General features: G+C 39.1%; 12 protein-coding genes and 1 pseudogene across 14 annotated transcripts; 5 read left to right on the top strand and 8 right to left on the bottom strand.

Annotated features, from left to right (window-relative positions):
• Window positions 1-16,360: 16,360 nt before the first annotated feature.
• On the bottom strand, window positions 16,361-17,287 carry LOC122646597. Its single transcript, XM_043840179.1, has one exon. The coding sequence runs from the start codon at window positions 17,136-17,138 to the stop codon at window positions 16,641-16,643; it is 498 nt and encodes a 165-aa protein (XP_043696114.1). The 5' UTR covers window positions 17,139-17,287; the 3' UTR covers window positions 16,361-16,640.
• A 3,526-nt stretch (window positions 17,288-20,813) lies between these two features.
• LOC122646596 (tetratricopeptide repeat protein 5-like) lies at window positions 20,814-31,587 on the bottom strand. Its single transcript, XM_043840178.1, has 13 exons — window positions 31,367-31,587; window positions 30,210-30,319; window positions 30,018-30,128; window positions 29,837-29,894; window positions 29,337-29,426; window positions 26,747-26,841; window positions 26,511-26,564; window positions 22,944-23,081; window positions 22,224-22,281; window positions 21,957-22,071; window positions 21,603-21,672; window positions 21,375-21,446; window positions 20,814-21,147 (listed from the first exon to the last, which is right to left on the bottom strand). Exons 1-13 carry the CDS (start codon window positions 31,539-31,541, stop codon window positions 21,031-21,033), a joined length of 1,263 nt encoding a protein of 420 aa, XP_043696113.1. The 5' UTR covers window positions 31,542-31,587; the 3' UTR covers window positions 20,814-21,030.
• Window positions 31,588-33,117: 1,530 nt separating this feature from the next.
• LOC122646595 (loganic acid O-methyltransferase-like) lies at window positions 33,118-35,348 on the top strand. The gene is made up of 3 exons (XM_043840177.1): window positions 33,118-33,299; window positions 33,902-34,558; window positions 34,752-35,348. Exons 1-3 carry the CDS (start codon window positions 33,207-33,209, stop codon window positions 35,106-35,108), a joined length of 1,107 nt encoding a protein of 368 aa, XP_043696112.1. The 5' UTR covers window positions 33,118-33,206; the 3' UTR covers window positions 35,109-35,348.
• A 1,496-nt stretch (window positions 35,349-36,844) lies between these two features.
• On the top strand, window positions 36,845-37,785 carry LOC122645410 (annotated as a pseudogene).
• Window positions 37,786-38,566: 781 nt separating this feature from the next.
• LOC122645889 (vacuolar-sorting protein BRO1) lies at window positions 38,567-54,338 on the bottom strand. Its single transcript, XM_043839289.1, has 8 exons — window positions 53,575-54,338; window positions 52,347-53,297; window positions 46,887-46,976; window positions 45,778-45,846; window positions 44,221-44,361; window positions 43,671-43,719; window positions 40,240-40,343; window positions 38,567-39,310 (listed from the first exon to the last, which is right to left on the bottom strand). Exons 1-8 carry the CDS (start codon window positions 54,244-54,246, stop codon window positions 38,762-38,764), a joined length of 2,625 nt encoding a protein of 874 aa, XP_043695224.1. The 5' UTR covers window positions 54,247-54,338; the 3' UTR covers window positions 38,567-38,761.
• A 22,650-nt stretch (window positions 54,339-76,988) lies between these two features.
• On the top strand, window positions 76,989-79,612 carry LOC122646876 (sarcoplasmic reticulum histidine-rich calcium-binding protein). 2 transcript variants are annotated; one of them, XM_043840506.1, is made up of 2 exons: window positions 76,989-77,089; window positions 78,445-79,612. In XM_043840506.1, exon 2 carries the CDS (start codon window positions 78,504-78,506, stop codon window positions 79,437-79,439), a length of 936 nt encoding a protein of 311 aa, XP_043696441.1. In that variant the 5' UTR covers window positions 76,989-77,089; window positions 78,445-78,503; the 3' UTR covers window positions 79,440-79,612. The 2 variants fall into 2 exon arrangements, with proteins under 2 accessions (XP_043696441.1, XP_043696442.1); XM_043840507.1 differs by having other exon boundaries at window positions 76,995-77,089; window positions 78,479-79,612.
• Window positions 79,613-80,470: 858 nt separating this feature from the next.
• Window positions 80,471-94,894, bottom strand: LOC122646091 (fruit protein pKIWI502). Of its 2 annotated transcripts, none has more exons than XM_043839565.1 (5): window positions 94,226-94,894; window positions 90,114-90,213; window positions 89,474-89,572; window positions 89,278-89,358; window positions 80,471-80,746 (listed from the first exon to the last, which is right to left on the bottom strand). In XM_043839565.1, the coding sequence occupies exons 1-5, from the start codon at window positions 94,786-94,788 to the stop codon at window positions 80,684-80,686; spliced, it is 906 nt and encodes a 301-aa protein (XP_043695500.1). In that variant the 5' UTR covers window positions 94,789-94,894; the 3' UTR covers window positions 80,471-80,683. The 2 variants fall into 2 exon arrangements, with proteins under 2 accessions (XP_043695500.1, XP_043695502.1); XM_043839567.1 differs by having other exon boundaries at window positions 89,477-89,572; window positions 94,226-94,892.
• A 774-nt stretch (window positions 94,895-95,668) lies between these two features.
• LOC122646092 (probable histone chaperone ASF1A) lies at window positions 95,669-102,979 on the top strand. The gene is made up of 3 exons (XM_043839568.1): window positions 95,669-96,057; window positions 102,122-102,237; window positions 102,394-102,979. Exons 1-3 carry the CDS (start codon window positions 95,949-95,951, stop codon window positions 102,751-102,753), a joined length of 585 nt encoding a protein of 194 aa, XP_043695503.1. The 5' UTR covers window positions 95,669-95,948; the 3' UTR covers window positions 102,754-102,979.
• Window positions 102,980-105,165: 2,186 nt separating this feature from the next.
• On the bottom strand, window positions 105,166-107,853 carry LOC122646093 (small RNA-binding protein 11, chloroplastic-like). Its single transcript, XM_043839569.1, has 4 exons — window positions 107,631-107,853; window positions 107,473-107,541; window positions 107,277-107,383; window positions 105,166-105,317 (listed from the first exon to the last, which is right to left on the bottom strand). The coding sequence occupies exons 1-4, from the start codon at window positions 107,740-107,742 to the stop codon at window positions 105,261-105,263; spliced, it is 345 nt and encodes a 114-aa protein (XP_043695504.1). The 5' UTR covers window positions 107,743-107,853; the 3' UTR covers window positions 105,166-105,260.
• Window positions 107,854-108,809: 956 nt separating this feature from the next.
• LOC122644590 lies at window positions 108,810-119,418 on the bottom strand. The gene is made up of 6 exons (XM_043837970.1): window positions 119,144-119,418; window positions 115,140-115,196; window positions 114,157-114,404; window positions 109,552-109,680; window positions 109,373-109,438; window positions 108,810-109,289 (listed from the first exon to the last, which is right to left on the bottom strand). The coding sequence occupies exons 1-6, from the start codon at window positions 119,325-119,327 to the stop codon at window positions 109,206-109,208; spliced, it is 768 nt and encodes a 255-aa protein (XP_043693905.1). The 5' UTR covers window positions 119,328-119,418; the 3' UTR covers window positions 108,810-109,205.
• Window positions 119,419-126,245: 6,827 nt separating this feature from the next.
• LOC122645409 (L-ascorbate oxidase homolog) lies at window positions 126,246-126,776 on the bottom strand. Its single transcript, XM_043838716.1, has 2 exons — window positions 126,724-126,776; window positions 126,246-126,633 (listed from the first exon to the last, which is right to left on the bottom strand). Exons 1-2 carry the CDS (start codon window positions 126,774-126,776, stop codon window positions 126,246-126,248), a joined length of 441 nt encoding a protein of 146 aa, XP_043694651.1.
• A 4,846-nt stretch (window positions 126,777-131,622) lies between these two features.
• LOC122645871 (2-hydroxyacyl-CoA lyase-like) lies at window positions 131,623-134,645 on the top strand. The gene is made up of 2 exons (XM_043839267.1): window positions 131,623-133,091; window positions 134,081-134,645. Exons 1-2 carry the CDS (start codon window positions 131,664-131,666, stop codon window positions 134,393-134,395), a joined length of 1,743 nt encoding a protein of 580 aa, XP_043695202.1. The 5' UTR covers window positions 131,623-131,663; the 3' UTR covers window positions 134,396-134,645.
• A 2,961-nt stretch (window positions 134,646-137,606) lies between these two features.
• On the bottom strand, window positions 137,607-142,622 carry LOC122645872 (protein DETOXIFICATION 16-like). The gene is made up of 8 exons (XM_043839268.1): window positions 142,294-142,622; window positions 139,408-139,952; window positions 139,199-139,285; window positions 139,025-139,081; window positions 138,685-138,923; window positions 138,335-138,453; window positions 137,980-138,066; window positions 137,607-137,890 (listed from the first exon to the last, which is right to left on the bottom strand). The coding sequence occupies exons 1-8, from the start codon at window positions 142,570-142,572 to the stop codon at window positions 137,831-137,833; spliced, it is 1,473 nt and encodes a 490-aa protein (XP_043695203.1). The 5' UTR covers window positions 142,573-142,622; the 3' UTR covers window positions 137,607-137,830.
• Window positions 142,623-142,985: the final 363 nt, after the last annotated feature.

The raw sequence follows: 142,985 nt of genomic DNA, 5'->3' as shown, positions 1-142,985 counted from the left end.
TATATTTCTCAAGGGGGGAAAAATACAAAATTTGAAATATGATTAAGATGGAATACTAAATTTGAAATATGGACACTGTTAAGAAGTACATCTATCGATCAATAAAAACCAACCAAATTTCTCTAGTGGATGTAGATAATGGAGAGGTTATTTTATTAGCTACTTTTTTTTCTTCAATGAATTAACATTTAACATAATTATTGAGAAAGAGTTCTTTTTTATTTTTTGGCAAGAAGATTGGAGAGAGTTTTTGGATCCGGCTCCTCTCCAGCGCACTTGTGCGCCGCACGACGTACAGTGCACATCGTACGACTGGGGTTCTCCGATCCACACTCAGAGTGATTTTTAATAGCTTTGGACATACCATACTTTCATGTATATCTTTTGGGAAAAAAGAGTTTGTCCGAGAATGTGGCTCCTTCGCCCAGACACAGGCACCCGTAAAATGACGTTGTGCCCTCAGGAAAAGTGGAATTGCCGCCCCTATTGATGCTTCCATGTGCGCTCCCATTGACCCCCATTGGCGCAAGGGCTACACTCCTGGAGTGAAAACTCTCCCCCATATCTTTTAAAAGCATGATGCATGTATCATTAGAAATTAAGATTCATATACTCCTCAAGAAAAAATAATAAAAAGTACAAAAGAAAGATAATAGAATGTCTACATCATCAAACCAAATAATGAATATAGAATATAAATTACATGTTAAAAGTTTGATGAACCAAATTTATTTTTTTTTTTTTTGGGTGAAAAATAGATTTACTGAAATTGAGAACCATGTGTAAAGCCATTAGCTTTAGAAACACAAAGCCTATGAAGCCAAGGAATGGAATTTGGCCAATTTGTTGTACACATGATAGACAGGGCCTTCCTGGCCAAGACATCTGCAATACCGTTCAGAGCTCGTGGAACACAGGAGAAAGAAATTGATGCCTAATGTCATTGATTACCGCTGCCACCTCCAAGGGCGGGAACTGATTACCGGTGTGAAGCAAATCAATGATCTCCTTACAATCAGATTCAACTAGAAGATGTGTGAATCCAAGAGCAGTAGCCTATGACAATGCAATTCTAATTGTCACTGCCTCCCCTTGGACAGTTGAGCTGAGAAGATAAGGAGCAGAGATAGCCTTAATTTGGCTTCCCAAGTGATCTTTGAAGATGAAACCCAAACCCCCAATCGAGGTCCCTTGAAGAAGTACTGCATCGCAATTTACTTTGATGAAACCTAGAGCGGGGGGCATCCATGTAACATTCAACGCATTCATAGGACCAATCGATGGTGCATCTCGTCGCTGACCCTTTGTAGATGCTGTCGAGAACTCAATATAGGCTTTCTCAGCTACCAAAATCACTTCTTGAGGACTCCATGCTATGACGTTGAAAGTTAAATCATTTCTTGCAAGCCAAAGATACCGGCAAAGAAAGGATGCTTGCGCTAACGACTCTTGAGCAAGCTTCTTATCACTCCGATAAAGGGCATCCCAACTTCCTATCCATTCATGTAACAATGGGTTGTAGTTGGAAGGAGGAGAGTATGACAAACTACTGCCAAACCAGACCAAGTGAGCAAATGAAGAGCCCAATAGAATATGATCTGCAGTTTCCTTATCCGCCCCACAACGAAGACATGACGAATCGATTGGAACTCGACGAGAGTGAAGACCCTCCCCTGAAGCAATACCCTATGCGCAAACTCTCCAAATAAAGCTTTTTATTTTTGGCAGAGTATTCATACCCCAAATGCGTTTCCAGGTGGAGTCTGGAATAAGGTCCCACTAATGAATGTGTGAAGAAGATGCGCTTGTAGTGGTAGCAGCTTGAGCTTCATTTGATAGCAAGTGGTAAGCCGTCTTAACAGAAAAAATACCATTACTCGATGGGCCCCATAACTGCTTGTCTTCCATTTGGAAAAGACTCAAATTAATCTTGAGAATGGCTTCCCTTGTACCAGGCTGAAAGTATTTTTGAAGTAGATCAATCCTCCACCCTCTTGAGATGGGGTCAATGAGATCCGCCACAGAATTTAATTGGCACCCAATGGGTTTCGGATCTTGAATCTTGAAATTGGGAAGTGTTGGAACCCAATTGTCTAGCCAGATGTTTATATTTTCTCCATTTCCTATCTGCCAAAGTAGCCCTTTAAGCAGTGTTTTCCTTCGTTCTAGTAAACTTCTCCAACCCCATGATGGTTTGTTACCCAATCTTGCATCAAAGAAATTTGAGTGTGGAAAATATATTGACTTCATAAAGCGAGCCCATAGAGAATCCGGTGATGACCATAGCCGCCAAGCTACCTTCGTCAATAATGCTTGATTTTGGAGTTTTGAGTCTTTAAAACCTAAACCCCACTTTACCTTGGATCTACAAAGTCTTGACCAAGAAATCCAATGAATTTTGGAATCCTTGTCAAAATTTCCCCAATAGAAATCCGAGCTCGCCTTTCTGATTGAATCATGGAGTGAAGCTGGCAACTTAAAGTGTGAACCTGCGAAGTTAGACATAGTATCGATTGTAGCCTTCAATAAAACTTCCTTCCCAGCGTGGGACAGAAAATTTTCCTTCCAACCCTGTAGGTTCCTAAGAGTCCTCTCCTTCAGTTCTTGAAATAAAACTTTCTTGGAAATACCAAAGTCAGTTGGTAATCCCAGATATTTAGAAGGTCCATCACCATATGGAACTTTTAATACCCTCGAAAACCACCGCTTGAACCTGTTAGACGTATTTGGGCTAAATGTAAGAGAGGATTTTTGAAGGTTTATAGCCTGCCCAGTGGCTTTACAATATAAATCCAAGCATTGCTTAAGAGATGTGACCTCCTGCAACTTCACTTTTGAAAAAAGTAAGCAATCGTTAGCAAATAGTAAATGAGTGATTGGGGGACCTCTGTGACGAACTTTGATGCCTTGCAAAGAACCAAGCTCCTGAGCATGAGAGATAACTGAAGAAAGAGCTTGAGAACATAAAATGAAAATAGCAGGCGAGAGGGGATCTCTTTTAAAAACAATTGAAAAGAACATATTGTTTTAATTAAAAAATTCATTTTCTTTTGACATTTCTATCATTTATAATTTTTTCAAATTGAGGCATTGAAAATGTAAATACAATATTTCGAATAAAACCATTATTTAAATAACTGTAGGTACACTAGCATCTTAATGTAGTTATTACCGAAAACAGTTATAAAAATTTTAGTTATTAGGTAAACAATTTTCTTATTAACACTCTTTAAGGTGTCAAATAATTTATAAGTTTGTTTACCCAAAAAAAAATTTATAAGTTTTTTTTTTTGTCATTTTAGCATATCACATTTTTTCCCAACGAGAGTACTTGTTGTCATTTTAGATGTGTACTCGAAAAATGTGCAAAAATCATGACAATTTTTAATAAGTTACCATTTTAGATATATCATTTTAAACAATGGACTAGGTTTTTCTTCATCGCTATAGAGTACAAAATCTCTTGGTAACTAGTGTTCCCCATTGACGAAATTGAAAATATCCCTCCAAAATGCAATGCAAAGGTAACAACTACCAACGGGAGCACAAGTTTAATATATGGTATTGGCACCAATATTGGTTACTACGAATTAAGTAACCAACATCAATACTAATACCGATATGTATCATTGATATTGGCCCATATCAATATGATACGAGATCAAAATCCACTTTTTTTACGTAGTTATAATTGTTAAAATACCATATCGTATCAATATTTTTTAGGGCAAAACCATCCGATACAATCAATACAGGTTGATACTTGATATTGATATTGCATCCAATGTGACACTAAAATCCATACTGCTCTGACTGATACCTGATACCTAAAACCATGGTTGGAAGTGGTGAGTACTGACCTCAATTCGAAGGGAAGAATGTCGGCAAAATCTCGTATCATGCGAGATGTTGACCTATAACCTATTTGTTATAGGAGGTATCTACTAAATCCCCGGGGCTCGTGTACAACCCCACAACACACACGAACCGGGAGATACTAAGGCTCCATGTTCATCAAAGAGTTTTCGCTCAGGCGGGTGGCCCCAAGGGGTGAGGTGGTGTCATACTCAGGACCTTCAGCTTCCTTAGGCCTCGTCTCTTGCCAACTGCGCTGCTCCTTGAGGTTGACCTATAACCTATAGTCGCGGAAATTAGGAATGGGTGCAGTCAGCGTCATTTGCCGGCAGAGAGACACACGATGGCGGCTCAATTGGTGTGTCGGTTGCCGTGTGAAGTGTGTGTCGGTTGCCGTGTGAAGTGTGACGACTAAAGATGGTACTGAGGAGCAGGCGCGTAGCTGTCCACCCGCGGTCACTGGAAATGAGGTATATCTATTTTATTTTTTCTTTTTTTCTTTTTTGGTAGAACAATTTTCTTCATTATAATATCATTCTTTTTTTTTCTTTCTTTTTTGTTTTTTTAATTTCTTTCCCGTTTCCACGCCATATTTAGCTTCGCCTTCCGTCACCCGGTTTTTCATTATTTTCTAATATGATAATCCCTTAATATTTATTATTTCCCAGTTTCCCACTTTAAAACACCTTATTTTAATCACACCTATAATTCAGTTAGAAAAAGTATTGATATCGTATCGGGGGCATGGTCAAAGGGATAAGCGTTGGATACGATATTAGTATCGGCTGGTATCGCTCAGAATCAATCTGAATTTGCTCCTGATTTTCTTTAAAAATCAAATTTTAACCTTTTTACCCTAGATCCGTGTCGATACAGTGACACAGGATTGATCAAGAATTGGTATTAGCCTTTGTCAATACTGATTACTAAAACCATGATTGAGGGTTTCCATTGATGTGTATTGATATCATCGAAGTCTGATACCAATATGGCATCGATACAGATAAGCTGATATGATCGAAAAAGTGATTTTTTTGGAGTGTTTCTTACAAGAACAGCGTAAGAAGGAATCTGCACACTACACCAATGAGGAGGGTTGGAAAATAGTATAATCTATATGGAATATATATGGGAGCCACATGGTCAGAATATGTGAGTGTTAGTGTGGGTCTAACTGTTTATTATGTAAGAAGAATTTAAAAGAATCTATAGGAGGGCAACATAGCTTACCTCCCCCCACCCACCCTCCCTCCCTCCCTCCCTCCCTATTTTTAATAAAAAATTGATATTTTGGTTTAAAATTGAACCAATATGGACTGATTCAACCAATATATATCGGTATCGATATATTGAAATCGGCAGTGACCAAAACAATACCCGATATTGTGTTTTATAACTTTGCAATAAGCCAGTAAGTTAGTAACTAGGGAAATACTGATTTGAGCAAGCGCCTAGCACTCTTTATTGTGTAACATCAAATGACATATGAGAAAGGGGAGTGTTCTCTGTTCAGGAACGTGGCCTATGCCAGTACTTCCATCTCTCTCTCTCTCTCTCCTCCCCTTATATCATATGGGAGTATTGGTATAGGTCACGCTCATGGACAAAGAACGATTTTCCATATGATAATCTTAGTTATTGGATAGATAATATATGATTTGGATTCTAGATTAGTCACACGATAAATTTTAGAATCTAATTTAATCAAATATATTCTCGTGTATGTGTTTTTGGTAATCGAATATATTCTTATGAATTGCATTGCATATATTAATGTAGATTACATTATACTGACCATGCATTACTCTGCTTTTTTCATGATCTTAAATTTTTAAACATTTATTTTACCACTTGACAAATTCTTTTTTGACTGAAAAATTACATGTGATTAGGGGGATCTTTGGATTCACTTGTTTACAAATTCGAGCTTCATCTACTCTGTCATGTGATAGATATTTGGACCATTACCTATGATTTACATATGATTTGGGGGATCTTGGGATCCACTCACTGTGTTATGTGACAAATACTTGGACCACCTCGATAAGCTAATCTAGATAGACTGTTCTGATTTTTTATTATTATTAGACTTTAAATATTATCCATTATTTTGCTTCCATCTTAGCATTTTCAGTATTTTTTTTTTTTTTCTTCCATACGCATTCCCTCTCACGACTCATCAAGTCACCATGTCACCACATTCTCCTAGTTTCATCCAAAAACATTTACCCTTTTTCTTCCTCTTCCATCATCATGTGGACATTTACGTTGTGTTTGGTATGTATTCTTGGATGATTAAAACAATTATTTTATCATCCGAAAATACAAAATCGATCTAGAATACATTCCAAGAATGCGTATCAAATGCAGCCTTAGTATTTTTAGATGGATTTCCGATCTTAACATTTTATCCTCACCCCAAACAATGCCTTCTTCTACTCCAATGCATATTGTGATACATACCATGGATCATTCTCTCATTATCTCTATGGTAGTCTTAACCAAGATTTAAAATATCGGTATTGGATATCATATCGTATCGAAAAATATTAATCATATTAGATCACGTATCGACCCAATACATTTGATATTTTTTAAGTATCGTATCGATTCTATATTGTATCGATACTCTACAAAATAAATAGGTATCGATTAGTATCGACAGATATTTTAAAATACTTAAAACCCTGGCCTTAACCATACTTCTAAGAAAACTGGATGGGCAATTTGATCACACTATGGGGTTGCATGAAACCCGCAAGAAGCTGCGATAAGAGGAATTCACAAACGAACTAAGAGGGCAATGTTGTGAATGTTGTTGGGAAACGAGTCCATGAAATATCGACAGACTCTACAGAGCTGGTAAAGTGGTTGTCAAGGGAAGATCAAGAGGGAAAGATCCTGTGGGAGTTGTTTTCTTATCTTTTGGAATTTTTTTAGATTTAAAATACTTATGAAACAGGATAGATCTTATGTTAGCCTAGCTCCCCATCTGGCTAAGTAAGTTTAGGGGGGTTATATCTTTGAATATGCTAGACTCTACTTTTTGATGGTTCGATTTGTTTGAAAAGGAAAGATATTGAGTCAATATTAGATGTTGGACTCGACTGAATAGCCCAATCAAAATTGATATTCGAACTCGAAACCGAATTGATAAAAAAATACAATGCTTTTATTACTAGTTTTTTTAATACTTGTATGTAATATTGAAATAGGTATCAAACTAACAAAAACTCGATAAGTTGACACCGATAAGACTTGAATCAAAACCAAACTTCGACTTAACAATTTGGTTCAAGCTTAAGTTTGGTTTCGATTTGACCTAGTATCCGATTAAACTGACCCAATGGCACTCTTAATTTTCATCAAGGAAAGTGTGATTTTTAATAGCTTTGGACATACCATACTTTCATGTATATCTTTTGGGAAAAAAGAGTTTCTTCGGAAGTGTGGCTCCTGCACCCAGACATAGGCACCTGCAAAATGGCATTGTGTGCCTCATGAAAAGTAGAATTGTCGTCCCTATTGATGCTTCCATGTGCACCCCTATTGACCCCGCGTTGGTGCAAGGGTTACACTCCCAGACAAAAAAAACTCTCCCCCATATCTTTTAAAAGTATGATTCATGTATCATTAGAAAGATTCACATACTCCTCAAGAAAAAATAATAAAAAATAGAAGAGAAATATAATAGAATGTCTATATCATCAAACTAAATAATGAATATAGAATATTAATTACTTACTAAAAGTTTGATGAACCATTTAGAAACAATTGAAAAGAACATATTGTTTTAATTAAAAAACTCATTTTTTTTGACATTTCTATCCTTTATAATTTGTTCAAATTGAGTCAACTAACTTCTAAAGATGCTTAGTTACCAAATAAAAAAAAACTTCTAAAGATGCTTTGAAAATGTAAATACAATATTTCGAATAAAACCATTACTTAATAATTGTAGTTACACTAGCATCTTAATGTAGTTACTACTGAAACATATTTATAAAAATTTAGTTATTAGGTAAGGAAATTTCTTATTGACACTCCTTAAGGTGTCAAATAATTTGTACTTATTTGTCATTTTAGTATATCACATTTTTGTTTTCAACACGGGTAATTCCTGTCATTTTAGATGTGTCCTCGAAAAATGTGCAAAGATCATGACAAATTTTATTAAACTGTCATTTAGATATGTCATTTCATAGGAGGGAGAAGAGATAGACACTGGGAGGCACTCGCGTACGCTACATAGCCTGGCAGCATTCTTTTTCCTTAACATAAGATAAATCATTTTTAAATTATTTTAAAAACCTATTTTATCGTTGATTTAAAGAACTTTTAGAGAATAAGACAAGGGACAATCAAAAGAAGGTTACAAGTTCTAAATACACCTATAAAGGTGTCATTTAGACAGTCTCGTTAGGTAATAGGGATTAGTAAGTGTGCACCATAAACTAAAAATCAATTTTTTGCTCTTTAATGTCAAAATAGTCTTGCATTAATGTTGTTAATGGAGCCGTCCATGGAAACATAATAACTTCTAAGAAGGATCTTAAGGCAGAACCTCTAGCTTAAGCCTTATGGAAGGGTTTTTTGTTACTATAATTGAGTAGACTATTTTTTTTTTATCCCTAATATTATCTGGGACCTGGGAAAACCCCTAAAATTTTATTAATGATGAAAAGAAAATTGATGTACAATGGGAGGGACATAACCCACCTTACCCCTAAAATTCTATTAATGAGTAGACTAATTCTTTCACCTAATACACATATTGAGTAGACTAATTGTTCACCTACCACCCATATATACAAGACCAGCAGAACCCCACTATCGAAGTACAAATGACTTTGAGACTCAAGTTGGATGACGCAAAGGTAGGCAGTTAGGTGTCTTTAGCAGGCAATTGAAGTAGTTCTTATATGAATTTCACTGTATGAGGTAGGAAATGTTTGACATTTTAGGACCTGGTCTTGCCCAACAAAAACCTACCTAACCCTTGAAGGCTACCAGCAAATTAACTTTGGGCTCTCTTTGATAGCATTAGAAAGGTGCACGGAGAATTTAGATTCTTTTATTCATGGTGATTCTCAACCTGTCCACCTAACCTGGTTGTTGTGAAGGTCTAGGATTGGGCTTGTAGTGGGCAGGATTTGGGGATTTGTCTCCTTTCCTTGTAGGGCATCGCCCAATGAGTGCCCAGTGGCTGGGTTGGGCTGTGTAGCACGGATCCGGCTTATCTTCAGGGAGCTCAACGTCCAGGATGTGCCCAAAGGGCATCCAAGGCTGGATACCCCCTGGGCATGCTAGGCTCCCCGGAGAGGAGCTCAATCCGTGTTGCACATATTTCGACATGTGTGCGGCACAGCCCAGCCGTTGGATGCCTCATTGGGCTCTCATTGGGAGATGCCCTCCAAGGAGAGGAGCCCAATCCTTTGGGGATTCGGACCTAAAGACAATAAAACTGTTTACCATGCCTGCTTTAAAATAGTAAATATCTTCTACGACCGTTCCTTATTTCCTTCCGTCAACCAATCCACTAAGCTCTTACAATCAGTCAAAACATCAATGATCGAGGCACCTAGCTCTTCTGTTCTTCGTAATCCATTGATGATGACACTTGCCCCCGACTCCTATGCGTTCCCTATAAAACCAAAATCCATCTTTGCAGTATTAAAATAATTTTCACGAACACATGACTGACCATCCAACCTTATTAGATGCTTTAACAAAATTTCCATCACAAATGGTTGTAAACACATTTACTTTAAGGGAGAAAGAACGTTAACCGGTGCTATGCCTAGGCGTGTACTTGTGTCCAGACACAACTCAACGCGAAAAGACCCCTCTCTAATGCAATGCAAAGGTACCAAATGAAGTACTGTTTTAATATATGGTATTGGCATCGGTATTAGTTACTACCAATCGAATAACCGATACCAATACTAAAATCGATGCATATCATCAGTATTGATTCGTATCAGCTCGATATAGGATAAAAATTCTAAAACCTAAACCGAACCGTTAAAACCGGCCAGACTTGATCGACCTCGTTCCAAACCCAACCGATGCCTTATCAATTTGACTTCGATTTACGGGTTAGAGAACAATTCAATTTAGACTCGGTTCGGTCTAAATCGACGGGCCACAGACTGACCCGCCTAATAGGACCGAACTGAATCGAACACTATAAACAACCCCCAAACACCAAAATCTCTACCCAAAACCAGCCTACACCTGGGTTTCAAACCGAACTGAACCGAATTGAAACTGATATCACAAACCTAACCAAACCGAGTCCGACTCAAACCAAAACCGAAAAACCCTTATTAGTTTGGTTTCAGTTTAATTGAAACTCACACCGAAATCAAAAAACCGGAACGGAACTGCCGGATTGACACCCTTACCTAAAAGCAAGTGTCCATAGCCGTCTCACCGATACCATATCGGTCTAGTATCAATTACAATCGATATTGATATGTATTGACTAATATGATCAATATGATACCGATAACTATAAACCTGTGGACGGGAGGGAGTATGGTGTAGAGAAAACGGTGGAACTTGGAGGTAAATCAGTAATGACCTCAATTCGAAGGGAAGAATGTCGGCAAAATCTCGTATTATGCGAAACGCTTTCCTAATTGATGGTCGCGGAAATAAGGAAAGCGTGCAGTCAGCGTCACTTGCCGCGCCGGCAGCGACACACGATGGCGGCTCAATTGGTGTGTCGGTTGCCGTGTGACGACTGAAGATGGGGCACTGCTGAGGAAAAGGCGAGCAGCTGTCCACCCGCGGTTACAGGAAATGATAATATACCCTCATTCTTTCCTACTATGATAATCCCTTATTTTAATCACCCTATTTATTCGTTCCAAGTTTTTCAAATTTTAAAATCCCTTATTCTAATCACGCCTATTAATCAGTTTTCTAAACATTGATATCGTATCGGGGGAATGGTCAAACGGATCCGCGTCGGATACGGTATTGGTATTGGCTAGTATCGGGCCCGTATCAATCTGGATTTGCCCTTAATTTTTTTTTAATCAAATTTTGATTTTTTTACCCTTGATCCGTACCGATATAGTGATACAGAATCGGTCAAGAGTCGGAATTATTTTCTGCCAACACCAATTACACGATTACCAATACCATGATCAAAGTTTGATACCAATACGACATCGATATAGATAGGTTGATATAGGGGTGTCAACTGGTCCGTTTCTCTAGCGGTTCCGACTCTAAAGTGTCAAGACCAAATCCGGTCCAAAATTGACACCCCTAGGTTGATATGGTCAGAAAGAGAATTTTTTTGAGAGGGTCCTTACAATGACAGTGTAAGAAGAAATCTGTACATTACACCAATGAGGGGGTTGGACAATGGTATAATCTATATGGAATCCATATGGGAGCCACATGAATAAAATAGGAGAGAGTCTGTCAATGTGGGTCTCTCACTTTTTATTATGTGAGAAGGATATAAAGGAATCTATTCAAGGGCAATGTAGCAATCTCCCTCCCCCCATATTTTTAATCAAACCAATATGTAATCGATATGGACAGATTTAGGGCTGCAAGTTTGGCCCTGTCGGCCCGAACCCGCCCTGAGCCCGAACAGGGCCTGGGTTAAGATTTCTGGCCCTGAGCGCAGGTTAGGGCCAGAAATCCCTGGCCTTGAGTCAGGATCGGGTCGGGTCAAGGTTGAGACTTCGGGTCAGCCCAACCTTGATTTTGGCCCTGAAGAAATTTCTTTATTTATCAAAAAATAGAAGTTATTATTCATATATCAAGTGTGCTAGTTTGTGTTGTGTAAAAACCATTTGCTATCAAAAGGTCTTGGGTTCAAGCCGCCTCTCTCACATCTTTCATTGTTTTGTTATTTTAATTTAATTATTGCAGGGCCAATCAGGGCGGGCTTGGGCTAGGCTTGGCCCGTCAGGATTAGGGTTAGGGTCAAGGTATTTAGGCCCTGAGTCAGGGTCAGGGCGGGCCTGGGCCCAACTAAGGGGACTTAGGGTTGGGCTAGGGTTTTAAAAAACCCGGCCCAACCTGAACCTGTTGCAACCCTAGACAGATTCAACCAATATGTACTAGTATTGATATATTGACATCAATAGTGACCAAAACAATACCTGATATTGTGTTTTATAACCTTGCAATAACTAGGGAAATACTCATTTGAGCGGGGGCCTATCAATCTTTATTGTGTAACATGAAGTGATATATGAGAAAGGGAATGTTCTATGTTCGAGAACTTGGCCTACGCTAGCACTCCCATGTGTCCTATCTCTCTCCTCTCCACAAGGGGAGGAGAGAGATAGATACATGGGAGCATTGGTGTAGGCCACACTCACGGACAAAGAACACTTTCATATATGATAATTTGATTTTTAGATAGATAATATATGATCTGGATTCTGGATTAGTCATGCGTCAAATTTTAGAGTCTAATTTAATCAAATATATTTTCGTGTATTTTTTTGGTAATTAAATATATTCTCGTGTATTGCATTGCACATATTCATGTATATTACTATATACTGAACATTACTTTGCTTTCTCCCATGATCTTAATTTTTAAACATACATTTTGCCACTTGAAAATTTTTGTTTTGATTGAAATATTACATGTGATTAGGGAGATCTTGGGATCCACTTGTTTACAAATTTGAACTTCTTTCACTCTATCATGTAATAGATATTTGGACGACCTTGATATGCTAATCTAGATAGATTGTTTCGAATTTTTTATTATTTGGCAAAAAATCTCTACTTAGTTGCATGGTCTCTTCATAAGCATTTGGGCCAATGGGTGAACCTATGATTATTCCAAGATCTCTACTGTTCTGAATTTTTATTATTATTACACTTTAAATATTACCCATGATTTTGCTTACATACCATCATTTTCAGTATTAGTTAACTAATAATAAAATGACTCTTTTTTTATCCATTGGAAAATGTGCCGATCAATCCATGATTTGATCCATGACTCATCAATCCATCCATAGTCCTTGATTGTTAAAGCAGTTAACTATTTCATAGAATAGTCAAAGGTTTAAGCTCTCCACTTTGTTTGTTGTTATTTTAAAAGAATTTAGGTTGTAGAACCATTAAGATTAAAAACAGAAAAAAAATCAAACTCTAATTTCCTCGGATCAATTACTATCCTTATTCTCAATCATTCATTAGACAGAGTTATCTGAATAATTTTATGGCTATTTTTTCTACCACTATTTAATTTTTATGGAGGCTAGTAATGCAATTACATTCAAATTTCAAAACCCTAACCTTAATGGTATCATGCTTAACATTTCTAGATAGATTTCAGATCCTAACATTTTATTCTTGTACCAAACAATACCTTCCTTTGTCGAAGTAACAACATCCCCCTATCCACCAATGCATACTGTGGTACATACCATGGATCATCCTCCTCATTATCTGTATGGTAGTTTAAACCTATTTCTAAGGAAGTCGGATGGGCTTATGTTATTTTCTATAAAAACAAATTGCTTACTATTTGTGTACATTAAGGGTTTGCAAGATGCCCACAAGAAGCCGAGACAAGAGGAATTCAATAAGGAGAAGTGGGCAATATTGTTAGGAAGAGAGTCCATGAAATATGGACAGACTCTACCAGAGTTGCTAGGAAAGCTGTGAATTGTCATCGTCACTTTTTTTATGGACAAGATTCTGTAAATACTTTGTTTATTCCTTAGTCTATAAAAAAAAAAAAAGGGGGGGTAATTAGCCGTGGGAGCTGTCTTCTTATCTTCTTCTTCTTTCCTTATTTTCTTCCTTTCCTTTTCTTTTCTTTTATTTTTTATTTTTTATTTTTTCCTTTTGAGATTTAAAACAGTCTTAAGGATATAACATTTATGAAACAAGATAGATCTTATACTAGCCTAGCTTATCATCTGGGTAAGTAAGTTTGGAGGGGGCTGTCTCTATGAATATGCTAGATCTTATTTTCCGATGGTTCAATTTTCTTATATTTTCATAAAAAATTTATTATTATCACAAAAGTTAGATGATATGTTCATTCTGACCTTTGGAAAGAGAGGATATGGTCTAAATTAGAAACGTGTCAAATTTCAGAGTCATGTTTAACCAAATACCCCCTTTTGTATTAGCACACATCCGTGTATGTCCATGAATGTGTATTGGTACTCTAGACATTACTATGAGCTCTCCAAACTAGGGGGTGTCAATCGGTCGATTTGGGCCGATTTTGGTGTGGGAATGGTAAAACCAAAACTAAACTAATTAGGAAAGTTTGGTTTCGGCTCGGTTTAGTTTCGGGTTTACATCGTTTCTTGTATCGATTTGTTATCAGGTCGGTTGCGGTTCGACTTGGGTTCGATTTACCATGCACGCTTATATTAAATTATAGAAAAAATATGATCTTTAATGGTTTTCGGGTTGTTATCGGTTTCTTATCGGTGTAGATCGGTTTGGTTTCGGTTTTAGTCTGGCTTTTGAGATGGTTTTAGTTTGGTTTCGGATTCTCTCGATTATGGGGTCGTAACCCCCCAAACCGAAACAGTCCAAAAGACTTCGACTCGATTTGGGTTGGGCTATTTTGGTTTGGTTCAGGGTGGTTTACTCGGTTCGGTCCCAACTTTGACACCCTCCCAACTAGTGGTAATAGACAGTTTAGATTTAAAAAAAAAATGGATGGCTCAGATTGTTTTGTGATTTTTCGAAAACGTATACTTCCATTATTACATGGATAACTACTAGGGAAAAAAAAAGTGTGGGTCCTAATCTCACATCATTGTACATTTGTATGCAATCACATCAAACATACATCAATTCATATTTTTTTTTAAGATCTAAATTATTTGATAGTGGGGAAGTTTCTATTACTCATACAATTAGCTGATAGGGAAAACAACAATGCTTGGTCATGTGGCCCCTACGCTTGGATATAAGAGCATGCAAAATTACTATCTCACCTATTATAAAATAAAAAATACAATTTATGTTGAAGTCCCTGCACATGCTCTCATTGACCCCGTACTGGTGCAGGGCCCATGCAACCAGGCAACGATCTCTTACCCTAACTTATATTTTACCTATGGATTACTTCCTTTTTGATTCTCTCAATGAAGTCATCTCCTTTTTCCCTAGTTTTTTAAAATATCCAGACTATATCTTAATGGCATATTTTCAGTATAATTTTACTTCATTCATACATCTATCTCCTAAATACTATTTTAGATGACCTAACTAAATATATGTAAGGTAAAAAGAAGGCTTTCATGTTGCATGGCGCCTGTGGCAGGCCGCGGGGGTGTTGAAATGACTGCCCCTCCTCCCCTAAAAATCTAAAATGCACAAAACCCAACTCTGTTGATGTCCCGTATGCTATCATTGGCCCCCACGCTGGTGCAGGGGCCAAGCAGTCTGGCAACAATCCCCAGCTCAATGCATAAATACTAATTCTATATTTCCCACTTTAATGCTTATATTTCACTTCAAACATTCACATAACCCATCCTCAGTAAAATGGTGTACATATTCATTAAAAGTAAAGGGAGAAAGAGACTTTAAACTTGTTTTATTAAGCGACTTAGAAAAGAAGACCGTGTCTATCATGTGTTCCACAGATTGGCCAAGGTCTATTCCTTGGCTTCGCAAACTTTGTGTATCTGAAGATAATGGTAATATACATGGTTATCAATTTCAGTAAATATACTTTTAACACAAAAATATTAGAAAAAAAGTATTTTATAGAAAAAAATGGATAAATATAGACTACATTCAGGAAACTAATAGGAAATTTCCGTTCAATAATTATGATGGATGGATTCACAGGCTAGCTCACTTCCTCTTACAAAATGGGCCATCTCTGTGTGGGGTAATGAAAGCCAAAGAGACAAACCCATATACCTGTAAGCTGAGATAATCGGGATCCTTTACTTCTGCCCTGCTCGTACTGCCGTGTGTGTCCCAGACACAGCAGGACAGTCAAAAAGACCTCTTTATCTCTGTCTGAGCGAGGATAAGGCGATCTTTTCCACCTCACTGTGGGGGAGGGGGGGCGCACGACTGTACCGGGAAGTAGAGGATCCGAACTCGGAGAACGATGTTGACCGGTGAAGCTTCTTGGCTTTCAACATATTAATTAGGCAATGCTATGAAAACTGAGCCTCGATCAATTTACCACGTGTGGTTAGGTGAAATATCCGGCTGATTGACCTGTATTGGAGGTTGCCCGATGGGTCAACCAGTCCAACCGGATAAAACATGATTGGGTTTTATTATATTTCACTGACCCAAAGCACTGGTAGCTCATACCAGTCCCTATTATTATGTTTTTCGGTTTCAAATGGGCTTTTTTGTTATCAGAAGCCCAAAGCACTGCTAGCCCATACCAGTCCCTATTTGGAGTTTCAAGGTTTCAAATGGGCTTTTTTTTGTTATCAGAAGCTCAAAACACTGCTAGCCCATACATACAAGTCCCTATTTATTTTCATTTTCCACGTAAACCCATATGAAAAGTCAAAACTGTTTGTAAATGCTAATAGCTACGTGGCGACATTAAGAGTGGAAAAGACAAAAGAGACCCTAACGTAGGGAAGAAGAAGAATTCATTATTAGACAACCGAGGGCAAGGGGCAAGGGGGTCAACCTGAATCTGGGTAGTCACAAAACTACACCGAAATTCTCAAAAAAATTACACAGAGAGGGAAGAAGTAATTAATTAAGACATCATTAGCTCTCTCTCTCTAAAGAGCTAATTAAGCTTAGTACATTACCTTAACCTTCATGGTTAGTCAAACCCAAGATGGGGTTTCAAGTATAGTATCCAAAGCAGGTTTCCATGATCTCTGTCTAGAGAATCTTTCTGTGGGTTGTGGCTTTCTCTCTGGTGACTCTTCTTCTAATGTCTTCACTTCTGAAGGGAAAATACAAAAATCACCTAACACAGGAAATATTCTTACAATGTTGTTGGAGTTTCCATGCTTCATTGCTCTTGATGCCTTGTATGAGAGAGATAACATCTCTTCATTAGTTAGCACTGAGTAGAGTAAATCCATTGGTAGAATGAAGTATAGCCGGCGCCGTTCGAGTTCTTCGTCTGCTCCGAGGCCTAGAATCCGGTGACCCACCTTGAGATCACTAGAGTTACATACAAATTGCCTTGGGTTTTCTAGCATCAGCTCAGCTGCTTTAATTGGTCTTGTGTACACCTCTAGTCTTCCATCACTTAACAAAACCTTTACTGTTCCACCTGAGATAATAGTTGGAGCACAAGATGTGGTATTCCCCATTTTTCAGTTGGAGATCGAGGAAGAGAAAGAGAGAGAGAGAGAGTAGTGAAATGGGTTTTGGTCTGAAACTCTGAATTGAGATTGATATAAGTGTGTAGAAGCTGTGTGAGACAGAGACCGAGACAGAGAGAGGTCCCATTCAGTGTGGGTTGTGTACTATTTTTTAAGGGAAGCACATGGTGAGGCATGGAAGAGAGTTAGGCAATGTGGTAGAGATCACTTAAGGACACAGCCAACCAAATGATGAGACATGGAAACCAGGATTTTCTACAATAAATGATTCAGATTTTAGTCCTCCTGGGTCACCCACCCCTAATTTTAAGGTTTTCTAATAAGAGGTACCTGGAAAAAGGGTCCCACATTCGTCTTCCTTTCAGATATGTGAGAATATCTATCTTCTCACTAAGTAGCAGCAACGCCTGCCAGATCTTTTCTAGGTATTGGGTCTCTTTCAAACATCTAATTAACAATATGGATCATCAGGTGTGTCAATTTGGATGACCCATCAAGGAGTTGACCATCAGAAGCTCAAAATCATTTGATCAAACATATATGAACTGTTGGATTAAGAAGATTTCACATCTGTTCTTTACATTGGCATTCACAGTATCACTGCCCCAGGTATAACAGAGCTTCCCAGTGGTTGTAATGTCCAAGAGAGAGAGAGACCTAGATTTTGCTTCTTTATGATCAAGTCAGCCTAATTCAATGATAACTTTCAGGTTTGTTTATAGTTATAAATTTAGCTTTTGGCATTTAAGGGCTGGATTGAAATATTATATGTCAGCGTAGGATGTGAAGACAGAAGGGATTGAAGATGGTAAAAGAGGACAGTGGTTGTTAGGTTGTTGGTTAGCAGACTAAACTCTATCTTGGCATTGCATCAAGAGCCATTCATGGCGTTTTGACAATATTTAGCTTTGGCAAATCAGCTCCTAACCAAAAGCCCTTCTGGAAAAAAAAGGTATGTTAATGGCTTTGGCCTGCTGGTACATAAATCATGGCTCAGTATAATTTTTTATCTCTCTCTCTCTCACTTTGCTTTAGGAGGTAAAAGGTAAGTTAATTATGGTTCTAAGTATCAGTATGGATGCGAATCGATATCAATGCAAATCAGTATCACTGGAGATCAATATACAAGGGGCAGAGGCATCATCTCACATTGCCCTATGAGAGGGTATAGAAAACACCCCAATTTAGGCCCAATACAGCCCAATATGGTATTGTATAAGTATCGGCCGAGACTGACAAAATGCTGATACCTATAGTCTTGATGTTAATGGATTTGGCCTGACCAAGACTCCAAGAGTGCTCTTGTTGGAACTTGACATATTTTAATTTATTTGTTTGGCATTTTCACCAAAAACAAAAGAGTGTTATTGTTGGAACTTAACCAAACTAGCCCAGTAAAATAATGCCAAATTGGCGGGGCCCTCTCAAGCTGGTAAGTCCAATTGATCCACTAGTGCTCAGCCATTGTACCATTGAGAGTATTAATAGTTTTTAAGGTGAAAAGTAGTTGAAGATGTCTTTCAAACAGTTGGTAGAGGGACTGCTGAATTAGTTTCGAATCTATTTTGTTGGTCTTCACCAATGTTAGGACAAAGGCAAAGTTGATCAGATAGTTTTTACGGTTCTCAAGAAAGGGGCTACTGCGGTACTGCCATTCTACGGTCTTAAAAATCGGTTAATCTTTCGGGATTGGTGTGTGGTTTGTATGATTACATTTTCATGAAAAAAAAACAGAAGTTTTAAAAAAGGGGATTACTGCTTAGACTGCGAGCAAGATGCATGATCGAAAATTCGTATTCCATTTGTTTTCGTATCCTTTTGAAAAAATTTAAGTTAGAAAATTTGATTTTCAGAAATTATTCAAATTCATTTGAAAGCTAATCGGATGTTGATACAGATATTTCAATTTCAGTCTATATATGTTTAGGCTTGGTTATGAAAATATGACTAAATAATGAGAGTGACTAGGACACCACCCACATACGTGCAATAACCTATCAAGCGATACCAATGGGGGCCTGAGACAAGGCATCATATAAGAGGGACAAAGGGGTCATTTCAAAGAGGGAAAAGGAGAGATAGACACAACAGATGTTAGCTTGCAATAACCGGGTGGTGTGCCCAAACTTTTCCCTAAATAATTTGATTTATAAATAATATTCTGGGTGAAAGAATGCTGCATGAGTGCTTGTGGTGTGCTACCCCCACGCTGCACAGGGTACAGTAAAATGACCGTATTGCCCCTATGGAAAGGTGGAATTTCTCAAGGGGCGTGACGGTCATTTCATGCATCCCTGTGTCTCGGCACAGGGGCAACGCACTGCACACGCCCAGGTAGCATTCTCTTTCCCTAATGTTTTATAGGGAGAAAGAATGCTACTTGGTGGTGCCCCCTACGCCGTCACATGGGTGCATCAAGAGACCATCCCACCCTTGCAATCGATGCTCATAATCACGCTGCCATTGGCCCAACCGCTGGCACAGTGGCCATGCAACCAAGCAACGATCTTTTTCCCTATTTTATAATACTAAAATATCTTTATTCATTTATAATATATTATAGGTAATTAAACAAAAAATTAATGAGGAAAACTAAAAATTAATGAGAAAAACTATGTAATTTCATATATAACACTTTAACATCAACCCTAGTGGGGTTGTAGATCAGCCCTTCACCTTCCTGTCTTCTCAATTTTCGTCTTGTTCAGGTGTCCCCACTCAACATGGACATTGAAACCACAATGCTGCTCTCTCCAGACTCTCTAGTCTCGACTAGGAATGTAAATGTATAGTCACAATCGTATACGTTTAGAAGAATCCGTCCGTGTTCAAAAAATCAATTTTCGAAAACTATCTGAATATATTCAATAGCAAGTCAAATGGGGATGCATATAATGTTTATGTTTGATTCAAATTTGATCAATTTACATCCCTAACTTTATATGCTAAATAGAAACAAAGCGAAAATATTCCAAAATAACCCGGTTCAACCGTACGGTCCTGCCTGGTTTTTTAAAATATGCTTACAATCTCTCTTCAACCCTATCCGAAACCCATCCCGATCTGAGAGCCAGGGGCCCTAAACCTGTTTTTAGAAACCACGAGCTACTTCGGCACGAAAGCTTATTGAATAAGTTGATTTTCCCCCCTTCGTTTTGAAGGAAAATAATCATGATTCTGCAAAACCACCCTTGCATAATCTTTTATCTTGAAAGCATTGGATTGAAAACCATGTATTTGGTTCATCACTTGATGGATTCTCATCTGATGGTGTCACATTAACATATTTTCAAAAGACCAGCCTCATAAAATCACACCTCTCCAAAGAAATTGGCCTGTATCAATGATCGGTTGAAGCTTGTGTGTTCATTGTATGCATGCTTAGTGAAAGGTAATCCTGAAATAAATGAAGTTAAAATAAAGGAGAAAAGTTCTGTGAGGAGGAGTGTACCACCCACGCCCAGACACGGGGGACAAAATGACTGCCCTGCCCCCATGAAAGGTGGAAATTCCACCCCCAAGATGCCAATGCACCTGCTCTCATAGGTCCCCGCATGCCTGCTTGGGCCACGCTCCCCCACAGAGAACACCGACCCTAAAATAAAATACAAAATTTGAGAGAGTAATACCGAAGGAACAACCGGATACATGAATACTCAGATGTCAAAAGGCAAAGATTTATGTTTCTTCCATCTTGGGGAGTTGCAAACATCAAACGTCAATGGCATGTATAACTAGACAGACACAAGATCTATCCCCTCAACAAATTTTCATTGTTTCATCTACAATTGCATATAATACAGTCAAGCAAAATAATAAAATGAAACCTCACTCCAAGGTACACAACAAACAGATATTCTCTTGAAATAGTGAAGCCCATTCACGGTTTATGTTGTGCATGAATGGATGTGTGAACTGCCTGATGAGGAGCCAGAGCTTTTCCATTCAGAAGAATTTGTTCCAAGAAATCAACTCGAATTGATTTGAATTGGTAGTGCTGCTTTATTTGAATTTTTTTTTTTTGGGGGTGAGGGAGGGGTCGGAGGAGAAGAAGAGAAAGAAATAGTGTCATAAATCAACATGAGACATATAGGTTGTGCCACTCTATATATGAAAATGGATCTGGTCAAATTACACTATTCAGGACACCTGAGCCCAATAACATCTTAGATTTCCTGGCTTACAAAAGAAAATGAAAATCACAATGAGAAGAAAAAATCATACCTTGCCCTTCCAAGAGAAGTCAACAGCACTATAGCAAGGTTCCATTATTGTCAGCTGATCGGCCTCCTTAATCTACAAGGAAAAGAGAGGTAGTCAGTTTTTGCAAATGCACATGAAACAGATGAAAACGAATGCAAATATAGATCTGTGGTCATTTGTTAGAGTAGGGACTGCTGTTTCTGCCTACAAGCAAATTACATAATCTGAAGGCTAGCAATTAATCCTTACCACATCAACACGTAACCCATACACTGAAAGAATAAAACAAGTTTGATCTGAATCACATACAAGATAATATCTGCAAAATCAGAGCACAACGATTTATCTTCAGTAAGTAACAAAGTTGAAAGCCAATAATTTGTGGAAAATGGAAGTTTGGAAAATATCATACTGTCTAACAAATGTTTCAAAAGGTTTAAAGCGGATGCTATATGCAGTCTCTTATCACACTAAAATATAACATCACAAAAATCATAGTAAGTAATACAACTGCAATGTACAATACAAGTGCTATTTGAATCAAACGACAGAGGATTATATTTAGACGACACAAGTAGGATAGTGTTTTGAAGGCAGACGTACAAGGGGGTTAAGTTATCATGGTTAATGAAGAGTAGCACTTTCCCCACAACTGCTACTGCTTTGTTCCGCCCCTTCGTCAGAAGATTTATAGCTGCTTTTTTGTATGAAGAATTCACTTGAACATGGAAAATACAAACAAAACAACTGGAGATTCGTTAGGAGGGATTAGGGAATTTCGTGCAACAGTGGATACTGAGCTCAACCAAGTATACCAAATAGGTCTTGTATGAAGTATGCACAGAACTACAGACGTGTTGAGTAGCTTACAATTAACATCAACCAATGATGATGCCACTGCTGCAACACGTTTTGCCCTGGAGTGTACCTGAAGAATGCATTATCATCAGAAACAGTTGCATATCTAATGAAGAATCTATTGGCATTTAAAAGGTACCTGTCTGGATTGTGTGCTGTGCCCATTTGTTTGAGCAAACAATCCATTGAAGAATTATGAGATCCATGGACTAAAATTGACCAGGTCCATTGAATTACATTACAATCAGATTCAATGCATGTTCAGGATCCAATCTAAATTCCATTTGGCTCACTATTTTATAAACATATAATTATACTCCTTAGAGCATGTAGCTTTATTATCCCCTTTTTCTCTGTGTCTCACTTTCTCTCTCCAAATATTCCTGGCAGATAAGCAATTGATACCAACATTTAAAACCATTATGATGCCATAATGTTAATTTTTTGTGCACCCTTCTTGTGCTCTTTTCACTGATTCCTTTCGTCAAAAACTGATTCAGATTATCCACTCCAAGATTCAAACCCATAATTATAAAATAAATAAATGCCATCATAATTTATATGTAGCACTTTTTATCTCCTCCCCATAGGCATGACCCAAGAGGCCAACCTAGACCAACAGATGGGTAAAGTAAGTTGCATGTGAAGGTGATCAAAATATTCTAAGAAGCTGAAAATTGTATCAAAACAAGTAACAGAATGACTTAAAAAACAGAGAGACAGATGCATAACCTTCAAGGAAGTTTCCAACTTGTCAAGAAGATTGACCATTTTTTGAACCTCCTCGGCAGCATTTAGCCCAGGATCCTTTGAAGCAGCAGCTTCAAAACCACTGAGGGCCCTCTCATAGTATTCTAGATATTTGTTTACCTGTAATTAACAATTTCATCAGTAATTTTACAGCACAATTCTTGTTAATATAGCTTCTGAAGCAAGATGTAATGCTGAGAACTACAAACAGAAAAAGAGAATAAATTTAACAAAGTAAAGGCAGAATGACATCTCCAAACATGACCAAACCAGGAACAATAGTAAGAACCACAGATTGCACAAAATAAGGAGGAACTGGAAACTATAAACTGGGGAGCCCTACCATGGACCCAACAATGTAGTGGTAGGAAATTTAACAATATGAGCTAAGGTTCTTTGTCTTTAGCCTTCATTTTTCTCAGAACAATTGCATTGGTTTTGTCACCTTCAAGCATCATCTTGTCAGGATAATCTGGGGTGGGACCACTGGCCTAAACTCACAAAATCTGATTGTGGATGCAGCTAGGAACTCACCATGGGCTACTTGAAATCAAATATGCATTTGCTTTTGGTCAACTGCATAGATGTAATTTTGGCCATTTGTACTTTGTAACTTGGATGAATTGTATTAATTTTTTTTTTTTGGTAAACAATGAATTGTATTAATGTAGGCTAGATAAATAGGATATATATATATATATATATATATATATATTTTATAAAATTTTTACAGTTGTTTTGAAGTCTTAGTTATTTTTTTCTGTTCAAGAGTTCTCTCTTTTCTGCGATAGGGAGAAGTTTCTTTTTTAGTTGGTCTTTATTTATTTTATTAAGGGAACACATTCTCTGTCCGGGAGCGTTGCCCCTATGCCAGTGCAGGGGCCAATGGGAACACATGCGGAAGCATCAACAGGGGTGGGATTTCTGCCTTTCATGGGGGGTGGGGTGGTCATTTTGCCCCATCCTGTGTATGGGTGTAGGAGCTCCACTCCCGGACACAGTTCTTTTTCCTTATTATTAAATAAGTCTTTGAGTCAATTAATACTCTCCTTTTTTAGCCTACAGCTGGGGGAGGAAATTAGATTTAGTTTAGATTGTTATGTTTTTTTACTATTTAACTGTTTGAGTCAAATAAAAAGCTTAGGTTAGTTAGACTTCTATGTTATTATTTTTTTTTATAAATATATGTAAGATGCTAAACCTGACCCATGGTTTGAGTAATGGATTGAATTAGTTTGTTTGAAAAAGATTGTTATCTCCCATCTCTCCCCCACGATCTCCTTTCTGTCTCTGCTCTCCCTTCTCTCCTCTATCATCCTCCTTCTAAGTACTGTTCACACTACTGTTACTGGGGAACGTTCACAGTCCTAGAACAACCCCTTATTTGAATCAATTGGTATCAGAACCTAACCTAGCCATAGGTACCATGGATCCTACTCTTTTGTTTGCTCTCCACCAACAAATTCAAGTCATGCAAGAGAACTTGTGAAAAGTTGAAGCAAATCTCGAAGAGACTAGGTGACAATGCAAGAAATTTAATAACCAATTGCTGGTCACATATGATCGTATGGAATCTTTCTTCGCAAATGATCTCAGTCGTTGAGAAATGAGTGGAAAAGCAAGACGAACTATTGACGATAGAAGACCAAGTGGCTCCAGTTATCATCGAAGAACCACTCCATGGAGGAGCATAAACTGGTTGGTTTTTTATTGAACCAGTCGAATTTGTTTTTCCACGTGGCAACTTCAACAATGGATTCCATGTTGCTGATTTCATACCGTTGGATTGTGGTCTGATCATTGGTTTCATTGGGTCAAGGAGAATGGTTGTTGGTCGTGCATTGAAGATCCTCACATTTTATAAAACTCGAGGCCACGCTTTTTTAATCGGAACAGAATAATGCAAGAGCATGATCACCACCATTGGATGGGTTTGATCTATTTTTTTGGCCTTTGATTTGTATTTGTAACTTGGATCATGGTTCAAGGAATCAGTAGTTTTAGTCAAAACTTAAAGAAAAATTTTGGTTTCGACCTGGACCGGCACGAAAACTAGTGTGACTCACTAGGTATTCCAAGTTTCGACTGAAACTTTCATGTTCTGGTCAAAATATCGGTTGTTTTCAATAGTGCCGTTTTGATTCACCGAAACCGTACAACCTGGGGTTTTAGAAACCAAAATCTGTTGAAATGGGTACTGTTTCGATCCATTTCAATGTGTAGTTTTGATAGGTTTCATGTGAAACCTTCTGGGATCCTAAAAACATCAATTTTATGTGGATTTTGGCCATTCCACTTTCAACTCTTGGAGGAACAAGTTGTTAGAACTTTGTACAAGTCATCTACAGCTAAGATTTAGTGGATTTGAGAGAGATTGGTTGAAGATTCACAGTTTGAGGTAATACCTTTTTTCCCTAAAGTAATTTTTTTTTACAAAAAATAGGGTAAATATGTGTATTGGATATAGTGGATTTAATCAGCCTGGTTCTTCATCATCTTCATTCCACACTACTAATGATGATCAGCCACAAGGTGTGGCATCATTCGAGGATAGCATCTTCTCCTCATGGAACAAGAACTCTCCGAGATCTCAGTAATATCTCGATTTTTTGAAAAACCGAAATGAGATGCTAGGCAAAATGAGAAGATTGCATTGTCTCGTCCAGATCGAGATCTCGATCATCTCAGTGAGAAACCTTGGTATACATACACTTATTTATACCAGAAACCAGGACAGACAGTTATTTATGCCAGAAACCAGGACAGACAGTTATTTATGCCAGAAACCAAGACAAACACATATTTATGCACTTTTTTTATTTGTTCTTTCATTTACTTAAGATATTATTCATAAATAAAGAAAAACCCTCCCTATTTGAATCCAATAAAAATAGTTAAAAAATAAAATTCCAAAAGGATAAAAAGTCAACCCTCCCAGTTCAAGAACAAAAACTAGATTTTCGATGGTAGTGCACTTTTCAACTTTTAAATACTCAGGTTTTTCTCAAATATATAAATTCTATAAATCTTAATATGGTAAAACATTATTAAAAAACGAAAGTGCAGTGAAATATTCATTTGTTTTGATATGTAAAAATATATTTTCATTCAGAGAGATTCTAACAGCATTTGCGCACATCAAATAAGGTTTGACCGAAACATAACTCGCTCAATATCAAATATAAATCATATTTAAGCAATTTTTGACTTTGGAAAATCTCATAGTGTCATTGTGTTTAAATAGGCAAAATAAGCTGTATATCAAGTTTCATGACCAAACTAGGTCAAAAACCCACTGAAACCATCAAACAAGTTTTTAAAAAAAAAAGTGCACCAACTCGCCGAGATCTTGATCCAACTCGGTTTTTTGGTTGGGCTAAACCAGTACCGAAACCAAACAGAAAGATAAAAGTGATGCACTAACATACTTGAAGGAATTTTCACTACCGAAATTTCCGGACGGCAATGGTCAGGAACCTATGAAATTTAAGTGATTGATTAAGAACATCCCGTATAAAAAAAGAGTGAAATGAAAACTCCAAGACTTACCGTGGCACAGTTGAAATAAAGGTCTGGATTAGACTTCACTGTATCATCTTTTTCCTGATACATGTTACAAAGAATTAGTACATTTTGCAAACTTACAACAGTACAGCTAACTGGCTTAGCCTTCTACCTGTTGCTGAAATTAAAACAGTAGAAAAATAGCTTATTGAGCCATGCAAATTAATTGGAAATTGACAGAAGATGGATCAGTTGCAGAAGTTCTTATCTTGCAAACTTACAGCATTCTGATAAGCTTTCAAAGATTGCAAAAGTTTGTCATGATCCCATGTTCCAGTGATGAAAAAACTTGTGAGGCATGCATTTCCAAGATTATCTGTTGAGGAAAAAAATGACAACAGTGAAGTGAAAATAAGTACTGAGACATGGAGGAAGAAAAAAGGGGGGAACAAAGTTCTACAGTGGGGGCTGCTATTTTTTGCCCAAGAATATAAAATAAAGTAAGGGAAGTAGAATATTTCACCTACTTTATTTTACTCAGGCATTTTACGTCAAAACAAACAGAGCATAAAGAAGAGAAACGTACAAATATACACAGTTCATAAGAAAAAGAAATGATAATAATCCTAGGAAACAAGACATCAAGAACAAGAAACTTAATGATGAAACAGAGAAACGAAAAGTCAGATTGAATCCCCACGGGTCTTTCCAGGAAAGAAAACAAAAACCTTATTGCATGAATGCAATGCATGAAAGTTCCCCAAAGAATTGGAAGACGAAACTTATCAACAAGTAAATACAGTAAATCAGCCCAAAAGAGATGAATAATTGAGAAATGCTGCACAAGGATAAGTATTGTTATCAGACCAGTGGTTGTTTTGAGGAGAAATTGACGATGAGTGAGCAAAATACAATCTAGACCAATCTTGACCCTTCCTCCAGAAATTTTTTTTTTTATTTAAATAACATTATTCACATAAGAATTTCAACAAAACCAAACGTAGTAGGGGGGGGGGGGGGGGAGAACTAGAATGGGCCAATGTTTTCTGTCATGAGGAGGGCTAATTCGGCCGTTTTAACCTTTGGGTAAGCATGTTGCTTCATGCATTGGCTATGAACCATATACCCCACCATGTATTGAACTTTTCTCCTTTTATTTTCAACCATACAAATGTTGTATGGAGCTGAATGTTGGATAACAAAGAAAAAACAAATAAATAAAACAAATGTAGTCGAGATGAGGAGGTTGAGGTGGATGAGTGGAAAAACTAGAAAAGATAAAATAAGAAATGAACACATTCGAGGTAGTTTAAAAGTGGCTCCAATAGGAGATAAGTTGAGGGAGAGTTATTTTAAGTGCTTTGCACATGCTCAATGAAGGACATTGAATGCATTGTTAAGACCTAAGAGTGATATGGTGCAAATTAGAGGAATTAAAACAGCAAGGTTAGGCCAAAATTCACCTAGGGATAAGCGAAAAGAGATATCGATCCCTTTAGGTTTAACAACTACAATAACCTTAGATAAAGTTGAATGGTGAAACAAGATTCGCGTAGCTACACATTTAGTTGGGATGAGGCTTCGTTGAATTTTCTCCAACTGTTTTCCAAAAATATTGACTTTTATCAATCTTTTCTCCTAAGGCTCCATTTGTTTCGGCGTAAAATTTTACCTAGATAATTTTACTTGGAAAATTTTAAATGTTGAAAAGTTTTCCAATGTTTGTTTCCATTAAAAAACAAACATTGGAAACTTTTTCAACATGTAAAATTTTTCAAAGTCGGGTAAAATTTTACGCCAAAACAAACGGAGCCTAATCTTTGTTCCTCCATAAGCAAAATGCATTCAGGCTGAAACTTTCCACATTACTAGCACAGTTGTCAAGGTGTTGTCGTCTAGGCACCGCTTAGGTGTCCAGGCTCTTTCTTGGGTCCCAAGGCGACAACACACCTTGTTGACACTTCACAAGTTTACATTGATTAATGTTTATTGCTTTGCTTTGATGAATATGCCTATATTATATCAATGCTTTGTTTATTATATGTTTTTTTTTTTCTCATATTAGGCTTGGACGCTCTATATTATGTTATTTTTTATGAATATGCTTATATTATATTAATGTTTTGTTTATTGTATGTTTATTGCTTTGCTTTTTAATGAATAACATAATACTATCAGATTGCATTGATACGGATTCTGTGTTGCATATGTTGCAAATAAACATAGTTATATAAATCATCATTACTATATAACATACAGTCATTAATACACGGCGTACACGCTTAGGGCGCCTAGGCAGGCACCCACTCCAATGCCTTGGGTCACCTTGACAACTATGATTACTAGAGGCTTGCATAAACAATATTGTCACATAGTATTGGTGACAACTGTGCTGCCATCTTTGGAAAAAATGAGGACCATGAAGATAGAGTCTTCTCCAAGATATGAGGAGAAAACCCTCTCATAACATATTATATACAGATGGGAGAAAGTATTGTTCTGTTATAAGACAATGATCATCATAGAACAGAAGTTTTTTAGATAAGCACAATAATCCCAAATTAATAAATAAACAAGTTATACAAGATTTTATATATTCAGGGTTGATTTCCAGCAAAAATGGGGAAGGAAGGGATTTAAAGAGAAAAAATTTCAGTTGAGAACCAAAACCTTTAAGAATGCATTAATTGTGTTCTTGACACTTATTTTGCCTCTGCCCCCCCCCCCCCCGGGTGTGATTAAATCAAAGATCTGAAGAGAAAACAGGCTTCTAAACCCAGGTAAGATTTCAGAGAGAAAAAATTCAGTTTAATATTTGAACCAATGAAAACAAAATGGCACCCAAAAAATTTGTGGGCTACAGATCCTTACACCAAGAATTTCCATCCTTGACATCCAAAGTAATAGCTTCCTTTGCATGTTGAATGCTTTCTTCAACAATTTGAGCTGGATTGTCAGTGCCTACAAAGAAAAAGCAAACAGATTAGCCCAAAGAAAGAAGAGATATTTAAGCACACAACTTACATACCAGTATATCACGGTTCAAAAGTATAAAGAATGTGGGCAACGGATTCCTTTTCCTGGAACCAAGTTAGGCACCAGATGGAAGTAAGGTGAGTGAAGGGCTTAGTTTATTTAATTCATACTGTTAACTGTTTTATTAAAGCGCAAGCACAATTCACAAAAATAGATCATGCCAAAAACATATTGTGCACCAAATGAAACCATTTTCTATATCAAATGGAATACAAATAGGATATGAGGACTGTGTTAAGAAGACAAACTGTCAGCAAACAAACTCGAGGCTTGTCAACTCAGTTCAATATGCATGAAAAGCATTAAGAGAAATATTCACAAGAAAGGTTTCTTGCCTTGAGCCAATCTTCGCTCCAGCATTGATAACTGACAAAGTATTTTCTTGTTTGGAGCCTGCAGAAACACAGAAAGTAAGGATTTACAAGTAATTGATATTATAAGGCTAACTTAAATATTCTCCAGTCAGAACCAAAAACAATATCCTTAGATGAAGAGATTCTAAGAACCAAAAATTACCTTGTTTAGTGCCAGAGAAAAGCAGTTCTTTGCTGAAAGAAGATCCCCCTTCTTCCAAATGCAATTGCCTAAGCACAGCCAAGCATCTGAAAGAGATGGATTCAACTTAACCTGGAATATGAAATGGTTACTTTGATCACAAAAAATTCCCTTAAGCAGTAAACTAGCAGGAAAAAGCATTGTACAACATACAGCTTTTGACAGATGGTCTTCTGCTTCTTTCCTATAATCAGGAAATACATCCAATATCTTTCCTCTTAAAAACTCATAAGTTGCACGCTGTGTAGGTGATTTCCTTTCTTCTGCATAACAACGCAGGTTTTGCGGATAGGTAAATAAATATGCAAATTGATATTGTGTACATATGACAAGTTGTTGAGGAGCAAGAGAAGCTGGTGGGTTAATAAAAAAATTAAACAGTCAACAATAATTTTGGTTTCCACAAAATAATATTAAGTTATATTCACCTAAAAAAAGTAACACAAACTTCAGAAAATCCTTAAAAAAAATTGATTTAATTATCTAGTAATGCAAGATGAACAGCTGTAGTCAAGAAAATTAAAGAGAAGATAATAAATCAAATAGTTTGTATTCAAGAGACTAGAAGGAAGGGGGAAAAAAGCTAAGGAGTTGGATGACTTTAAACTTTGGAATACAGGGGATAAAGTAATAGAAGTGGAGTGGGCATAGTAGTGGATAAAGATGAGATAGGATTATATCCATCAAGCTTGTGTTGGGGAAAGAGGATGTCAATATGATCAGTGCTTATGCACCTCAAGTAGGATTAGAGGGCAAAGATGCATGTAGGAGACCCCATTTAGTTGGGATAAGGCTGAGTTGTTGTTGTTGTTGTTGTTAATGCATTTCAAACCGTTTAATGACTTCCGATACCAATGTGCTGCAATGGTCAAATTTGATTGTATCAGGGTTTTGATCATAGAGGTTCGGCCGTTCGGGGCAGTACCAGGAGACCGTATGAAGAGAGAATTTCCAAGCATCAATACATAAGGCAAAGCAGAACATTTTAATAATACAATGCATATACATATATTACTAGAACTTTCTGTTATCAGTTCGTATGACTCTTTCCAGAGAGCTAATGGTAAGCACTTTCGTATTCCCCTACAACCAAGATAAACCGAAATTACTTATTTTCCTCAATTATCAAACAAATGAAAAAAGACAGAGATGAGAAACTGAACAAACAGTGAATCCCTAGTTAAAGTAAAGCTATTGGTTCTAAATTTTAAGCTAAAAATACTAAAATCTAGTTGGTAAATACTGTTAAAAGAAGCAAAGGTGGCGAATAAAAATTTATAGAAATAGGTGTGCTTCGGATTGTAGAGTACCATATGGAATCGTATCGAGGAGTTTGAGAGCAAGATCTGCTTCAGTCTGCAACTTAGAGATTTTCTCTTCAGGATCGGCAGGGAAGTATGTGTCACGCAAATTGTAGAGATCTTCAGCGATCTTCGCGGCTTTGGCCATTAAATCTCGATCTTTACTTTGGCTGTGCTCGCTCATTTCACTATGGAATTCTTCACAATACTAAACAAACAAAGAGTCGCAAAGAGTCGCTCGCCTGATTCTCAAATACTCATAGAGAGCTTCACAGAATGAAGGTATTGTTGTCTCTCGGAGTCTCTGGTTCCAAACGACCCGTGGTTTAAAAACCCGGAATCGGGATCCGGTTTGATCCCAGACGATTCCGATCAGACCCAAATCGGAATCGGTCAACCTCGTTCTAGAAAACCCTAAAACCTGCAAAACCAATCTTTTGGGCGACTTGGTTCGTTACATATAAAACGTCACAATTTCCTTCCTCAACGGCCATGGAGTGAGCCTTCTCTATGTCGTACCTTTTTTGTTATCTGGCATGATCAGATGTGGCCTAAATTTTGTAAACAAACGCATAATTCTAAGGTCACCTATTTACTTGTCAAGTTTCTAATTAAAATGGAGTTTGCCAAGTGAAAAAATGAAATAATCAAAAGAATATAGAGAACTCTGCAGGTTTATCCAAGTGACAAAATTGCTACATCATCTGGCACATGGTGGACAAGTTTGTTGTCTATAATGACTATGTGACCTTATTGCCTTGTGAAATAAACTAAACGACTCGAGCTTATACGAAAAAATTACCATATATATCCAAGGTTTTGAATGGAGGCCAACATCTTAATTGACGTGTATTTGAGAGATTGTCTTCAGGCTAAGGAGTCACATAAGTTCGTTCAAAGTCAAGAATTTGTAGAGATAAGTTTGTTGTCTACAATGACTGTGTGACCTTATTGCCTTATGAAATAAACTAAACGACTTGAGCTTACACAAAAGAATTACCATATAAATCCTAGGTTTTGAATGGAGGCCAACATCTTAATTGATGTGTATTTGAGAGATTGTCCTTGGGTTGAGGAGTCACATAAGTTTGTTCAAAATTTAAGAATTTTACCCTCAATATTGAAACAAAGCAGACAAAAGTTTTCCTCGATTGGCAAGTCTAAACAGAATCCATGGTCGTGCACAATCATAATTAGTGTGATATAGTAAACGCTAACTGATGTTGTGTGACCCGTGCACCTTGGTCCTTTCCACCTTTCTATCTTACCACTTTTTTTAGGGGAGCCGGTGGTAGTATTGCATATGGCCTTTCATAGATGGATATAAGCAAGTCAATTGCCAAACAGTCTGGCACCACCTGTTTGGAGCCAGAGATACTCAGCCATTTTTCATTCCTCTTCGGATTTAATGGACATGCATGAATGCATGTTTCTTGACGTGTATAAGAACCAAGTTTTAAGGAAGTAGTTCTGAAATTTTTTAAAATTGATTTGGAAATAAGAAATTGGAGATACCAACAGAAGAATTTCATGGGAGACGAAGAGAGAGAGATTGGATAGAGAGGAAAGTTTCAGAGAGAGACAGAGAGAGTTTAGGGGAGAGGAGCCTTAGGGAGGATCTTCTTAGCAGATCCTGAAAACCTGAAATCAATTGAAAGGGAATGTTTCAATTCAGTAGAGAAAGAAGCTGAAATATTGAGAGATCATAATATTTCAATTCCAAGCAGATCAAGGTACATTGTTGAGTTATCCCTTCCTCCTAATGGTTAAGGCGTGAAGCTATTTTAATCCCATAAGGGGGGTTTAGGATTAGGGATAGAGAGAGAGAGAGAGAGAGAGAGAGAGAGAGATGGGAAGAGAGACAACGGAATCGCCTGAATCATCTCCGACGGAGAGCAGAAGCAGTTCTTGCAGTGAGGCTCATCATACTTGTTGCAACGAGGTATCTTTCTGAGCTACTTACAGGACTCTAATTAATACATATATGTTTACTGGTAAATCCTTCTTTTTGTTTGTGGTTTTGGTTTTTAGAAAAAAAAATAAAAATTTATTGATTCTTAAGAAACAAAGAACACTTGCAACCATTAATTCTTCTATGTATGCACTTATTAGAAAGAAAAAACGTATACAGATTTGTATGCATTGCCCTGTTATATATATCAGAGACCTACCATTTTAACACAGGCTAGGCAGCAGGGATCTTCTTCTTCTTCCCTTAATATGTCATCTTGTGAGGCCAAAAAAACTCCGTAAAGCTCGAGAAGATAGATCCATAGCTCTCTAGACTCTTTGAAAGGAACAAATAAATGAAGCCCAGATTCAAACTCCTGAAACTCCTTCAATTTCAAAAGAAATTTTCATGTCAACCTCATTAGGTAAATCTCTTTCTATATAAGAACTGATGGGAACAATCCCCCTAAACATACAAAACTCTTTTTGTTTTTGGCATCTTCATGAAGGACAAATATTAAGTTTGCAAGTTTTTAAAGGCATTAATCTTGAGTTGATGATCACTAGATTAACAACTTGCCCTCTGTTTTGTAGAGAGTGGGATTGCATATTCCCAAGGCTGTAATCGACGATATCATTGCCGACAAGCTCGATGTCCAACTCCTCAGTTCTTTTAATCCTTTCATCATTGCTGATTTGAGTTTTTCAGTTGGACCTAATAGGTTCCAGGTAGTGAAGAACATAATGGAAGCTGTAGAACTCAAGTACCTATTTCAAGGCCTTGGTTCTTGTATGCCTGAATTTCAAATGTACTTTAGTGATCACTTCTCTAACGATTTCAACATGCTCTTCAAATCCTTCCCTCCCAACAAGCGTTATTTTGCAGCCGGCATGCCTGGTTCATTTTATGGCCGCTTATTTCCCAAGGCCTCTCTTCATTTTGTGCACTCTTCTTATGCCCTACATTTTCTGTCTAGAGTTCCAACAGAGCTTGAAGATGAGACCTGTCTTGCATGGAACAGGGGAAGGATACACTATACAAGTTCCCAAAGAGAAGTGGTAGAGGCCTATTCAGTTCAATATGCCAAGGACATGGATTCCTTCTTACATGCTAGGGCCCAAGAGATTGTATGTGGAGGTTTGATGGCCCTTCTCATCCCAAGTCTTCCAGATGAGAACCACCCTTCCCAATCAAGGCTCATCACTCTCTTTGAACTCTTGGAGTCTAGCCTCAAGGATATGATCAATATGGTAAGCAATTTTTTCTTACCCATGGAAGATATTAGGTATCCTAACATGATCAATGTCCCTATCCTGATTGGTGCTAAAGAGGGCTTATTACATCTTGCATTTTATGACATACATTTGATACGGGTTTTGCTTCAATCTATGATATCTGCAACAAATTTTCTGCATTAATAGAATGTGATTTCTCTTATTGAAGGGATTCTCCAGTGAAGCTCAAGTGGACTCCTTCAATATGCCTGTCTACCAACCATCTACACAAGAGTTAGAGGGATTGATAGAGAGAAATGGGAGTTTCAGGATTGAGAAAATGGAAATATTGGATCGTTCAATGAGTCACTTAATCGAAATAGAAAAATGTATCACCTTGCAGATGAGACCTAGTTTGGAGGAACTCATCAGAAGACACTTTGGAAGTGAAATCATAGATGCATTGTTCGATCAATTTGATAAAAGAGTTGCTGAATCTTCCATTCCTTCAGATCTAAACTGCAAAACAATAGGTGAATTATTTATCCTTCTAAAACGCAATTCTGACCAATCAGAAGATTCATAGCTTCAATTAGTTCTCAAATTGGTTGATATTAATTCCACCTTTCAACAGATTTTCCTACAAATGATCTGAAATTTCTGAATTTCAGATTAGGTAGCTCCAGTACCATTACAATGTTAATAGTATGACCCTCTACTTGTACAATTAGAGTTGACCATCCTTTTTTTATGGTGGGCTGTGAAAACCCAATTAAAAAGTTGAGTAGGTGAGAAAGCCATTCAAACACATAATCAGTGAAATATAGCTGATCAATTGGATGGGAGATCACATTATCGATCTGTTGACTAACCACTTTGGCTGTAAATAAAGGAAATTAATCATTCATATCCCATAGTGTTGCAAATTGAAAAAGGGGGAGGGGGTGTTGAAGGGGAAGTTGGGATAATTTTGAAGTTTTTTGCATATGCTTATTCTATATATTGTTTATAAGAATATTGCTGTATTTGTATTTTTATTTTTGAATTGCGAAAAAGTGTCTTCTTACAGAGTTGAGAAAACATTCATCCTTTAGAATTAGGTACCTGAACAAGAAAAAAATTTCCCCTTCCAGTACAGTATTAAACATTTATAAGCAAATATGCAATTCTCCAAGTAGGTATGAAAGATCTTGGTCCACTGAGTCCCAAAAAAGATGGTGCTTTAATTTCTAGTTATTGTGGTGGTGTTAGGCCAGGATTTATACTGGTAGGGCAAATGAAATTTGGGTTTCTATTTGACCTAGACAAACTCTTGGCATATGAAGTAATCTACATCCCCTGTTTGGGAATGTTCATGGTGCTCCCAACAGTTATTAATTGTGGAGAGAACCAATGCTGCTTCTTTCATGTTCAAGGTAAGTTCATTGATCATAAATAATCTAGCAAATGGCACTTTATTGCAGGCTCGAAGTTTGTGGCATGTTCACCACTTACCCTTGAGGACATGTAATATAAATTGTTTGAGAAATGGTTGAAAATTTATCTTTGGCATTTGTAGTTCAAGAGAGAAGTATAATGGTAAAAGGTTCAACAATTGTAGGTGCCATATGGTTGAGAACGGAAATGAGACCCCACACTTTATACTTGGCTTGCCCAAATGGTTGTATTAATCATCCAACAATCAGTTTGGTTCATACTTTGTTGTGTTTGTAATACTTTTTTCATCATACTGCTAGTGTTCCTCTTCCAAAAAGATGTAAACAAAATAACAAGTGCAATTCTATTTCATCTTAATGGATATTGTATAGCTCCCAGAGAGATTATAAAACTTTTTTTTTGAAACTTAATAAGGAGATTATAATTAGATTTGGGACGCACGAAGGCAAGATGAACCTGCTCTAATACCACGTTAGAGCTTCATCTCAAAAGACCAACTATTAAGTGGAGGTACTATCAGATTTATAAACGGAATGACGATGTGAGATCCAACAAGATAAAGATACCCATTAACAAATCTACATGATTCTTCCATTCCCATAAAACAAGCTTATATCATGAGAGAGAGAGAGAGAGAGAGAGAGAGAGAGAGGAACATTAAAATATCCTCAACATGAATAAGAAACAAGGAATTCCCAATGAATGATGGGCAAGGTCCTCATGGCTATGCTAACAATTCTCACCTTCAGATTTTCTTCTCTTCCATGATTTTCCTTTTTCACTGATTGATTGCTTTTCAGTCCTTGCATTTCAAGACGCTTAATGAAACAATAGTGACATTTTAAGTAGTTTCTTGGGTGATTCTATAGAGAGCAGGTCTAGATAATGCAAAGGTGATGGTTCATGAAGCAATTTTTTTTTGATGAAAGTGTAATCACACAAACCACACACCAATCCCAAAAGGTTATTCATGATTTTCCTAATTCAAGAGTTTTCCTCATTGCTGATTTGGGCTGTTCAGTTAGACCTAATACTTACACTACAATAGTGCAGAACATAATCAATGCAATAGAGCTCAAGTATCAATCCCAGGGCCTTGGTCATCCTGAATTTCAAGTTTTCTTTAACGATCATAGCTTGAACGACTTCAACACATTCTTCGCTTACATTCCTCATGAAAGGCGATACTATGTGGCCGGTGTTCCCGACACATTTCATGGGAGATTATTTCCTAGATCCTCTTTACTTTTGTTAACTCTTCCTATGCAGTCCTCTGGCTCTCTAAGGTGCCGAAAGAAGTGGTGGACAAAAACTCACCTGCTTGGAATATGGGGAGACTTATTCAGCCCAATTTGCCAAGGACATGGAGTATTTTCTTCGTGCTCGAGTGCTTGAGCTTCTACCTGGAGGACTGATGACACTTCTAATTCCAAGCCTCCCAAAGGGTGTCCCTCCAATGCAATGTTTTCTTGCTCCTTTTCTAGAACTCTTGGAATCTTGCTTGATGGAAATGGCTAATGAGCTATTCATGATTCAACTTCAAATATTGAAGCAAGAAAATGGAGAAGAATATGGTTTCAGAATACGTTTTAGACCCAGAATCTATTCTGATAATGCATACCAAGCACAGCCTTAATACCACAGGTATTCATGAAGTACTGTGTGCCTATTGTAAGGAGTATTGTGTGAAGCCAGAGTGGATTCATTCAACTTGCCCATCTACACACCATCTGCAGAAGAGTTGGAGAGCTTAGTGGAGAGAAATGGTTGTTTCACAATCGCGAGAATGAAGCTGCAGAATCTTCTCCCTGACAACAAGATGTTAGATTCAGTTTTGAGGGATTCGTCGGGAAACACTTGGAACTGATACCATTGATGAGATGTTTGATCAGTACACCATGAAATTTGCAGAGTTTTGCCACAACATCCGAAGAATTCTCCTGCACAAGGCCTATTTGTGCTTCTCAAGCGCAAATAACTCAATAGAAGATGATCCTACTCTACCCTCAAATTTTCCTAGAACTTTTTCTTCATGAAGATTTTTCAAATTAAAGTAATATTTGATTGTTCAGAGAACTCCAATGGAAAGCACAGGAAAAGATTAGTTTTGTAATGTACTTCCATTGGAAAAACTAATACCTGGAAATCTAATGGAACTTTCATTTCCCTTCTCTTCACTTCCAACCGGACTGGGCCTAAAAATGTCAATGTCAATGTAGTTTTAATCCTACAGAGTCTGGAAATGACATGATTTCATTCCATATCCATTTCCAAAAAGACAGTAGCATAAGTCACACTTTCAAATTTTAAATTTTAAATTAATAATAATATATTTCTTCTATTAACAAAGAAAATAATATATTTCTCCTTGTCACTAACTAATTTTCCAGAAAATATTCCACTATAGTACAAAGGAACACCTGTGAGCCTTTGGAGAAAGAAAGAATTATGTTATAGGAGTAAAAAATTAAAAACAAAACACAGAAATTAAGCTATATAACATGGAAATGATAGCAAGAAAAATTCCAACTGCAAGCAAAAGGGCCATACGATTGTTTTTTCTCTCTTTAACACGTTGAAAATTTTGAGCACACACCAACATCAAGGTCATTCAGAAGGTACAAAATATTTCTAAAACAACATCTATACATATAGCATTATTAAAGATCTGGCAGTGCAGCATGTACATTCGAGCTTGAGAGTCCAGGTAGGTAGCTATAACAGCCATGTTGACACTGATATGGCGAAATAAGGAATGGAAGGAATTTAATCACGCAGCAAACAATCAAATCAAATGCTACACTATTGGTGCTTGTAGTAGCCACTTTGATGAGGAGGATAAGTACTAGGTGGAATGGTATAAGGAGGTGGAGGATGTGACCCAGGATGCTGTGATTGGGCGTTGTAGTATGGGCCTCGCCAACCAGGATAAGCAGGTTGCCCATACTCAGCCGGCCGTTGCTGAGGCTGGGGAGGGTAAGGACTACCGGCAGTTGGAACATGGTAAGGTGGTGGTGGGCCTGGTGGCAGTTGCTGCTGCGGAGAGGAATATGGCAGATGCGTCTGACCATATCCAGCTACTGGAGGCTGCTCTTCTGGCCGGTAGTAAGGGGTCTGGGGACGGGAAGGATGTGGCGAGCCCTGAGGATCTGGCTGCTGTGGAGAAGCAGTTCTCTGAGTTTGGTGTGGTTGCCCAACTGAACGGTAGTTACTGTTATACCCACTGGCACCCCTGTCCCGGAAGTTGAGACCTGCCATTTGCCTCTGCACATCTTCACTCATTTCTCGGCATTGGATGTTTCTTGTCATCACAAAGTCACTGCACTGCTGCTTTACATTGGTGATAGCATCCTGATTAGCAAACGAAAAGACTTTCATCAATTCCCTTTGGTTCATCAAAATGAACAAATTGTCAAGATTCATTCTCACTAAACAAAAAATATTCACTCTTTCTTCTTGTTTCGAATACATCAAATGAGAAATACAGCACATGCAGTCTATTCAAAACATAGCCTAGGAAATGCCTGCATGTTTATTTAACTTGGTCAATACCCTCCACACCAACATCAGGGCCAATAAAGTGAAGCAATGACCAAAGGCATCAAAGAGTCAAACAATACCCATCTATTAAGCAAATACTCGGTAAAAGAAGAAGTACTTATATGAAGACTAGGGGAATTAATGGATTCACTATGCTAGATGTTAAGAAAATTAGCTCCAATGTTTTCAGCTTTTTGGATCACCATGCACAAAGGCACCAGTTTCCTCACAAAATTTTCAGCATGTCAAAGTTCAGACTTGATTCATTGAAATTTCAAGGGAAGGAAAAGCAAGAAAATCAATAACTGCATCCACATAAGCACTTTCAAAATCAGAAAGGCCATCTTAAACGTCCATAATCAAATTTTAGAAATCACAATGTCGCAAATAGTGGCACTTCAAGCAGGGGTATTTGCAGAACATGAAGCCATCCATCTCCTTTTTTTTCCAATAAACAAATGATATCCAAGTAAATTAGCACCATTGATGAATAGAGATACTCATATCATGAAAATGTAGCAACACATACCTTTTAAAAATCATGTTTGAGGTCTTTACCCCAAAAGAAAATCATGTTACAGGTAATGGTTATAAGGCACTAAAATAGCAGGGATTAAAAAAATACAGAGAACAATTTCTTACCTGAAGAGTGACATAAAACTTCATGTTACAGGTAATGGTTATCAAAGCACTGAAAAAATAGCAGGGAATAAAACAAAATACAGAGAACAATTTCTTACCTGAAGAGTGACATAGAACTTCAGTCCCTCATTAATGTTCTCCTTGATTTCTCGGTACTTTGCTATGGCAGCTGAAATCTGTTTATAGCAATTCTCACGAGATGCTGAAACAGAGATCTTATAGAAATTAAAATCTATACAGGACAAGCTTCTAAATTTGAATCAAAATATTCAGGTAGGATCACAACAACAACAAAAACTTGGCATGAACTCCAGAAAATTAATAACTTTTTCATTGACAACCAAATTATTGTTAAAAACGAAGTCAATACAAAAGATTAGCCGGTTCCAATACACCTGGAAACTAGCCCTCTTTGAATACCAAAATCTATGAAAACCCTGGGGTAATTGAAACACAGCAAGCAAAACCATTACCTTTTCCCATAAAGATATGTAGAGCCTGTTAGTAAGGCAAAGACAAATATGAAAGAAATCAGAACCAGAATTCTCCTTCTGAGAACTGAATCACAGGCTTCAAAGCGGAAGATGACTCGCACAACTTTGTTGAAAATTAGCTGAAACATACTTTATCACATTTAGCTTTAGTTTTCTACTTAGCACGGGGCATGGGGAATGGGGTTTCTTATTCTCAGTTATCTCTGTAATATACAATTTAATAAGATGCTAATAAGTTAAAGGGCTCATTGAAGGGTTCCATTTATTTGCTTTGCATTTCTAACATGATGCTGTGCGGTTTTAAGGACCTGACATCGTAACACCTTGCAAGAAGAGGAAATCCTAGATAACATCAGGTTAAAGAGTAGGGGCAAAGGGTATGAAAATCCAAGGGTTAAGGACAAAATTAGCAGAATAGAAAGACATGGGAAAGAATAATGATGCAGATCAGCACCAAGATAGATACTTTTTCAAGTACCAACACAGTAAGAACCAGCTAAAAGCCAAACAAAGCCATGCGGTTGACCAATGAACCAGTCTTTGGTTCAAACCAAGCCTAGTTCGGGTGTTTTGCTGGTTCACTAGAAACTCGAATTGTGGGACTGTTTTAGTTTTTTTAAATTTCCTTCTTTGTTACCTAGTTGGATTGGATTAGGTGTAGAAGAATTCCATTCCTTTTAAATTTCTGTTTTAAAGTTACTTATTTAAGTGGAACACCCAACTTTATCCCCAGGGTAGTCTCTCTCAGACTCGGGTCTCTCACCCACGGCCTCTCACTGTATTTTGGTCTCTTACCAATGGCATCTCACTGTACTCTCTCATAGAGAAAAGCACAAAGCTATGTTTTTTTTCTTCAATCTCATTAATCCAATTCGTGTACAAGGCTGCAGCCCCTTACAAACAAACACCAAAAAGGAAAGGCTGAACCCAATCCTTACCTAATAACGTAACATAAAGTGACTAGGAAACTAAAATAATGAAAGAAACAGATTCAAAACAGGACTCTTAACCAAATTAATGAAGTAAATCCCGTTTTCCTACTATCTACCCATATTTTAGGCCCATTAAAGTGTCTCATTACAAAGAAAACCCATTAGATCAAAAGCTCAACACATACATAACCCAACCCAAAGCTTATTTCCAATAAAATAAGCCCTCTACGTGACCTATCTGCATCAGTGTGTGTATGAGTGTGGGCAACAACTACTTAGGTGGTGGGTTAAACTTAAAAGTAGACCTTATATGCTCTCTCCACATGAGAAGTTGGGCAGAAATGAGCATCTTTTTTAATTATTCAAAACTAGCTGGGAAGCGCATGCATATGTGGCAATGCTAAAATGAGAAGCAGGTAGTCCAAGAGGAGAATGAAGCAGAGACAATTACTGGGCAGGAAATGGCTCAAGCCTCTGTGTCTCTATCTAACACTCAGAATACAGCAATGTGTTTTCTCACTCAAACATGGCACAAAGATGAACGAGCATGATCAGAGTGTCAAGGAGGACAAGAGATGTCAGGAAGCATGATATTCAAATGGGAGCATAAGGGAAGGCAAAAATACAAGTTCATGTATAAGTGTATTTAGAACTTGACACCTTTTAATTGCCCCTTGTCATATTCTCAAAAGTCCTTTAAGATAGGGGTATAAATGGGTCTTTTTAAATAAGTTGAAAGTGACATTATTATATAATTATCAAAAGGTGTCAGTGTCATGCACATTTTTCGAGTACATATCTGAAATGACACTATTACCCTCCTTTGAAAAGATTTTTATGTGTTGAAGTACTGTTCATGTGACACTGTTCACATGAACAGTGATTTGGTTGATATGTGTATCTTCTGTTTTCCTATTGTAACTTGGAATCCTATCATGATTAGGAATTCCTAATCTGATTAGGAGTTCCCCTTTCTATTGTAATTTGAGATTATAAATACAAGCATTATGAGGGAGACTGATAAGTTGAACAGTTCTCTCCTCTTCCTCATCTTTTCTTCTCTCTCAAGTTACTGGTTACAGGTCCTAGGTTTTCTACATTATGCTATAATAAGAGGGCAAAAAGTAAGGTTTCAAATTATTTAACACCTTGAAGGGTGTCAATAAGAAAATCTCATATATATATAGGCAGAAGTTTTTATAAACGGCAGTGCATGTGTACGACTGGCATTAAGTGCAGTCAAATGGGCATAAATGTCCATCCAAAATGACATAAACACCTTTGCCCCGCCTATTTGACAGAGTCGATGGGAGAATCTCCCATGCACGAATACCTTCCCCATATATAAAGGGCATACCCAGTGCACGAGGCTCCCGCCACTGCAGGGTCTGGGGAGGGTCATAACGTACGCAGCCTTACCCATGATTTTGCAGAGAGGCTGTTTCCAGACTCGAACCCCTAACCACTTGGTCACCATGGAGCAACTTTACCGTTGCACCAAGGCCAGCAACGGTAACAGATCACCCAACCAAAGAGCAGGATTCACTCTTTTTGATGTATAGAGAAAAAAGAAAAAAGATAATCTCCCATAGAGTACATTCCATATTTGAATTGTGGCAAAGGTTATTAGGCTGAAAACTGTGGAGACTGGATGAGGGGGCAAAACACATGGACCCCATTCGGCAGCCATCTCAACTTCCAAAACCCCCTTTCAAAACCAAAAAAAATAAAGAACTTCTGCTCCCTTATATATACAGAACAAACATTTCCTGTCTTAAAGGCAATGTCAAACATTCAGATTTAGAGAAATAAGCCATCAACATCCCCCCTCAAAAAAAAGGGGGGAGGGGGGGAATCTCTTTGAAATAACAAAGAGCACAGCAAAAAAAGTGAAGTGAAGGAATGTTTCATATCTTCACGCATATACACAAAATACGCATTCAATAATCACATTTTAATGAGAAGTTCATAAAAGGAAAATAAAAAAAACAAAAACAAAAATAGGAATTGAGTGAATTCACGGTATTCAAAAAACATTTTCTAATGAAAAATGTTTTTGGATAAATAATTGTTTCCATGAAAATTTCTAACAGCAAATGTTACCTTTGTAGTCTTCAAGATTAAAAACAGCAGCAAAATCATCATTTTGAGCCTGGTAACAAAGATAATCAAAACATATCAGTAATTTTACATGTTTTAATCAGAAACGTTTCTTATCTTAATTATAACTATAGGTTCAAAAAACTTTGGGGGGAGGGAGGATTAAGTTATGCAATGGAAAAATACAAGCAATGCACTTCATTATTAATAATTGATGTACTCAAAAATGTTACTCAATATCCACAATGGTCAGATAGAAAAAAAAAAAAAATCGAAGGTTTTTGTTACCATTGACATGATCCTTTATCACAAGTCACAAAGTTGATGGCCGAAAAACATGAAGAGAAAGGAAATTAAACACTGACTGAACTCAAGACGATATATTTTCTTTCATGAACATAAGATCCACCTGATATCTCAATATCTCATACATTTCTCCCAGTAAAATCACAACAGTAGAGTTTTAACTAATCAACAAAATGGTGCAAAGAGCAGACTAAACCACTTACAGGGGGCAGACATTTTAAATACCAAAAGTAGGAAATAACTTGACCTGGATCTGCATCAATAATTGTTCTTGTGCCTCAATATTCTGAGCAATTTCCTCACAAATATGATCATATTTTGCTATCTCCTTCCTGAAAAGGTCCTCATATGAGCCAGTAGATGTCATCAATTTGGGCAGGATCTCATCCTGCAACCAGATACAATAAAAACACAATGAACTGAGAACAGCCACCAGGAACGTATTAATAGGTAACAACAAGTTGATGAGCCTCCTTTTCAATTGAAGAAGAGAAAGAGAAGCACAAAACCAGCACAAACCACAAAACCACATAATGAATAAACTTGTCCAAAGTTTGCATAACGAATAACAGTTTCCCAAATCAGGTTTGCTAAAAGTAAGAATTTGAGCTCATTTTCAATAGGAAGTTATGAACATGGTCTTCCATCCTTCATCTCAGAAGAGAAATTAAAGGTTACAGTACAAGAGAAAATGAACTCATAGACTATGTATCCGCTATGCCACAGCATACCACCACAGTGGATTTCACAAAGGGGATACTGGTATAAACTAAAGAGCATATTCATTGAAACCTCAGAAAATTTCAAAAAAAAATTGAAATTCAGATCCAGGCACCAAGAAATACTAGAAGTGATAGGTAAATATGATGATCAAAAGGTTAAGAAATAAATAAATAACAAGTAGAAATAATTTTGGCCACAACTCACAAGTCCAGTTTTTTTTACCGACGCTAGTCTCACCATGACCTTATCTTCTTGATGAGATTAATTTAATGTATTCAAATACAAAGATAATGATAGTGACTTGTCCAAGACTCTTCACATAAAATATTATACTTGACCCTGCTTTTTTGTTCCTAGAGAATGAGAATTTCAAGTCATTAAAAATATCAAATCAATCTTAAATAAACATTCTTCAGTCAAGAGGTGATGGCAGGAAATAAAAACAGCGCAGAAAACTATTCTTAAGAAAGTTCAGGGAAAGAGTGGCTAGACAATGATACAAAAGATTCCGCTTGAGCATGGCTTTTTCACCTCCATTAAATATGGCTTCCACCTTCCCATGCAAGTCCAATAAGGTTTCACCGGAACACCCAGCAAAATCAAGCATTGAAACACTGGTTGACTTATAGTGAACAAATCCACCTGATTCCAAACTCTAACCAGTTCACTTAGGTTTGATATCCAGCTCAGCCCAGTCTCTTGACAACAATTTCTCTGGTGTATGTGTATCCCATGCTCATTCTCAATTTCAAAGCTAAAATCAACCAGAAAAATCTCGACAACTACAGAAAAGCATAATCAAAGTTAAGCTTACAAGGCGCTGAATGAGCTCAAGTTTGTCTTCTACAGCAATAGGTACAGCATATCCACAACGATTAGAACCCCATCTTAACACATTATGGAGACAAGAAAAAAACAATTGGACATGAAGTAGCATAAGCAGACACTGACACAAAATGGGTGCTGTGATTACAGTTCACAGATGGTAATAAAATTTTATGCACTCAAAACATGGCATGTGTATTTTCAATTAAAAATGGCCACCAAAACCTGGAAAATATAAATCACAATTCAAACCCACCTTCCTTTTCATCTCTTTAAGCATGTCTTCAAGACCAGCCCTTTGTGCACCTAGAGTCTCCAATTGCCTCTGCAGAGAATAAGCAGGTCAGCAAAAGACCTAATAGGAGTGCAAGCACTGTAATGTAATTAATCTGACTCTAATAGAAAGGTTCACAAAATCATTTGCAGTAGATCTCTAATCCTCTCCCAGCTTTGCATAGATCTTTCTTATGCAGAAAGAAAGCTAAAAAAATTATAAAAATCATAAGAGGGGGAGGGGGAAGGAGAAAGATGGCGTTCACTATGAACAGGCAGACCATGCAAAACAACACACTTATAGGCTTTGCTGGGGAAGTATTATTGAGGTTCAGTTAAAATTCAAATGAAAACAATGTAATGCAACTGCATTCTTTTTACTCTTCTAGTCTGTTAACTACCACTGCTTCCTGCCTCAATCTTGTTCGCTGAATTACATAGACAATAAATACTCGTCTGCATTGACGTATTCACATGACATATTGAAAGAAGACAAAGATATTACCTGATGTATAAACATAACCAAAAAGCAGGAAAGTGCAAAAGCAAGCAGGGAGAAGTACATTACAAGAAATATCTTAACAGAACTATGTAGACATGTATGCTAAACAAAATAAGTAGATAATATAGATTTATTATTAGCTTATCACGTTGCGAGCTGATTATGGAGGATATCAACATGCACACCAGTTCACAACAAATTTATGGACAAGCATGCAGGCATATGTATACAAACAAATAAATGACAGTAACCAATTTCCTGAATATCCAACAGAAACATATTATAATCTTCTTTTTGTGTGTGTGTGTGTGCGTGGTAGGACATATTATAGTCTTCATTCATCAAAATATTCATTTTGAAGTACTGGAAGAACCCTAGTTAGAGTTCAAATAATGGAAGGCAACAAGACACTACTCAAAAGAGGCGGTTTAACAATTTATTTGAATCTGAATGTAAAGCAGGTGCATATTATGATTTAGAGAAATCAATAATATAAGCTTAAAAGGAGAAAAATTTTAAAAACAGACATCTCATTATGAGGAACAATCATATAACAATTCAAGTTGGTATAGTCTTAAAGATCAAATTACCAAGCTCTGCTTCAGGGATCCCACAATGGCGTCTTCAGTGGCATCCAAAGACATTATTGGCCTCGCCAGAGTCGGAAGGGCAGATTCTATCTGATGCAGTGAAGAAGTCCAAATAAGATGGGTTAGGAATTCCCACACTTGCTAGGATATATATATATATTGCACCAAAAATGAATCTGAACTTACTATATGGGTTCTTCTTACAGCTAGATCAACAAGATAAGGTATAGCCATAAAGCATGTCCTGTTTTTTAACAATATTCCATTTATGATTTATCAAAAGTATAATAATAAAAGGAGCACTTCAATTATGGAGTAATCTACTTTGTTAGATCAAAGAAAGGGAGGCCTTACCAACTTTCACCTTTACTTCACTTGTTTAGTATCGAATTGTTATAAATAATAAGATAACAGGAAAAATATAATTATAACAAACCATTAGTGAATCGTCATTAGAGGGCAGGCCTCGGCACAACAGTAAGGTTGCTCTATTGCAACCTTGGGGTTGCGGTTCGAACAAGGAACAGCTTCTCCATAAAAAGTTGGGGTAAGGCTGCATACATATGCCCCTCCCCAGAACCTTCAGTAGCGGGAATCTTGTGCACTGGGTACGGCCTTTATTAGTGAATAGCCATCAATTTCACAAGGTCAAAATTTCTTACCATTTGGCAGACTTTGATGGACATGGTGGGTCCATGTGATAGAGGCCTCCACACTCATCTCACTAATGAAGTTTAAGCCCAATTAAAGTATGCAACAAGGGGAAAAACATGATTCAAAATTACAAACATGCTATAGCCTCTAATAGGTAATAATATGCACTAAAAATTGTTAGTGACATAGACTCTAATTTTCACTACTTTGAACAAATTTTGACTTATACAACATGCTCAGTTTTCATGAAATTTGACCGATGAGAAAGGTACTGGATCCTCTATCACATGAACCAACCCATATTAGTTGATGTGGCATGATGACTATGGCAGTTCATTAATCTACACAACGCTTATCAGGACCATTAATTAAGATGGCGGCGGGGAACAAAAGGGCAAGCTTAGTGGGAGACCGGGAGTTGAGTCTAAGACAATATGCAAGAATAAGTTAACTTTATGGGAAACTGGCTATTATGTCTCACAAAAAATAAGCTGACCCAAATTTCACTTGAGCAACAGGCTACACATTTCGAAAATGCAAGATTGACCAACCCCCTTATTGTCTCCACTTGCCTGCCCATAAATCTGGAATCAGGCCATTTCTAGAGCATTCCTGAGGCTTTATATATTCCAGTAATCCAAAACCAAAAGGGTGATGCCATCATAAGCACCAGGGAAGGAGTCACTTAGCACTACTTGCAATAGCTATAGACAATTTCAGCATGTCCAGGAGACTAAAAATTTTATTCATTAAAAGAAAAGGGAACCTAACTTTCCTATCAGCAACCTATTTGCAATATTGGACAACAAAATGATACACAATAAACTTTCTATTGATGGATTGATTTACTTCCTAAATAGAAAAAGAGAAAGAAACGGGTTTGGACTATAACTAAAACTCTGAGAAGTAGAACTCCCATGTTAGAATACACATTTTCCATAATCTGGCTATAACTTTCTTAAATCAGGTGATCTAAGGCCCATCAGATGGTTCATCAAATAACCTATTTAGTTTACCAAAATCAACGGCTCAGAACCACTGATTTATTTTTCAAATGAAAATATTGGGATCCTGGTTCAGTCCTGGCAACAGAATCTGTTTAAGAATTGTTTGTCCCCATAGACCAGATCGCAGGGAGGTGAGAGCACAAAATGGAAGAAGCCCAGGGTTGGGAGAACTGCAAAACTAAAGTCAGTTTTAAGTATGGATTGTCCCTTATGATAAGCAACCAAACGCTTTCAGAAATCCAGCAAAACAACCAGCACAACTTAAAAACAAATAGGTGAATACAACTCAGAAAATCGAATGAACAAGGGAAGAAGAAAGAAAGAGATAAGAGCGATGTGGCCTAGATTAACATCTCACCAAGCAACCCAGCATAAACCCAGAAAATCCATTCAAATTTTTTTGCCTCCAAAAATGCTTACAGGCAGCACTTTTATGGAGTAGCTGGGAGGGTTCTAGGTTTTCATTGGGACTTTCTCCTAGACTCTTTGACCATTTAATGAACTGCATTTTTAAGGTTTTACGCAATCAACTCTCACTGGGACTAAAACATCTAATCTTGTATGCAACCTAATTACCCATATTTTAGGCTCATAAAAGTGGCCTATTACATAGAAAACCCATGGGATCAAAGGCCCAACATGTATATAACCCAACCCTAGACATATTCCTAAGCAAAGAAACCCAGTTTGGTGATAAATCTGCATCAAGGAGCCAAAAGACCCATGAGTATACCAAAATTTACTTAAGAAGAGGCAGTCATAAAGGATATGAATGGCTTTGGATTGACCACATACATGGCTTTTAACAAAGTGAAATGGTGAAAGAAGATCTTTTGGAGTCAAGGTTCACGTTTCGGTTTCAGGCATTGTTTCAGCCAGGCCCAAAACTGAGATGTTTCGGTCAAAAGACTCAAAACCGAGATTTTGGCCAAAACTTGGTTTGTTATTTTTTTTTATTTTGAACTTGGGTTTTGGGGGCCATATGACCTAATTAGGTCATGAAACTTTTAGGACAACCTATTATAGGCCCTATAAACATAATGGAACCCTTAAATTTTTAAAAATCACATCCAAAATGGTAGTTTGACTTTGGACCCTAGGTTGGTAGTGTAACACCCCACTCTTTAGACGGTTATTTAAATATTTTATTTGATGTCGTCAGGTACTCCTCGGGGACGGCGGACGCCGACAATGGACGTATTGTTACCTAAGGGGTAAATATGCAAATTTAATTTTTCTAGTAGGGATGAATTTAGTGACATTATAGTAAATTAGTTCATCTGAATGGATTAAATAAATTGGTACTTATATCATGGTGAATTTTTATTGTTCCCATGTTTAAATAATTAGCATTACTATATGAATATAGGGTTTTAATTTCATTGGTATAATAATAAATTAGATGAATTATAATTTTGTATCACATAAGTCTTGATTTAATTTAGATAATGTTTAAGTTCTAGACATGGGTTGGTTATATCAATGGGTCAATTCAAGTGGAATAGTTTGCCTTGGTTCATGATGTGTAACTTCAGTCAAACCAAGAAAGGCGATGAAGTGGTGAAACTCGAAGAGCGAGAGCTACCACAAAGTGAATGCTTTAGATACCTGGGATCAACCATTCACAAAGAAGGTGATATAGAGGATGATGTTTCCCACAAAATTAAAGTAGGATGGATGAAGTGGAGAGGTGCATTAGGAGTTTTATGTGACAAACGCATGCCTATTAAGCTTAAGGGGAAATTCTACAAGACAGTAATAAGACCAGCGATAATTTATGGGGCGGAATGTTGGGCCGTTAAGAAGAATAATATAGATAAGATGAGTGTAGCGGAGCTGAGGATGTTGAGGAGGATGTGCGGCAAGACCAAGAGAGATAGAGTAAGGAATGATTGTATTAAAACCGAATTAGGAGTTGCACCAATCCAGGACAAACTCCGTGAGAGCCGCTTGAGATGGTATGGTCATGTCCAATGGAGACCCATGGATGCACCAATAAGGAAGAGTGACCAGATTCAGTTTGAAGAAGGTAAAAGAGGTAGGGACAGGCCTAAAATGACTATTGGGGAAGTAGTAAGAAAGGATATGCATGTGGTAGGGCTCGATCCTAGTATGACCGCGGATAGAATTGTTTGGAGGATGAGGACCCGTGTAGCCAACCCCTTATAGGGAGATGTTCCTGGGATGTTGCTTTGACTACTGCTTAGACTTTTTCCCCTAGTAATTTTATTTTATCTTTTTTAATTCCTTTTTACTTTTATTACTTTTTTTGCTCCCTTCTACTTCTATTATTTCTATTACTATCATGACCTTTTAGGATCCATGTAGCCGACCCCATTTAGTTGGGATAAGGTTATGGTTGTTGTTGTTGTTGTAGTAGTTTGCATTGGTTCACTTGGTTCAAGCAGGTGAAATGGGTTCATTTGGGGCTGGTTGCATGTGAGTTTAATGGGCTATTTTGGTTCAACCAAAGACATGGCACCCTAGAAGCTTATTGGTCCAAGAAAAGGTGAGGCATGGACAAAGGAATGGGTAGTTTTAAAACTTAGAAAATAAAGGGGTGGAGTGTTGTGAATGTTCTCATTCCCACCTATTGCTCTTGTGCATTGTGCCATTGTTGCTTTAAGAGGACCTTAGAAAGAAAGAGAGGAAGGAAGAGAGAAATTTCAGAGGGTTTGGGTCTTTGAGAACTAAAATTTGAAGGAGGAGCACGGAACAAGGACCTAGAAGGGCCAAGGCCTAAAGTAGGAGTTGTAACCTTCAAATAGGTAAGTTCTAAATTCTGATTTGGGGTAGGTTTAGAAGAAGGGGATGTTGAAACAGAAGATGAGAGGGAAGGGGCTGCTGCCAGGCTGGCAGACGACACAGGCAGGCAGGCAGCAGGCCTGGCCAGCCTGCTGAGGCTCAACCCCCCCCCCCCAATGTGTTGTGTGGCCCCAAAAGGGGGTTGCTATTGTGCTTCTTCGCCATGGTTTTTACCACAAAAAAAAAGGAAAAGATAAATTAGAGGTAGAAGAAGATAGACTGAAACATGGAATGTACCATTTCGGCCGAAATTTTACTAAAACCTGGTAAACCTTAAGTTTCTTCTTGTTTCGGTGGCTTGAAAAACCAAGAAAAATACCAAGATCTCACGAGATCCCGACAAAACCTCAACCTATGGTTGGAGTAATTGGGAAAAGGCTTAGTCGAGTTGAGTATAGCAGAATTCATTATCTCTCTAGGTCTTTAGATCTCAAAATCAGTCAAATTAATTATTTGATGCCTTTATTATCCTTCACATGGTTTGACATGCAAAAACTACTTTCTCACTGATCAACACTAAAATTGCAAACTAGGATGTAGAAGGAGGGCATACAAGTGAAAGTTTATTTACTAGTTAACTATGTTATGGACTTGAAACAGGATAAGCAGGACTCATGTGAGTCATGACCCTCGAGGTCATGTCTTGGGCATAAGATAGGTTCCTTTGTTAGAATAAATTCTGTAACAAAATTTAAATGAAATTGTCTGCTATCATCTGCCTGTCATCTCAAAACCCCAGTTCACCCAAGATAACATTCTAGGAAATGGATGAAGACCATTCTACAGAAGAAATGAGTAAATGCATTAACAGTATTACAGTGTTGACAGATGAAAAACAACCAGAAACCAAAGACCATTCTACAGAAGAAATGAGTAAATGCATTAACAGTATTACAGTGTTGGACAGATGAAAAACAACCAGAAACCAAAGACTATTCACTGCAAGCCTCAGAATAAGGAACAAAACATTCAGTATTAAGTCAACAACACATACCGGCCGTCGGTCAAGGATTGACATAAGGGCTGAATGATCCCTCACTGTACGTTCAATCCGCGAATCACTTTCTGCAGCTTGCTTAAGGTTTCCAGCAAATCTGTTCAGGCGGTCCTGCAAGTTTTTTGTTAGAGTGCTGGACTGAGGTCGAGTCCATCGTGTCCCAAACTGACTCCGAAATTGAGCATCTTCCCCTGCTTCCTTCTGCAACATCTCTTCAGTCTGGACCAGCAATTCATGGTTCACCCTTCTCAAATCCCTAAGTTGTTGCAACTCAGCTTCCAAACCAGATGGTCCCCCACTGATCTGAACTGCCTCAACATCTTCTTTAAGATCCATTGGTAGAGTAAAATTCCCTTCCAATGCAAGAATGGATTCAGGCAAGTCCATTTCCTTCAGCCTCACTCTGGCTATTTCACTCCCTTGTTGCAATTTCTCAGCTTGAGTCCGAATGATGTCATCAACCATTTCAGTATACCTTGATAGGGCCTTTGCACTGCTGTCAGGAACAAGACTTGCAAACAACTTTTCTTTGCTCGCATCCAAGACATCAGTCATTGGTGTGGACTTGACCAGCGAAGCAACTGGAAGAGGCGATAAAGTATTAGCTCCAGGAACCCTCATTAGATAAACTCGATCATTTTCCTTCATAGCCCTCTCAAGATTGCGATTCATATCGGCCTCTAACCGATTAACTGTGTCTATAAGTTGTGCTGCAACTCCTTTAGTAGATTTCTTGGCATCAGCCAATGCACTAATCCCAGTCTTTAACCGTGCAATTTCCTCACCAATCTCTTCTTTCTCATGCAATTCCAAACCATACCGATAGCAAGCTTCCGCATAGAAGTGAGCAACCTTCAGCTGTACATGTGATATCCAAGCACGGTCGAAATGCTGGTTCAAAGGAGCAACATTTAAAGCTGCAAAAGCTTCCTCGTAGTATATTCCAACCTGCATTCACTCCGCATACAACGGACACATTTCAAGGAAAATACAGGGATTAAGAATAAGCATTACAAAGAACTTTTGAAGGTAATTTCCTCGGATTCCAAGAGAAACTAGTAACAAAATTTTAACTATTTAATTGAATCACTAAATCTTGCGAATCTCTGTTTCAATCCAACCCAAAAGTTCATTTTCACTTTTTTCCTACTTCTTGAATATTAAGCCCAAATTTTAAGGAACTAATAACCGTGGGTGAAAGAGAATACGAGTAGTACTGCCTCACCTGCCTGGAAATCTTGGCGCAAAGACCAGGTGATTTGCCTTCCGTGACAACCTTTTCAAAGATGCACTCCTGGGCTTGAGCAAGCATGAGCCTCTCAAGCATTCCAGCGCACTCAGCAGAGATATCTAGGGTCGACTGCCCAATCGAAGCTTTCATTGACGCGTTATCCCTGAGGAATGCAAACGCCCCAGCCGATGCCATAAAGGAGTGAGAAGCCTGGATACGACCACTGGCAGTAGATCGATCAGCAGAAAGAGCGATTTGGCTGTGGACAGCACCAAGATTAAAAAGCACAGCTGCCTTCTCCAAATGGATGTTCTGCTGCGATGCCTTGTTTTTATTCTTGAAGGCATCAAACCAGGTGAAAGTGATGGTATTGATGTGTTCTTTATCGGGAGAAATTGGGAAACGAGACTCCATAACGGATAAAGCCTTGAAGTATTTCTGAAGGAGGTCACGGCGAACGTCGGGAGAGTCGGCGGAGCGTTCGAGGTCAGACCTCATATGCTTCACAGATTGGAGGTCATCTTCGAGGTTCTGAGCTTCGCGTTCCGAGTAGTTGAGTGCGATGAATTGACGGAGGGGACGATAGATCTCAACAGAGTTGGTTTTCTTCTCGTGGATCGCCAGCATCAGGCTCGTGACCGCTGACGATGACGCCGGTGCGGCCATTGTTGGATGGATTCCCAAACGAACAGAAGAGTTTAAGATTGGAGATTGGGTTTGCTAGGAATACAGAGGAACAGTATGACCGACAGCGTTTGTGGAGAAAACACAAGCAAAATTGAAACAGATCGATAAGTCTGACGAATGACGATCTAAGAATACAGGATTTTTTTTTATTTTTCCCGTAATTTTCTTCTCCTCTACGGAAACGACTAACCAGAGTGTTTCATTCATTCATATCCGGGTTCCTACTTTTCTTACATTTACTGATGTACTACTGCCCAAACAACGGATGCTTTATTAGATAATAAAAAAAAGGGTTATTTCCAAATGTCCCTTTGAAAATGGTTAAATTTACAGTTGTCTTTATAAATTTTCACTAATTTCATGTACACCCCTGTTTTTCAAACTAAGTATCACTATAATCCCTACCGTTAGACAGAGACGTTATAATATAACGGATCTCAGTTTTTGAACTTTGATGGATCATTCTGCCCTTGAATAGGGTAAAATGACCAAAATGACTTTACCTAAAAAAAAAAAAACAATCTGCAACTCATCTTTCCCAAAGGTATCTTTCAACCCATGTGCAATCATCCCTGCAAACCCCTTTGATTGAACCCATTTGCAATCATCCCTTGAAACCATATAATGTTTTTGTTGCTTCTCTTCAATCCCAGAAAACCCACCTCGCCTTCCGAAGAACAAAACTCCTTCAAAATTAAAACCTCTAGTCTGGTTTGTTTATATAAAAGGAAAAAAATAAAGATCTAAGAGCAAAAGCTTAATAACTTTTTTACGAAAACAGGAAAAATAACATTAAAGGAAGAGGGAGAAGATTTACGAAAATACCTTGAAGTTCGAGGTAAACTTCGGGCATGGAAGAAATGACAAAAAACAGAGAGGTACGGTAGCAAACAACAAGTTAAGACCTGATTTCAGAAGCTTCAGCTAAGGATGACTTCCCAGGGTTTTTTTTTTTTTCCTGCTTTTCTTTCTTCTTCAGTTCATGGAGGTTGAGCTCGAGAGTCGAGAGATTTAAAAAAATATATTAATTAAAAAACCCCACCTCTGTCGCCTGCATTTCCTTATCGCAGAAGGTCTATTCTGTAATCTGTAATATCTTCAGCAGAGACCGTCATCTGACGTTTTCCATTTTCTTCTTTCACATTTTCTTTACTCTATGCCCTCTTTAATGGCGGATTTCTCGTTCTTGCATGCCTATTGGAATCAAAAGAGAAACAAACAGCAAAAGAAAAGATGTTTCACTAATCATCTTGGCCTATGTTTTGCAGAAACCCTAGTTGATCTCTGCCGTGGTAACCGCTTCTATGGCTCAAGAACAGAGTCTCTGTACCTGCAAGAAAAGGAAGATTGGAAGAAATCGAAGAAGGAAGGAAAATGGGGGTTGAAGGATACCTGGGTTGCAGGTTTTTTGTTTTTTTTTTTTAAATAAAGGTATTTTTGTCATTCCACTCTATCAAGGGCAGAATGGTCTAACCATGTACAAAAAATGTCAGAAGTTAGATTAAAATGTCAAACGTTAGATCATAACGTCTTTGTCTAATGGGAGGGATTGTAGTGATACTTAGTTTGGAAAGCAAGGGTACACGTAAAATTAGTGAAAATTCAAAAGGCAACTGTAAATTTGGCCATTTTCAAAGAAGCATTTGGAAATAACCCAAAAAAAAAATAAAAAGGGGCCTGAATTTGGTCTGTAATTTTAAGAATGCACTCGAGATTTCTAGGTATGTCAATTTCGTATTGCTTTTGTGGATTTAGAATACATACCAAACACAATCTAATATTTGTTTTAATTACCACAAAAAAAAAAGTTTTAATGATATGGCGAACCAGTAAACCATGAACAAAATTGATGGCTGCAACTATTTTTTGTGTTGACCATTGGATATTTAAACCTTAGATCAATTGTTGCAGCTCGTAAGATGCATTTCACACCATTACATTGGTCCATCCTGGAGAATGCAAATGTACATTAGTCCTTCAAAAAGTTCCCTAGCTTCAGCTTCTAAGTGATTTGGGGTAGTGATGTTGTCTAACTGCACCAAAACAAAGTTATTGTTGATCAAAATTCCGAAGATCCATTCTGATTTGTTTATTTTTTTTGTTAAAATGTCATGCACATAATAGAATAGGATGTATTAGGGAGAGGATATTAACCATATAGGGAAAGGACAAATGTATTACCATTTTCATTGGTGTTGTGATTCATTTCATCAAATCGAAGAGGAGATAGATGAAGACCAGCGATCCACCTATAGATATTATCCATGATTGTCTTTTGGTTTGGCGGAGTTCCATTTATGCTCACTTAATTTCTATGGTTCCATGTGAAGTATGCAGTGATGGCGAGGACATTGAAGGTCCATGAGCATGTAATGACACATTAGGTCTATACTTCCCCATTTTACCAAAGCATGTGTAATAGGGATGGCATCATTGTTGATTCTCCATAGGAACATGGAAAATTTGGGGTGAGTTTTAAGTTTCCATAGGAATTTCCACCACTGGCCTGGTAGTTGTGTTGGTGGATTTCCATGAACTAGGCATCAAGTGTGGAGATATTTAGATGATAGTTTGGTGGAGAAACTTCCAGAGGGCCTCCACTTATCAGACTCATTGGATAGAGGGAAATTGGATATGGTTATTGCAGTGGACGCTGATAAATATGTTTGAAGGAGATTGATATTCCATTGAGAGGAGAAGTATTTGAGTTGGGTGTTGATTAAGGTGTTGTTATTGTGTGAGTCAATTAGTGATTCTTGGAGGAACAATGGATCAGTCCAAAAGAAAGTGACATGGCCAAATCCAACTTTTTGAGTAACCAAATTTTTAAGAGTTGGCAGGACACTAGCAATGTTGTTCCAAGTCCAAGATCCTGTCTTTGTAATTGTTTAAGGGTCGAACATAGATCTATTACGTGAATATTTGGTAATTAGACATTTGGACCAAAGAGAATGAGTATTGTTGAGGAGCCTCCATCCTTGTTTCAAAAGAAAGCCTTGTTCTATGTGGCCGTGTGGCTGAGGTTCGCAATCCTAGGCCTCCTTGATATTTGGGAGTGCAAAATTGTTCTCAAGAGATCGGATATAATTTCTGAAATCCTTCCTTATCTCCATTCCAAAATCTAAAGCAAACAGAGTTAATAGATTTACAAACTTTTAATTGGAAAGGCAAAACATAACATAAGATAATTATGTATAAAAGAAAGAACTGATTGGGTTAGTATCTTCTGTCCTGCGTATGAAAGAAGATTAGTTTTCCAACCTGTCAATCTGTTTTTGACTTGTTGAACAATGTGTTGGAGGCATATAGATCTGGATCTTTTATGGAAGAGATTGGTATCCAAATATTTGGCATCTTGAGACATTTCTCTGGTTCCAAGGACTATAGGGAATCTTTTGTGATCATCCGAGTTAACATCTCTACTAAAAAATCTCACTTTTTTCTAGATTAATGCATTGGATAGATAGACCTGAAAATAAAAATAAAAAAGATCTAAGATTGATTTAATTGTTAATTGATATCAAAGAATATATACAACGGAAATAATCCATTATCCCTTTAACATGGGGATTGAGGGTGCCATAAAATAAATGAAAGATAATGGAAATACAACACATGCAAATTTCTAATCATTATCCCTTAATTAGAGGACTCAACACCTTTACTTAATTGCCCCTTGTCTTATTCCCAAAAATTGTTTAAGATAAAGTATAAACGGATTTTCAAAAATTATTTGAAAGTAACATTTCTTTTTATGTTATTATCAAAAGATGTCATTGTGAGACACATTTTTTCGAATATGAAAAACACTATTAACTCATTGAAATAAAATTGTACATCAAACGAAAAAGGCAAAAAGTAAGATTACAAATTATTTGACACCTTGAGGGGTGTCAATAAGAAAATTCTTATATGGATATAGATAGGTTACAATGTATATGGGACTTATACAAAATCATATTAATACATAAGAAATATTAATAGACCAAACATTCCAACCCATTTTAGTGGAAGGGGTGAGATGAAAAGAAAATACAATGGAAATACAACACATACAAATTTATAATCATTCAGAAATCTCTAGTCTTTATCACATAGATCTCTAATCATTATCTTTTAACCAGAGGAAAAACAAATCTCATAATACTAAAAACAATACAAATTTCTCTGTAAGCGCATTTAACATATCGATATAGATTGGTTAAAATAAATGAAACTTATACAGAATCATGTTAATAAATGAGAAATATTTTAAAAAAATTATTCCTTTATTTTAAAATAAATACAATGGTAGTACCCACAGGATTTGATTTGGATATTGATGTTAATGGATATTTGTTCCGTCGCTCACTTGACACAACTCATTTCTATAAATATGAATGGGTTACAATCCAAAGGTCACAATTCCCAAAAGAACTATATTTTGTCAAGTGCTCAAACCTAAAGTTTCTAGAAAAATAACTCTATTGCACATATCCCATACAAGAAAGTCATGAAGAAGGTGGTTTTCTTTCTCCTACTCTTGATTATTGCAATTGGTTAGTCATCTCTCTCCCTCTCATGGTTTTAGTGCATGGTATCCAATTGGGTATCAATCACCTTTAAAATCAATACAACACCATTATGGATTAGCCTTATCAAATACTTTTGCCCATGGTTTTTCTAAATAATCAGATTTTTGATTGTTTTACCTTTGATTTGTACCATTTCACTAATACGATATCAATACGGTATTGGGATCGATGGTCTCTCTCTCTCACACACATATAATGCTATTTTTGTGTCTGAATGCAGAGTCCATGGTGCAAGCATCTAGTAGTAAGAGCGCTAAGGACTATGCAGGAGAATCATTTGGAGTGATATCATGTAGTACCCTTGACGATTGTTCACTGATAGCGGTTCCTGACGATTGTTACTTTGTAGGATGTGTGAATGAAGAGTGTGTTGTGAAGTGTCTAAACTAAGGAAATGTCAACAACCAAAAACATAATATAAAACCTTGTTGTCTTTTATTCTATTCCAGCCCCACCATCTGAGGGTTCTTGTCTGGAATTTAAAAATAATGCTAATAATAAATAAATAATAATTTTTCTATTTCTGATTATATAGTTTGTTAGAACGGGAATGCAAAAAAAAAAACAAAAACAAACTTTGTATGCATTCTGAGAATGCACATTCCTATTCTCAGATTGAAGAATGCATTCTTGATTAACACTTGTTAATTAAAGTGTATTCTTGATTTTAGAATGCATGTCAACATTTCATCGAACAACTCGTTAGCAAAAGGATTTGCTTAAGCGTAAACCACCATTTGTTCTACTACTTTTCTAACCGTATAGAACCTTTATACTTGTCCATAACAATGCAATAGTATAAGAAACTGATGAAACTGAGTGGTGTTCAACAACTCAAGGATGGCTCATACTTCTCTCTCTCTCATCTACTTGCATCATAATTGTTTTTGTTTTTTTTTTTCTTGTAAAAAAAATCAAATATTTAACAAAAATGGATGATATGGATTTTAAATGAATAAATATGAGGAAAAAAAAGTTAAGAAAATTTAAAGTAAGGATATGGCTAACAATACCAAAGACATGTGTGTGCTCCCAAACCTTAAAGGAGCAAACATATAAAATTCGGGATTACCTTCCCGTCATTATGCCAAGTATATTATAACATTTCACTATTTGCCATTTGGCAGTATATAGGTTAGTCCAAGTGATAGAGGACCCCACATACATCTAAATGGTCAAAATTTTTTAGCCCAAAATAAGCAAGGAAAATTGCTTAAACTCTGATTCAAAGTCTTAGTAAAATTACGAAAATACCATCAAATGGAGATAGAATATAAAATACAGAATGCCTTCTTGTGTAATTTTGGCTACTTCGTCAACTCATTTTAAGCTGAAATTGTACCAATGAGATGCTTGTTTGATCCTCTATCACATGAGCTACTTCCTCAACTCATTTAAAGCTGAAATTGTAACAATGAGATGCTTGTTTGGTCCTTTATCACATGGACTAACCTAAGTATTGCTACGTGACAAATAGTGAAGTGTTATATTTCAATGGATTAGTAATTTATGAGATTTCATTAATAACTAGTAATTTTGTACCATCCAATGCTAAAAATCCCAATCACTTCACGTTAAAGCTTGGTAGCATGGCTGATTGGGATCAATATTGGCACCATCCCATATAGATACCTAATTGATCTTGGGACAACATTCCGGATCAGGCTAGGTATCAGATTTAGATTGGCGGATCAGCCAATACATTGATCTCCATCCTTGAGAGACTTCGTGTTTTCATTCTTTCTGGCGAGATTCCCATCTCACTCCAAGATACGATACAGTATCTTTAATTCGTTCCGACGAGATTCAATGTTATCCCTATTTGCATAATTGCCATGCTGGAGTTCAGTTCTGCACTTCTACAACAATTTCTTCCTTCACTTTCTGGTCTTGTTCTCTAGCATTTGTTTTATGCAGGTCCGTTTCAATTTTACATGTATACATAAGGAAATCAATGGGAATATTCTACTTTTTTGAGTTTTCGATTTCTATGGTCTCGATTTTTATTGCATTTAGCCTGCTTTTCGGTTTTTGGTCAATCAAGTTTGATTTCAGTTTCTATCGGTTCCATAAAACCTCAATTCAAAACCAAATCACTAGGGGTTTGGTTCAATTCGATACGGGTTTCCTGTCAATATCGGTTGGAGAATTAGATTTGCCATATTTGTTTGGATCAACCGCCCAGTCCTAATATATGGTAACTTAGGCTGGACATGCCATGTACAGTTGCAGTAAATTTATGTGACAACCAATTTGCCATATTGTATAGCCACAAGATAGGCACTTCTAGTCTTCTAGATACAATTATATTTAGTTCCCCTGTACAGACAGGAAATCTAAATAATTTATTAAATTTTCTTAATGAAAGGAAATCCAATATTAATTAATAAGGAATCCTAATTATAATTAAGGTAAACACATAAAAAAGAAATATGCTAAGGAACATCCAATAAAAAAAATTCTTATTCAAGTATTCGAAGAACCCATTATGAACTATGCAATTCTAGTTACTATTATAATAAATAATAATTAAATAATCCTAATAAAAAAAACGATTAATAGTTATAGACTTGCCTCCAAGAGAGAAAACTTACCTACAGGATGATTCGGAATGGTGTTATTTTATTCTTACATGGCATGAGTTCTAACAAACTTTGGGGATTGAGTAAATCTTTTTAAAATAGAGAGTAGTCAATGTAAAACAAATTTGAAACCTACTTACCTACTTATCTTGTAATTTCCGTTCTTATGTAGTGGATCTAAAAAAACCAGCTCTCCAACACACATTTGATGGCTGAGAGCATCTTCACACGCACTCTAAGTGCCTCCTGCCCATATGTGTGCTGGAGAGAATTTCTTCCCTTATAAATATAGCTAGGCTACAATCCAAATGTCCCAAAAGAACTACATTTTATCCGGTGATCAAATCTTAAGTTTTTAGAGAAAACTCAATTGCAGCTCTTCCATATACTAAAGCTATGAAGAAGGTGGTTTTCTTTCTACTCTTCTTGGTTATTGCAACTGGTTAGTCCTCTCTCTCTCTCTCTTTTTTGCTCGCTCGTGCATGATATTAGATTGGTATTGGTTACCTTTAAAATTGATACGATACGGATATAAATAGACATGAATCGACTTGTATCAGACAGTTTTGCCCTTGGATTTTCTTAAAAATCTTGTTTTTTGTACTATTTTGCACATACAGAGACCATGGTGGAAGCAACTTGGATGTACGAGCGTTAAGGACTGCGTAGGAAAATCTGTTCCTCCGGATTGTGACCTTGCTTGTGTGAACAAACAGTGCGTCGTGGAGTGTAATGGAAAATCTGTTGGGACTGAAATGTGGGACCCTTGAGAGGATTGTACGGTGCAAGCGGCTCCTGGCAATGACTGTTACTATGAAAGACAAGGAAAAGTCAACGACGGAAGTCCATGGTTGAATTTCTTTTGTTCTATTCCAGCCCACCATCTGAGGGCTTTTGTATGGAATTTCAAATTAATTGATAATAATAAATAAATAATATTTTTTTCTATTTATTAAGAGATGCCAAAGATGTGCATGAACCGCCAAACCTCAAAGGACAAACATATAAAATTTATGAGATATCATAAATAATTTGTAATTTTATACCACCCAATGCAAAAAAATCTTCTTTTTTTTTTTGATAAAGAATGCCAAAAAATCTTAATCTCTTCACGTTAAAGCTTGGGAGCATGGTTTTGGGTATTGGTCTCAGATAGCTCGATTTTGGATTGGTATTGGCACTAGCCGATGTAGATACCTAATCGATCATGAGATGGTATTTTGGATCGGACCGGGTATTGGAGGATCAACGGATTGACCTATCCCCATTTCAGCCCCTACGAGACTCTTTGTGTTTTCATTCTTTTCTGTGAGACTCCCATCTCACTCTGGGATACGATAAGATATCTTTAATTGGTTCCGACGAAATTGGGCATCAAGGACAAATGCAGTTACTACTTTTAGGTTAATGATTTTTTCAGGGAGAGGGGAACAAGGTTGAGATGTGCACGATGAGAATTAACATTTGGAAACTTGTATTCGTCAATTATTTTGAAGTAACAATTTTGAATAAATGAATAAAATATTTTTTTGGTTATTGAGGTAGAAAGTGAAAGAGTACAACAATTTTTTATTTTTATTTTTTTGATAGAGACCAAGATTACGGGAGTGGGATTTCTGCCTTTCATGGGGGCGGAGAGGTCATTTCCCCTATTGTCCGAGAATGCAAAATTGACCTAGAATGCAGCAAGATTCTCATCTCACTTTGGGATACAATATGGTATCTTTAATTAGATGTGGTTACCGGCCTCTTTTGGGTCAAGGATTTTTTTTCTTAGAGAAATGAGGACAAGGGAAGTGCATGATGAGAATTAACATTTGGGATTTAGTCTTTGTCAATAATGCTAAAGTAACAATTTTGAATTTATGAATAAAAGAACTATATTGCTATTGAGATCCAAAAGTGTTCCACGACAAACAAAAATAAATGCTTCTATTTTCTTAAGTTTTTTTAATTCAAAAGAATTTTTTTCGTTTTTTAAAATAAAGTGTTGCATATATTGATAAAAAGAAAAAATTGAAGTGGAGACCCTCTATAAAAAAATGTATCTCTTATTTTTCTAGTGAATGTGTTACTAAAAATAAATTAAGAAAACAAGGCATAAAATATCTAATATAAAATTTGTCATATAAGTCCTATGAAGGAGACGAGACATTTCAAAGTACAAAAGATTATTAAAAAAAACTCCAATCCTAAGCAAATGTTAATTAGTTTCTTAGTATATTAGTTGCACCAATTCTTTGTCATAATTGTATTTTTGTCTTAATTTTTCTGTTATTATCTTATTAAAATATCACAGTAGAAAGTTCTTTGATTAGTCCAATCTAGAGATATTTATGTTTGATAGACCTATTCATAGAATAGTTGTGGTGATTAGCAGTGCTCTCGACCGGACTAGGCTAAGTTAGGTTTGAACCCTAGATCCCCTTAACTTAGCCTAGACGTAACCCAATCTTAGGTTCCCTTAAGATGTTAGATAATTTGTAACCTTGTTTTTTTTGCCTTTTATCTTTTTTTTAATAAAGGTAAGTAAAACTCTACATTTCACATGTATGTTAAATAGTGTCCAAGACAGTGATACATCTTGACAATGATATAATAATAAGGGAAGTAGTTTTTTTGTGGCCCATGTGTCTATCTCTGTCCTCCTCAAAATAAGGGGGCAGATGTGTCTTTTCATATTGAGAGGAGAGAGATAGAATGATGGTAGTGCTGGCGTAGGCTACACTCTCGGACAAATTTCTTTTTCCCTAATATTGAATAAACTTATAAATTATTTTAGAAACTTTCTCTTTTTTTATTTATTTATAAATTTTTGGGAATAAGAATAAGGGGCAATCAAGATTATGTGTTCCAAATAGATCTATGGAGGTGTCATTCGGACAATCCCCTATGTACATTATGGGAAAAACTTCCCCACAACGCGAGTGTGCAATTTCTCTCTAACATGGGTTTTTTTTTATTATGTTCTTTCTCCTACTTTGAATGTTTGGACTAGGGGTGTCAAATGGTCAATTTGGTCTGATTTTCGATCAACTAAACCAGTTTAGCCGGTCCGTTAAGAGAAGGTTCGATTGTCGTTTGATTACAATCTTGGTTTGATTTGGATTCAATTCATTTCGATTTCCTCTTATCGGATTATTATTGGTTTGACATCAGGCATGATTTGATTCAATTTTCCTTATGGCCCATTACAGCCTGATTTTAAACCAGTTGATGAACCCCAAATTCACTCCAACCAATCAGAGGTCACCACGAGTCCCAGTCCAAGGAAGGGAGCCAAAACAGGGCCAGCGAAGGACCAACCATAGGCACCGACCACCAACACCCAAGGGAGCGAACCCCATCGGGCGCGGCCACCGTTGGGCGCCAACCCCCTTGGGGGCATGGACCTCCCTGGGCGCCAACCCCCTTGGGGCGTGGATCTCCTTGGGCACCAACCCCCTTGGATGAAGACCCCGGGGCACGGATTCCTAAACATGTCATCACCGGGCACAGTCTCCCTTGAACACGGCAGTCATCATCGCCATCAACAAGACACAGATCGCATCACCAAGGACTCTGGGCCACCGCCTATCGAGTCACGTAGTCTGAACGGACTCATTTACTAGGAACCTCATCTACCACGTAGATGAGGTCTATCCACCAAGGATGCCAAGTCTATCAAGGACACTACGTCTTACAGGAAGACGACTACCAAGTCTATCGTGACACCACGTCTCATGGGAGACAGCCTATCAAAGAGGTACCCTGCTACTCAGGGACTCTATCACCTACGGCAAACACTCTACATCAACTGGGACTCTCCATACCGCCATACTGTACTATAAAAGGCAAGGTACACAGCCCCATCAGGGGACATCTTAACTCATATTGAATACTACTATTCATCTGTTTGTTCAGAGAGATCTAACTTAAGCATTGGAGAGTCCTAGGCCGGAACCACACTGGTTCTCCTTTGTCACCCAGGGTCTTTTACAGGTTACGACACTCGAAGGACCGTTGAGCAATTTCTTGACGCAACAGATTGGCACCGTCTGTGGGAACGACGCTAGCCATCACCTTTACTAGCTAGTTTCCATATCTGTTCAATCATGTCACCGCGAGGCAAGAAGACCGCTCCCTCCACCAACAATGCCCCGAGGGAGGGGAATGGATCACCTCCTCCAGAGAGCTCATGTCACAGAGTCAATAACCAGGACCATGTCTCTCTGGAGAGGGAGATCCCGGATGATGATCAAGTTGCGATGGTCGAACCCAACAATGAAGTGGTGGTGGAGGTGGTACCGGACTCCAATGCCCCAGCAACTATGGGTCAGATCAATGACCTACAGCGACAGATCCTTGAGGATCAACGACTCTTCTGTGACTACCTGAGACAGCGTGCGACATCACACCGTCATAGGACGAATCCTCGACGGGAACAGAGCCCCAGGAGGACCCCTCCCAGGGGTGACCGATCAGAGAAGCATACCAGGCAGCGGGGAGAGCCTTCCCAACCTAGGGGGAGATCGACGGATCCTCCAGCACGGTCAAATTAGGGGAGAACACCATCACACCGATCATTGGTACCTAATCCTGAAGGGTCCATCCAGAGGTCGGTGTTTGATGGTCGACTAGGAGGAAGCTATGCCCCAGAGCAAAGCCAGACTTACCGTGAAGCAAGCCCCTCGCGATCAAGACAAGATTCATCACGATGCGACCCTTCACCATCTCGCCAACAGTCGAGATCAGAGGGGACTTCTAGGAGAGGATGCGAACGAGCTCCCAGCAAACTACTAGTCAGACGTGAAGGGTAAATACGGGATGAAGAGCTAGACAAGAGACTCCGAGAGTTGGACGAGAAGCTGGAAGGGTTGAAGAAGCAGACCAAGGGTGAGACACACTCAATCCCTGGACAACACCCCTTCTCATAAGAGATTATGTCAGCCTCACTCCCATCCAGGTTTAGGCTACCCACCTTTGAACTCTAAAGTGGTGCCACCGACCCTAATGACCACATCAACTATTTCAATGGCATGATGATGCTATATGGTGGATCGGACGTGGTATCCTGTCGAGCATTCCCTGCATCCCTCAAGGGTGCGGCGACCTCATGGTTCTCCAGACTACGACCACGATCGATTGGGTCATTTGCAAAACTATGCGAACAGTTTATGACCCGCTTCCAGAGCAGCATCAAGCAAAAGAAGACCACGGTCAAGGGCGATCGCCCAACAGGAAGAAGTGACCATTGTCTAAAGAGGAGTAAGAGAGCAGGGAGTCCAGAGTTCACACCGCTGAACACCACCAGGTCCCAAATCCTTATGCAGATCCAGGACCGTGACCTAATTCGATGGCCATGACCCATGTTAGCTTTACCTGAGAAGCGCAATCCCAACAAGTACTGTCTCTTCCACAAAGACTATGGGCATGACACGAAAGATTGCTACCAACTGAAGAGGGAGATAGAGGGCCTTGTGAAAGCAGGGAGCTTGAACAAGTACGTGATGGTCGTTCGGGCTGAGGAGATCGAGGACGTGACCAGAAAGAGAAGCAAGGAGGGAAGAAAGAAGAGCGGACCAAGATAGAGAGAGAGACCACACTGATGAAAGAAGAGATGTAGCAGAACCCAGCGGTACCAAGGGAGCCCCCATCCTCACCATACTTGGAGGACCGGGGCAAGAATCAACCAGGAAGGCCAAAGCCCATGCCAGGAGTAGCAGAGAAGCCAAGCAAGATGGCCAAGATCGAGACGATGATCTCCTTCTTGAATGATGACTTGGAAGCTGTGAGCTTTCCACATGAGGATGCCTTAGTAGTACAGGTGGAGATAGCCAACCGACCCGTGCACAGGATGCTGATAGACATAGGGGCGTCCGTGGATGTACTCTCACTGGAAGCCTACCGCAAGTTCAGATTCAGAGACGATCAACTCAAGCCAGAGCCCACCTACGTCCATGGATTCTCAGGCGCCACAGCCTCCATCAGAAGCACTATAAAGCTACCCGTCACCTTTGGAGAGCACCCTCAATAGGTGACTATCATGGTAAACTTTATGGTCGTTAGGTCCGTGGTGTCGTTCAATGGCCTCCTAGGGCGACCTTCCCTAATAGCCCTTAGAGGTGTGGTGTCTCCACTCCACCTGAAGATGAAGTTCCCCACTGACAACGGAGTGGGGGAAGTTCGAGGTAATCAGAAGAAGGCCAGAGACTGCTATGCCACCTTCGTGAAGAAGAACAATGGCAACACACGAGGGATGGCACTATGCATAGAGAACCTGGTCAGTGACCAGAGAGATGAACTGACAGAAAAAAGAAGAAGACTAGTGGAGGACATCATCGCCTGGCCACTCAGCAAAGACGACCCTTCCAAGGTCGTACAGGTTGGCTCATTATTGAGTGATGAACAGAAAGAAGAGCTGGGGCACCTCCTCCAGACTAATATGGATGTCTTCGCATGGTCAACTGCAGACATGCTAGGCATACCTAGATCCATAGCAGAGCACAGGTTGCATGTAGACCCAACTAGAAAGCCCGTCCAGCAAAAGAGAAGAAATTTCACCCTCGATCGACAGGCAGCCATCAAAGAAGCGGTCGAGAAGTTGAGCCGAGCAGGGTTCATCAGGGAAGAGTTCCCTACCTAGCTCGCGAACGTGGTCATGGTACCCAAGCCTAATGGGAAGTGGAGAATGTGCGTCGACTACACTGACTTGAGCAAGGCATGCCCAAAAGACGAGTACCCACTACCCAGGATCGATCTGCTGATCGATGCCACCGTCGGACATGAAATGCTGAGTTTCATGGACACCTATTCTGGCTATAATCAGATCCTCATGCATGAGGATGACGAGTCTTACACCGCCTTCCGAACGAATAAGGAGAACTATTGCTATCATGTCATGTCATTCGGATTGAAGAATGCAGGGGCCACCCACCAGAGGATGGTCAACAAGATGTTCGAAGAACAGATTGGGCGCAATATGGAGGTGTACGTAGATGACATGCTCGTGAAAAGCATCCAAGCCCACCAACACCTGACCGACCTGAAAGAAGTGTTCGCCGTACTGAGAAGGAACCAGATGAAGTTAAACCCTACGAAGTGCGCCTTTGGGGTGACGTCAGGAAAATTCTTGGGGTTTATGGTCTCAGTACGGGGAATAGAAGCCAACCCATCCAAGATCAAGGCCATCCAAGAGATGGCACCACCTCGGACAGTCAGAGAAACACAGAGATTGAATGGAAGGATTGGTGCCCTTTCAAGGTTCGTGTCACGGTCGGGAGACAAGTGTCTGCCATTCTTCAAGACATTGAAGAACCTCCGAAGTCCTAAAGACTTTGCATGGACAGAGGAATGTCAAAAAGCGTTTGAAGAGTTGAAGGTGTACCTCGAGAATCCACCATTGCTTGGGCGCCCAGAACCCAACGAAGAGTTGCAGATCTACTTGGCTGCGACACCCGTCGCAGTGAGCGCAGTGCTACTAAAAGAAGAGGGTAAAATATAAAAACCCATCTATTATGTGAGCCATCTCTTGATTGATGCAAAGACCAAGTACTCAAGGATTGAGAAGGTAGCGTATGCACTGGTGATCGCGGCTAAGAAGCTTAGACCTTACTTCCAAGCCCATACCATCACAGTCCTCACCAACTTACCATTGAAGAAGGTACTGTACAAGCCAGACATCTCTAGATGGTTGATCGCCTGGACGGTTGAACTGAGCGAACACGACATCAGGTACCAACCCAAGACAGCCATTAAAGGCCAAGCTCTAGCAGACTTCGTCGCCGAATGCACCCTACCGGAGACTGAGGTAGAAGCAGAGGAACCAGAGGACCAAGACCGAGGATCATGGGAGATGTTCGTGGATGGTTCGAGTAACACCACAGGAAACGGAGCTGGTTTCATACTCACCAACTCTGAAGGATTTTGAATCCAGTATGCTCTCCGGTTCGCCTTCCCAGCATCCAAAAATGAAGCAGAGTACGCAGCACTACTGGCTGGACTCTGGGTGGCCAAAGCCATTCAAGTCACACACCTATCCATCCGGAGTGACTCCCAGCTAGTGGTAAATCAGGTGAATGGAGAGTATGAGACGAAGGTCGAGCAAATGGCATCATATCTAGCACGTGCTCATGAATTGATTGAGGGGTTCATGAAGTTCGAGATGGTTCGAGTTCCCAGGGCAAAAAATGCCACCGTCGATGCACTGTCCAGGCTAGCCAATGATGAACTCAGAAACTTGGCCAGTGCAGTGTACGTGGAAATATTGCATGAACCAACATACCAGGAGAAGCAAGTCAACGAAATTGAGGAAGGGCCTAGCTGGATGGACCCTATACTCAACTACCTACAGAACGACGTCTTACTAGAAGACAAGGTCGAAGCAAGGAAGATAAGGATGAAAGCTGCAAAGTACACAGTCCTGGACAGAGTACTGTACAAGAGGGGGGCCACAACACCACTGCTTCGGTGCCTAGGACCCAAGGGAGCCCAATATACCCTAACAAAAGTACATGAGGGGATCTGTGGAAGCCACATGGGAGGACGACATTTAGCTTACAAATTCCTTCAACAAGGACTCTACTGGCCGAGAATGCAAGAGGAAGCAATACAATACATCAAGGCTTACGAGCAATGTCAATTGTTCGCCCCAGTACCCCATCTACCCGCCACCAAACTTACATCGATCCTCAACCCCATTCCCTTTGCCATGTGGGGGGTCGACATCTTGGGGGACTTCACAACAGCATCAGGCAACCGCAGGTACTTGGTGGTCGCCATCGACTACTTCACCAAGTGGGTAGAGGCCAAGATCACAGAGAATGAAATGGAGAAGTTCGTCCGTGACGACATCATCTACAGGTTCTGTGTGCCAAAAATCATAGTCTCCGACAATGGGAAGCAATTCAACAACCCCAAGTTCAGAGCCTTCTACCAAAGCTACAACATTGACTATCGGCCTGTTTCGGTAGCATACCCACATGCCAATGGTCAGGTGGAGGTAACAAACCGAACCCTACTAGATGGCATAAAGAAAAGACTGGAAGGAGCCAAAGGGAAGTGGGTCGAAGAACTACTGAGTGTCCTATGGGCATACCGCACCACAGTAAGAACACCCACAGGGGAAAGTCCATTTCGCCTAGCATATGGCACAGAGGCACTGGCACCGGTAGAGGTCTTCGCCATATACCACAGAGTACTGCACTTCAATGAAAGGACATACATAGATGGACTGCGAGCAAATTTGGACTTCTTGGATGAGGTACGAGAGAAGGCACTCTTGAGAAACGTGGCGTACCAGTAGCGCACAGCCAAATACTACAACCCCAGGCTGCGAGAGAGGTTATTTCACCAGGGGGACCTAGTCCTAAGGAGGGCAAGTGCATCGCAGCTGCGAAAAGAAGGGAAGCTATCAGCAAATTGGGAAGGACCATACATAGTTTCCAAGCAGATACGTCCAGGGACATACCGCTTGAAAACTCCAGGGGGCAAGAAGGTAGACCGTACCTGGAGCTCAGAACACCTGAAGAAGTACAATCAGTAGAAGTAACTGCAGCAGAGCAGCAGCACCACCAACAACAATAGTAAAATAGTAACGGTAGTGGTAATAGTAGTAGTAGCAATAGATGACATCATTGTTTTAAGAATAATTTGAAATTTTTTATTGAAGTAAAGAGTTGGTTTCGAAAATACTCATCTTCTACTACTCGACCGGATTACTTCCACCGCACCAAGGCCCGTTGGCCACCAAGGTCCATTGACCACCAAGGCGTTATACCACCAAGACCCGTTGGCCACCAAGGCGTTATGCCAGCAAGGCCCGTTGGCAACCAAGGTCCGTTGACCACCAAGGCGTTATGCCACCAAGGCCCGTTGGCTACCAAGGTCCGTTGACCACCAAGGCGTTATGCCACCAAGGTCCGTAGACCGCCAAGACGTGAACATCACTAAGGACTACAGACCACCGAGGATTACAAAGGTAAGAGAGCCATCAAGGCAACAAAGATCACATATATGCAACATCCACATCGAAGAAGATAAAAAAAGTCAGGTACATACAATCCAAAAGAGAGCATAATCCAAAGTTCAACATCCAAAAAACACCTATCAACTCAAGGTGCATCAGACAGAGGGGCGGCATCCGACCCAGTGGGGGACATCATATCAGTCTCAGCAAGGCGAGCAACACTCTCCTCTGGCAAGACCACCCCCTCCTCCATCGCCACAGCATCGCCCTCCGGAGAAGCACGAGCCACAGCCTCAGTCACAGGCAACAACATGGTGACCTCCAGGAACCCAGAGAAATCATAGTCGAGGGTCGTCTCCAGAATGCGGACCGCCAATTCTTGGATGCCGTCATCATATATCTCCTGATTGTACTTGTAGAAGTACGCAGTGATCTCAGGAGACTTCTGATAAGCTGCCACTGCTTGCTCCTCGGCCTCGGACACCTCAACCTCATGACTCCTCCTCAAGGCGCGAAGCTCCTCCTCCAGGGCACGAACTCTAGATGAGCTCTCAACCGCTGCAGCAGACGCCACCCTGAGCTCCTCAGCCACACTCCTCTCTCGTGCCACGGCCTCCTCTCGGGCAACCTTATACCCCTGAAGCCCCTTCTCCAAGCCCTGGAACTTGCAGTTCAGCTGGATCTCTCAAAAGGCATGGCTCTCCAGGCGAAGCACCGTCTCCGTGACACGATGTTGGACCTGCAAGCAACATAGCCACAAAGAATCATCCCAAGTACAAGAACAATAATAACACCAAAAGCAAAAGAGTGAGAAGCACAAATCACAGAAGCCAGATCCTGGTAGAGGGACTGTGTCAGGAAGGTGTCATTAAACCCCTGCAGGATCGAACACTCAATGGGAAGCCTCCCCATATCCAGCCACTCTCGGCATACACTACGACTGGTCAACATCGCTCCCTCCTGAAGATCCCAAGGTAGCACTAAAGGAGAGGAGGTGGGCGGATCAGCAACAGTGTCAGAAGAAGAGGAGACCACCCCTTTGCCTCTAGAAGGGGGTGGAACAGAGGATCCAGGAACAACAACAGTATGAGACAACCACAGAAGGATAACTCGCGGCCCAGTCCTCACCGAGCCAGGGGGTTAGGGCCTCCCTTCCGCTTGGTCCCAGCGACCCCGGAAGGAGAAGAAGCAGGAACTGGAGGATCAGCAGCAGAAGAACCAACCCCAGGTGGAATAGTTTGAGTACTCCTCTTCCGTAGATTCGAGTGGAAGACACTAAGATCCGGTCGAATATCCACTACACCACAACATACAATCAAGAAACATAAAACAAGTCAGACAACAAGTACACAGAAGAAAAGTACATAAGCAAATACCAAAGAAGCCAAATGTCTTACCAGGACTCAACTTCCAAAGGCATAAGAAGGCCTCAGAATCCAGCTGAGGACGTCGAACGGGTCGCATCCCTGACATCGTTGGAGGGAGTCGCGCTCAAAGTCACTCAAATCAAGAGGGTAGTTCACCCCCTTAACATCAATAACCTCCCAGGTTGATCGCAAGGCACATCGGGGGATCATGGCAAAAAAGAAGCGGTCTCTCCAATACTTCACCGAGCTGGTGATCCCCACCAGAGGATCGAGCGTGATGAGCGACCCCCTAGGGAGACGACGGGCGAAGTGGTAACACCGCCCTTCCCCCTTCTTCAACACATAGAAGTAAGAGAACAGGGGAACGGTGGCGGCACGGTCCATCCGAGCGAAGAACACATAGAAGCCCAGAATGACATGCCAAGAGTTGGGCAACACCTGCCTAGGAGTGAGACCCCAGTGCTCCAACACCAACTCCATAAAATTGGAGATAGGGAAACGACGACCATGGGCGAAGAAGATACGATAAAGGCAGACCTAATCCGCTCGATGGGAGTAAGCGCGGTCATCAGGACCAGGGATGCGAAGCACAACCTCAGAGGGTATATAGTACTCCCGATGAAGTGATGCCAAGTCCGAAGAAGTCAAGATGCTAGGAATATGAGCCAACTTGCTCCTAGGGTCACCGACTAAAGTAGAAGCTCTGGAGGCCTTACGACCCCTACTAGGGGCTGGACCTCCAGAAGCCTCCTCCTCCCCATCACTAGCAATAGGGGAAGGCAAGGAAGAAGAAGTATCCGCGGGAGATGACGACCCCGAAGAAGACTCCTCAACAGATCCAACAAAGACCGTAGTCGGAATAGAGTCATTAGATGAAGACATGGACAAACAATGAAGCACACTAGCTATTAGCTACTTACTCAGAATGACGGTCTCCCAAAGCAAAGCAACCAACGTGAAGAAAGGGATGACAACCTACAACTACCAATGCATAACCAAACAAAAAAAAAAAAAGAAAAAAAAAAAAGAAAAGAAAAGAAAAGAAAAGAAAAGAAAGAAGAAGAAGAAGAAGAAGAAGAGAAAGAAAGGAGCATACCAGACGCCGATCAAAGGGCACGAATCGAAAGGGCGTGAATTGAAGGGGCGCGGACCAGATGGGCGCGAACCAGAGGGACGGGGACCAGAGGGGCGCGGACCGCGGTGGATTGGCGCCGATCAGACAGTAGGCGTGGATCCCCTGATGGGCGCGGACCACGGCGGATAGGCGCCAATCAGACAGCAGGCGTGGACCATGACAGAAGGGCACCGATCGAAACACCGGGCGTAGACTCCTTGACAGGCATGGACCGCGTGGGATGGGCGCCGAACGAGCAGTAGGTACACTGAGCAGGTGTGGACCGCGGCTAGGCGTCGGCCAAGCGACAGGCGCAGACCGCGGGTCACGAGCAAGCATCGATAGAGCAACAGGGGTGAGCCCAGTTGGCAATGGGCAAACGCGGGCCAAGGCAAGCTAGGCACGCTAGTGTGAGGACAAGGCAAGGACCAAGCATCGAGCCATGCATACCATGAAGCAAACCAAGTCCAGAGGCAAGACTAGAAGAGTCAAGAAAGCAAGTAGAAGACACTACTCTCCATGGTGACCCAAGAACAAACACATGGGGGGCATAATGAATAGTGACAAAACTCAAGGCCAAGCCAGAGTGGAAGATGCAAAAAGTAAAGAGAGCAAAACCAAGAGAGAGAGGAAGAGAAATGGAAAGCAAAAAGTAAAAAGGGAGAATGAGACAAGGGCAAATATCTACAAAAAGAAGGGAAAAAAGAAAAAGAGACAAAAAATGGGAGAGGAGAGGTTTGAACCCATAACCTCTCCCTCACCAAATTATTTACAAACACACCCTCAGAGAAGAAATTGTTTGCAGGGAACCCCCTAATTGATACAAGAATGCAGAAGATACTCTCTTGAGCACTCTGTTCCAAGAGAGTGGGGGCAAATGATGAACCCCAAATTCACTCCAACTAATCAGAGGTCGCCACGTGTCCCAGTCCAAGGAAGGGAGCCAAAACAGGGCCAATGAAGGACCAACCGTAGGCACCGACCACCAACACCCACGGGCGCGAATCCCATCAGGTGCGGCCACCCTTGGGCGCCAACCCCCTTGGGGGCGTGGACCTCCCTGGGCGCCAACCCCCCTGGATGAAGACCCCAGGGCACGGATTCCCCGAACACGTCATCCCCGGGCACAATCTCCCTCGAACACGACAATCACCATTGCCATCAACAAGACACAGATCGCAACCCCAAGGACTCTGGGCCACCGCCTATCGAGTCACGTAGTCTGAATGGACTCATATACTAGGAACCTCATCTACCACGTCGATGAGGTCTATCCACCAAGGATGCCAAGTCTATCAAGGACACTACGTCTTACAGGAAGACGACTACCAAGTCTATCATGACACCACGTCTCACGGGAGACAACCTATCAAAGAGGAGCCCTGCTACTCAAGGACTCTATCACCTACGACAAACACTCTACATCAACTGGGACTCTCCACACCGCCATACTCTACTATAAAAGGCAAGGTACATAGCCCCATCAGGGGATATCTTAACTCATAGTGAATAATACTATTCATCTATTTGCTCAGAGAGATCTAACTTAGGCATTGGAGAGTCCTAGGCCGGAACCACACCAGTTCTCCTTTGTCACCCAGGGTCTTTTACAGGTTACGGCACTCGAAGGACTGCTGAGCGATTTCTTGACGCAACACCAGTCATAATACATTAATACTCCAAACCAAAGACAACCCGATAGGGAATTGGTTCGGTTCGAATTTTTTCGATCGGGTAGACCAACTTGATTGATTCAGCTCAAGGTTTGATATGCTTATATGAAGTAGATCTCCTGTCTATAGAAGAAGGTAGGTGGTCGACCCCCTTCCTCATCAAAAGCAATGAGATTGTTGTGGATACATCACATTAAAAAAAATGAATTAACCAAATCGTGGTGTGCCGATTCCTTTCGATTGGCATCATGGACATTCTCCCCATATATTTATTATAGGGCAAGAATCGCTAATTGATCCCTAATCTCGTAGCCTTGCAACACCGCAATAGTCAATGAGAACGCACGTAAGAGGCATCAACATGAATGAAATTTTTTTTAATTTCAGAGAGAGTACTAATGATAATCGCTCAAGTTTGGGCATAGGGACCACACAATCCGGTAGCATTCTTTTTCAATTATTTATATATGAATGATCTGGGCCAAGCCTGACCCGACAACCCGACCTGACTGTAGAGGCCGAATACGCAGCCCCTATTGGACTTAGGACGGGTTTGGATGGGCTCAGGCTTGCCGGGTCAAACTAGGCTATCACCATTATTTGATTTGATGGAATGTTCTGCTTGTAGATGCCTGTTGTAGACTCGTGGACTTTAGAGGATACTTATAGCAACGCGCTACTGACACTCTGAGAGGCCGGGTGCGCATTACGCATCCGTTACTTTTTAAATATATATAGATCGAGCGCCCGGTCAGGATAGATTCTTTCTGAGAGCAAGAAGCAAGGAGAGAAGACGCTCGACGGAGGCTTGATAGAAAGAGTCTCAGTGGAAGTGAGGCGGATATCACTCATTATTTCGATCTGCCATTCGATCCTTTGGCTTGTCGCTCTGTTTCTCCCTCACACAGGTATAAATTTAGGGTTTTAATCTTTGAAACATAAACTGTTTTCGTTTACTTAATTTTTTTTTTGTTAGAATTCTTTGTTTAGGGTTTCTTTTGCGTGTTATTTAGGGTTTAAATTTCCATGCATATGTTTAGGCGATTTATACCATCAGTATTCGTTTCTTTCTCGTCCATGTTTCGTCTACAAGGGTTTTAGCTTTAATTTTTTTTACCGTTTAGGGATTTCTCTGGTCAAAGTGTCTCTTTTTTGTTCAGGTGTCCTCCGATATATTCACTTGCTTGCTTTGTAGTGTTGGGTTAGAGTGCGTTAGTAACAAGGGTATCCTTGATCTAGGGTTGAAAATTTGTCTATTGCATGTATTTGCTTGTTTATCGGGCTTTGAGCCTTGTTAAACCCATAGAGTTTCAAAATTCTGCAATCAAATGATCAGGTCTCGTTTTGTGCTTAATATTCTTAGTAAGCTTTTTATGTAACTGTTTGGCATGGTTTTGTTTTTCCTGTCTGGTGAATGGTGATATTGTCCTCGTGTTGATTGATCTCCAATCATTTACTTTGTGGCTTTAAGGTTCAAGCTTTTTCCTAGGGAGAAAGGAGGAAGCTTCATTCTTTGGTTGGCTTTAGGAAAGTCTGTGCTAAGTGCATCGCAGGTTTTTGCATAAGGTAAGAAAGATGGATGCAGCTTCATGTAATGTTAATTACTTATTTTCTGTGCTCTTTTTAGGATGTAGATTATATTGATGAGATGGGTTATGTAATTGTAATTCATGTTGTATGATGCCTTCATATGTTGTTTATAATATAACATGCTAAACCGAAATGGTTACTCACCATTTTGTTGTGTCGCTATCCTCCTTTTAAGCGTCTCAGGTGAAATGATAGGAGTTTATGAACAATGTGATTACTGAATATTCAAATTGGTCAGAGTCCTCACTTTGTCTAGGTGTAAATGAATGTGTCAGATCATGTTAGCAAATACCATAGTCATAATTCATAAATCAGTGGTAAACATGGTTTGGAAAAAAAATTATGAAGACACGTTTAGATTTTAGTCGATTGAAAGATGACAGCTTATGGGATACATTGGGGGGGGGGGGGGATATGGAGCAAGTAGGAGGTAGAAATAATCTATAGGAAACCCAGTTTGAGGTTCTAAGTTTTTTGAATTATGCACCATTGAGAATTCATAGGGGAATGCTGCAATGCTTTTATCTCACCCCATTACTGCAAAAGATGTGATTGAATTTGGGTAGGTGAAAGCTCCTATTGAGGGCGTAAGGATGTTCTAGAGCTCTTCTTGAAGATATAAGGATCTTCTGACTGTTATGAGGAGTCTTTGGTACATATTGACTTGAGCAGATGCTATTGCATAGTGGAAGGTTTTAGAGTGTCTGAGCCTCTTTGGGAACTTGTGTAAGTTTGTTAGGTCAGTCAGGGCACCAGTGCTGGTGGAAGCATTTGAGATCCATATATCTGGAAGTAGTTGGGATATGTATACCTTTCTTTGTGCAAATGATGTCGAGTGGAGTAGTATTAGCTAGCTCAAATTGTATTGAACTGGATGAGGTGAAAGCTAATGGGAAGTGCCCATTAGAAGAATACAGGGGACACTCTGAAATGGGTTTCCTGGAAAATGTCTATTTGTTTGGAAGAAAGGTTTCACGCCTTAATAGAATCATAAAACTGGGTCTGGGGGAGGGATGAGGAAAAAGTCATGGGTTATTTGGAGATAAATTTGATGCATTTGGTGTCCTGTTTGTGTAGTTAATCCTTTAATTTTCTTCTCTTTCTTGCTCTCTGTATTCTGGTTGGATTACTTTGTCCTGAATTTTGATAATTAAAGTAATCCATTTGATGTTGACAGAAAAAGTCCCTTTTCTGTACTACTTGCTTCTCTTTCTTCTCTAGATAATTGCAATATAAGTCCTAATTATATTGCCTATGAAACATTCCAACCTAATAATTTTGTAAATAAGGATTTGATGGAAGAACTAACATTGATTTTTCTCTTCTGTGAGATGTACTTCTGGTCATCATCTTACCGAAATGCAGTTATTAATCTGGTTTTGGAACCCAAATGGATAGCAAGAAGTTCATCCAGTTGGTCGAGGAGAAGAAGAAGAGAATGCTGGAGAAGAAAGAAGCCCCCTTGAAATGGGAACAGAAGCTAGAAGCTGCTGCGAAGGCAAGAGCTGATGCTGAAGCAAAAGAAAAGAAGCTGAAAGTTGCGAAGCATAAGAGAAAATCGGCATCGTCATCTGATGACAGTAGTGATAGTGATAGCAGTGATGCAGGGAGAAAGACGGCAAAAAGAGCACACAAGAAGCACAGGAAGCATGGGCACTGTGATATTTCGGGCGATAATGAGAGAAGGAAAGAGAAGAAATCCAAGCGAAGGCCAAACAAGCGCCTTTCAAGATTGGACGATGATATCATCAGTAGTGATGACTACGAGAGTGGGTCCGAGGAAGATCGCAGGAAGAAGCGATCTCACAAGAGGAGGCATAGGCACCCTAGTTCAAGGTCTGATTCAGAGTCGAGTGATGAAAGTGAGGGAGAGCATGCTGGGAAAAATCATGTTAGACACCACAAACGCCATCGCCGATCCAGCGAGGAAGATTCTTTGTCTTCTGATTCTGATGATAATAAACGTCAGCATGCAAGACACCGCAAGCGCCATCGCCGATCTAGTGCAGATGATTCTAGCTCTTCAGAATCTGATCACAAGCGAGAAAGGAGAGAAAGGAGCCGATCCTTGGGGAAGTCATCAGATGATGACCTAGATGAATCAGGTAAACCGAGGAAGCATAAGAAAAGTAATCACCGACATGGTCACCATCACCGTCATCACCATCACCACAATCACAACCATAGGCCCCATCGAATCAATGAAAGTGATCATCATCCACAGCATTTGGAAGAACAGAATGGGAAGCACTTGGAGAATGGAGACCACGCTCAGCATGCTGACAAGGTGAATGGGAACGCCAGCAATGACAATTGCAGTACCTGACAGTTGAAAAAGTTAGGAGACACCTTCTATTGACAAACAAATGGTCAATAATTATGCGTTGGTACTGTTATTTCTGTTTTTTTTCCTTGGTGGGATAATCCCATATCTGGGTAATTGATGTGGATAACAATTGCAGTTAGACATAGACCTCAATTAAATTCGGGTTTTCTTCTTTCTCTTCTTCCTTCCACCTTAATCATAACCTTATCGTTGCAATGTGATACTTTATTATACAGCATCGCCCCATCAGAAGTAGATCAGGAGGAAAGATTGAGGATCTCGTTTCCATTAAAAACAAATAGAGGGATGGTTCTATGGGGTCCTCGGCACTTACCTTCCCGTGGGGATTTCACTTAAATCGATGTTCATGCAAGAGATGGTCGAAGGATCCTAGATTTTAACTTTCATAGGCGCCCGTAAGAGTTCTTAAACATGCACACTAGATGCAAGGAGTTCAAGTTTACAATTGCCATCTTGGATGTGTGATTTTTTGATGAATTAAAATTTGCATTGATTCAAGGTTCTAACATGAATGGGTGATGGTTTCTAGAGATTGAATGAAACACCAAAGTAAACTTGGTTCTTTCAATGTGTTCCATTCCATTGCCATGTGTCAATGATCTTGTTAAAATGGAGATGTCAGTCAACTTATTAATTCTTTAGGTCATCCATTGCACAATTGATCAGAGTATGCATGAGAAGCGAAGATCAAATAGGTCTGTGATGGAATCGCTCTCAAGAACCCTAGAATCGACCACTCAGATCTGAATAGAGATCGGTCATGGCTAATTCCGATTCAACCGATCTGACTGAGTTTTTAAAACAGCGGTGAGAGGGCATTGATGTATAAATGAGCAACACCATTATTTGACAGTATTAGATCTTTCTGGAAAGAGCAGGATGTCCTTCGCCCTTAAAAATTGCAAGTGAAATTAATAAATTGCAAGTGAAATTAATGTAAGATGTCCATTGATAAAATATCTTGGGCTGCCAATGCCTCTGAGAAAAGGTTAACTCTCAAGAACCTCTTATGTTCCAGTCACTTCTGTGATCTGTTCAACAATAATATGAATCAAAGGGTATGATTTGGCAGCTGGAGTTATTGCAGCCATCTGGGTTGAAGATGTAACATCGTGTACCATTATGTATACCCGCAATATAGAATAAGCTCAGCATTTTGGAGTAAAGAATGGATCTTAATCGTTTTTCTACTATGATACAACACAAGTGTCTTGAAACATATGTCAGAAGTTCTTCAATATTTTCTCCATTGAGACCCCATTAGCCACAAGAAGAGACGTAACTTCCTGCAAACACGGCAGTAAAAACAAATTCAATTCTCAGCCCTGGATCATTACATGGAACCACTAATTGAAAAATTACGTGGGAAGTAAGATGGTATGGAGACTCTTACAGTGAAGAGAAACAGTAAACAAGTTAAATATTACAGTCAATTAGTTACTATTTACCAGAGATTCAACAAAAGACCATATCCATATCAACTATAGATTGAAAGAAATCACATAGGTTCCATTTGGTTGCAGGAAGGGAAGTGAAAATTATCAAACCTCAAAAAAGAACTTTTGTAATCATTACCCAACATGATTGTATAAAATACTTAAATTTCTTACCATATTTAGTAATGGTACCTTTTAGATGCAATTTTTATTTTACTTTTCAAATCCAAGGGATTTGGATGCAAAATAAATTGATATTTAATAATCATATATGGAATGATTTGAAGTTAGTGAAATAATCATGTTGGGTAGTAGTTACAAAAATTTCGTTCTTAGGTTTGAAAATTCACTTCCCTTCTCTTTAATTTCCCTAGCAACCAAACAGAGCCAAAGTTACATATCCTGGTTTGATGAGGAACCTCAGGTTTCAGTTCTTATAACCTCAACCCCTTCCCCCCCACCCCCCAAAAAAAATTCTGGTCACAAGCAAGTAAAGTAAAACGAAGTGAAGTAAAATTAAACAATGTGGAACAAAAGCAAAATGGAAACAACTTCTACGATCATGATTGTATAACAAAAATATCAGGTAATGAACTTTCCAAGACTCTCCAAATAGATTCCTTAGCCCTTTGCCACACTTCTATATTCAAAGCCAAATAATTTACCCTGCATTTACTCAAACTTCTCTCCTGGCTCCTACTCTTTCACATCTGATTCCCCCCAAAAAGCAAACTTCAACCTCTCCTCCCCTGGTACTTAAGAATACCTACATTACCCTTCTGTTAACCGATTCTCATAATCTATCTCATCCTTCATCTATTTTTTGTTATTTTTCTTTAGAGAGAAAGAACACTAACCAGTGCTGCGGCGTGTACCAGCACCCAGGCACAGCCGCGCACGAAATGACCGGCGCACCCCTGGTCAATTCTGCCTTCCCAGGGGAATCCCCGGTCATTTCACGCGCGACTGTGCTTGGGCGCAGGTACATGCCGCGCTGCGGCACCAGTTAGCATTCCTTTTCCCTTTTCTTTATTTTATTATTTCTCCATCATTCAATCCAATTTCTTCTTCTGCCAACATGAAAATGTAACCCCTTAAAAAAAAAGCTTGTCAGCATTGTCCCGATATGTTGGATACAACACATAGACGCCCCTATGACAGGAGAGGAGTGTACCCACCGAAGCGAGCTAAGCCACATAAACCAGGGGGGTGGGGAGAGAGAGAGAGAGAGAGACGGGTGGCCCTCCACAAACCGAGCTGTAGTTGACGAGATACGTAATTGCAGTTACCCTAGGAGAGAGCAAAGAGAGAGATTGACTAACCAGTAGGCGGAAAGAGGTAGAGGGGGTAGTGAGCAAGGGTAAGTTCCGTTAATCTGTCGCCATCTCTACTCCTGAACGCTTGCACACTCTCGTTGCCTTACTCATCACCGCTTGATCTACGGTAGGTCGTCATCTCTCCTCCTTTTGTATCAATTTGTTTTGTTTTATTATTTCTCCATCATTCAATCCAATTTGTTCTTCTGCCAACAAGAAAAGGCAATCCTGCCCCACCCACTTCCTCCCTCCCCAACCCCCTCTACCCCGCCCCTCACCCACCCATATCCTGACCCTACCCTGCAACCCCACCCAAATAAAATGACAAACTTGGCTTGGCCAGCCAGAAGCAGTGGCAGAGAGAGAGAGGGTTGGTGCTTCAATTTGGTTGCACGCGTAGTAACCTAATCTTTATGGGGGCTCTAAGCATGTGAAATACAGTAGTTGCATCATTCGCAATCTCAATCCGACGAGCATCGAACCCCAGGCAGTCACACCTGCTTCTCCCCCATCCTCTTCGTCTCTTCTTCTTGTTTCTTCGGCTGTGTTGTTGCTCTTCTCATCCAAACCTTGTCAGTTGATGCTACTGGTGAAGGTGACACATTGACCATGAACCCACCACCTTCCTTCAGATTCGACAACTCGAGGCTTTGCAATGCCTACATTGCACTCCAGACAAGGAAGGCCTCTATGTTCTCCAATCCTTTCAACTTCACCGCCAACTGGGTCGGCCCCAACGTTTGCTCCTCCTATGGTGTCTACTGTTTCTTCTCCCCCATCAACTCTTCCATGCGAGTGGTAGCCATTATGGATCTCAACTACACCGGCATTGCAGGTTACCTCCCAACTGAGCTAGGTCTCCTCACAGAACTCACCCTCTTTCACCTCAACTCCAACCGCTTCTGTGGCTCCATTCCCGACACCTTCCACCGCATGAAACTGTTCTTCGAGCTGGACTCAGCAACAAGGACTTGATGCACTCTTCATAAAAAAAACAACAGGTTCCGCTTCGGCATTCCTGAGAATTTGGGAACCTCCCGTCTCGGTGCTGGTCATGGCCAACAACAATATGCGTGGTTGCATCCCAGCCAACATTGGGAAGATTGGCCCCACCCTCAACGAAATCATCCTCATGAACAACCTCCTCACCGACTGCCTGCCACCGCAGATCGGCCAGCTCACCCAACTTACCGTGCTCGACGTCAGCTTCAACCATCTCCAGGGCTCGCTCGACATCAGGTTCAACGATCTGCAGTCATTGGGCAGATGAAGAGTCTGGAGCAGCTGGACGTGGCACATAACATGTTCAAGGGAGTTATTCTGGCGTCAGTGTGCCAGCTGCCGAGGTTGAAGAACTTTAACTATTCCTATAACTACTTAACTGGAGAGGCACCGATGTCTGCCACTTTGGTATCGGGTGGAGGTGAACAGTTGCAAGAACTGCATTGCTGGAAAGTCCGATCAACGGTCTTCCCGGGAGTGTTCCATGCTGCGCGCCCTGTGGACTGCAGCACCTCCATCTTCCGAAACTTCGCCATCTACGACATCTCACACTCCTCCCTGTCTTCTTTTTGAACTTCACCGTCCACAAGATCTCATATTCCTCCCCCTCCGTCATCAGCTTCGTCGCTACAAGAGAGACTGCCACCACCCATAGGGTTTCCTAACACGTTGGCAGAAGAAGAAGAAAATCGAATAAATAAAATAAAAAATAGATAAGGAGGAGAGAGATGATGAGAATCAGTTAAAAGGAGTAATTTAGGTATGCTAAGCAGAGGTAGAAGTTTGCTTTTGTGGGAGGGGGGGGGGAATCAGATGTGAAAGTTAAGAGTAGGGAAGTTTGAGTAAATGTAGGTAAGTAGAGGGGAGTTATAGAAATTTTCCCTCATTAATTAATGTATTTAGTGAGCTTTGAAGTCACAAATTATTGTTGGTAATGATTACAAAAAGCTCAATTAAACTTTGTTTTAATTTCACTTCCCTCAAACAGAGCCCTAAAGGAAAAAAGGAATATTAAAAAGATTAAAAAGCATTTTTAGCTGAGACATCCCATCCATGTGGACATAGAATCGGTGAGACGGTAATGATCTCCAAGACTAGAAACGGAAAAATAAGAGAGGTGATGTAACATAATATTATACATTTAGCGAATATCCAGCACATTCAACTTACTTTTATTCTACAAACAAAAAAAACCTTCCAAGCCATTGGTTCAAGAGCCTAAACTAGAAAAGGAAAAAGTTGTGAAGTACACACAGCTCTTTACCGAAATCCAGTAAACCTTTTAGCTAGAGAGACTCCAAACTTGCCTTGCTCATTTCTTAAACGTCCACAAATAGCTACTGCATCCAGACTCCAGAAATACTTCTAGAACAGTTAATAACTGATAGAGGTTGCATAAAATCTGTGTGAGGGGGGGGGGGATACTACAGCTTTGGGAGTAGGGGACCTAATGGGAACGTATCCATATGGATCACCACCTGTACCATACATAGTAGCATGCAGCCTTAGCGACTCAAACTTGAGCCTGTTCTGTGCTGAGGCAGCACTGATGCCAATTCACGTAAGAGGTGATTGGCTGACTTTGTCTCTTGACTGTGAATATTCAGCATTTTCCTAACAAACATCCCTCCAAGAACAACATTCTTGAAATTTCAAAATGCTTTCCAACTTAACTAAAACTTCTAAGAGTTAGCTTTACAGTTTTAGTTGCAGTTGTAAAAGTTATATTTCCACAGAGATTCTTAGAAGTTATGGCAAGACTAGGTTGACTATGGCTAACAGTAGTCTTTAGAAAATATTCAACTTAAAAGCGGCCTGAAAGAAAAGAGTTCATAATAAAAAGTATGGTAGCCATATAGTCTTGAGAAAATATTCATTAAAAAGCAGCCCGAAAGAAAAGAGTTCATAATAATAAAAGGGGAAAGTTTTCACACACGGTCGTGTAAGACGTGTATGTGAGAGGGTGGGAGTTTCAAGGCATTAATTAATGGGTGGGGATTTATGACTTTTCCAACTCTTTGTGACAGACCCTCTGATGAGATGCAGAATCATCACCAAATAGGGCTTATTTCTTTAGAAATAGGCCTAGGGTTGGGTTATATACATGTTGGGCCTTTGTTCCCAAGGGTTTTTTTATGTAATAGGCCACTTTAATGAGCCTAAACTAGGGGTATATAGGTTGCATACGGGATTAGCCCAATACTTTAGTTATTTTTATGTTTTTAGATTGAACCGGTTTAGAATTGGTTGCACCCAATTGGTTCAATTGGTCTAATTTAAGTGAAGTGTTTCTATTAGTTAATAGGTCCTTATATCCTATTGGCTAATATGGAATCTTCTTTTAAATTAGTTATTTTAAATTAGATATCTTTTAACTTAAGTTAGTAGGGTTAAATAAGTCTTTTACTGTTTTAAATTAGTTAAGTTAGATTAAATCTCTTCCTTCCACGATTTTTGAAGGAAAAGACTTTAAATTGTACTAGGACTTGGCATAAAGCCATCTTATTACTATAGTAAATCGTGGAGGGCTCCCCCACATTGAATTTGAATAAAAAAAGACTGTTTCTGCTGCTGTTCCAGCTCCTTTGAGTGTAAATCCTTGTGGATTTCAAGGTGGATAGGGTGGGTGGATTCCTACGACTCCTTGCATCGAGACGATCAGGAGGTTCCTTCAATTGTCAATCTGCTGCCGGTGGATTCCAGTAGTGAGTTTGAGTTTAAAATTCTGTTTTTTCATCCATTCTTCTTCCCCCATTCCATCCCCCTTTAATTTTCTGTTTTACTTTCATAAACCCTAGACTGCTGAATTCTGTCCAGATCTGTTTTTCCATCAGAAATCAACCAAACTTAAGCCATGGCCTCCCCACACCATTGTCTCCACTCGACCTAGCCTGTTGCCCCATCTTCAATAGCTAAACCCTAATTCCCCTTCATCTCCACTAAACCCTAAATAGTCAAAAACCTGTTCAGGACCTAAATAGCCATCCAATTCAGCCCAAATTACTATCAAGTCTCCCCCTTACTGTTTAGTACACTCAATCCCAAGCCCAGCCCTCACAGCTCACTCAAAACCCTAGTTTTGGTAGTTTTCCTAATTTCTAAAACTCTAAACCCTAACCCTAAATCTGCAGAATTATAAAACCTAATCAAATCCTATTTTTTTTATTTCAAAATAATCTCCTAGACCTGCTGATCATTACGACATTACCATGTATCACATTCATCCCTAACCCTAGCCTAAACCCTAAATTTGCCCTAAACAGCCCCAAACTGCCTAGCCAAACCAGCAGTCTTATTAGATCATGTTGCTTGGCCTCTAATAGGATCCTTTTCCTATTTAGAGCTACATTACCCTCTCACATACACGGCCGTGTAAGCCGTGTATGAAAACTTTCCCCTGAATAAAATAACAAGCAAAATTCCTCATCCAGCATTTCCACCAAACCTTTTTGTTGTGGATATGGTGGGATCCGGAACCTTGAGAATAAATAAATGAAGATTTGAATTTTCCATCCCTTTGGGAGCCCCAATATATATGTCTTGGTTTGAAGTGCAATACACACTAATGGGATGAGATGCAACCTAGAAGACAACAGAATTAATTGAGTGCACAAAAGCCTAAATAACCATTCAGGTTCTCTTCAGCAGACTGATTCTTGCAACATACAATTCATCAGATTTACTTCCCCCACCCCAAAAAAAAGAGTAAAAACATGTAACCATAGTCTCCAATTTGCTACAGGATAAACACTCGAAATTGGGCAACAGAAAGTTGTATGGGATTTTTACTGTTCTAAGAAACTAAGATTTAGATTCAATTTACAATGATAAGCCAGCTTGCATCTTAAATTGAGAAAGAACACTTTTCCTATGAGGGTCCATTATTGGCAACGAAAAAAACCTGGTACTACAGATCAGATCAGACACTATCCCAATCTGAATTGGTAGATCCAGCCTACTGGTCGATATTGGAGGGAAAATCTGTGGTGTCAACAAATACACCCGATTCAAACCCGAAAACTTGAATTCTTCCCTTATGTGCTATATCATTAGTGATGAACTTCCAGATCAGGTTTCCCAATATGATCAATGTAAAAAGCTTGACTAGTTTTGAGTATGGACGTATAAGACTTTACCAAATTCTCCAATTTTTGGGATTTTGTTTCCATTTTGGTGAAAATTATATCTGATATGGGGCAGAAATCCTACATGCCTGTTGTATTTTCTTTTTCTAGACACCCTCTGAAACTGCCATGTGGCAGTTATATTATTAATTAAAGTTAACTGTATGTCCATGGTATCACCTATTCATGTATTAAATTCCAGACCAATCTGAATTCTCCACTGTCATCATAACATTTTGAAAATTGTTAGAAAAAGTGGGAATGTTTCAACAACAGCGTCCCCTAGGTATCCGGGCGCCTTGGATCGCCTAGCCGCAGTGACAACCATGGAGACAAGGGGAAAATCCCATAAATGATCGGCCATATGATTAAGGTGGGCCACCAAATTTGACATGGGCCATATCAAGGGAATTCCCCGCCTACCAAACTGTCAAAGGACCAAATTATCTTCTCCATACAGCAACAAATTGATGCATCAGGATGCAGATGGAAATACAAGGACCTAAATGTTATTAAAAAATGAGAAAAATTGATGCATCAGGATGCAGCTATACAAGCTGAAAAATGATCCACCAGACTACTACTCAAGGTAATTGTCAGACCAGAGAAGATTAGAAAGGGGGAATCCATAAGTCAAGCCAATAGTAAATCTAAAGGAAAAACTGTTAATCCCATTCAAATGAGGCACCCTGGTCTCCCAGAAGCTAAAGACTGAAGTACGAGTCAAGCCAATAAATATAAAGGAAAACCTGTTTGTCCCATTCAAATAAGGAATTCTACCCGGTTCTTTTTTTTTTGCAAGCTTAAAACTGAAGAATGATTCAAATGGCCAGTTTTTTTTTTACCAACTCTAGCTTTGAGTGTTTTGACCTACTGTAATTTTGTCTTGATCTCACCACCGAAACATCCAGTTCGGGTTCAACCTATTGGCTGGTCTAGTTCATGGAACTGACTAGAGATGACACTAGAGGTAATAAACAAATTTTTGTGACAAGTCATGGTGTTGCATTCCAACAGAAATGTACAACCATTTTGGCTCACAATTCTTGGATGATTTTTCACCAAACAGCTTGGATGCAGATAAAGCCTTTTGTATTATTTGATAGTAGATTTCATGAGTTCTTGATTCAGCCCAAGATTGTGCAAGTCAGATGTCTGCAATTCAAAATATAAAGGTTTCTGAACTGATAGATCAAAAGTTTTATAGTTGTTTGGCCAGTGTTTCTAGACCCAACTGGTCAATTGGTAGGGGGTGGAGTACATATATATATACCACGTTGTCATGGCCTTACTCTTTACTAAGCCAACTGTGCCGGCACTTGGCACTCCTTGCCTTAGTGCTCAGCCTTTCTCACTACCTTGAGAGATTTAGGAGGAGAGCTTGAATGGACATGAGAGTTTGAGTGAATGAGAACTTTATTGTACTAGGAATGTTTGGATACACTTGTGTCCACCTTGGCCAAATGAAGCTACCCCTATTTATAGGCACCCAACTCTACAAAGAATGCCTAAGATCTTTACAAGTGTCCTCCATCCAATGGCTAGGAACATTTAAGCTAAGGAGCCTAGAACACTCCCAGCTCCTTAGTTGAGAATTCTAAACCTCCTACTTCTTTAGTATTTACAAGTACTCTCTAGAGCATTCTAGCTTCTAGTGCATTCCTTTGCAAATATCTAGTCTTCTTACACAATGGTAGAAAGTTCTAGACTATGGACCTTACTTAGCCCAATGGCTCAAGTCCATGGGGTATAGTAAGGTTCACCCATGGGCCTTTGGATACACACTAGCTACCTTTGTTATTCAAAGCCCCACTCATAATATAAAAAAGATAGAAAGAACAGAAATGACGAACAAAAATTCTCACAGTTGCTATGACAGATTTACAACTAGAATTATCCCGACAAAAATTAACTAACTAATTTTGAAACAAAGACAAACCTCAGCCATTTGTTTTTGCCCACAGAGAAGTGCACCAGTGGATAAAGGATTGTACGTTTGTTTGGCTCTAGCAAAAGCAGCCTGAAAAAATATAAATATATTTTAAGGTAAGACACACAAAAGAAAGCAAATAAATAATTTAAGAAAGTAAGCCCTAACATCAAATCAACTCAACACATTAGAAGATTCAAAAAACCACCTGTACATAGCCATGTTCACCCTCCCATCTATCATCTGGTTGTGAAAATACAGGCACAACCTTAACACCAGAAGATTCCCATTCCTTGAACCTATCCTGTAGGAGGAACGACCATAATCAGTAATACATGTATGGAGAGGACAAAAAGTACAGGTGCAAAACATTTTCAAGAGGAAATTGGAAAAATACATGTATTCTACTATATTATACATTCATATAATAAGTATAAAATATAAAGGATAAGGTATAAATACTAATATTTCTGCAAAGGGCATATTCTTTCAAAATTATATACATTGATATCAATAAGTATAAAGTATTTAATCCTTTGTTTTTTTGTTTTTTTTTAAAGGCCAATAAAGTGTTTGTTCACGCATACTTTGGAATTAAAATTTCTGCAAAAAGAAAATGCAGATACAGCAATTACAAGTGCATAATATGCAAATTGAGTAACCATAAAATGGACCACACACTTCAAAATAGACTCATCTGAAGCACGAAATTGTTGGTTCTGTTAGAATTAAATGGAAGCTTGTCAAGTTGGTATAAGTATGTGAGGGGTTCATAACACAGACCAGGGCTACCCATCCACCTCTAACAATTAACCACTACCCAGGGAGTACATGACTTTACACACCTGATACGCCATTCTTCGAAGATTTCTAGCTCCATAATAAAGCCTCACATCTGATCTCTTTCTGGCACTGAAGCCTGACTCAATGACAGATCGAATTGGACTGCATAGAAATAATCAGACATTGAATAGTAAATAATAATCATCAATTATTATAGAGCTTCCAGATACAAAAAGGTGAAGGAAATGATGTCACTGCTTCAATTTCAGTACCAATGTAGAGTTTCAAATGAGAAGAGAATTCGTATTTCCCGCAAAATCTAAGGCACTAACAGTACAATGAAACCATTTCACTGAAGCAAAAGATATCCAGTTCTTTACTTGCAACCTGAAGAATTAAAAACAAAATAATTTTTTCTTTTCTTTCTTTTCAGATGTCCAGTAACCTGGTTTCTATAGCATCAGGATTCCGACCCAAACACCAAGGTAATTTTGTCCCTAGGCCTGCCCCTTCTAGGAAAGGATAAAAAGAAAAGAAAAGAAAAGGTTGTATATATCACACCAAGTCCCCCAAACCTAGTTTTTGGGGTTTCTGAGTCCCACATCTCAAACCTGGGCTGGATTCTAGGCACCTATACCCATGAAACATTGTTCGAGGACATATAAGTATTCAGATGCAAGATTTACCTATTTCTAAGGATGACCACCTTGGGAAGGGTTGGGGACAACTGGAGCAAAGATAGAGAGTCCTAAGCTTTATCTTTATAGGAGTAGGACTAGTTGTTTGGTTCATTCGTAAATCAGGTTTTAGGGCAGTAATTGGGAGTAGTCAACTAGAGTTGGTTATTGAGCATGGAGATATTTATCACACTCCTGGGATTTTGCTCATACAAAACCGCAGGAGATGTGTTTTGACTCCCGGTGCTTGGGGGTTGCTACAGCATAGCTTTCAACATAAGTGTTACTTTGCCTGATAGAGTACGGATTGAGCAAGGCTCTGGACTCTCGTGCATCGAGATATTTCTTCTTCTTAGGGGGGCAGAGATGTGACTGACTGGATAGTGGAAGTTGGGCTAGTCTCCCCTGATTCTCCAGTCAACATGTTGATGGAGTCGTGTGAAGGAAGAGGATTGGTATTTGGCTGCTGCTTGGTTCTCAGCTTGAACTCACCGGTGTCGAGGAGATCTTGTATCACATGCCAGAGTGCCATGCAACTGTCAGTGGAAGGGCATGGTATAGGCAGTACAGGTCTTTGTTGTAAAAAAATGGAGGTGGATCCTTGACTGATCATGGAGGGACGGTACTCAAGAGTCCTGCCTTATGTAGCTTGGTATACAGGGTAGCCATGGTCATTCCTAGATCAACAAACTGCCGCCTCTGTCTCTGTTGTGGCGGTGGTAACGGATCTTGCTGGACTAAAAGGGTGCTGAGGTACACACTGGTGTTGATGTGGGCCACAAAGGAGGTGGAGGTACTGTGGAATACATATTGACAGGCTGATGACTTGGATTTTATAAGCTGACCTCCGAGCCTTGGCCTCTTGGCATTGACGGCTTCCACTTGCCCACTTAAGAGGAGCTTGCGGCTTGATTTTGTGCATCCTTGTACAACTTGTCCTCAATGTGCCTGCCTGCGCCTACGAGGGAAGCGAAGGACTTCAGGGGTTGGAAGTACAGAAGATCATGGTACTCTGACCAAAGATTCTCAATGATCATGTCTATCTGTTCTTGCTCCGAAAGGCAGTTCCACACCTTAGTGGTTGTATATCTGTATCTGGCAATGTACTTGGAGAATCCTTCTCCAGGATCCTGCTTTAGGGTCTCTAGTTCACAAAGTGTCACGTCGATCTCTGTGCTGTAGGAGTATTGTTTAGTGAAGGCTTTAGCCATGTCGCTCCAGGTCCAAGGGTGAGAGGAATCCAGCTGCACGAGCCATCGAAGGGCAGGCCCTGAGAGTGGGAAATGGAAGGCTTGCCCCATTTGGTCATCGGAGAAATCCCGCACCCTCATCAGGTTGGCCTAGGCTCTCAAGTGCACCCTAGGATCACCGGCCCATCAAACTGCTATTTGAACTATTATGGGGTAAAAGCACATCCCCTCTGTATCGTTCAACTAGTCTTCTAGAGCTTTGGTGTTCCGGAAGGCAAGTTCTAACTTCTAGACCTTTTCCCTCATTCTCCTTTCCCTTTCTGCCTCTGGAGATTCCTGAGGAATGTCTACCACATCATCATCTTCTTCTGGTGGTACCAATCTACGAGGGGCCTACGATGTGACTAAGGGTGCCCCCCAATGTAGTGGACTCCAGCTGATTGGGATTTGTTGTTGGACGTGCCGTAGCATTTCTGGCATGTGCTTGGGAAAGCGAGAGGAGTTGGTTCACTGCCTGCTTCAGCTCGATCACCTCGGCTTGCAACTGATCTATCCGAACGTGTGGGCCTGTGGGGCATCAAGATGCTCGTCTCCTTCTGGATCCATGTATTGCCAAGAAACTGCTCTTCGGTTTAGCCCAACGGGCTGCACGATGGGCCCACACTAGTGACGGGTACTCTGTCTGACAGGAAATTGTGTTTTTCCCTAACAATTGAGATAGGCCACAATCAGAATTCGGTTTTTTTATTTTAAATTTTATATATTATATATATATTTTTATTATTCATGGGTTGGTCTCCTAACTAGGGGACGTGGGATAGTATACTAGGTGAACACACCATTAATGGAATATATATACACAAAAGGGATTTTCAACGATCAGTGGCAAGTGGAAAGAAATGATTATTGATTAGGAAGAAAATTTGTCTGGATCCTATGTGAATGTAATGAGTCTTTTAGGTTGCTATTTTTTCTTCTTAGATACTTAGGTAGCTCAATTGCAGTGGTCGAGGATTCGAATCAGGAAACAGCCTCTCCACGAAGTGGGGGTAAGGCTGCGTACATTGTGACCCTCCCAGACCGCAATGGTGGGAGCCTCGTGCACTAGGTACGCCTTTTTTTATACTTAGGTCTCCCAAATGTTGATCTTGTACTTCACACAACAGTCAATAATATGTGTATAATGAGGTTAGTACTTATAGCAGAATGCATATATGAGATCTTTCAGGACCAGTGAAAAAAACTAATGTGTGGATTGAGGCCAAAACTAAGAAATAAAAAATGGTAATTTAATGGTGATCTGGTGCCGAGCTTGATTTCCATTTACAAGTTGAAGACTTGTAACCAAAAGAATCCCCATTTAGAAGTTGAGGACTTGAAAGAACAGAAGAAAATCAGTTATATTGAAAGAAGATCTATCTGATAAGTAAATCAAGAAAAAAGCAAGAAGACAGAGAAGGAAAGTGAGGTTATGAAAAGAATGACAGAATCTCAATTTACAAAAATCAAACATTTCACGGAAATATGCTCCATTTGTATAATAAGGAAAGGGTAAGGCCAACGACATGACTGCTCCTCGATGTATTATTGGGATGTTGATGCAAATTAAAGATCGTATCACACAATCAATGGGGAAGAGCAAATTGTTTGTGCTGAAAACTAAAAAGTAACAATAATATTGATCTATAGCAGGGATGTGAAAGTAGGCCAATAACGGCAGAACAACCACCAGAGAAGCATGAGGCAGGGAAAGGATGAAACAGCAAAAGCTATACTTGGATCAACACCATTGTAGAAGTACTATATTCTTCAAAGAGAACGCGAAGCATGTACTGTAAGAAAAATACCAGAAGTTAGAAAAGAAGCTGTGGCAGTTACTTCGGACTTTTTCCACTTTTGAGGTTCCTTGTAGTTGTAGCTATGAGAATTTCCTGCACACCATTAGCAGTAATGTGCAGGGTTCTTATGTACACCTGGTTCAGAAGTTCGCTGAATTATACAAATAAAATCAACGCTTAGGATGTTAAGACCAGAGAATTGTCATCACTAAACTCCCAACGTGAGCCTTCTACGCTTCTACCTTCTAGAGGAGCGGAAAGCACCAGTAGTGGACCGGATACGGCAGCCTCTGCGTTTCAATTTCGAATTGGCCATATTAACGCTGGACTACTTAATTCGAGAAGAACCCGGAGAATTCGATTCTAGAATGCAACTGAATTTGCAATTCCAGAACAAGTTCTTTGGCAATTCAGAAATCAGGAGAGAACCCTGGGGAAAAAAAGTAAGATTTTGATGAATAATACTGACCTAATTCCCGAACCAGTGGCGAAAATAAGAACGGTAGGGTATTCCTCAGGCGGCGAGATCTGACCGATATCGAAACCTCTGCCCATAACTTGGCTCAACTCAACCACATCGCCTCTCCGTAGCCCACAGAGAAGCTCAGCCGTAGAGCCCGCGACACTCTTGACGAGAAACTCAAATTGGCCTTTCGACGCAGAGACAGAAGGCGAAGAGGCAATGGCAAGGAAGGCAGGCTTCTCAGCGTCGGGCAGCCGGAGCTGCAAGTACTGGCCGGGGCGTGTATGGGAGGCAACGAGATCCGGTGAATCGGAGACGTCGATGCTGACGTGGAAGAGCTCTTCAGCGGCGGGTTGAACCTCAGAGAGAGGTGCTTGAGTCCAGACGCTGGTGTCTTGACGGAGAGCGGCAGCGACTGAGAGATAGCGACGACGGTGATGGCGGAGATTCAGGTGGGGCAGGTTTAGGTGGCGTATGATAGCCATGGGAGGGTGGGGGTAGCGATGGAGGTGGGCATGGGAGCTGAGGTTGTGGTGAGGAGGAGAGGGGATGAGAGTTAGAGAAGACATTTCTCTTGTTTTCTTGAATTAGATGTTTTGTGCAGTTCGCTGGTCGGGGTTGCGCCGCCGCTAAAGGTATGTGCGGCAGGGTACAGAACCGGAATCTGATAAAATGCACCGGCACGCGTACTGTAGGGGCTACACATCAAGATCGATAGGTTCTGGATAGTTCCACGTGTCTAATTGAATGGATTAGAGAACTTTTGATAGAAAAAGGATTAGAGAACAACTACTCAACTAGTGGAGCCCGAATCTTGGCTTGAAGATCCACTGGATCTAAGCGATTACATGGGTTCATGTAAGGTTGTGAACCATCTGATCCCCCAAAACAAATAACAAGGGTGTTAAACTGTTAATCAGTTCGATTCGATTCGGTTCATGAAAGTTCATAAATCAGAACCTTATCGTTTTTTTTAAAATTTAAAATAAAAAACTGAACCATCTATTATCAAGGGTATTTTCGACTGCTTGTGATAAAAAATAAAGGAAATAATTACATTCCAACTTGAAAGGACCAAGATCGTCTCCAACGCAGCAGCCCTTCCAATGCACATCTAACGGCTAGGAGCACTCGGGGCATGCATCCAAAGTGCCTCCAGCCGGCGGATACACACCAGAGAGGATCTCTTTCCACATCCCAATGGGTAGATTCTCTCACCCACGGTGAAGAAAAGCTTTTCCAAAACCAAAATGTTGATTTGACTTGCGTTTTTAGCTTTAATTATGACGATGGATTGGAATCAAAGAAATTGAAAAGGCAAATGTGCTGTATGGATTCTAATCTGATGGTTGACACCAAAAACCAGCTTGGACGAATTTACTTTCTTTGTTTTTGTAATCCATGGAGGGAGGGAAGAATTTCGTTTCGAAGAGAGAGAGAGAGAAAGACAGAGCTGTTACTGCGGGTTGAGAGCTCTTCTCCTGCTCACTATAACAGATGTTCAAAATCTCCCGCCAAACTGCATATCCGTTCCCTCCGTCGCTATAACCGGCTACCGCCGGTAGAACACTTGTTAGTTATTACTCCTTCCTTTTTCGGTTCTGGTTTGCTTTTAATTTCGTCAGCCAATTCATCATTTTTGTATCAAAATGAATCCGTGCGCGATGCTTGGCTTCTATGAGTTTTTAAGAAACTAGGGTTTTCAGCTTTTCGCTTTCGAATCAAGACAATGAGTGCTGTGAACATTACGAACGTTGCGGTCTTGGATAATCCTGCACCGTTTCTCAACCCCTTTAAGTTCGAGATATCTTACGAGTGCTTGATTCCTCTCAAAGACGGTATTTACTTGTTTTTTTTTTTTTTTTTTTTCTTTCTTCCTCGTTTATTCAAAGGTTTGTACGAGTCATCAGGTTCTTCAATCTTTATGTAGTTTTCTTGGTGGGTGTGTACAAATAGGGTTTACGAAATGATAATAAATTGTTTTTTGGAGTTTGTGTTGCTCGTTATCTTTTGTGTATATCTAATTATTTCATCAGTGAAGTAGAAAGCGGAACTTTGAATTTGAGGGGAAAGGGTCTGTTGTCATGGCAGGTGTTTCAGATATTAGAACTTCTAGTTTTTATAGTTGAATATATTCGAAGCTACGAATTGGTTTTATGGATAGAATGTGAGAAGATTTCTTGGGGTTTTCTCTTATTCATGTGAGTTGCTATTGTTTTGTTTCCTCGCAGAGGTTTGCATAAGCATCAACTGAAATCTTACAAATTAGATAGTAATTGGGAAAGTTTTAATTTTTAGGGTTTTTCAAATATTTTCATTAACACATTACAAATCTTCAAAGCGAATAGGCAACTTTTTGGATACCCAATTGATACTATTAGCTTGCAGGAATAAGATACGGTAATGAAGCATAAATGAAGGGTTGGCTTAGGACCATAGAAACATAAATTGCATGAAGCAGTAACACTGCAAATCTGAAATTGTGATGTCTAATATCATTTTTGTGCAATATCATCACATGTAATGGAGTTTTTTGGAATCATGTTCTACATTGTTATTCATTTTGTGTTTTATCATTTATTGGTAGATACTATATTGATGAAGATTAAAAAATCTGTTCCATGTTAACAAATGGAGGAGGAAGTGACTGTTTTATACATCCAAATATTGGCTTTAAATGATTAATTCAACTAATTTAGAAATAATGATATTTTAAGTAATGAAGACTGGTGCATGTTTTTATCGTAATCAAGAATTATGATAAGTTTTACTGCTAATCTGTGTTAAAATTGTTGAAACCAAACACTTTGAGGGATTTGCTTTATATGAAAATTGATTAACTACTTAAGCACAATAACTTATTTGAAGGGGCTAGGTTTGGAAATTATGAAAGAAATTTACTTGACCAAAAGGTTAGTGATTTATATTTTTAGCGAGAGAGGAAACAAATCTTCCAAACCATGGGGTCACTAAGAAAGTCGTGGAGTTACTTTTGCCTAATGTGTTACATGTCGTATTAGATTATCATTGTTAATGCCATAATTGAGGCACCCAATTCTTTTTTTTTTTTGGATGAATAACTAAAAAAATAAATAAAGGCACCCATTTCTTAATGTATATATGCTAGTATCTTATATGCTGTGGACATTTTGTTCATAAAAGGTCCATAGATATTGGGATGTTTGTATACAAGAAATAAAAAGGGGCTGTCCACCTGTCTCTGCATGTTTGTATGGGAAATGAAAGTAGAGGTTGAATCTTCTTATTAGGATGTGCTGGTCACTGGCGAGTTTTATTTATTTATAGATGAGTAACTTTCTTTATTGGAGAGAATGGATAATGATACAACCTCCCATAAATAGCAAGATAACAAAAAGAAATACATAGAGGGAAAAGAAGAACAAAGCCACGAGTCATTGGGGGGGGGGGGGATTTCAGTGCCCTAACAGATTTATTACTGGATCACACCCTGACTAGAAAAGTAATCAGCGTCGCCTGCCAATAGCTTAGGAGTCTCTTACTACCATAATGTTTTCATGATCCTCTATCAGGGAGAACTGCAAACTTGTCCAAAGAGAAGGAAGCTCTTCTCTAGAGGAATCCCCTCTACTAAGGGCCCTATCTACAAATCCAATGCACGTGTGCAAATATGAAATTGTGATGTCTAATATCACGTGTGCTTGCATTCTTCTCTCTTTCTTTCTTTTTGAGGAGTTTTCGATATCTTTCATATGAGCTTGCCCTATAATTGTAGTTGTACTATAGAAAGTGTTTTGCTGTGCCAGTTGCCAATGAAATGTGAAGTGAGAAAAAAAAATAATGGTACAAATCTGAGTTTGAACATTTTCCTTTATAAAATGCTGTTAATAGAAGGCTTCACAAATGAATTCCATGTATTCTTGTTTTGAGGTGTTTCAAAATGTTGTTAAGAGAAGGGCCAAGGGTTGGGGGGAATGTTGCATTGTTGGGAAATATTACAATGAATAGTATGAGAAATTTTATAAAAGAAACTATGACACTAAGTAACATGAATAACCACTTCCTTTTGGCAATTTTTTTAATGTGTTTTTGCATGCATTTGAAGTTTTCTATATAAAATAAGTTCCCCCTTTTTGGTTGTTAACTACCTTAGAAACAAACAAATGCTTTTAATTTGATAGGATAAAGGGAGACATTCTGGTATTAAATTTGAGGGATTCAGAATTTTAAAGCGAGGGGAAGAAGGGGGGGGGGGAAGCTGTGCATAGTTTCTTAATTAAGTGGATGGAGAGAATATACTACAAATTAGTTATTCAGATTTAAGTGGTTTAATGGGAGATTAGATTGAAGAGATTTTTTGGCAAGGGTGAAGAAGAGAATGGGAGGGGAGAAAGGAATTAATAGTTATGGAAATTTGTGACTAAGATTTTCTTTTATAGGTGTGCATAATGTCGTTATATGAGAGAGATGGAGGGGGTTGTGCCATAGAGAATGTTGTTCATAGGCAAGTGGGATGGTGGGGTTACTAAGTCATTGCACAGTTCAATAATTTCGAGAAAAAATCCTGGAATTATTGTTCCAGCCACCTTATGTCTGGTGTTGAAATTTTGAAGCAAAACGTTGGATATATTTACGTTTAAATCCACTTCTCTTCCTTTTTTCCCTCTCACCCTCATTTAAAGTGAAACCTTAATTAAAGAACCATCTAAAATATTCTGGTTTTGGTTGCACGATTTCATTTTTACTTCAATGTTAAGGTTTAGAGAACTTGAAAACTGAGATTTCCATGGCAGAAATGCATCTAACATCTCTGAATGAAAAACTATTTAAGTTATTTATGTTCTAATTGTTGATGTATCTGGTGGACCATTTTAGATGCATGTTTAGCAAGCAATTGTTTTGCTTAATAGCTAGTACTATTTCATTCTTCCTTTATGTTTTTTTAAAAGCAAGAAATCCTTACTTAAGTGGTTAATATAGATCTAGGCGAACATACTGATAGGGAACTGACATTTGTTTGTAACATTGGATATTTGGTTTTGACATCCAAACTATGTACCATTTTTGGACTTGCCTGAGTTGCCTCCAAACTTCCCTTTACCTTTTTTCCCCCCTGTTTCCCTTTTTGCAACTAAAATGGTTTCCCACCTTAAACCTGAAAGGGGTTCAACCCTTGAATTGGAAGTCCAACTGCCTTTTATTGAACTTCTGAACTTGGTCTGGCTGAAGAGGTAATTTTTACACAACTATCTGGAAGAAGATCCTCTGCATTAACCAAGCATTTGTTTTTTCCATAGTTTTAGGTTGGTTTTAATGTTTCTTATGAAGAAAAAGACCAAGAATGTCTAGTCAACATATAATCTCCTTTTTTGGGATTGAGGGGTGTCTAAGGAAGATATTCTCTGTTTGTTGAGAAGAGATGCATATGCCTTGTTGAAATAGGGCCTAGTAGAGGTGAAAATGCTCTCCCCTTATATCTAATGGATCACCTCTCCACCTGATGATTAAGGTTGGTCGTATTTCAAATTTTCACAAGTTCCCATTGGGTAAATTATTGCATCAAATAGTCATTCAGCTCCTTGATTTGGGCAAATAGATGGCCACAATTAATCTCCCTCTCCTGGAGCCCCAATTCTGTGGACAGGTTGTCCCCAAGGCCCTTGTTCACATATAATTTCACCCCAAGCGGAGTTTGCTAAGTGGCAAAATAGGGCTTTGGAAAACCCAGGACTTGGGCAAGTGTACAATAATGGCCAAAGTACCAGTACGCATGCATGGACATACATGGGGACGCATGCGAATACAAGGGGGTATTTGAATGAATTTGACATGTGTCTAATACAGACTGTGTCCTCTCTATCCAACAGTAGGAATAGCCAATCACCTGTCACATGTAGCACAATGCTAGAGGGCTGTGTAAGAGCCTTTTAACCCTCATTATATAGTGAATATAGAATTGTTTTTAACCACCTATACACTTTTTGTAATATTTTAAGGCAATGCTGATAACGTAAGTACAACCACATATATTTAAAAACCGGATCTGTTCCATAACATTCATAGCATTAATTCTATTAGTACATGTGACATGAAAGCATGATACATAATTTCGCTGAAATTTCGCAAGACTGCGAAATATTTCAGTTTCGCAAGGGTTCGAAACAAAACCCTATGTGATACCATGAATTGCACATATTTTGACCGAAATTTCGAGGTTTCGGTTGAATGTCGGTCAAATGTTTCGTTTTGTCGAAATTTCAGCAGAACCGATACTTTGACCACACTTTAAATTCCACATTTCGAACAAAATGGGTCGAAAATTTTGACCCATTTCGTTTATTTTGTCTAGTTTTGACTTAGAAGTTTGGAAAATCTAGTTTTGGTGCTTTCATGGCTAAATCACTGTTGTACAAGGTTGGAACAAGTATTTGGGCAGTAAAAGGACGCAGGGGAAGCGACGATTTGCTGCGTTGTTGGAAGATTTGTGCAAGATTCAAAGTTGGAGTCCTAGATTAGGACTGTAGGCATAGGGGTGACTTGTTGCCGTTATTGTTGACTCCGATATATGTGACTCTCTGTAACAAACCATGTATGATGCATGATTTATGAAATGGTTTATAATTTGATGTCTATTCATTCTGAATGCATATTTAAAATGCTTTACTTGTATTATATGTGTTCTAGTACTAAACATTGTGCGGAATAGACCATTTTAAAGAATGTATACAGCGTAACTACCATTTTGGGTGTGATTTTTTTAAATTTTTCTTAGAAGTTTCAAGACCTAATTTGGCCATTTGGCCCAAGAAACCAATGATCGAAACTTTCAGAAAAAATGTACAGATTTCGACCGAAATTTCGGTTTTGAGCTTGGTTGAAAGCAGGCTCAAAACCGAAACCTGGTACCATGCATGAAAGTAATGTTAGAATATTTAAATTGACTTCTCCTTTAAACCCTCAAGTTCCCAAATCCATTACCATGGAGTTGGGGTGGAGTGAGAAAGTAAATGACTAGTTTGTTAACTAATTGATTGATGTTTGAGCTGCCCTGGACAACAGAGCATGCATGACTAATTTTTGTTCACAAATCAATCATTGACGTGGTGGACTGAAAGCAGTTCACTTCTGTAGTACATAGTCTCCATTGCTTTAGGCATGTTTGTCGTCAAAGGTCTATATGAACCAGTTTCTCATTTTAGTTGTATTAGAGCTATCACGCTTTATCTGTTGGGTTATCAAGTACAAAAATGAAATGATGATATAAGGGTCTCAGATCTTTGGCTGCATTAAATAGCCATCTGGCTTGACATATAATAGAAAACTATTAGAATTGGTTTGTATTTGCTTTGGAATCATAGCTGATATCAGTTTATTCGGTTTCTGATAGCTTACCAAATACACAACCATGAAGCTGTAAGATGATGCTACATGTAGATACTAAGAATAATTAACATGGAGATTTTAGATGTGAATAATTTATAGTCCTCGTTAGTTTGGCGTTCAAAATGGTTATTCTCACGTCTACAGTAGAGAACTGAAAATCTTTGTTTCATTGAAACTGAAAGTTGCCTTATAATGCATTAAAGAAAAAACTCTCTATGGTCGTATTTGGTTGAGTTATTCTGAGGACATATTCATGTTTGAGAATTTCCAGAGCTTAATTTTTGACGGATCCTTTCAGGGTGAATTAATGACATTCCACCAAGAAGATATTAATGGCTTCTTCTCTGTTGCATTGCTGGCTAAATATAGGAATAAAGTTTTTTATTTATAGCAAAATTGGATCTGCTCTGTTTGTTGTTTGTCTAGTAAATATCACAAGCTTCAAACGTAGTTGCTCCATGGTTGATCTTGTTAACTTTGAGTGCAGTCTTTGATTACTGCCAGATTGTAACAATATTCTACCTTATCATCCTGACACAGACTTGGAATGGAAACTCGTCTACGTAGGATCTGCTGAAGATGAGAGTTGCGACCAACTCTTAGAGAGTGTGTTTGTTGGGCCTGTAAATGTTGGCAATTATCGCTTTATCTTCCAGGTAAATTCCAATAATCGATAAATTGAATCTTTCAATTCAATTTTGCTCCAGTCAAACCATTTGGAGGGAGGTGAAAAAATAGCTGTGTAAGTTTAGTCTGTGTTCTTGATTTGCCTATCATCATATTGATTTGTATTTTGTGGGAATTTTTGCCAGGCCGACCCTCCAGATCCATCAAAGCTCCCTGAGGAGGATATCATTGGGGTCACGGTGCTTCTGTTGACCTGCTCTTATCTAGGGCAGGAGTTTGTCAGAGTGGGCTACTATGTGAACAATGATTATGATGATGATAAGCTGACAGAAGAACCTCCTCAAAAGGTTTTGATAGATAGGGTGCAAAGAAATATATTGGCTGACAAGCCCAGAGTAACGAAGTTCCCCATAAATTTCCACCCTGAGACCAATGAGAACGGAGGACAGCAACAACCTTCCTCTGATCACCCTACTGAAACCAAGGAGAATGGGGAACAACCACCTCCATTATCAGATAATCCTTCTGACGAGCAGAAACCATGAACCTTCCAACCAAAATAGAACTATATGCCAAATTCAGCCTTTAATTTTTTGTGAAGGTATGTGGCATTATTGTCATAGCAGCTGAAATGAGTTAGACAGTATTCACAAACATATTCAGAATTGACCTCATTTGGAGAAAAATGTTATCACCTTTATGATACTTGAGTGATATGTTGTGTATTTTTGGGATGCCAATCTGTGGTTCACTGAATTGATGTTGTTTGTATGCTTCCCTCACTGATTTTGGAGTCCCAGCTAATATAGATTACCCAAAATGCTAAGCCGTGAAACTTTTGTTTTTGTTTCAGTTCTATACTAGTGCAGTCTACCAGGGAAAATTTTATTTATACATCTCCAGCAGAAGTCTACGTTTTCCATACCTCTGTGTAGTTTCATCAGTTCTCCCAGTTTTTAAATCTTGATTCTGGACTAGGTTTCTTATTTTAGTTTGGTACCTTTTTGGTTCCTTATTTAACAAGTTCTTTCAAGGTTCCAAAGCAATTCTTTCAGAATTAAAATGAAAAAGAAAATCCAGGCACCTTACACATTCAATTCCCTTGTTGACTCTGGGTACGCTGAATGGCTTTTGATGCTGATTGACTGTTTTGGATCAACTGGCAATTTGCCGGAACTAGGATCAGCCTTATCTCAGCCTTAAAACAAATGATTGATGCAGGTCGATGAGTTTGTTTCTTACGCTGTCTATCTGGGGTGGGGGGGGGGGGGGTTGTAGTTCCCTTCGTTAAAGAGATTAAGTGTGAAAAAGTGCACCTACACTCCTTTCCCCTCCTCCCAACAAAAGAAATGGTAAGAAACTCTTTCTTATTAATATGTTTTTGATTGTTAGTGGTGAACTCTGGGATTTCACACATAATTAGTAGGGTAAAGCTGAAAAATAGAAGGAAATCATAGTTGGAAGCCATAGGTCAGTTAGCACTTAGCAGTCTATTCCCCTGATGATGGCAGCAACAGTAGCATTTTTCGTCTCCTTCTTCAGTGCTTGGTTGGAAAACACGTCTGAATCACCTATTCTATTCTGAATCCTCTTCAACCAAAGCATAAACCGATCCAACAGATTCTTCATGGAATAGATGCCGAGTCTCACTGAATCACATGAATTGGACCCAGTGAAGGAGGGATATTATTGGAAATCCAACAAAAAATGAACAATACAAAGCCTTAAAACATAAGGATAAGGGAACCTCTTAAGCCACCTAATCTGACCCTTGGTTTGAACTGAGGAAGGGTATTATCAACCACATACAATTGGGGCGGGTGATTAGTGATTTTGATGAGAATCCGCTTCAGATAACCACGCCTCTACTAGGCAGCATGTGGAATGGCCGTGAGCGGACCTTTTTGGATATATAATCCAAGTTAGAGAGTAGAATCACAGGAATAGCTGTCTGCTGGAAAACAACTTTCATGTTTGGTCCATAACATATTTTTCATTGAGAAATCCTTGATCCCTTGTGTGAATTCCCCAGCTTGAATTAACTTGTGGGGTCCTATCTATTCCATCTCTCTAGCCCGAAGAAAACCCCATCCCCTTCAACAGGATATTTATGCAGCCATCTGTTATCTACGACGGTTCACCCACTCCGGTTACAGCACTCCTTTCTATTGCGCCTAAAATATTTATTTCTGCATCACTTGTTTCTATCCATGATTTCTATGAAGCTACATTGCCAACAGATCTTTTTCTGCAGCATTGCTTCTATGATCTTAGGAGCACTGGCTGCGATGTCCCAATCCCAAACGAGAGTCTTCAATACAGTCCTCCACCTTCCACCTATATAAAGCAGAGTAAGACACCTTTTACAAGTTTCATATTTGGAGTGTATTTGCGTGGATCCCATGTGTTCCATCAGAATTCACTTAACCAAATAAAAATTCTTAAAAGAATTCTCTCCAAGAAGAGGAGTCCAGCTATTAATCTGGAATTGCACACATTCATCTACTCCATATATGGGTTGAATTTCTTTCTTTCGTTTTGTGTTTGGCAGGGAGGGGGGGGGGGGGTGTTAAGAAACTATGTTTTTTTTGCTGTTCTTACTCCAATCTGTTAGTTCTGCTCAAGCTGTTGCGTCCATCCAATCTTCATTTAAAACAGGTTGGTTGAAGCTGCTGCCACAATCAGTCAACAATCAACAGGCAACATAAGTGAATAAAACTCGATTTAAATGACAGAAGAAAAACTATTAGAAAACAAAGGGAATGTCACATTATCACTAATCTCCCTAATGAACTTCAAACAATTTTAAGACGCCTAACTAAAATTACCAATTGCAATCTGATTGCGTGGTCTAAAGGAGTAATTCGAGCAAAAGATTGGAGAAGTGAAAGACATAACTTTCAGATCCAGATTTCACAAGAGTCATTTGGAATTCATAGGTAACATGAATCTGTAACTTAGTAACCAAAGAGCTATGTATATTGGATACAAAGGCCTTTACCAAAAGGACAACTAATGGGTAAAGAAAGCATTTCAAGTGGCAACCTTGCCCTCATTCAGGTCCTGTAGTCTTTGCAACTTCCACAAATATCAGCCTTCCGCCAACTATCTGTCGACAGTATCAAGATAAGACACACAGTAAAAATATGATAAAGGTCTTTCTGACAAATAAATAAGAATCACAGAACTAATGCCCAATCTTTTCTAACAAATAAATAAGAAGATATCTTTTCCATATAGTCATTGTTCAAAGGATCGCATATGGTTATGTCTTCGAAGAATTTGAAGAGAGCTTGTAAAATTCTTTGTTTCACTAATTCATACTCAAGGCAATAATTTTCTTCGTAGATAAATGAATTAGAGAATAGAAGGAAACAACTCCGTCGTGAATGTGTAAATGTGAACAAAGAGAGTGGAAGTATGCCCAACAGTTTCATATCAATCAATTGTAAATTTTATCAGAGGATCTCCCTCCTCTTCAATGCTGTGCTGTGATATCTAACACCTGCGGCAAGTTAAGAGTGTAAGACAGTCCATTGGGGATTAAGGCATCCAGAAATTAAAATGTGTAATAGCACACCGTGTTTCTCGTTTCTTTGTACTTACCATGCATCATTTTCATTTTCTTTCCCTCTTTATCTTTTTTTTTTTTTGGGTGGGGGAGGGGGGGGGGGCGTGACAAGCTCTGAAGGCTAAATTTGGAGATTGTGGTGAAGAGAGAACTGCATTGTTCCTTTGAGAACTTGTGTGATAACATGATGCTGGTTGACTTAAACAAATAGTCAGTCAAGCATCATACAAGCACAGTCATGCTTGGTAGAATGTAGCAGCATTTAACACACAGACACATGGAGCTAGGGATGGCATAAGGGTAGCACTGGCCGACCGAAAGGTGGAAACAAACCCAACCCATGAACAGAAAAGAGCAGAACGAGGCAGGAGATGGTTGGAGAAATTAAATAGAAAATTAAGACAATAGAATAAATAAACAGAAATGTTGGCTATAAATAATTATGATGGTCATGCTTGTCTGTAGTGCAAACCCAGCTAGACCTGCCACAAGTATACCAGGCAAAACACAAATCCAACTAAAGGTAAATCTGGGTCATAATATGGTAGCCCAACCATTAAACCACCGCATTGCCATCTTATATGGAGTAACAACTAACTAAATCAGCAAGGATGATTCGATGCATGTTAGGCCATAAAACCATATAATCCTCCGAAGCTATTCTTGGTCTTTTCAAAAGGTGACCAGAAAAATAACATCGCTTACTCCAGAACAACAATGAGCATCAATGTTACTCTACTAAAATCAAAACACTTGGCCGAGGAAAAGGCTTTCCTAGGCGACTTATTTCATGGAATATAAAATCTTAAGTAGCAAAGTCTCAAATACAAGAAGTATATGAGAAACGCAACAATTGAACAATTACATGAGTGAGATGGAGGGAGCACTTATTGATTTGTCCTCTTTTTTCACAAGAGATTGAGCATTTAAAGACATTTTTGAAAAACAACTACTCCATTTGCCTACTTTCTACCACTGATATCTGCATTGTCTAGCATTAAATTGCAGATCTGGATTATGCTAGCAACTTACCCACGTGTGAGGCTCCTCTGTAGCACGACACAGTGTGTAGCGCATCATCCGACGGCCCGCAATGCTTGGGCATGCAGCCCAACACACTGGTCCATTGGATGTGTGCTACACACTGTGTCGCGCTACAGAGGACCCAAGTCCCTTACCTACCAGCAGCAGATACGAAGAAAGAAAAAAGAATGCTGTGATTTAAGTTAGTTTCATAAGCCCAAGGCTTGATCCTGTATTGAAACTTGATGCCTTTCTATCTAAAAAGCAAGACAAAACACAAAACCAGGTTGATGCTGTAATAGATCAGACTGATCAATTAATATATATCAATTCTTTTACTTGGTCAATCAAATAACCAAAGCACATAAACAAAATACAGAGTGCAAAGCGTAATAACCAACAAAAAGCTCAAGACAATAAAGTTTCTGTAGACATTTAATCAGGGATAAAGAACTAAAGGAAAGGCAGTTATACCCTTCCATTCATAGCCTGCAATGCCTTGCGTGCTTCAGTAACAGATTCAAAAGTCACGAAACCAAAACCTTTAGGCCTCAGGGTAGTTGGGTCCTTAATCAGTCTTGCTGAAAAGCAACCACAAGAACATGTTTCTAGTGCAGAAGGGAAGGGAAAAAGAAAACACAATTAAAGAGAATAAAAAGAAAAAATTTACCATCTGTGACTCTACCAAATGACTCAAACAGCTCTTTCAAATCTTTATCTGTGGTGTAATATGATAACCCTAGCAAACAGGGAAGAAAAGATGAAAAACGAAATGGGTATTCTTCAGAAGGAATAAGAAAGCAGAGGCTTGATCGAGATGGAACTTACTGCTTACGAAGAGCTGGGAACTGAACCTCCTAGTGAAGAACATAGGTCTCAAAGTTCTTAAAAATTCCAAGCAGCGATTTCCTGTCAACTGCTTCACTGAAACAGTTGCCATCTCAAAGCCCAGAATCGTTCATCGTTGTCGGCAAATGGGGTATTGCCGTATAGGGAAGCTAAGCTAATGCCACCCTGATACAGTTGCAGATCCAACTTCATCGCCACTCACAGTCGCGTATCCTCTTACCTCTTTACCGTAGTTGGTCGTTTTGTAAATTAACCGGATATTGGAGGGTGTTTTAGAATTTTAGTATGAGAGATATCAGGTAATTGAGTCCATTACATAATTACAAACAAAGACATCATTAAATACTCTAAAAATCAAATATTTTCAAATTATTTCTTAGTTGATCAACAGTTACTGAAGCAAATAAGCCTTCCGGCCTCCAAAACACTAATTTGCAGCTCCTACTCTGAAAGAAAACACGTAATATATCTAAATGAATTTCACTGCTTAGCATAGGATGCTCAGTTTTAGTGTTCTGGAGATCATATATACAGGTTAGTATGGTCTAGGTTCAGTTTGGTTTTTAGCCATTTAGGGTCTAATTATCCATTAGACTCAATTTGAATTTGGTTTATATGGATTACACTTGATTCGGTTCAAACAACACTTTGAACACAAATTTTTTTTCCAGTGGGGATAGATAAAGGGATCGGGCTCCTCTCTAGCACACCCCTAAGCTGGACGATGTCTGGCACACCCCCAGAGATCAACACGTGGGCGAGGTGCCGTTCAAACAGTGAGGATGAATACGCACATCTGAGCGTGGTGCACATGTGATGGAGAAAAGGATTTCCAGTTGGGATGTGCGTATCCATCCTCGCTACACCTCAGCCACGTGTCGTGCGCTGGAGAGTGGTTCATTTCCAGTCCCACTCCAACCACATCTCAGGTCTTTCTCAAACGTTCACAGTTCTTTCATGCACATCAAAGCTCTGTTCATCCCAAGACAAGGATACCTAGCATTTAAAGGTAGAGGTGGTGGAACAACATTCTAGTGCTACTGTGAGACATGACTCTGTGGAGCTTCCTTCTTTTTTCTTTTATCCAAACCCCACCCTCTTTTTCTTCTCCTTTCATTCTGAAATGGCAAGATCATGTACACATGATGAACTGTATACTTCTGCATGCCAGTTGTGCCATTCAGATTCAAAGATTTGTACACACAGAGGTTGGAGGATTACAATGTAAACATCTAATATCCTTGATTTTCTTTGAGAACAGAACTTTTACTCTGGGATACTGGAGAGTGCTCCCTTTCAAGATAACCACTGAAAGTTGAAGAAAAATTACAGTTGGCATATCAACGATGCCAATGTACAACTCTTTAAACAGGGGGAAAAAAATGTTTTCCACGTTGGCAAGCACAAACCGTAAAAAAAAAACAGATTCAAAAACTGCATTGACAGTGTATCTTTCTTTTCCCCTGCCAACCAACCTCAATAAAACTCTTGACATAGAACCCACAGAATGCCAACTAGGGGCTTATACGCCTAGCTTTCTTTCATTTTTCACTGTCAATCCTTGTTTATACGCCTTTTCTTAGCTGGGTTTTTCAGCGATTGCTTTCCTTTCCCATTGTTGGAACCATCATCCATTTTCTGCAATTTTTAAAGAAGGGTTGAACCTCAGTACCTCTCCTGTCCATAAGATGATTAATTACCAAAAAAGGATGCCTCTTTACCTTCTTTCTTAACCTCAGCCTCTGTCTCTGCCGCCCTTTGTTTTTCTTCTTTGGATTAGCTAAATCCTGAAAGAAATAAGATTTCACTGAGAATGTAAACAAAACGCACTTCTCAAGTCTTGTTTAGACACTTGGATTGAGCTCAAAAGATATACAATTCCCTTTTGCAGTCATACAACCTCTGCAAGTGCTACAGTCCTTGCGTGCCTCTCTGCATGGGTTTCTTGATCTTCCTCGATCTCTCCATCGCTATTGAGCATGAACTTCAGTCTCCCTTCCCTCAGTAACTTCTCTGATCGAGCATGTCTCTAGATCAAATAAAATTAAAGAAATTAAGAATGCACTGTCAAGGATGGTACAACAGATCTGAAAGAAGAGGAGACAATTGACCAAGTAACACAAATCCACAGACCAAAGTGTCTGCAATTTACATGGGGGAAAAAAAGGAAGACATCGTGGAAATGAAAGGAGAAAAAATTACACAAGGGGAAGTATTTCAAACCGAATCAATCACATTCATTATCCAGCATAGGAAAATATACAAGGATAAATTTCGGAATAGGTACCGAACCCACACATCCTGGGCTCACTAAATCACAGAGAGAAGTCCTTGCATTCCATCAACCTGAATAAAACTTACAAAATAGTGGCAGATACACAACTAAAATTTGCAGGGTTTTTGGATTCTTCTTTTCTTATCTTCCCTTTTTTTGGGTTTTTTTTTGGTTTGGGGGGGGGGGGGGGATAAAGGGTTCTGGATTCTTATAGGGTGGGGCAGAATACTTTTTTGGGGGTTTTGGGGGGGGGGGGGGAGATTAAAGGGATCTGGATTCTTAGGGTGATGCAGAATACCTACTACAGAAGCAAGTGCAAATGGTAAGTTAGTTCATTTGCAAGTTTTTCAAGTTGCAAAAATGTTTCATGAATAAGACTTGGAGATGGTGATGCACTGTTTATCCATAGAAGGATGTTGTACACTTGTACGGTTGTACCTCACAAAAGATGGAAGAAAAACTTCCCCGTGAAATGAAGCAATGTGTTACAGAAACAAATTCAAACCAAATTTAAAAACAGCAGAAAAACACCATTGAAACAATTATGAAAAGGTAAAACCTAAGGAATATTTTCCAGGTAATTTCATAATGAAGAAAACCTGGTTCAGGCTAATAGAAAAAGTCATATGTCAGAGCATGCTTGTACCTTCCTGTGTCATCCTCACTCACCCAAACAGTTTAAGATAAACTTACTCGATTGTTGAAATTTAGTGTCATTATAGTTCCAACTGAGATATTTATTATGAAACACGTAGTCATAAAAACTTACAGCATTTTCTTCTTTGTTTCCCCTTTCTGAGAACGAGGGGGGGGGGGGGGATTGGAACTTTGGATGATGAAATTAAGCACTCACATACTTCTTGGTATTTTTCTCCCCCCACCAAACCTTGGACATTTAGTGTATACCAAAATGATTAATGGACATACTACCAAATGATGCAAGATTTGCAACAATAAGCAGTTGTGAAATAAGCTACTGTACTTGAAGGAGAAATCAAGAGACACAAGACATTAACATTAGAACTCAAGCCACTGCCCAGAATTGAGCCATGACACAAACTTATAATTGCAACAGCTGATGCAGTCCAGACATAAAGTACAACTTTTAACTAGGTTCATTTTTCTGATTGGCAATCCAGCCTTTTTCTGCTTGCCTATCTTTCCAGCAACCGTAATATCATCTGTGGTACTCATAGTTTTACAATTTTTTGTTTCACAGAGTGGATATTCACCAACAATTGAAAAAGCTAAGGGCTAAAGTGCAAGAGGGTAACTCCATAATGAGCAAACCTTCTGCTGACTAAGCACTTTTTGCACAATATACTTGGAGACTCCCTGATCAAAGAGGAAATTATCCCACTTAGGTGGCAACCATGGGGACTGCCAACCACCACTAGGGGGCTCTTTCTAGTATAAAAGTACCTTGGAAACACTGAAAAACAACCCCGTCATATGTTCCTTGCTTTCCACCCTCCAGTGCTTCTGTTTGGTGTTGCCAGCTGCCAATGCTGCCCACAATCATTTCCATTGCCACAGCCAGCATATACAGAGCATAGAACAAACTCTCCGCAAGATCTTGTCTTGTCTCAGAACATAACTCGGTATTTCCAGCTACTGAGTCGAAACCAGCAACGAAACAAGAAAACAACATTGTCACGAACGGAATTTCGGTCCGATATTTCGTCTCAGGCCAAAATGTTACAATCCCCTTTACATAAATATCCTACCTTGATGAGACTCGGTCGAAATTTCAACCCAGTCACGTCTGTCTCGGTGAGTTTTGGCTGTTATTGAAGAACCTCCCCCCCCCCCTCCCAAATCTCCTTCTTTTGACCATATCTTACCTAAACAAGCTTGTATTGTTAAAGGTTGACTCAAAATATATTTGAGTCTATGTACCAAACAATGTTAGATGTATGATTTATGGAATGGTTTATAATTTGGTGTCTTTCCATTCCTATTGCTTATTTAAGTTGTTTTACTTGAAGTATGTGTTCTAATACTAACGATTGTGATATATATATAGTACACTACCAACCTAGGGTCCTAAGTCAAACTACCGTTTTGGGTGTAATTTTTAAAAACCAAGGGTTCCACTATGTTTATAGGGCCTAAAATAGACTGCCCTGCAAGTATTCATGACCTAATTAGGTCATAAGACCCCCAAAAACAAGGGCTAAAATTTGAAGGAAAAAAATGCATCAACTCAGCCAAGATCTCAGTATCTCGCTGAGACAATAAGGTTTCTGGGCTGGCTGAAACCAGCCCCGAGATTGAGACCTCAAACTATGTAGCAGAGTGATTCACATGGCTGCAGACCTGGACTACAACGATGTCAGCTTCACTTCTCCAGCCCATCCCTTCCAATGATTCCTTCCTCAACCTCCCAAATGTCACTAACAGCAAAACCAACCCAGGAAAAAATCCAAAATTTATGACTGAAGCTTGATTATTTTATTATTCATTGTCATTCAATCTAGTTAGGCTGTTAGGGTGAGAATCTGTAAGGGGTCAGTGGTAAGATAAGGAAACATTAAATTCTGCATTTATGGAACCTGAAAGCTGGCAACGATAGATGTCAAGATAAGAGAAAGTAGACGATGACACTGGTCATGTGCATCAAAGACAAATTAATTCACCAGTTAGTTGCGATTTGGTGGCATGATAAGGTACGAGAAAGTCGTTTAAGGTGGCATGACCTTCTTCAACGGAGGCCTTTAGATGCTCCAGTACGGAGGAGTGATTTGATTCAGATTGAAGGACCTAAAAGAGTCAGGGGTAGACCTAAAATGACTCTTGGAGAAGTGAGGATTGAGGAAAGACATGAATAGCTTAGACCTTGTATCAAGTATGACCTTGAACAGAGCTGATTGGAGGGTAAGGTTCCTTCTAGCCGACCCCATTTAGTTGGGATAAGGCTGAGTAGTTGCTGTTGTTAGATGTGATTTGATGCAAGTTACAGGCTCTAGAAGGGCATGTGCCTGAGACAGTGAAAAGAAGCCTTGAAGACTAATAATTGAACACAATCTAATACCACAGAGAGAATGGAATTGCAGTGAAAGAGCAAACAGGTGTGGTTCAGAATCAAGTTTTGCATAAGGCTTGCATCAAAGCCCAACCCACTTATAATACACTGACAGGACCCAAGACCTCTATATCCAGCCATTATGCCCTTAATGGCATAATAACATCTGTACAGTGAATCCCAAATATCAGCGTTACAGCTAAATTGGGTTGAATTTTGAGAAATCATTCAACTACTATGATGAATTCATGTTCATGGAACTGCTAACATATTAACATAAAACCGCTAACAGGTAGATCAACTGGAACTGAAGTTGACTTCTTACAGCCTGATCAAACGAACAGGCATGTCCAAAGCGTAATGTCATATGGGAGCTCATTCACTAGGCAGTTAGATGGTGTCTAGGAAAAGAAAGAACCCAAAAAACCTACATAAGACTAGGCAAAAGGAACCACTAAAATCTGAGTGGGTATATGTTTTTCTCTTTACAACAACAACAACAAACTCAGCCTTATCCCAACTTAAAGGGGTCAGCTACATGGATCCAATATATGTTCTCTTTAACTGTACATATATTTTTTGCGTTACTGCTGAAATCCTTCTTTGAACTTCCCAAAGAAAAATAAAGTTTATAAACAGATTTTTTTAGAATAAAAGAATATATGCAGCACCAATCACAGGTTTGGACACAAGAGGGCAAGGGAGTCTTTTCCAAAGGGGGAGGAAAGAGTATGACACACGCTGGGCACCCTGGCGGTGTGCCCAGTCTTTTCCCAAAACATATATACACAACCAGGCTTCCAAAATTGCTCTGTCCATGATAACTGTCCTCTCCCTGCACTTTGCCACAGAAGCACACAAAAGCTGTGTACCATTTAATTTGGAACTCCCTAGGTAAGTTTATTGTACTTTCCTTATCATTTGAAGTTAATAAAAGGAAAAAAAGATAGCATTTTAAATAATGCATAAATATAATAAAAAGGTTCCATTTCAACAACTTGGAACTACTGTTATAAATGTGATTTTTGTATGTAACAAGAAGTATATCCATCATATGCAGAAGTATGTAACATTTTTCTTTTAGAGTAAAATTTAGACGTAATCGTGTAATGCATGGAATGCTTTATCAGATGGATGGTCATGTAAAAACAAGTTTCCCATCATACAGTTGTGCAGTTTTGCAGAGAAAGGAAATGCCTCGATACCTTAGACTTGAAATGAGCCCTCAAGGTGTCTTCAGTCAAACAAACAATTCTGGGGCAGAGCCTACACTTAAAGACAGATTTACATTTCAAAATGTAATAATTGAAATCAGCTTCAGTAGAATCCTTTTCTGCCATGCCATTGGATTGGGTGTCCACTGTCCCAGCATTGCCTTCAGCACTTGAACGACTTTCACCAAGGCTTTGTCTGCCATGTCCAGATTCCTCTTCATCATCATTCACTAGCAATCCTGGCCATGGTTAAAAAAAGTGAAATGTCCAATTGTCCACTGACGGATATTCTCAGCAAATAGGATGCACAACAAGCCAAGAGAGAGAGAGAATGTATGGAATAATGTTAACGATAGAGTACTAAGCTCAAGTTATTAGGATCAAAGTCCAAAAAAATTTCGGATTTTGACACCTGCTGAAACTAAATTATTTCGGTCGATTTTTTGTTAAATTTTGGACATTTCGACATGTAAATTTCGATAGTCATTTCGTTTCGACCTTGTCAAAACCGAAATTTCAACAGAACCATGAATAGGAAAGAAACTGAAAATAAAAAAATATATAGAGGCCAGCTTGTTATATTGATGAAACCATTGTACTAAATAAGGTAAGTCTCAGAAACCAAGACAAATCTCTCTCTTACTGATGCTTGTATGAAGACCAAGCATCATTACTTTTGACCAAAGGACTATATTCACCAAGGGTTTCTCCATTGGACTATAATCTATGTATCTTTAATTGATCTTCTTTTTCCAAATCATTATTACTACAAACCATATTTTTCTATTTGTCATTGTCAGTTTTACTTTGAGTCTCAATTACTTTATCTAAAGCTATGGAAAACATTGTTTTGTCAAATGGAAAAATGTTAAGAAGGAAAGAAATGAACATTATTAACAAGCCTCAAAGGATTCCACATCTCAAAAATTCATAAACAAAACCTTAATCATGGCCAGCATATATCCAATTCCCACCTGATGAGTCAACATCAACCTCATTTGCTGAACTTTCTTCACTCTCGTATCCAGAACCTGTAAGAGTAACAAATGCTAACATTTTACTATATATAACTAAACAACCACAAAAGAAATTGAACTCTACAGAGATAATAACAGAAGTACATAAAAGTTGACGATTTTGAACAGAATATTCAGAAACCTGGAGGAAGAAATTCACCAACTGTCAGTATCCTCAACATTCAAATAGATTTCACAATGTATGTTCCTTCACATACAAGCCGTATAATAGAAAGAAATGGAATTACAAAAATTTTCAGAACAAATATTACATCAAATTACTTAATAGCCAATACCATAGTTGAAGGGATTCTGCATGAACACTGCAAACCAACAAATAAAATATCTCAAAACGTTAATCTTGAAAATAAAAGGTGTTGGGAAAAACAAACTAATGTAGAAGAAGTTAGGTAGCAACTAATTCTACAGGAGGATCGTAAACTCTTCAATGAAGAAGCTTTCTTCAATCAGTTGATCTCAGATTTGCAGGGAATTGAAATAAAAACCAGAATATAAACAAAGAAGAAAAAAGAAAATGGGGAAGATGGATGGATAGAAGAAGGGTGGTACAGCTAGGTTGGCTATCTCAGCCTGGGCATCTCACCCTTCTCAGCCTCTCTCAGGATAATGCATTGCAAACAGCAACATAACTTTATTCATCAATTTGTGGGCTCTCAAGAGCTGATTACAATGTTTATATATACCCTATTGGCTGAGACAAAAAAAAAAAAAAAAAAACTAGACTCTAACTAGGATTCCCAATAAAAATTAAAACTAGACTCTAACTAGGATTCTCAACAACGATTCCCACTTAGGATTACAACTCAGATAGGAAACTAAATAAAATAAAACCAAACACCAACTCCTCTAAGCCAGCTGTCCACATCAGCCCACAAATCACTGTTCATGTGAACAGTAACCTTTATTATTATTATATTTTTTTATTTCTGTCTTGGTCCCTTCTCATCTTCATACTTCTTTCTGGGCCGAGGCTGCCTTATGTGATGTTCCATCGAACCAACAAAAACCTGCTACATCATTGTGCCAGGCTGCCTCTCACAGCAGTTGAATCCCACAACTACACTGGGCTGGTTTTGGGGCTTGTTCCTGCGGCTACACATGGACCAGTGATCTACATCACAAACACCTTCCTCACCTGTGTGCAAGTTTATGGAAAAATACAAGACCACAGAATGCACAAAACTAATAACGCATATAAGTTTTAAAAAAAAAAAAAGCACCAATTTTTAACGGGAAAACCCTTCAATGTGAAGGTAAAAACCACGAAAGTCTAGCCCTAGAAACATTCCACTACAATCAATAATTGGAATACAACTTCTATAGGCAGTGCTAGAAGCTCACAAATATCAAGAGAAATAACTCCTCTTGGGATAAGGAAACATTAAATTCTGCATTTATGGAACCTGAAAGCTGGCAACGATAGATGTCAAGATAAGAGAAAGTAGACGATGACACTGGTCATGTGCATCAAAGACAAATTAATTCACCAGTTAGTTGTGATTTGGTGGCATGATAAGGTACGAGAAAGTCGTTTAAGGTGGCATGACCTTCTTCAACGGAGGCCTTTAGATGCTCCAGTACGGAACACTCTTTGAAGTGTTTACGTACTTCTCTCGTACTTCTACTCTTGTGCTCTATGACAGAGAGCTTCTCCCTCAATATGTGCCAAAGAGCTTTCTCACTTCACTCTGTATGTGAGTGACCAATTCTCTTTGCATATTCCAACATTCTTCCCCCTTCCCTTATATAGAGAATCTAAGGAAGAGAGAGCTAGAGAAAGCTGAACGTTTGACATTGTGTAAACATTTGGTGCTTTAAAAATTGACTTGCACACCTTGTGTGGTCGCCTCCATCGCACTGATCGCTTTGAAAAAATGGCACATTAGCCACATTAGTCATTATGGCATTGTGCTTGACTATGAAATAGATACACAATAAATGTATGTGTGCTCATTAAATGAGTTGTCTCCTTTGTTGACAAACTCTACACATGGCCCACTAAACTCTCCCTTCGACTCATGAGGACGAATCTGCCAAATTTTCCATGTCAACATATGTGCATCCCTGCGATATAGGAACTTTCCACCATGGCGTATGTCAAACTTCTCAAGTTGTGGGAGTGCCCACCACATCTTGTCAATCCCATAAAGTGGTGCCTTTGCTTCTGCAAAGGGATTTCTCGTCAATCCACGTCAACCTCATTCTTTACCCTACGCACGGATAATATCTTGAATGAATGACGACTCCTTTCATGGCACGGATCCAATTTCGAACCGATAAAAATTTTACTATATTGCTCCAGACTTCGGAACGCTCTGGCTACTCCATGCAACTCTCTTTCTCCGAATCACCATGAAGAAAAGTTGTCTTCACATCAAGGTGATGAACTTCTTAAGAGGAGTAAAGGTATTTTCTGTGTTTGTCACATCAGTATTAAGATGATGATGTTGTGCTCTTGTAAATCCACCTATTTTGGTGAGTTATTGTATTATCCAAGCGAGATATTTCTCTTGATGTTTATAACCCCCTAGTATTGTCTAAAGAAGTTGTATTCCCATTACGATTATAGCAGAGTTTTTTTAAGTTCTAAGCCTCGTGATTTTACCCATACATTGAAGAGCTTTTCATATTAAAAATTGGTGCCTTCTTTTGTGAGCTGTCTTGTTTTAGCTTATATGGTTATTGTTTTGAGCATATTTTGTTGTATTTCTTCAAAAAGTTGTACATAGGTGGGAAAGAGACTGTTTTTCCAACAACAGAGAACAATTGTAGACGCAGAGAAAGGATGCTCTGTGGGAAGAGCGCGTAAAGAGAAAGCTCTCTGAACACATAAGAAGAATCTGCACAATAGAGACAGAGAGAGTGAAGTTCTTTGTCACAAAAACAGAGAAAAATTTCTGTCACACACAAAGGAGAATCTCTCTGTTACAGAGATAGAAGAAGCTATCTGTCATAGAGCACAAGAGAGTGTTCCTTGTACTTGGGTAGCAGCGTGATGGTGTTATCTCTGTTAAGAGGAGGAAAGTTTCTTTTTTTTCCTGTGTTTGTCACATTCAAATTAAAATGAGGGTGTTGTGCTCTTGTAAATCCACCTATTTTGATGAGTTACGGAGTTATCCAAAAAAGGTATTGCTCTTGATATTTGAAATTCTTTGATACTGTATAGAGAAGTTGTATGTTTACCTTCACATTAAAGGATTTTCCATGTTAAAAAATGTTGTTCTTTTGCAAGATGACTTGTATATGTTATTAGTTCCTTATGCTCTTGTGAGTCCACCTAGTAAAGTGAATTATTGTTATCCAAAAATGTTGTAATTCTTGAAGTTTGTAAGTCTCTAGTGTTGACTAGAAAGACTTGTATTCTCATTATTTATTATGGTAGAGATTTTCTTGGGCTAGAGTCTCATGGTTTTAACCTTCAGGTTAAAGGATTTTCCATGTTAAAAATTGGTGTATTCTTTTGTAAACTGATTTGTATTTACTTAAATGCATTATTACATATTATCCATAAAATTGCACACACGTGGGAAAGGAACCTGTTTTTCACAACAAAAGAATACTATAAAAAAAAAAAAACTGCGCAATGTAGGTCAATGAGCGTGTGAATTTAAACATTACTAGACAAGCGCTGAGAAAAGTCCACTAGGAGTGTTTCCGGAGCTCGAACATTTCCAAAAACCAATTCAAATTGACCGAATTAGAACAGAAACACATACAGAAAAAAGTCCTGTTTTTAAGAACCCTAAACCCACTAAACCATCTAAGATAATCAACATCCGTTTATGATTGAAAGAAACACAGAGCTATTACCAACTGACGCAAAACCCCCAAACCCAACTTAATATGTGCATTAAAACAGAAAGAATAGAAGGACAAAAAAAAGCCCATTTGATGCATTCAAAATAATAGGAGCCAAAAGCCAAGGGAGAAAAAGAACGAACCAGATTCTGGAAAGTCAAGTTTTTGGTCTTCTTTAACATCTGCAACTGCTTCTACTTCTTCTTCTGCAGTTTCCTCCTCGTATTCTTCTTGGACATCAGCTTCCGAATCTGAAGAAGACGAAGATGAATCAGAAGGATCATTTTTTTCGTCGTGCTCTTGCTTGTAGAATCGCCTCTTTATCATTTCTGCTGCGCCTGCCTGACGGCCCTCGCCTTGGGTTCAACTGTAGAGAAGAAAAGCACGCAAAAATGAGAACAAGGGTCGAGACTCGAGAGAGAAGGGGAAACAGGTTTTCTGCATGTATACCGTATATAAAAGGTGTCATAGCGTGGATTCCATGTAAGGTTTAAGCTCTACAAGATCGATCTAACAATAACCACGTGTCCATATGACGTGTTAAAGAATAATAGTATGTCACATCAAGGTGGATCCCACATATCCCGGATTGTTTGGTTTGGACACCAATAAGGGGGTGGACCCACCCGGACAGAATGTTCGGGTAAGGTTGGGTGGTAACTGCGCCCCTCTTATTACAAGTGAGGGGAATTGGGTCGGGCAGAGAACTGAAGGGGACAATGATTCTGAGAAGCATGTGTAATTGATTGAAGCCTATGTTTTAAGTATCAATATCATATCAATGGTATCAAACGTGATCGGGCCAATATGGCTTGATATAATCGATACAATTAGATATGGCTAGGGGTGAAACGCTTGGTTTTTTAAAATCCTAGCCCAAACCGACCCTAGATCGGACTGAGATATCTCAATCCAAACCCAACCTTGTCGGGCTTAGCCTAGCTCAACTTGACCCTAATTGGGCTGGGCTGGGCAGCTTGCCTTCTTTTTTTGCCATTTATATCCTCCTATGCATTAAAAGAATGAGACGTATGTGATTGGATATTTTTTTGTTTCGTACTCAATTGACTATTAGACTTTTCTTTGGGTTAAAAGACTTAGAACAATCTTAAAATAATTTTCTTTGGGTTAAAAAACTTAGCTCATTCTTAAAATTGTAAATATTTTCGTTGAATAGATAATTAGATAATAAATAAAAATTATAAAATGTAAACAATAAATTGTAAAACATAACCTAACACAGGGTTGGGCTTAACCTGAAGCCTCAACTTGGCCCAGTTCAATCCTAACCCAAAGCCTAAAAATTTCAACCCTAACCCACCCTCACGGTTGAAAAATTCAGCCTGAGTCCTGTTTGCACTCGGGCCGACAAGGCCAAACTTACACCCCTAAATATGACTAATACATATCAATATAAGCGGTGACCATAATTATTACCAATACCGTGACCTAAATCCATATTCCTATGTTTACCATTAAAAGAAAAAAAAAACAAGAAAAAAAAGAGTTAGTACAATCCTATGCTTTAAACCATTTGATCTGAATATCTCATTGGAGCACGAGTGGCAATCGATCAATTTGGTCAGGCTAAACGAATCTTTAGTCACAATTGTCAACCAATGTCAGCGATGTGGTGGACCGGCAGAATCAACCAACCTTATTTTCTTCCACTGCTCTTTTACGCACTCAATATGGTTTGGTAGTAATTTATCTTATGTCGTCCCTTCAGGTGAATTTGTTGTAGCACACCATTGGATTAAGAGCTGGAAAGCATTCTTAGATCGAGGGAAGAAAATTTGCAAAAGAGACGGCAACATTATGCTCATTCAATTGCTAGTTTTAAGGGTGAAACAGAGTTGGGTTGGGCCAGGTTTTTAAAACCCCAGACCAACCCTGAGATCTCAGGGTGCTCACAGCCTAAGCCCAACCCAGCCCTGAGGTCGGGCTAAGATAACTCAGCCCAGGCCCAACCCTGTCCGGCCCTGATTGACCCTGATAGAACTAGGCTGGACCGGGTTGGCCCTGATTAAAAGTAAAATATAAGAATACAACACCACATAAAGTATTCCATAAGGAAACTAGTTAATTCTGACATGAGAGATATACCAGCAATAAGAGAAAAGTGATGGCAGATTCCTGAAAACCTTAGCCACTTAAGGTTTCGTAGAGAAGGGAGACTGGGAGACAGGAGATCGAGAGAAGAGAGAACGGCGGACGGCAGTGCTGCTTTCTTACTTACTTAGGGTATGTAATGAGAAAGGAGAGAGGGATATTGATATTGGAAAATGGAGAATTGAGAATTGGGAATTGGGAATTGGGAATTGGGAATTGGGAAACACCAAATACCAAGTGAAATTTGGTTTCCTAAAATCACGTTTTTGACTTTTGACCAATGGGCATGCTCTTTTTTGGTTAGAATTTTGAAATTTAAAAGTTAAATGAATATATAATTACACCTTAATGATTAAACTCCTAGACCATAACACAAGGCTGGGTAGGGCCGGACCGGGCTCAGCCCGAGGTCTCAACCCCCGCCTGACCCAACACTGACCCCAGGCCTAGAATTTTCAACCCTAATCCATCCTTAGGGTTGAAAAATCTAGCCCAGCTTGTTTGGGCTCAAGGCAGGCTCAGGCTGACAAGGCCAAACTTACACCCCTGGTTGGTTCCTATGGTGCTCACAAAATGACCTCATATTTGAGAGGAAGAAGTGGACACTGATGGAGGTTGTCAATGCAGCACTAAAGGCTAGTGATGAGTACCTCTCAACAATGTCATTACATCCCTCTGATCAGCGATTTCGATGATGCAACCACCTCTGAACTGGACTCCCCCACCTCTTGGGTTTTATAAACTCAATTGTGATGCATCGTTTAACCCAGAGAGGAGTAGGGGAGGCCTAGGATTTATTATCTGAGATCACCTAGGTCACTCTCATGTCGCAGTTTTGGATCCATTCAACAACAATGACATTTTTACAGGGGAGGCAATTGCAATTAGGGAAGGTCTCTTGGAAGTGTTATCTACTGGATGCTACAAGCTACTCGTCAAGAGTGATAATCAAGATGTGGTTTCTGTTGGACAAGTGTGAGTCCACCAAACCCGGTTCGATTCGGTTCAACCTGGTTCACCTTTGTATTGAACATTTATACATTTTAATTTAATATTGTCACATGCGATATAATATAAACTTTTTGAGCATTATGTGTCCGTAAGTTATACTTAAAATGGTAGTCGCGACTAGGGTTTGGGCTGGGCACCCTTATCATATGGTTGTCGCATTGGGTATGCCTAAACATGTGATGTCAGGGTATGAATGCGAGTGCTCACATGTCTGATGTGTGCATTGACGAAGAATCTACTTTGTCGATTCCCTCATGTATTACTGCCAGATGTAGGAAGGGATAGACATGTGTCACCGACACCCTGTACCTAAGGGAACCCTGTCACTGCAAAGTGTGATCGCATTCTTTGGTTCATCAATGACTGAGACTCAAGCGAGTCAAAGTCGATGTTCTGGGAATGCGTGAACACTTTGTGAGTGAAGGAGGTATCCAACACGGTCACCACTGCCCGATTGGGGAACACCAAGATAGATACTGTATGTGCATGGTCGGATCAGAATTTGGATCCAGTGCCATTTTGAAAATGGTTTTGCAAAAATCTATTTTACATAAAATGATACATTATTTATAATTATTTGAACAAAGTATTTTATCGAGTTTTGCGGGATCCGATCAGGTGCACAGACGCTCGTATATGGACATGTACTATGGATTGGGGTTTGGCAGTACATGTGTACATGCCCTAGATTCCATAATGATGATGTTGATTAGTGGGGGGGTTGTATATGATAAATAGTTATCATATAGGGAGTTATTTGGAATTTGCTAATTTAATTAGTACTTTATTTAATTAATGGATATAGTGCTAATTGTAATTATCCATTAAATATTAAATAAAGTAATTAATTAATACTTTCCCTATTAGATTCTGCTTCTTCACCTGTGTAGTACTTTGAGTTTAAACAGAACTGTCAGACTGAGAGAGAGAGAGTATGACTCTCACTGGGATTAATCAATCCATCAGGGTTTTTTAATTAAACCCTCGGCTTATATATAGGGGACCAAAACGCAGAAGGGAGAGGTAGCTCTCCACGTTTTTTGGCATATACTCTCTCTCCTACGTTTTTGGTCTTTCTCTCTCTCTCCCCCTCTTGTGATCTTTCTTCTTCTTCTTGCTTCTCTCATCTGTGTTTGAGAGTTAGGGTTTGTGAAACCCTACATCTGTGCTAAAGAGTTTGAGAGCATCTGGGATTAGCTTGAAGAACCTTGGTAGCACCATTGGAGGTTCAGATCTGTTTGCTTGGAGCGCTCACTGGAGGAAGAACCACTGTCTATTGGAAGAGCAACACTTGAGGCTCACCAGGTTAGTAGTTCTTTATTAATTCCTTCTGTTTATTGATTATTAATATTTATGGGATGCGAAAGAAACTCGAATCGATTTATTTCCGATGCGCATTCGAGTATGGGATGGATCCCTCTTGCCATGTGATGGATTAGAGATGTTGTTTCTCTGTCCCCAATGTGCTCTATAATTGTGTGGGACACATGAGGAAAGGAGAAACCCTAACAGGGTTGCACCAGGGTTCCCATGGGCAACCATGGGAAACCCTAAAAATCAAAATGGGGCACCCATGGGACACCATGGGCTAACCCAAGGTGTGCAATACCCTAATTGGTTTATAATTGATTTCCCTAGGAAACCATGGTTTTATTCCTGGACCGTAGTTTGGTCTATAGTTTCTTACTTACAAGACTTCTCCAAAGCTTCAACCTTACTGATTAAGCCAATCACTGAGGATATTCAGCCTCTATGTACATATTTTGAGGAATGTACTTTCCATCACATTCTAAGGGTTGCCAATGCATTGGCAGACACCCTTGCTAGGAGGGTTCAGTCTATGTCGGGTTGGACTGTTTGGCCTAATTTTTATCCTTGTTTCTCTGTATCATGTCCTACAAATCACAGAAGTGTAACATGTATTTATCAATAGATCTACTTTCTAACCCCAAAAAAAAAAAAAAAACACTCTCAACCATAGTTAGTTAATTTTTATTTATTTTTTGGTAGAAACCATAGTTAGTTAAAACGAAAACAACAAAAGAATGGTTTTTAGCACATGCATGTTTGAAGCGGCTTAGCATGTGAATGAGATGGTCAAAATTAGGGTAAAATATTTTAATAACAGAAAAAAAAAACAAAAAACAAAAATGGACGGAATGAATTTTAAACGTTTAAATTTGAACAATCTGAAACAATAAAAACGACAATATATACAAATAAATTGGTAAATAAATATCTAAATGCCTACATCAAAATTTCAAAGCAATTATAACAATCAAAATAAATGTAGATCTCATCTATATTCCATTCCAAATTCACAACCTATTATATCATCCAAAATGCATTAAACAATGATTAATAAAATTCATCTACATGGGTTAATAAACTGCATACAAAATTACAGAAATAGAGATTATAACATACAAAATATTCATGGATTGATACATTAGCCACCATGCCCATTTGAAGGAAACAAAATCTATCGTGCCACACAAAATAACCTTGGCCAAAGGTTTTGTGCACAACTGTGCATGACACAATAACTTCTAGCAAAAAATTTTGTACACGATTGTGCATGATGCACGGTTTAACACACAACCATTGAATGGTGGATGAGAGTCTAAGTGCACCCTTCAACCTCATCAGACGGCTGTATGCATAATCGTGCACAAATCCTCTCTCCATGATGGAAATTTTTTTGCTGTTACCCAAGTTGCAGGAATGCTCCTACTACCTGGGCTTGCAGCTAAGAAATGAAATCTAGAAAGGTATTTTGAAAAATACTAAAACCTAAGAGGGTATTTGTGAACCCAAAGAAAAAGTGAAATTTAATCATTTACTATGGTCATCTGATCAACCATCAGGATTCCATCATTCTTTTGTCCTGCAGGTCTCTGTAGCACTCAAGAACGAAGGGAAAGAAGGGTTTTCTCTGTTTCTAACCATCAGGAATCAAACGTAGTTCATTTGAACTAGTTAACCATTGGAGATGGGTTAATTCAAAAATACTTGTTTTTTTCCATAAAAAAAAAGTATGCTCATTTTAAATGGATTTTCGAACCATTCACATTTATGTGTAATACGAGAGTTCATGTATAATACATGTTAATTACGATACAGACATATTCTATGCATATAAAACGCAAACTAGTAAATATGCACGTGCAAATGCACGTGTGACCATGTGTAGAGGCAGAAAAGATATTTTAGGAACCCTGCATTAAATATGAAAATTTCTCCTGGAAGAAAAGGAAGAAAATTTAAATGCAAAATTAGACTACTCCATCTGTCATTCCGTCAATAAAAAAGTGAAGCATCAAAATGGTTCTTGTGCTGCGTTTTCAAAGGCAATCTTTTGGTTTTGGAGAAACTGCTCCTTGCATTTTGCATCTCACCTTTAGGCTCCATTTATTTCCAAATCAAAGGAGAATTTTAAGGTAAAGTCCGTGGAACCATGAGATTTACCTGAAACTTTTCCTTGTACATAATGTTTAAAAACCAAATGAATCCTCAAACGCCAAAAAAATTCAAACATGCACGGACCAGAAAAATTTAAATAGCAGAGGAAAGCTAACATGGGATAGATTTTAGTTGGCAAGGATGTTGAGCAACACCAATATAAAAAAAACAGGTTAAAAATAGAGCAATTTAACAACTATACAAAACATAATTGTCCTGGCTATTAGACGACCTAAGGCATTGGAGAGATGTGTAGGCGATGAGGCACTTGCCTAGACGTTGCCTAGGCGCCAGTATGAGTATATATAATATAGTAATGATAATTTTATATAATTATGCTTATATGCAAAATAGAACCATATCAATGCAAACATAATTATGCTAGTAATGACCTAATATGAGAAACCAAACATATAATAAACAAAACATAGGACATAATGTAAGCATATTCATCAAAAAACAAAAAAAAAAAAACATAAATCAATGTAAACTCATGAAGTGTAAATAAGGCATGATGCCCCTTGTACCCAAGAAAGAGACTGGCTGTCAAGGTGGCGCCTAGGCGATGCCTTGACAACTATAAGAGAGAATTCAATTTGTTGAATCTGGTAATGTACCCCAAATCGAGATGAACCCACAATAAGGAAAGAATGAATCTTTTCATGGCCTATAAACCTTACCTGACAACAAAAAAAAGGAATAACCATCAATCTGCCATGACTGTACAGTGTCCGTCCAATCCTCAAACACAATCTCAACATAAGCCCTGAAATCTGCAGCCATGACAGAAGTCTTAAGGTCGCATTTGCCGTGACCAGGATGTTTATCGGGAATGCTTCCAAAATTGAAGACTCCAGGGATCTTGTAATCTGCTAGTTTCAATGGTGTGTCTGCTGGAACGAAGGAGACACCGTTAACAGCATACCTCTGCTTGCCATTAACGATGTTTGCATTATTGGCAAGCTTGATTGTACGGGCGGTGTTTACCAATCCATAGTGATAAGAGCCTAGAGGATTGGGTCTCGAACCACTTGCAGGCAAATTCCATCTGTTTCAACAGATGCAGAGACAGTCATATTAAGAACGGCATAATTAGCAGAAGTAGGATTTGATTGATCGATGGGATATGGGTGAGTACCGGATAGATCTGGCCTGGTTGAGAGATGAATCGATTTGAGTTTGTGGATGCATTTGCACGTGCATTGTGTCTCTATTTAACATTTACAAGTCTCAACTGAACCAAATCTAAGCTGACCTGATAATATGAGGAACAATGTTGGTTTGTTTTGGTTTCGGATTTGTATCGATTGGGCTAACGGGTTTTTATCATATTGGTTCAATTCAATTTCAATTTTTCATATATTTAAAAAAAAAAAAAAAAAGAACTCTGTCCCGAAATGTGCCCACTGCACCCAGATATAATGTAAGATGTTAAATCAGTATTTTTCATAGGCGTTTACTTGTCCTGAAGAAAACAAATACTTTTACTATATATAAACTAGGGCATCCCAAAAAGGTTAGGTTGCTGTTCGAGTGGAGGTAGTTTAGGGATATTAGGGGGAGATAGGGGTAAAATGGGTAGCATATATATTAGGCCTAGGATTTTATTGGCCTTTAGATTGGAATCCTCAAAAACATCTTCTAGAAGGTGTTTGACTAATGAAACAACACAATTCCTGGTGATTGCCCCTTCTATTGAACCAAATGAGTAATGCCTTAGAAAGCAAGATAACATCTCCATATCGGAATAGGTATGAGGGAATGGGCTGGTCTAAAATGGATTTAAATATCCAAAATTGGTTCATTTACCAACCTAATTTACCATCCTAGGTTGATCTTGGTCTTGTTAGCCAGAAACTAGGCTGATTGGAAATAGGCTTCTCAGCTGAAATTGAATTTTGCATTTCTTTTAAATATTCTGTTAAGCTCAATGATTCACTTGAGCTTTTTCGAGCATGAGACTATGAGAGAGGTCTTAGACCAGGAGATCCCATCTAACCTTACCTATTTATTATTTTCTCCAAAGTTTTATCTAAGATGCTTTTATTAATGGAATCGAGAAACTTAATTGATGGGTTAAACTGTCAAGGGGTGTGCGGGTGCCCCTTCAATTTCTCATATTCTCTTTGTCGATGACTAAATTCAGATAATTATAAATAAGTGAAGAATCTCCTTGATGTTACTGATTTTTTTTAGAATTTGAGGCCAAATCATTAATTTAAATAATAATAATCCATATCTATTTAGCAAGATAAATAGATTAAAAAAAAAAAAAAGGACGTATCCAATACACAAAACCTCTCTTTGAAGTAGAGATAAGTCAGCGTGTATGTTATGACCGTCCCCAGACCCCACAATGGTGGGAGTCTCGTGCACTGGGTACGCCTTTTGTTTTTTTAATCTATTTAGTACGAATCTTCAAAAAGATGTTGTATCTTCTCTTCTATGGGTCCTTAAGTAAACTTTAAAATTATGACAAATATATATCTTGGATCACCTACTCCATTTAGATTCACAAATCTTAGCTTTCAATTTTATTATTATTAAGAAAATTCAATCTCATTTGGCTAGCTAAAAACCAAACTGCTTGTTTCAAGCTGGTTGTCTCACTTTAATCAAATTTGTCATGTCGATCGGATGTTTCTATCTATAACATACCCTTCCCCAACCATTAGGTACAAAATAGATTTTAAAAAAAAAAAATGAAAGTTCTTCTGGGGAGACTCTGAGTTGGGTAGGAAGTTGAATTTCATTTTTCTTTGGATTCTATTTTGTAAAATAAATGGTGGGGCAGGTTAGGAATCAGAAGTGCAGAGTCGTGTAAGTTTAATTTGCTTTTCTTGCTAAAGTTTGGGGAGGATATTCTTTAAAAAAAATTAGAATGTATTTGGTTTAGAATCTTAAAAGCTAAATATTCTCCAATTAAGTCCAAATGATGATTTCCTCAATGCCTGTCCCAAAAAAATTTCATCATGGTTTAGGAAAGATATGTTTTAGAGTGAATATTTGGAAGTTATCCATTCATAATGTTAATGTCATTGACTCCAACCTAAGAGTCAAAGGTCTTATAAACCACAATTCAAGTTCTTGGGATCTCTCAATTTTAAATTCTTTATTTTTGTCATTTCCTTATCAAGGAGATTCTTACAATAAGACTGTCTCTCACCATTCAAGAGGAATAGATTCTGTCCTTTCATTAAAACAGTTCTTTCTCCATTAAGGTAGCTTAATTATAGACATTTGTCACAATCAACTTAATCTAACATGTCCTCCCTCAGAAGGAAAATTTGGTCATTGATTTGGAAAATTCCAGCTACTCTATAAGGTTCCACTCTTCCTTTGGAATTATCTGATCAGGGGTTGTGTTCTGTATCTTTCCTCTCTTAGATCATAATGGTTTTCTTTTGTTGATGGAATTTCTTAGAGATAGAGGTTGTAATGTCAATGTGAACTTCCCTTTATGTTGGCTGGAAGACAGCACCCAAAGAATCATCTTCCATGACAATGAACTCCCTCCCTGATTGTGTCAAGCACAGAGGTGGCAGGTTACAGGTTGGAAGAAATCCATTTTTAAATTCAAAACTGAAGCCTCTTTTAATGGAAATACTGAGACAGGTGAAACTAGTTCAGTAGTAAGTCTGTAAAAGAGATTACTTGGACAGGTTCTATATTGGCATGGCATGAAGTAGCATTAAAGTAACTCAGTGGAACAGGGTTGAAGCTTTGATCATAATAGAAGGATTGTAAACAGCAAAATCTAAGCAATCTTTGACCTTCTTAAAAGGGTTGAAAGAATTAGTCTTGAATCTAACTCAAAAAGCTACTATGTATTTGATAGAATGGAGGAAGAAAGTGTTGGCCAAACAACGGTCCAGGGATCAAACCATGGTTCCATAGGGAGACCAAGATATTTATCTTTAGGGTTTTGCACGTCCTGGGTTAGCCCATGGTGTCCCATGGGTGCCCCATTTTAATTTTAGGGTTTCCCATGGTCGCCCATGGGAACCCTGGCGCATCCCTATTAGGGTTTCTCCTTCCCTATTGCATTCCATAAAATTAATTATCACAATAGGGACGGAGAAATTTGTCTCTAGTTCATCACATGGCAAGAGGGATCCATCCCATACTCGAATGCGCAGCGGAAAATAATCGATTCGAGTTTCTTTCGCATCCCATAAATATTAATAATCAATGAACAGAAGGAATTAATAAAGAACTGCTAACCTGGTGAGCCTCAAGTGTTGCTCCTCCAATAGATAGTGGTTCTTCCTCCAATGAGCGCTCCAAGCAAACAGATCTGAACCTCCAATGGTGCTACCAAGGTTCTACATGCCAATCCCAGATGCCCTCAAACTCCTGGCACAGATCTAGGGTTTCACAAACCCTAACTCTCAAACATAGGTGAGAGAAGCAAGAAGAAGAAGAGAGATCACAAGAGGGAGAGAGAAAAACCAAAAATGTAGGAGAGAGAGTGTCTGCTCCAAAAACGTGGAGAGCTACTCTTCTGCGTATTTTTGGTCTCCTATTTATAATAATAGGGTTTAATTAAATCTTAGATAGGTTTAATAGAGCCCTAGTGCGAGTCTGACTCTCTCTCTCTCAGTCTGGCAGTTCTGTTTAAACTCAAAGTGCTACACAGGTGAAGAAGCAGAATCTAATAGGGAAAGTATTAATTAGATTCTTTATTTAATTATTAATGGATACTTACAATTAGTACCAAATCCATTAATTAAATTAAGAGCCAATTAAATTAGCAAATTCCAAATAACTCCTTATATGATAACAATTTATCATATACAACCCCCCCACTAATCAACGTCATCATTATAGAATCTAGGGCATGTACACATGTACTGCCAAACTCCAATCCATAGTACATGTCCATATAAGAGCGTCTGTGCATCCGATCGGGTCCCGCAAAACTCGATAAAACACTTTATTTGAAATAACTATAAATACTGTATCATTTTATGTAAAATAAATTTTGCAAAACCATTTCCAAAACGGTACTGGATCCAGATTCTGATCCGACCATGCACAGACAGGCTCTATCTTGGTGTTCCCCAATCGAGTAGTGGTGACCGTGTTGGATAACTCCTTCACTCACAAAGTGTTCACGCATTCCCAGAACACCGGCTTTGACTCGCTTGAGTCTCAGTCATTGATGAACCAAAGAATGCGATCACACTTTGCAGTGACAGGGTTCCCTCAGGTACAGGGTGTCGGTGACACATGTCTATCCCTTCCTACATCTGACAGTAATACATGAGGGAATCGACAAAGTAGATTCTTCACCAATGCACACATCAAACATGTGAGCACTCGCATTCGTACCCTGACATCACATGTCTAGGCATACCCAATGCGACGACCATATGATAAGGGTGCCCAACCCAAACCCTAGTCGTGACTACCATTTTAAGTATAACTTACGGACACATAATGCTCAAAAAGTTTATATCGCATGTGATAATATTAAACTAAAATGTATAAATGTTCAATACAAAGGTGAACCGGGTTGAACCGGATCGAATCGGGTTTGATGGACACACTTGTCCAACAGAAAGAAGGATCCAATCACAAGGATACAGCGTGAAACATGAATCAGAGCTCAAGACTGACACGTTTGAGCAGAGGAAACAGAGTAACACCTCCCCCAAATCTCAACTCAGGAAGGAGGAAGAGGAGGACAAGAAGAACAAGAAAACCTTTTGGGCTTTTGGGTACCCCAGAAAGCCAAGACCAGAGCAGAATATGTTTTTGAAGAAGACGAAAGAACAATTTGTTTTGACGTGAGAGATGACGTGTTGGAAGTTGGAAGTTGGAATGTGTGAAGACTATTTTTTTCCTTAATTTGGATATTGGCCGCCGAACTGAAACAAAGATCCTAAGATCCGTAATTTGCATCAAAGGTAGAGGGCATAATCGTACTGTAAAAGCTACACTTCACCAACTATATAATACTGAACTCAGTTCTCCAACGAAATTCACCATCTCTCCTGCTCTCTCTCTCCACATCTAGCCTATCACGTTTCGCTGTTCCTTTCTGCAACTCATTTCACTTGGAGTTGAGCTCTAATGGCAGTCAACAGTCATAATTCAGAATCCAAAGGTTCGGAGCCCGAAATCGATGGTAACATCCTAATCGCTCAAGCCTTCTCTCGCGCCGGCATCGATTGTATGTTCGGTGTGGTTGGCATCCCCGTAACATCTCTTGCGAATCGTGCTGTCGCTCTTGGAATCCGATTCATCGCTTTCCACAATGAGCAATCCGCAGGCTATGCTGCCTCTGCCTACGGTTACCTTACCGGCCGTCCTGGAGTTCTCCTAACCGTCTCTGGTCCCGGCTGCGTTCATGGACTAGCCGGTCTCTCAAACGCTGCCACCAACACTTGGCCCATGGTCATGATCTCTGGATCTTGCGATCAGAAGGATTTTGGTCGCGGAGATTTTCAGGAGCTCGATCAGATTGCCGCTGTGAAACCCTTTTCGAAGTTCTCTGCAAAGGCTACAGATATTTCAGAAATCCCTAAACACGTCTTTGATGTCGTCGATCATGCTGTTTCAGGCCGGCCCGGTGGGTGTTACTTGGATATCCCAACAGATGTTCTACATCAAACAGTTTCAGAATCCGAGGCTTCAAGGCTCTTGGATGCGGCCGAGAGCTCTAGGGTTCCACAAGCGATTGAAAAATCTGTCGGAAGCCTTGAAACTGAAATTCAGGAAGCCGTGTCTGTACTCCGAAGCGCTGAGCGGCCTCTTATTGTGTTCGGAAAAGGTGCAGCTTATTCTCGGGCTGACGATGCCTTGAAGAAGTTCGTTGATACGACAGGGATTCCCTTCTTGCCCACTCCAATGGGGAAGGGTTTGTTGCCTGATACACATGAGCTTGCTGCCACGGCTTCTCGATCACTCGCTATTGGTCGATGTGATGTAGCGCTTGTTGTGGGTGCCCGGCTTAACTGGTTGTTGCACTTCGGTGAGTCCCCGAGATGGTCTAAGGACGTGAAATTCATTCTGGTCGATGTCTCCAAGGAAGAAATTGAGCTACGGAAACCACATCTGGGTTTGGTTGGTGATGCTCGACATGTCATGGAGTTGATAAATAAGGAGATTAAGGATGAACCTTTCTGTTTGGGGAAATCGCATTCTTGGGTTGAAGCGATTTCGAAGAAGACCAAGGAGAATGTTTCAAGGATGGAATTGCAGTTGGCAAAGGATGTTGTACCATTTAATTTCCTTACTCCGATGAGAATTATTAGGGATGCAATTCTGGCACAGGGAAGCCCTGCTCCGATTGTGGTATCGGAGGGAGCAAATACCATGGATGTTGGTCGGGCTGTATTGGTTCAGACAGAGCCTAGAACAAGGCTGGATGCAGGGACTTGGGGAACTATGGGTGTTGGTCTCGGTTACTGTATTGCTGCAGCTGTGGCATCACCGGATCGACTGGTAGTTGCTGTTGAAGGAGACTCTGGATTCGGATTTAGTGCCATGGAAGTCGAGGTTTGCTCCTTTTTCTTAGGCTTTGCTCTCGCATGTTCACACAAGCATTTAGAACACTTCAACATTTTGAAAGTTAGAAACATATAAATATATCTTGGGATCCGATGAATTAGTTCTGAAGCATTTTACTTATTATAGATGAGCTTTTGCTTGTCTCGTTTATATTCTTCATTCAAGCATGTCTTCTGCATCGTTCTGTTTTTTTCCTGATAGTTTAAATTCAGGATACCCACAATACAGCTATTCATTGTAATTTTACTACAAAAGTCTTGAGACTGTAAAGCAACTCAAATACAGGTGCAACTGTATCATAGGAATTCCATCAGGTTGCCCGAGGAATCATCCACATCCTTCATCATTATTATCTAGGGATTCATTAGTCTTCACTCTCACAATTTCACCCAAATTCAAGGGTAAACTGATAGTGGCGAAGCCATTTGTACCTCCAGAAGAATGTCATCCCACATTTTTGTTTTTGGGATTTAGTGGTGTTAATGCTCTGTTGTCTTGCCAAGCATTTGATTTTTGTTCTTTGTTTTCCGATACATTGATACATTTGTTTGTTATTTTTAAATTGGTAATTCTTTCTGTGGATGAATTTGTTTGAAAACATAGTTTGACTGCTTAATTTGTCCTGTACTCTTCGGAGCTTTGAATGGACTCTGGTTGAGCTATTTGGTTTTGAAAGTTTGATTCTTCTCCTATGAATTGAAACCTCCTCCCTCCCAACCCACCCCCCCCCCCCCCCACGCACACCTTTTGACCAATCCATTCAGATTATATTTTTCCAATTTCATGCCGTTCTTATTGAGGTTGATGGGTATTACATTAAAGCAGTTGCAGTCTTTAAGCCAGACCTTGTGAATCAGTTATGACATAATGGTTGCTCATCTTGTTCATCTTGTTTATTTATTTTTTCCTGGTACTTATTTTTTGTCATAGACATCTCTGGTGGAGGAAATTTTCATTGCTTTTATGTAATTCTACAGACACTAGTGCGGTACCAGTTGCCCGTGGTTGTGGTTGTTTTTAACAATGGTGGTGTCTATGGTGGTGATCGGAGGAACCCTGAAGAAATTACTGGGCCTTACAAGGATGATCCTGCTCCCACCTCTTTTGTTCCTGGTGCAGCTTATCATACTGTAATGGAAGCTTTTGGAGGAAAAGGATATCTTGTTGGGACACCAGAAGAACTCAAATCTGCGCTTGCTGAATCATTTTCAGCACGAAAGCCAGCTGTAATAAATGTAACTATTGATCCCTATGCTGGATCAGAAAGTGGGAGGATGCAGCATAAGAACTGAGGTAGGCCAGTTTTTCTTTCTGAATTTGTATCATCTGCTTGGGCCAGCCAAATAGTCACTGCACGTAAATCATGCAAGGCGGCATAACAGTTGCTGCTAACAACAGGCTCCCATGGTTCTATTTACTTAATTCTGCTGGCACAGAAAGTAGTTGTTTGAGTAATTCATTGATGGTTTTTCCCAATGATTTTTGTGTAATAATGGCGATTTTTAATTCAAACAAATAAATTTGGTTGTGAGAGCATGTCAATGTCATCGTACAGAACTTGATATAAAAACACTATGTTCTACATGTCTGATGATCCACTGGACATGTAAGATGGCATGGTCAAAAGTTATCAAATGTCAAAACCTCAACCTGTCGTCGACTTAGTTCAGAGCAGAGTCCCAGTTTGATGTGCTGAATAACTCAAACAGGCTGTGCTGTGATACTTAAAAAGAATTGTTTTTAGTTCTGGATAAATATATAATAAAAAAAAAAAGGGAGAGGGGGACAATCACAACTCGATCTATTTGACAGTGAGTTGTCAGGATGTGATCCAGTTTGGTTATAAAACTATGGTGGCAAATCTTCTTTTCATGATGCTGAATTTATTGAGATGGAGTTGGATTCTCTCAATGGCCTCCCATTCCTACAGAAGAAAGAACAAGAAAGATCTGATGAGAAATAAACTGATATGTAAAAATATTATGATCACTGAGGGGAGAATATTTCATTTCTGGCTCTCCAATGTTGTGTAGAGTTATTATCAGAATATTGTTTGTACAAAAAAGGCAGATAAGAAATTAGAAAGCTATAAAAAACAATGATACAAGGAAGAAAGGAAACAGAAATATATTATTATTCTCCTTTCCTCTAATATGAAAGGTGAAAGCAAATGCAGTTGCCGAAGTAAAGCACACAGGATGATAAACTCCAAGACTAGCAAAAGCACCAAAATCTTTTGTCAGCCACATCTTCTAGTTGTGTCTAAATGTTGATTGAGGGCATGTACCTGATGAATATTCATGATAAGTTTTTATTATTAATCCTCAGAATCGGTTCTATATATTTAATCTGCCAAGAGTAATGTTTAGTTCCCTGTAGGGAAAAGAATATTATATTTAACACATCCAATTGCATATTTCAAGACCATTTCTATGATCAATGAGAGCTTTTCTTTGGAGCTGATTTGTTTTTACTGAGTGAAACTAGCAGAGACTAGTTTACATGGAATAAGTAGGATGCTGCAAGCAGTGGCATCATGCTTGCTACATATGTCATTACTTCTACACTGCCTTGGCAGTACCTCAACCTTTTATGGACCAAAATCATGATCAAGTCCATCAACAAGCCTCCTCCTGTGATGACCATGAACATGGAAAGACCTACTGCTTAGTGTACAGCATCTGGATGGCCAGCAACTGATTTGTTTAGAACTCTTGTGCTAGGAGGTGACAAAATAGAAGTTAATGAGTAATGATTTTGGGGTGGTAGGGGAAGAAATTAGTGAAATCTTGCAATGAAAATGCAAGATTATTGCCCAAAAATGCTTCAAAGCCATAACAGGAATGTAGTCTGATTGAACCATGTCCCTGTTGGTCCACAATAACACTTGCAATGTAATCTGAAATCTGTGAACCTATGATGGTGGAACTACTTATGCTTTGTAATGTAATCTGAAATTTGTAAGTTGATCATATTTGGGATTTATGATACATCTATAAACTAATGAGTCAGCATTGAAATTGGATGGTATTCCAATTTTTGGACTGGATCATTTAGTGAATGAGTTCATTTCAACATGTAACAAATAACAGGGAGTGGGCACGTGTTGCGGTTGTTAGAGGATTGATATCTAATTTTGGTTCCTAATATCTATTTTCGATCCCTGCTTATCTGAGCATTTTCAGCCAGATCTCAGGATCTCACTTTTCTGAATAAATTGGTTCTTCAACAAAAAAGAAAAAGAAAAAGAAAGATCTCAAAACCTTTGAAACCACTCTAGCTCATCCATTGAAGAATAATATTTTCTTTCTCCATGTGAATTGACAGGCCATTCCTAGAAAGAAATCCATGGACTTATTCGAGTTCAATGTTTATGGGCAGCTAGCCATATATAAACTTTGGGAAAAGGAACGCTAACTAGTGCTGTGCCTCGGCGTGTACCTACGCCAGACACAACCGCGTGCAAAAGATCAGCGCACCCCTTGGAAAGGCAGAAAGAACCAGGGGTGTGCCGATCATTTCCTGGGCACAAGACCACAGGTACAGGCCGAGGCACGACACCGGTGGAAAGGAAATATATGAATTTGATGGCAATGGTCAGTCTTATACTACCAAAGGATCAGGACAATAAAGGTATTTACTAATGGAAAATTTTAAACAATCTCAAATGGAAGATTTAACATGATAACAGTAAATGATTTAGGTAGATAATGTGTGGAAGCAAATTCTCTGTTGAAGACGAATGCTTTGGTTTGCCAAACCATGTGATTGTGTAATATAGGTGGTGTTCAAAGTACAAACAGTAGGGCATACAAGGGAGTCATAATATTGATCACTGAATAGCTTAGCAGTACTATAGATAAATATATTGACAAGAAGTTATTATAATAAGAATTTAGATAAGTAGTTCATCCTAATCCCCTAATTACCTTGTTAGATTAATTTAACTTAAAAAAATCAGATGAAAATTTTCTATTCCCAGCAAAAGATAATCCCTAAAGCAAGAATTTATCCCCAAAATTGGAAGTCCCTTAACAAGCCACTGATAAATGATAGGTTCACAAGAAACCAAGTCTTAATACCAGTGAATGATAGCTAATAATAAAAAATAACCCCTGTTGTTCTAATGTAACATCCGTAAGCAAAGTAACTTCCAAAGTTCAAAGAACCAGAAAATCCAGTACTGAGCAGTTTATGGAACATACCATATAGAGGTCTCAACACAATAATTACAGGGATTGGCACTTGACAAAATGTATTAAACTGATCAAAGAAATAGTTTCTCTTCTCTGTGTACCACTGTCTTCTGTCAATCAACCAATCTATCTCTTTCACTCTCTTCCCCCAAAATACAGAACTCTTCAGGTCATCCCACCAAATGTTCCAATCTCATATCAGCCATATGGGGGCCGATTCCATATTGGTTCCGTAGAAAAGGACTTGATAATAAGTTTACGGAGTTTTGGGTGATGTCTTTTTTCAGTCTCTGTATTACTTTCCACATTGAGAAAGAAGAATACAAATCATTAATTCCCAATTTACATGTCATGGAAAATGATAAGCCAAAAAAATTAAGGTAACATACAATAGCAGAAAATCTGGGTACTTAAGCAGACATATACACTTGAATCCTGAAGTTACATTTAATCTGATGCCTTCTTTGGCATCAAGACCGTGCTATGAATCTAAACTCGACCACCTTTGCCATACATTTGTTTAAGTTAGCTTCATGATACTGAATTTGTAGGGATGATGGAGTTGTAGACTCTTTCAGTAGCCTTTCTTGCCTACAAGGAAGAGCAAGAAAGTGAGACTAACTAATAAAAGCTGAAGTACATGTAGAAATATTTAAAGCACTGAGGCAGAAAAACTTTACTTCTTGCTGCCAATTAGTGCGTAAAGTAACGATTAGAAGCAATAACATCTGTACAAAAAGTCCGCACATAATCCCGAACCAGAGTCCCTATGTTCCACATTTTCAATATGATTTTCATATGAATATACAGGAGCAAAAAAATTGCAAGGGAAATGCAAATATATACCAAAAAAGTGAAATATATTTTACAGAAAGAATCACTTTTGATGTTTGGTCGCAAGGAAAATGCAAATATTTCTCTAAGAAATGAAAAATATTTCACAGGAAATGCAAATATTTCCCTTCACTTCCATTTTCCCACTTCCCTTGCAACCAAACAGAGCCTTTCATGATGTAAGAGTAAAGGAATACCTACCTTTCCTCCAACATGGAAGATGAATGCAAATAAAATTGCTGAAGGAAAGCCCACAAGATAATAAGCTCCCAAATTGACAAAAGCACCAATCTTTTGCCAACCACATCCTCTAGCCGCTCCTATACATGGATATAGAGAAGGTGCCTACTGATTAGTTACTAAAATCCATGAAGAATTTAGTGTAGTAAGAACAAAAAAACCTATTTTAATTTTACATAATTCATCTGGCAAAGTGGTGTAGTAAATGAATGAAGAGGTGTCAAAAGGGAAAAACAAAAAAGAATGAAGAGAAAAGAAGTCCAAAAACCCTCCTATGGTTAATTAGAGTCTGCTCTGAAAGTAGGATATACCTGAAAGTACAGACTGGATACCATCAAATAAGTAGGCTGTAGCAAGCAGTGGCATAATTGTTGCTACATAATCCACTACTTCTTCTTCACTGCTGTAACAGTAACCCCACCATCTACGAATCAAGAACATGATAGTGCCTACTGAAATACCTTCAATAATGACCATGAGGATGGAAACACATACGGCTAAGCATGCAGCTTTTGAGTGCCCGGCACCCAATTCATTTGAAACTCTAGTGCTATGAGTGGAAAAGAAGGAAAGAAGAAAGATTATTGTAAAATTTTAGTAACCATTAGAAATGAGGAAAAGTCTACTACCTTATTAATCTAGTTTTCTTACCTTGTTGCTCCGCTAAGTCCCAGGGGGATCATATAGAATAATGCACATGTGTTAAGGCTGTGATGAGGATGATTTGTTAGTATTCATGGTTAACTTATCAACTCATATGAGAAATCATATAAGTAGTGGCAAGAAATTTGATGTGCATAGGCAACATATGGATCTGATGCTGACCTGATTGACAAGACTGAAGTTTCTAGCCTTGGATTAGGAAGAAGACCAGATAGGAGAACAACCATCTCAAATGACCAGATTTCTAAGCTGTGCAAAGTGATAAGACTATAAACATTACAAACGAATATTGTAAAAGTTTTAAAAGCTTAGACATATACATGAAATGTAATGTGAAATTATCACAGAGCTGATTTCAAGATAGAAGATACCAGATCATTCCTGCTGAAGGAATTGCAAGCCCTAAAAAGTTGATAATACCATGTAGTGCCTCCTTTGAAAAACCAGTCCAAGTCTTCTTGCAGGCAGGAGAGAACTTGATATAAATTACCAACAACACCACATTGATCCAGTAAGAGATGGCATTTGCCAAAGCAGCACCTTTATTACCAAGGCCAGATTTGAACACTAGAACCCAACAAACAAGGATGTGAAGTAGAGTTGTAATTCCAGAGCTTATCATCATTGGGACAACATTATTTTGTGATTGCAGAAATCTGACTTGACATTGAAGAATGCCATAGGCGAAAATGCTGGGAATCATGTAACGAGCATAGAGTCCTGCCTCTGCTGATATCTCTGGATCTTGCCTCAGGGCGGTAAGTATTTCGCCAGTGTAAGCCCAGATGAAAGTGAGTGGAATACTAACAAGTAAAAGAACAAACATGGCCCTCTGCATATGTATGCCAAGCTGATGGTACTGTTTTGCTCCATAAGACTGGCCACATAAGGTCTCTATTGCACTTCCCATTCCCCTCTAGTCAATGCCAAAGATGAAAAAGTAAGATGATTAAACGAATAACCATTGGTTAAGAAGATTGATCTATCAAATACACAGAAGCACATTGCATTTAAAGAGGTCTCTTTAGAAATACTGACTATTGGTTCAACAATGTCCATTAGTCCTATGGCAAAGGCAAGTATGATAAGCTGGTTGTCAGTTGCAGAGGAGGGTAGCAAGAACTGTGCAGTTCAGTCTTGAGTTTTTATGAATGTTTGTAAACAGATGGGTGGTTGAAACAGCAGTGCTGGTGAATGTAAAATGTTGAGGACATAAATAATTCCTCGGAAAATGATGGCCACACTGCTGGTATCAGCGTCCTCTCACACTCTCTTCTTCTCCCTGGCATGTGGGTCCCCCTATATATGAACCGTGCGGTGCCCTCTCCTGAGCTTCCATTGGCTGGGTGTTGGGAGATTCCATCCCACGCCGTAGCATGTCAATTCCCTGCTCGTGATTTATTCTACTGCATCTCAGAATCTAACTCACATGATCCCTCCCCCGCCCCCCCCCCCCCCCAAAAAAAAAAAAAGGGGGGGGGAGGGAAAGAAAAGAAAAGAAATTTTCACTTCCCCATCCCTCTAAAGATTCAGATTTCAATATCCTCTCCACTTTTGGTGGGAGTTCTAGTCAGTGGCATTCTCAATTGTTTAGATCTGGGTTTACAATATTGGATGTTAGCTGATTTAATGTAGTCCTATATAGGCAAGGCCTAATAGGAGCCAGGTAAGATCAGAGTTCCGGAACTGTTTGCTAATTAGGCAGATTTGGGGCTGTTTAGGGTAAAACTAGGGTTAGGTTTAGGAAATTGGGTAAGGATTGTATATGGTTTTAGTATGCAGGTTTAGGGGATTATTATGGTATAAAGAAAATAGGATTTGGATAGGTTTAGAAATTCTGCAAATCTAGGGTTAGGGTTTGGGTTTTTATTTTAGGTTCTAGGTATGGGCAGAATTTAGAATGTCTTTAGGGTTTTTGGGTTTTGTGGGAGATGAGGGGAATTAGGGTTTAGATGGTCAGATTGGGTTCAAAGTTGGATCGAGTGTAGGAGGGAGAGGGAGAGATGTCTGCTGAAAGTTTGGGACAGATCTGATGGCTGGACGGTGGTTGCTTGAATTTCAAGCTATGGATCGAATGGGGGAAGTTGCAGGTTTAATGGAGGCTAGTGTTTGATGGATGGAGGGGGGTTTGGGTGTGGTCTAATGAAGGGAATGCTGTGCAGATTGTGAAGGCTAGGGTTGGAGGACTAGCAGAAGAAAGTAATTGCAGAATTAAATAAACTACTTACTTGAATAACACTGATCTCCAACAGTAGCAGATTGAAGAAGGGCTAAGAGAAGACCTCCCGATCTACAAGATGCAAGGAGTCACTGGGGATTCCAATCCTTCAATCCTTGATATGATTCACAAGGGGGGGGGTCTTGATATGACTCACAAGATTGGATCTCGTAGGAGAGAATAGCAGCAACAAAGACAGCAAGCATAAAGCTGAGTTTTATTAATCAAATTCGTATCCAATGCTGGCCTCCCTTACAAACTTATATAGAAGACTCAAAAATAGACTTAGACACTAAAAAGGAAAGGCCTAATCCTATCCGTAATCTATTAGCTAACTTAAACTGACTAGGAAACTGAAATAGACTCAAAATAAAGTCTTAATCCAGCCCAACTAAACAACTAAAAGAAAAACTAATAAAATCACTTAAATTGATCCATTGGTTGAACCGGTTCAATTTAAAACACCAAATAAAAAGCTAAGTATAAAATAAAACCAAGTATGGGAGCTAATCCCGTATGCAACTATTTACCCATATTTTAGGCCTATAAAAGTGGCCTATTACATTAGAAACCCATGGGATCAAAGGCCCAATATGTATGTAACCCAACCCTAGACTTATTCCCAATGAAACAAGCCCTATTTGGTGATGAATCTGCATCACCTATGCTTTTATGCTGCCTAAGGTTGTTCTTCCCTCTTTAAGCATTCAAGGGATCACTGCATTTAGATGGATGCTCTCTCTTTCTATCTCAAAGCAACTTCTAATCAAGAGTTGCCTTTCAAGTTTTAACAGATAAATTACCTACTAAATTCTGTAACTTTAAGATTTTTCAATTTAATGAGAAGGAAGAACATATAACCATAAACCATTAAGTCAAACAAGAAAGTTTTTCACAAGTCAAAAGCATATGTGCAGAAATGTATCTCCTTTGCAATTGCAACCTAACTACAGAACATAAAGAAGAAGAAGAAGAAATTAAGCAATGAAACTAAAAAGTGGATGCAAGCTAAATACGAGAGAATAGCAGAGGATGGTACCAATAAGCTGAAACCAGTGACGGATGCGAAAGAAGTGGCCATGGAAGCACCTGAGAGAGCTAACTCCCCAAGATGACCAACAAACATGACTGATATCATCTGTAAACAAAACTGTAAGAGATTCACTAATACCAAAGGCCCTGCTAACCACAACTGTTTCTTCACTTCCTCAACAATCTCTGTTCTCAAGCTTCCATTATCTAACCCAACTTCATCTCCATCAGATACCTGATTAATTAGAGGGGATTGAAGACCTTGCTTTTGCTCTTCTCTCTCCATCTCTCTCTTCTCCTTGCTCAAAGCCTCACACTCACCCACACAAACACCGAATAAAGTTAGTGACGAATTGACATTAAAGAACTGAGCAAATAGGTCTTTAAGACATTAAAGAACTGAGCAAACAGTTGACGCTTTTTTTGCATTTGCTTCCGGTTCTGCTTCCTCGTGATGAATTTCTTCTGCGACAAACTGAAAGAAAATAACTTTTTGCCATGGCGGTTAGATTCTGAGGCCAGAGACAATTTGGTCCCCCCAAAAAAAGAATTTTTTTTTTTAAGGGTGACATGAGGTGGATTCACCATTTCTGCACACCACGACGAACTAGAAGCATAAAGAATGGGCGGGCAGATCTTGTCCTGTTCTCACTTCTTAGTACAGAAAGTTTGGAAAAAAGGAAGTAATTAGGGCAATTG

Source organism: Telopea speciosissima, chromosome 11 (genome assembly GCF_018873765.1).
Source record: "Telopea speciosissima isolate NSW1024214 ecotype Mountain lineage chromosome 11, Tspe_v1, whole genome shotgun sequence".
In the NCBI taxonomy this organism is placed as follows: Eukaryota; Viridiplantae; Streptophyta; class Magnoliopsida; order Proteales; family Proteaceae; genus Telopea; species Telopea speciosissima.
Note: the sequence above shows the minus strand (reverse complement) of the source record. Positions and strands in the feature narration are given on the sequence as shown.

Bases quoted from the DNA above. Each gene is read 5' to 3' on its own strand.
- LOC122645872 (XM_043839268.1), bottom strand. From the start codon at position 142,572: ATGGAGAGAGAAGAGCAAAAGCAAGGTCTTCAATCCCCTCTAATTAAT. The intron at 138,924-139,024 runs GTAAGAAAACTA...TTCCACTCATAG, and splicing joins GGACTTAGCGGAGCAACAAG to CACTAGAGTTTCAAATGAAT. The intron at 138,454-138,684 runs GTATATCCTACT...ATCCATGTATAG, and splicing joins TATCCAGTCTGTACTTTCAG to GAGCGGCTAGAGGATGTGGT.
- LOC122646876 (XM_043840506.1), top strand. From the start codon at position 78,504: ATGGATAGCAAGAAGTTCATCCAGTTGGTCGAGGAGAAGAAGAAGAGA.
- LOC122646093 (XM_043839569.1), bottom strand. From the start codon at position 107,742: ATGGCAACTGTTTCAGTGAAGCAGTTGACAGGAAATCGCTGCTTGGAA. The intron at 107,542-107,630 runs GTAAGTTCCATC...CCTGTTTGCTAG, and splicing joins TTCCCAGCTCTTCGTAAGCA to GGTTATCATATTACACCACA. The intron at 107,384-107,472 runs GTAAATTTTTTC...GTTGCTTTTCAG, and splicing joins ATTTGGTAGAGTCACAGATG to CAAGACTGATTAAGGACCCA.
- LOC122646595 (XM_043840177.1), top strand. From the start codon at position 33,207: ATGGGAAGAGAGACAACGGAATCGCCTGAATCATCTCCGACGGAGAGC. The intron at 33,300-33,901 runs GTATCTTTCTGA...TCTGTTTTGTAG, and splicing joins ATCATACTTGTTGCAACGAG to AGAGTGGGATTGCATATTCC. The intron at 34,559-34,751 runs GTAAGCAATTTT...CTCTTATTGAAG, and splicing joins TCAAGGATATGATCAATATG to GGATTCTCCAGTGAAGCTCA.
- LOC122644590 (XM_043837970.1), bottom strand. From the start codon at position 119,327: ATGATAAAGAGGCGATTCTACAAGCAAGAGCACGACGAAAAAAATGAT. The intron at 109,681-114,156 runs GTATCGAGGCAT...TATTTGATCTAG, and splicing joins GGGCTCATTTCAAGTCTAAG to AGACATGCTCGATCAGAGAA. The intron at 109,439-109,551 runs GTTGTATGACTG...TATTTCTTTCAG, and splicing joins GGACTGTAGCACTTGCAGAG to GATTTAGCTAATCCAAAGAA.
- LOC122646596 (XM_043840178.1), bottom strand. From the start codon at position 31,541: ATGAGCGAGCACAGCCAAAGTAAAGATCGAGATTTAATGGCCAAAGCC. The intron at 30,129-30,209 runs GTATGTTGTACA...TTCATATTCCAG, and splicing joins AAGACCATCTGTCAAAAGCT to GTTAAGTTGAATCCATCTCT. The intron at 21,673-21,956 runs GTACGTCTGCCT...CTGATTTTGCAG, and splicing joins CATGATAACTTAACCCCCTT to ATATTATCTTGTATGTGATT.
- LOC122645889 (XM_043839289.1), bottom strand. From the start codon at position 54,246: ATGGCCGCACCGGCGTCATCGTCAGCGGTCACGAGCCTGATGCTGGCG. The intron at 46,977-52,346 runs GTATGTGTTGTT...TCACTGCATCAG, and splicing joins CAATCCTTGACCGACGGCCG to ATAGAATCTGCCCTTCCGAC. The intron at 44,362-45,777 runs GTGGGTTTGAAT...ATCTGGTTGCAG, and splicing joins TTAAAGAGATGAAAAGGAAG to GATGAGATCCTGCCCAAATT.
- LOC122645409 (XM_043838716.1), bottom strand. From the start codon at position 126,776: ATGCATCCACAAACTCAAATCGATTCATCTCTCAACCAGGCCAGATCT. The intron at 126,634-126,723 runs GTACTCACCCAT...CTGTTGAAACAG, and splicing joins AACCAGGCCAGATCTATCCG to ATGGAATTTGCCTGCAAGTG.
- LOC122645871 (XM_043839267.1), top strand. From the start codon at position 131,664: ATGGCAGTCAACAGTCATAATTCAGAATCCAAAGGTTCGGAGCCCGAA. The intron at 133,092-134,080 runs GTTTGCTCCTTT...GTAATTCTACAG, and splicing joins TTAGTGCCATGGAAGTCGAG to ACACTAGTGCGGTACCAGTT.
- LOC122646597 (XM_043840179.1), bottom strand. From the start codon at position 17,138: ATGGGGAATACCACATCTTGTGCTCCAACTATTATCTCAGGTGGAACA.
- LOC122646092 (XM_043839568.1), top strand. From the start codon at position 95,949: ATGAGTGCTGTGAACATTACGAACGTTGCGGTCTTGGATAATCCTGCA. The intron at 96,058-102,121 runs GTATTTACTTGT...ATCCTGACACAG, and splicing joins CTTGATTCCTCTCAAAGACG to ACTTGGAATGGAAACTCGTC. The intron at 102,238-102,393 runs GTAAATTCCAAT...AATTTTTGCCAG, and splicing joins ATTATCGCTTTATCTTCCAG to GCCGACCCTCCAGATCCATC.
- LOC122646091 (XM_043839565.1), bottom strand. From the start codon at position 94,788: ATGTCTTCTCTAACTCTCATCCCCTCTCCTCCTCACCACAACCTCAGC. The intron at 89,573-90,113 runs GTGTGTAAAGTC...TTCCTCCTACAG, and splicing joins TTCGAAGAATGGCGTATCAG to GATAGGTTCAAGGAATGGGA. The intron at 89,359-89,473 runs GTTTTTTGAATC...ATATTTTTTCAG, and splicing joins AACATGGCTATGTACAGGTG to GCTGCTTTTGCTAGAGCCAA.